This window comes from Aedes aegypti, chromosome 2 (assembly GCF_002204515.2).
Source record: "Aedes aegypti strain LVP_AGWG chromosome 2, AaegL5.0 Primary Assembly, whole genome shotgun sequence".
Taxonomy (NCBI): Eukaryota; Metazoa; Arthropoda; class Insecta; order Diptera; family Culicidae; genus Aedes; species Aedes aegypti.
In genome coordinates, this window is record NC_035108.1 from 186,716,681 (window position 1) to 186,860,859 (window position 144,179).

At 36.9% G+C, this 144,179-nt stretch overlaps 2 protein-coding genes and 1 long non-coding RNA gene across 8 annotated transcripts in view; 2 read left to right on the top strand and 1 right to left on the bottom strand.

The window, feature by feature from the left end:
- Nucleotides 1-14,919: 14,919 nt before the first annotated feature.
- Nucleotides 14,920-95,998, bottom strand: LOC5576069. Of its 6 annotated transcripts, none has more exons than XM_021843423.1 (7): nucleotides 95,975-95,998; nucleotides 95,809-95,876; nucleotides 90,283-90,359; nucleotides 42,848-43,485; nucleotides 30,011-30,085; nucleotides 15,525-15,778; nucleotides 14,920-15,452 (listed from the first exon to the last, which is right to left on the bottom strand). In XM_021843423.1, the coding sequence occupies exons 4-7, from the start codon at nucleotides 42,986-42,988 to the stop codon at nucleotides 15,263-15,265; spliced, it is 660 nt and encodes a 219-aa protein (XP_021699115.1). In that variant the 5' UTR covers nucleotides 42,989-43,485; nucleotides 90,283-90,359; nucleotides 95,809-95,876; nucleotides 95,975-95,998; the 3' UTR covers nucleotides 14,920-15,262. The 6 variants fall into 6 exon arrangements, with proteins under 6 accessions (XP_021699115.1, XP_021699118.1, XP_021699120.1 ...); XM_021843426.1 differs by having other exon boundaries at nucleotides 95,813-95,876; nucleotides 95,975-95,993; XM_021843428.1 differs by lacking the exon at nucleotides 95,975-95,998 and having other exon boundaries at nucleotides 95,809-95,967.
- A 37,366-nt stretch (nucleotides 95,999-133,364) lies between these two features.
- Nucleotides 133,365-134,162, top strand: LOC5574859 (perlucin-like protein). The gene is made up of 2 exons (XM_001661633.3): nucleotides 133,365-133,490; nucleotides 133,558-134,162. Exons 1-2 carry the CDS (start codon nucleotides 133,413-133,415, stop codon nucleotides 133,939-133,941), a joined length of 462 nt encoding a protein of 153 aa, XP_001661683.2. The 5' UTR covers nucleotides 133,365-133,412; the 3' UTR covers nucleotides 133,942-134,162.
- An 8,861-nt stretch (nucleotides 134,163-143,023) lies between these two features.
- The window catches only part of LOC110675462, a 1,317-nt gene continuing 161 nt past the window's right edge, over nucleotides 143,024-144,179 (top strand). The window contains exons 1-3 of the long non-coding RNA XR_002499511.1: nucleotides 143,024-143,472; nucleotides 143,535-143,738; nucleotides 143,814-144,179. The exon at nucleotides 143,814-144,179 is cut by the window's right edge and continues 161 nt beyond it. This is a non-coding gene — a long non-coding RNA (uncharacterized LOC110675462). The remainder of the gene's footprint in view (nucleotides 143,473-143,534; nucleotides 143,739-143,813) is intronic.

Below are 144,179 nucleotides of genomic sequence, written 5' to 3' on the forward strand. Positions count from 1 at the left end.
TCCTGTTTTGGAGCGTCTTGCTGGGTAGTGCTTCGTAAACCCAAGCAGGACAGTTCGGTTTTGCGTCGTCCGATAGATTTGGCTCACGGTTTCGCGCGTGTTTTCGTCTCCAAAGATTCTTTTCCTGTTTTGGAGCGTCTTGCTGGGTAGGTATTTGGAAGGCACAAGCAAGACGGTTTGTTTTCGGGACGCCAAGAAGTTTTGCTGTCAGTGTCAGTTTTGTGTTCAGTCGAGGATGGATTACCAACTGGTGAGTTCGTTTCATGCTTGTGATAACACATATTTTCTTGAAAGCGTAACTTTTAAGTAATTTTAAAACAAACTTTGTATGGTTCGTCACTATAAGTGTCGGCATTATGCTTTTTTCTTATACAATTTCAATATACATATATTTGTCTCTTTTTGACATTATTAAAAATTATCTTTTGAATTGTTCGACATTGTGAATGTTGACGTATTTAAAAAACTTCTACCATATCGAGACAAAATGCACAGTAATACTCATATGTAATTTTCAAACAAACTATGTATAGTTCGTCACTACAAGTGTCGGCATTATTCCTGTTTCATATAATTTAAAATATATACATGTAATTTTCAGTTTTCGTCATTAATAAAACATCTTTTGAATTGTTCGACATTATAGATGTTGACGTATTTTTTTAAGCTTCTACCAAAAACTTCTCGAGACAAAAATTCAACACTAGCTTTAAATATAAGTCGTATATTTACCCCTTGTCCATGGATCGCATCATCGACCAGAGGTGACTCCCAGATCTTTTCCTCCCTCACTAATAAACACCCTTCCCGTGGTGATTGTGGAGATGCAGAGGTATTCTCGGTCTCTAGAAGCAACAATCATTACACCCTAACATTCCTTCCCCATCCCAACTGACTGTAAGGACTTGGCCGGCGCCGTTATTGATCAATAATATTAGATCTGCTAAAATTGCACTTCGAGAGTAAGCGGAAACTCCCATCCCTTATTCATTTGGATCGTAGTGCAATTCTTACCAGTTCCGATCAATCACGGAGTAGCAACCATTGACATGTACAGTCAGTCTATGCTATGCTATGCTATGCTATGCTATGCAATCCAATTTGTAGCCGGCCAGAGAGGCTGAGCAGCCGATCTACTAGGGTGTTCGAAATATTGATTAACAAATGGCTTACGCGCCACCTCCTAAGAGGACCACTTGTCGTTTAATTGCCCGGCAAAACTCAAACCCCAGGGCGAGTTCAATTTTCCTCAACTACCCGAACGTTCTAGTAGATGCTCAAAGTTCTTCAAGTAATCAGAACGCTACTCGTAACCAACGCAAAGGTAATCAAGAACCCGACTTCCTACCGAACGATGACACAAGGGCGACTAGTTCTCATCACAGGCCAAACTATCTCGAAAACATCAATCTACACGTTTCATAAGCAACAACGAGGGACTGAGATTCCCAAGCAGCCCACACTTGGAGTACAACACTACTAGACCTTACAACAAAACGACCGAAACGTGAGAAGACTCTTCAGATCAGTGTAACAACCAACGGGAGACCACATTCAACTACATGAAAACTAACAACAAATTCTTCAATTTTAAACATACATATATTGCCATCACATTTTACTCGGGTACCATACTTCCTTTCCTGTTTCACCAAGCTTTCTTCTCTTCTCTCCTGAACTGAACTGTGCGGATTTCTATTCTACCTACTTTTCCTTCATGCTATCAAACTTTCCACTCTCTAAAGCTCTGCATGCATGCAAACAATTATCAGGCTTCTACTCACTTTATCTTCTGCTTTACCGACGTCCCCCTGTCTGCTGCGTCGCGTCGCCGGTGCTGATTCACCCAAGTGAACACGATGAATATCTCACTCGCTTTGCTGCTGAATTGGCAAATCCGCCGTCGGCGCGTAATGAGCTTTGGCGGGAAATTAGCTCTTTCCGGAGTGCTTGGTTGACGGAGCAACTCCCTTCCAACTCCGGCCGGTAGTTGGGACCTTTAATGCTGGCGCGTGGGGTCAGCAGTGTGGTAGAATGACGTGGAAGGCTGGTCGATAGGCGCGGGGTGTGGAGCGTGAGGTAGAGCGGACGAACAAAAGCTGACAATAAAAGCCGTCGAACGGCTTTTATCGAATTCTCCAGATCACGCACAGTACCGCACTGGCTAATTACTAATTAGCTAAATTAGCACTATACCTTAGAACACACACCGCGAAACTAAAAGAAAGACTTCACGCTGCTGCCTCTTCCACGGGTCAGATTAAAGTGGACGAGATAGACTTTGGTAGATCCTCAGATAGGTCGCAAGATGGGTTTTGGTCTTTGTTCCGGAAATCATGGACCGATCTTATCAAAGACGAGTCCCGATTACCTTATGAGCCGATCAGTTGTTTTGTCCTTTTCCCTTCCAAACTTTTCGCATCTAGCTAGCCCGTTCAAATCATTTTTCGATTATGTAATTTCTTATTCTTACAACGACAAGTGCTCCAGTTGGGAGATAAATCTCAAACCAACGGATCCGAACGCATGTTTCGTGAGATGAGTAATTTGCGCACCAAGTGAGTGAACCGACCTTAAAATGAGTGAACTTTTATGCAGGATTTACTTACAAGCTATATGGATTCATTTTTGTATGCAAGATTATCAACTTATTGGATTGTTCTTTTTCAACAGTGACTGAATCATATTACTATTCGTTATTATATTATGCAATAATACTAATTAATTTAATTAATTTCGGAATACCGCTACAAATTGCCTGCGTAGTAGTGCAATGTTGACAAAATTTTCTTTGTTTGCTGTGAGAACTGTCACAACATTGCTTTTGTTTGCTGTGAGAATCCAAATATAAACAGAATTGCTGCAAAGCAACCACTTCCTTGTTGGCCTGCCGTTGACCGAAAGCTCAGTGACATCATACAAACATCGATAAGTTTTCATTCTGAGGAAATCGACTTGTGTAGTATTGATTGTGCATTGGTGTTCGTGGCAGTTTGCTTGAGGACCTCTATTCACTTAACATGGTTGCAGCTAATATAAGTACCCAACAAACATTTTTACTGGATAAGAGCTGAACAAATCACTCTTAGGCTTATTTTAGTTTAATAACCTACTGTTCAGCTACTGATGTTACTTGGGTAGTAAACCATAGAAGAGGAATGTCGCTGGCGTCGTGTAACCGGACGTCCGAACGTGCTTTCCGATAAGATTAGCGGATGGCTTGAGCGCCACTCCGATTGGAGACCATCCACCTGTTTTCAGGGTTGCCCGGCCTAAGACCTTTCAAGGGAAAGGGTTTTGGGGTCCAATAGAGGAAGGAAAGCACGAAGCACTGTTGGTTACGTTGTTGCAACAAAAAGACTCCCCTTTAAATTACCGTAGACTGTTAGTCCAAGAAAAGGAAACCTAGCCGATAGTCCAGACTACTTTCGCACCTATTCTCATCACTGGCTGGCTGTACACGTAAACCTCACACTGAACCCGAAAGACTAGAGAGTGTTCCTTGGTTGGATTCGGAGCCAACCTCCCCAGTACCTACAATTAAATATAATAGCAAGAAACGAACGAACCCGAGTGACATGAAACCTCCCCTACATTACCTCTTCTCGTTCACTAATAACTCCAACACAGGTCGGTTTGTCTGTGGTACTCTAATGCATTTATTGTTGGTGTGATTGGGGGCGCTGTTGATCGGTGGGTGGCTTGATCCGTGTCGACGGTTACGGCATCGGTTGACGCTGATCGCTCGTTGAACGGGTGGTTTGGTGGGTTGATGCTTACTCACGGCACATCTCTGCGATGCCCGTCTGCCGACGTCTACGCCTAACTACTTCATGCGCCGACGGCGCCTCCCGATGATTTGTGGGCTTCAACGGGGTAGGCCGTTGTACTTACGGTCGTCACCGAAACGGGAAACGCTTGTTGCTGGCTCCACTAATCTTGTTGAAAACGATTGCTGCTCTGGCCCTGTCCAGGGCGCGAAATGGACGGACGCGGCCCCCTCCCAGTGAACCACGTATCGTATAAGAATGTGCTTCCAAAATCACATATTCATGCGTCCAAAATCAGAATTGCACAAGATGCCATATTAAGCGTTATCAATGTTGTATATAAATCCCCAATACGATTCATAAACAACAATCTGTGTTGACAACAAAACATGTCGTAAATAGTGCAACATAGAATCACGTTATGTTATATAAACTGACAGATCATATATTAATCCAGTAAGCATCGTATGAAATCGCAATAACTTAGCAAAAATTGCCACCCAAACTTTGTCTATCTGCTGACGATGGGCCTCAAAGAACAACAAAGTATGTGTCGCTGTACACGAAAAATGTATTAAAATTGGCAAATAATCACTCATCGGACAAGTAACCCTTGGTGGTACAGTGGTAAGGTGCACCATTCCCGATCCAGAGGTTCCGTGTTCGAGACTCGCTGGAAACTTTTTTTTTATTTTCATCCAAATTTTGTGGCATCGTATATCTGATCGCAGGAAGTCCGAAAAAGTCGTGCCAATTACGCATATAGCCTCCACTTCGGTAGGTATATAGCCTTTTCGTGCATTCTATACGATAGAATTGATTCGTATAGAATGATGTATAGCAAAAGTTATACCAACCTAAATGTTGACCAGGCTTCCGGCCACGTGTTCCACCGGGCTTCTTGGAAGCCGCAGAGTGGGGTCAGGAATAGCTTCTAAACTATTGTGAGGTGGCAAGCGTGCCAGCCACAAATCTAATAAAATAACGCCACCGCATTAACAAAATGATTATTTCACCACACAGCACGTGAATACCTTTTCGTCAAATAATCCACACTCGCACTCCTATCGCTAGTATCGAGATCGCAAATTACTTTCGCTAACTACATAGAGAAGTTGAACTTGAATAAATAAATTCGAAGAGATTCTATGTCACTGTACACACCTGTTAAACACATCACGACGCGGAACTGAAAGTGAACTACTCCTGCCTCTTCCACAATACAGAACGATGTGAACGAGTAGCAGTCAGAAACCCTCAGATAAGGCGCAATAATTCTGAAAATCTTCGTTACCGGATTTGATTTCCCGAGTCTCTAAATTGCCTTTGCCCCGACTAATAGTCTATTGTGGCAAGGAGAAGGATCATTCGGGTTGCAACGAATGTCACCAACCGAGCCTTTCCGAAATTCTCTCAATTACGAACCAAAAGGTCAATACATCCTGAAAGGGTTTCCTAGAGGTCGATGGCGACCAATCGACGCTACATTGTTAGGGACACATGCACTTGAATACGCTTCCATCTTTTGCTGGCGGAGATAGGCGGGGCTATAAATGTCAACGCGAAAATGTATGAAATTTGACACTTATGTACCCAACATGTTTCTGAGCGAGAACAAAGGGAACACCAGCGACATTATTCTTCTATGGTTTATTTTTTCTATTTTGCAGCTACAAACAAAATGGAAGGATGAATCTCTGAATTCACAACTTCCTTCCAAAAAAGTGGGGTTTAACTGTCACTAAACGTGGCAAAAATGAAAGAAAGGGCGTTTCTCCGGAATGTACGCTTTCTTGCAAGGGTGAAATGTAATGTAATGTTGATAATTGCATCGAAATGAGCAATCAGTTCGGTGCTCAAGACAAATTTTCCGAACACCAAGTCGCAGCAGTCTCTAGCCCTGGTTCTTTTATTCAAGTGAGGAAGCAAATAGTGCCGTCTATCGTGGTCAGTTGTTCCTAATTTGGGGGAGTTAGGCAGGAGATCTTGCACTCCATTATGGGAATCAAGATTTCCTTCCAAATCGCAAAGAAAGGGGACTGACGCGTTTTACCGGAAATTTTTAAAGATCGCGAACTTCTTCTCAAACATCTTGAAGAGAAGAAGCACACATATTTTACTTATGATGACAAAACTGATCGTTTGTTCAAAGTCGTCTTGAAAGGTCTCTCAAGTAACTAGTCACCCGAAGAGATCAAAAATGGAATAAGTGATTACAGTCAACTTTCGTTCGTTGCACTAAACCTGTAGCCCACTTAGTGAAAGACTTTCACTAATCGGGCTGAGTTTCGAGCTGTCAAATAACATAGAACAAAAGAAAATCAGAGCTACCAACATTGATAAACTGAATATTATGTCAGAAAATGACATTTGTCTTCGTTTTAGGTGGGCTATAGCCCAACTAACGGGAGCCCAATGAAAACGTAGCCCATCTAAAGATAGTGCAACGAACGAAATTCGACTGTACTTGGATTTTCCCCAGTCCAAGTAATCATTATGCAAAAGAGAACCCAATCTGGCATTGTTCGGAAAGGACTTTCTTAAGAATATTATTGAGTTCACTTTAACAAAAAAGATCTAAATAATATTAAAGCTTTAGAAAAAGCAAAATTTATGTTCGATGTCCATGTGACATGCGAACATTTCCAGAAACCTGGAGGAAATTACCAGAACCCCACTCAGTGCCGTCGGTGCCAAAAGTCGGGTTATGGAACAAAAAATTGTCGCATGGATGCTAAATGCATGATTTCGGGAGGTTCTTCTCACGCTAAGGACGTCTGTCCAGTGAAGGAAGATACCACCAAGTTTATATACTCGAATTGCGGGGGCAATCATAAGTCCAATTTTTGGGATTGCCCTTCGCGAAGGAGAGTTGTCGAGGCTCGTGCCAGGTAGATGAAAGATAACATCCGTTATGATAACGTTTCGTTTCCGGAATTTGCCTGGTAGAGTATCCAACAATGATCATTTTTCAATTAACGATCGCTTGATTAGGAATGATATCCATCAGGAAGATTATAATCATGCTTATTCACAAACTAATTTAAATCCGTCAGGTAGGTGTTCGAATCTTTTAATTTAGAATGTATCTACCCAAGGAAAATCCTTTGTCAGTATCGTAGCAGGTAATTTGAACTCCTCCTCTATTCATACTATGAGTACCCATTCTAATTGTTTCAAATTGAATGAAATAAAAACCCTGCCGCCACAGGAAACTTCTACTCCGTCTCTTCGTCTACCGAAAATTCTAACGGAAAATCATGAAATGTACCCACTTCAAGTAATATGTCTGCCTCTGATTTTAATTTTCTAACTGAACAATTGAATCTAATGATTGATGCAATGTTCAAATGACTGATGCAGTCCAAGTAGGTGTAAAATTTACTAATCAAATTGTTATTGGATTACGTTTTTCCAATGGATCCAAATAATAATTTAAATATTTCCAATTCTTACAGCTAATAACGTGCATATAGCAGTTATTACTGAAACGAATTTGAAACCTGGATCCAAACTCAAAAGAGATCCTAATATTTTTGTTTATCGCAATGATCGACTTGATGGACCACGTGGGGGAGTTGCAATCATCATTCATAGGTGTATATAACATCAACTATTTTTGTAATTTGAAACTTTAGGTGTTTCTGTTGAAACACAGTTTGGTAAATATACTTCCAAAGCTGCCTATTTGCCTGTTCAATGCTCTGGACAGCAAGTTAATTTGCTTCAAACTGATTTGCGAAAATTGACACGCAATAGGTCAAAAAAATTTGTCATTGGTGACTTTAATGCCAAACATCAGTCATGGAATAATTCTCGAAGTAATTCCAACGGCAGAATTTTATTTGATGAGTGCTCTTCAGGATATTTCTCAATTCAATACCCTGATAGCCCTACTTGTTTTTCCTCTTCTAGAAATCCATCTACGATTGATTTGGTCTTAACCGACTCTAGTCATCTTTGTAGCCAACTGATTACTCATGCTGATTTTGATTCTGATCATGTCCCTGTTACATTTCAAATATCCCATGAAGCGATTCTTAATCCCAACAGCTCCACTTTCAATTATTTTCGAGCCGACTGGAATATATATGAAACGAATATTGACTCTAATCTTGATGTTAACATTTCTTTACCAACTAAACTTGATGTTGACAATGCCCTACGTGCTTTTCCTCCACTAGAAGTCCATCTACGATTGATTTGGTCTTAACCAACTCTAGTCATCTTTGTAGCCCATTAGTTACTCATGCTGATTTAGACATTTATTGACTCTAATCTTGATGTTAACATTTCTTTACAAACAAAACATGGATTGTGCGATATTTGCCAGAAAACCATTCGCCAGAAAACTATTCGCCAGAATGACATCCGCCAGAAAGTACCATATGCCAGAAAACCATTTGCCAGAAAGTACCATTCGCCAGAAAACCGTTCGCCAGAATGTACCATTCCCCAGAATGGACCAACCCCTAGATTTTTTTTTTTTTCTTCAGATGGATCAAGTTTGCAATTTTGGGAGAAATAATCGAGCCAGAGCGTTTAAACGTTTTGTGGGATTATTTTTGTTAGTATACTCAAAAAAAAATACAGGGTCTCTTGGACACTAGTTGACTTAGTGAGCCAGTTTCGAATATACGTTTTGGGGATTGTGGTTCTAGTATTCTAAATGTTGGACTAGGTACACATGGCTTCCTCATGGTTAAAAAATATCGATTTTTCGAGCATTCAATGATCAACATCATCATTTGAAGCTTTATATATATGAATTGAAAAGACTGCACTTAATCCTGAGGGACCATGAAACAGAAAGCAGAAAACATACAATAGAATAACAGTTGCATTCATTAAAAGCTGCTCCACAATGTATGCTTACTGTGTAACGATTTTATATTCAGCATAACGGATAATAAAGTAGGGGAAGGGGCGGTAAAATGAACACATTAAGGATATCATCTTGTTTCTGATAGAAATACGTGGAATTTGTGAAATTCTATCGAACATCATTAAAATTAGGGATGTCATCTATAGCAGCAACATGAATTCAGACTAAAATAGCAAAATTTTCACATATTTTTATCGCTAGCAAAAAACGGTGCAAATGTTCATTTTACCTGCACTATGTGGGTAAATGAACAGCGGTTGGTGGTAAAATGAACATCGTGCAAAAAACGTGAGCAAAACATATATTTCTGAAAATTGTCATCTCGTTACCGAAAATATATCCATTAATGATTGTAACCCATTCAAAAAGAATTCTAAAGGTATCAGATTTGACATCATATCACAACGATATTCACCTCACTGAAAAACCTCAAGACACCCAAGCTAAAAGTTACGTCGGTCCTAATTTTCAAACGTGGTTGTCTAAAATCTTAGTTTGCGTTGATATTTTCACTTCAATTAACCTCCGTATCAACCCGAACACTCCGATTTATGCTTCAAATCGTCCGTGCGTGACAAAAATTCATATAAATTTGTTTTTTTTTTTCTCGATAAAAGGCACCGTGTTCATTTTACCACCCCTTCCCCTAAGTTTTTTTTTTAATATATTGTCCCTGTAAAATCAGATTATAGTTTGGAAGACTTCACAAGAGATTCGCCCTTCTTTTCAGCATAGGCTGTTCTTAAAAGTTTTGATTCTTTTTATCGACTAATTCATTGAATAATTACGAGATTTCAATATACGCTGCAACTTTTGTTATACAAATGTTATAGCATGAAATAATGTTATTTTATAATTAGTAAATTCCATACGATTTTCTTTCTGAATTTTTCAGTTTCAATTAAATGTTTTTTTTTTATACTATTAAGTTTTATAGGAAATTATGGTTTGGAATATTTGACAAGTAGTTTTCTCTTCTTTTCATCATAAGCTGTTCTTCAAAGTTGTGTTGCCTCTTAAGGGCTAGTTCATTGGAAATTTAAAAGATTTCGATATACGTTGAAACTACTTGTGCCGTCTGTTCGATGAAGTAAATAATGCCTCCACTCTCAAACCAAAGTTACATTCCCTATAACAATTTTCAGGAGCTTTCAGACAATTGAAAACAATTTTAAAATTAATAAGAACATCCTATATATGAAGAATGAAAAATTCTTATTTTCACCAAACCATACCAAATAGCGATAGGCAATGATTCTTTTTTGAATACTTTTTCGTGTACCGAAATTTAGGTGATCATTATCACTAAAAACCTTTTGGTCTATTATTACCCGAATGTTGTTCCCTCGAATATCATTTCCTCGAACGCCAGTTACACGAATGACACTTTTCCCCGCAATCCATTCTCCCGAATGGCCCGAAATTTGTATGGAACGTGGTATTAGGATAGAACCACCCCCTTCTACCCCCTTGAACGACCACGTGGTTTATGGGCGGCCCCAAAATAGATCCAGTTCAATATGAAGAAACAATCTTCAGAGACAGAGTGGTGAACTAGAAAGAATGCTGAATTTGGAGAGACTTTAAAGAACCACTGATCAAAAAAGAAGGATGCATATCATATGAACCATTTAGCACCCTGAAATATACAATAAGTTATGATAATTATGAGTGCCAGAACATTTTCGAGAAAATAGGCCACTTGAGCAAACGGGATATTCAAGACATTTGCGGAACTGGTGTTTGGCGAAACGACATTCGGGATATCGATATTTGGTAGAAAGTAGCACAATCCCAATAAACTGTCAATTGAAAAGCAAAAATTATCGAGAAATTATGTACAATACAATATTCTGATGAAGAACAGATCGCGGTGAAAGGAAATGCATTTTCTCGAAGTTAAAACTAGGTAAAACAGCTTAGAGTTTTGTATTAAAACCTTATAGGCAAAAATCTCGCAAGAGATGTAGAATAACATTGTTATATTGTCTCTGCTCTGTGCACTAGTAGAAAGCTTAAAATGAGAAGAACGAGATTATTACAATACTGTTAGTTCAATTTAGTGCTCTTGAAGATGTGAAAAAGGCACAATTCGAATATTGTGACGGCCATCTTTGGATTCCGAGATATTTCACCATGCATTAATTGATCAAAATCGACAATAAAAATAATTCTGGGGAATGGTACTTTCTGGCGAATGGTACATTCTGGCAAATGGTTTTCTGGTAAATGGTACATTCTGGCGAATGGTTTTCTGGCAGATGTCATTCTGGCGAATAGTTTTCTGGCGAATGGTTTTCTGGCAAATATCGCACAATCAAAACATGATATTGACAATGCTCTTGAAACTTTAACAAATTCCATTGTCGGAGCCAGGAGCATTGCAATTTGAATTCGTGAATATAGACGATGATCTTAAATTCTTGATCCGTCTTAAAAACGTGATGAGAAGGCAATTTCAACGCACTCGCGATACTGCTTTGGAAATTGTATGGCAGGATTTGCAGAAAGAAATCAAGAAACGTTTTGCTTAATTAAGAAACAAAAATGTTTAAAATCAAGTTTCTCAATTGGTCCCTGGCTCTAAGCCCTTTTGGAAATTATCTAAAATTTTGAAAAATCCTCAGAAGCTAATACCGGCATAGAAAGAGGAAAAAAAAATATTACTAATTAATTGCGAAAAAGCTCAAAAACTTGCTATGCAGTTTGAAAGCGTGCACAATTTTAATTTAGGGCTTACTAGTCCAATTGAAAATCAAGTTACTCAGGACTTCGAAAATATTCTCAATCAAGTGAACGTTTTTGAAAATTCCTGGGAGACTGATTTGGAAGAAGTCAGAACTATTATTAAAAAAATCAAAAATATGAAAGCTCCTGGCAATGATGGAATTTACTACATTCTCATTAAGAATCTTCAAAAGCTACTTAGCTTATCATTCTTAGTTGATGTATTCAACGAATGTTTTCAGTTGGCATATTTTTCTGACAACTGGAAAATGCTAAGGTTATTCCAATTTTAATACCAGACAAAAATTCTACAAAAGCTTCTAGCTATCGTTCAATAAGTTTGCTTTCCTCCATCAGTGAACTATTTGAAAAGGTCATTTTGAACAGAATGATGGTCCACATCAACGAAAATTTTTGCAAATGAACAGTTCGGATTCTGCCATGAACATTAGACCTCTCATCAACTTGTCATCAGGAAAATTTTGCCCCTAATCTTGTGTCGCTTGTGTCGCTTGTAGTGCATCGTCTCATTTTGTCGCATTTTTTTTTCGTGAAAATACGTTGTTTTTATTTCCGATTCGATTGTGTAATTGATTGTGTTGAGTGTTTCTCTATCACACGAACTATCACATAACTTCAACGAAGCGAATGTTCCAGCAGAAGTCGTGCATTATTTCTCCGTTGAGCAAAACATTCAACTATCATCGATCAACAAGCAACGCCGTCGTCATCCATTGTTTGACATCGAGACATATCTACTGTTTCAATTCTTTCAATACAATTCTTCAGGTTAATTATCAGAACTCCAGGTCTGAAAGACTTCCTGTAAGAGCTGGTGTTCCTCAAGGCAGCATTTTGGGACCAATATACAATATTTTCACATCTGACTTACCCGAGTTACCTCAGGGATGTCAAAAATCCTTGTTTGCGGATGACACAGGCCTCTCCGTCAAAGGACGAAGTCTGCGTGTCATCTGTAGTCGATTGCAAAAAAGTTTAGATTTTTTTTTTTCATACTTGCAAAAATGGAAGATTTCTCCTAATGCTTCCAAAACTCAACTAATAATATTCCCACATAAACCAAAAGCTCTTTATTTGAAACCTTTAAGTAGACATGTTGGTACGTTGAAAGGAGTTCCAATAAATTGGTCAAATGAAGTTAAGTATCTAGGGCTCATGCTAGATAAGAATTTAACTTTCAAAAATCACATTGAGAGCATTCATGCCAAATGTAACAAACACTGCGGAACACGGTTTTGCCTCAAGTATCAAAATACCGCTATTTACTTAATTAAGGGTTCCTGAATCCATTGGCATTTCCAGAAATAGCACGTCTAGTTTTTGAGCTTTTTTCTGTTGAAAATGCTAAATTTGACTATTTCAGCCAACTTGCATGCAAGTTTTCCGGCTTGTACGGCAATTTATTTGCTTAATTTGCCTCAGAACTCAAACTTCATGTATATAACAATACTTATCTACAAAGTTCATAATACTTCCGATGCCCTATAGTTATTTTTTGTTCGTTTAGAAAAGTATTGTACTTTGCCATATAAGAGAAATAAAGAATTTTGTATGGAGGCTGCAAGCATGTTGAAAAAACCGGATTAATCTAAATTTAATCGTGTAATTTCAACCAAATTATATCTGAAATGAAAGTTAAAGTCCTATTTTGCATGCTTGGTTGATTAGATTCCAATTTTTTTTTTTGATAAATCATTGTTTAAATTTTATGTAAATATCAATGAAACCAGTGTTATATGCAACTTTGGCGACCTGTAGCTTAACATTGTGACGTACTGGAAAATTTCTGAAAACGGCATCAGATTCAGCAACCCCAAATCTATTAGAAACACATAATTTGATCCTTAAGACACGTAAAAATGTCATTTTTGTTGCGCTGTGAAATCTGTAAAATGTCTCTATCCCCTTATTAAAAGAAAATCAAAACTTTGTCTTAAGAACAAGCTTTTGATATTCAAACAAATTTTCAGGTCAGCCATAATGTATGCTGTACCAATATGAACTAGCTGTTGTAAAACCAGGAAGAAAGCTCTGCAGAGAATTCAAAATAAAATTTTGAAAATTATTCTGAGGCTTCCTCCCTGGTATAGTATATACCAATGAGTTACATTGAATATCCAATGTTGAAACATTGGAACATATGTCAAATACAATAATTAATAATATCAGGTAAAGTCGTTACAATCTTCTATTGCCACGATTAATGTTAGTTAGGTTAAGTAAATTGAAAACGTGTTTTTTTTCTCTTATAAGCAGGTGAAATCAACTCACCTGGAAAAAAAATCTGAACTGTTACGGCAAATGAAATGTAATATGTTGTAAACAAAATGTTAATAAAATCTTAAATTTGTTTTATCAAATTAGTATGATAGTGCTGTCTAATAACACAGAACACCTAGATATAAGAAATGAATGTAATGTTTGGAATGATACTAACGAAGAAATTAAAAAAAGAACGAATACTCTAGAGTAAGGTGGGGCAAAAGTTCGACCTTAGTGGTATAATCAAAGTTTCCAGGAAAACAATAGCAGTTAAAACAAAACAAATACCATACAGTGAACCTTAAACATATTGGCTATAATTTTGCTGAACAAACTTGTGTCAAAATATATACCCATTTTTAGTTATAACAGTTTCAAAATTGATTGTCTTATTCGAACTTTTGCCCCACCGGTGGGGCAAGAGTTCGAATCTAGTGTGGGGCAAAATTCGCTGGCTAAAACACAAAATATCGATCCTTTTATGACAAGCATACTTTACACCAGCCGTAAACTTAAGTTTGCCGAAAAATACACACTAAATTTTCATTACAAAAATGCCCAAAACAGGGTTAATTGTAATATACTCAAAAATAGCAGTTTTTCGCAAAACTAAGTGGAAATGTAAAATTTTGGTGATAGTTTCCATACGATCAGACAAATTTAACTAAATTTGAAGATAATATGTGGATTTCAGGCAATTTGCAAATTTTCCCGTGATTTTATACATGGGTCGAACTTTTGCCCCACTGATTCGAACTTTTGCCCCCCTATGGGCCAAAAATTGTTTTCAAGCATTTAGGCAAAAACTAATACACCTCAAAGCAACCTCATGATAGGCCTAGAAACGCCCTTACATAAAATATTGAAAAAGATTTTATCTTCAATTGGTTCCATGCAACGAAAGTTTGACCAAAAATTACAATATTCACGTCGAAAAACAACAAATAGTCATAACTTTTCCAAATCTCAATCGATTTTTATGATATTTGGAGTAAAAGTATCTAACTTGAATAACATTCGAACCACCATGACATTTATAAGATTTGTTTTGAATTGAGCTAGAAATCTTAAAAAGAAACTCTTACCCCACTCGAACTTTTGCCCCACTTTACTCTATATTGCTTCGAAAAATTTTCCGATTTGTAGCACTGTATAATTTGTCTGAGGCGCAGGGAAATATTTCGGACAAACAATAATTACCATTTTATTTATTATTAGGTTTGGTGCAAATGTCACACATCTAATGCATCAAAATAAATTTCTCTCGGTTTGTATTTATTTGTTTTCTTCATTCATATAAAATATAGCTTCTCTCAATAAGTGTGTATTATTCCAACAAAATCATATGCTACATCCTTTTCTTCTCTTAAATCTATCTTTGCTGAAAAATGATTTTACTTGATTTTGGTATTTGTATCCTGTCGACCTTGGTACAGGTCATCTCGATCACCTTAGGGGCATTATGATAACATTTATGCGTTAATAGTATAAAATCGACTAGTCACAACACTGTTCTTTAATCTTTATCTGATTTCACATTCGTTCAACGAAGATTGTGGCAGCAAAAGATTAATATATCAAAGTGAATCAAGTGAAATCACGCTTCCGTTTCCTGCTCGGTGATGTCCTGCTGGATTTCTTCCGGTGTTCGCAGGTCGATGGCAAACTTTTTCCTCAGGGGCTTTCCATTGGAGTCACCCATGTTATGTTCCTCAGCCTCTTTCACCCTTTTGGAATAGTTCTGGAAGGATGCCGCCAGGGCAAACGTCAACCGGCGGGCCATCGCTCTACAACAATTAAACAATTAGACAGTTAAAAGTAAATTATTAAGCATTAGTGAATAAAAAGTTTGATCTTACCGACTGTCACACACGAAGGCGTGAACCTCGAAAGGATTCTCGTCCTTGAGGTTGTAGTTTTCCTTGACGACGATCATCGCGAATACCCTGGTATAGACGAGGTCCTGCACGCCGTAGGATATGGTATCGATGGTGAAGTTTGTCAGCAAACTCTGTTTGGAGGTAATCGTTTCCATTCGGACGCCCTCAAGGGATACCGCTAGGTTGCAGTAGGGAAGAATTTTGTTCGGTGGGAGAGATTTGGCGGCGCTGACCTGTTGGAAAGATACATATTAATTTTATCTGCATGAACTCTTATGTAGTGCATTTCTTCAAACAATGAACTATCGCAATTATTTCTATTATATATAAAAAAATCTCTAGAAACATTTTTTTAAACATACTTAACACTTCTCGAAAACAAAATGCAGTGATGGGGATGGGTGGCAAATTGATCACTATTTTACAATTTTCAGTTATGCAATATGAATTTTTGTATTGTATGTGTGTGTGTCATCCCATAATTATATACCGTATTAATTCGAATTGCACGGGTGCTTCGAATACCTGACAGCGGCCTTAACTCACTAAAAATTATTATTTCGCCAACTTTTTTTTAATGCAGCACGTAGAACACGTTATAATTATGGATCACAATCGAAAGAAATTGAAATTAGTTCAAAAATTCCGTTAAAATGCGAGCGTCTGAAGTTTATAGAAGCTTTGCAGATTTCGTAGATTATAAGATTTTTTAACGCATGCGCTTGTCACGCTCTGTCAGACCTCCACCATCCCTTGCAGCGTGGCATGATTTGCGTGTGATCCCTATGAAGTATCTAGACTGATAATAACAAGATATGTGTGCCCAATACCGTATTAAGTAAATGATCATTACAAGGAAAACTTTATTTCAATACTAGGGGGGTTTCTATATTGATCCCATCCCTCTTTTTGTACCCTCCTTTCTAGCACCAATATATATAATTTCTCATGTTAAGTTTTACAGAGATAAATTTTCTCAACTTTTAATTAAAAAAACATACACCTCCAATTTTTTTCATATTTTGTGTAAAACTAGCTTTGCTTTCAAGTGATACAAAAACATTTAAAATCGGTGGTTGCGAACATCATGAAAATTCAGTTTTTCCGATAAAAGCCAATATGGCGACCAAATATTTTTATTTTTGCAGTTTTCTTTTTCCAAAACCATGTTATTGTGAAGGAGTTTTTGAATAAATTATCGAGTTATGGCTGTTTGAGTGAGGCGAGAATGATCAAACATCGAGGGATCCTCAAAAACTGTTTTGATTATAAGTACCGAGGGGTCCATCAATTTGATCGACCGAATGCAGTTTCTTTACTTACTCGACAGGAGCTTTCGAATGAGTATACATTTGAATATTTTGAAAGACCAAGTGTAAATAGTGGGCCGGTCTCAGCGGGAATTATTCATTAGTTATATTGTAATTTGCAAGGGCATTTTTTTAAAATTATACATTATGTTTCATCTGATTACGTCCCTAGTTACATCTACAGTCAAAGCTTGTTATAACGACATCGCAAGGGACCGTCGTAATAGAGAAAAGTCGTTTCAGAGAATGGTTATAACATTAAAATATTTTTCAAGGAACTGAAAAATGTCGCTATAGAGAGCTTTTGTCGTTATAAAAGTTATCGTTATAACGAGCTTCTACTGTATTTACTAAATATTGAAGGTGGTAAACAGGTCGTTAGTTCGAATTTCGAATCAGTGGTATCTAATTGTATTTTTCTCTCGTACCCATTTTTAACTCTCAATATTTTCTTAATACCAATATCATCTCACATTTTCTCATCGTTTTATTTTTCTATAATGCTTGAATTTTTTACTTCTACTTTCTTCTTCTGATGCTGATGCTTCTAGTTGCTTTACTAATTCTTTATGTATTGTTTTTCCAATTGTTCCTTACTAGCATTGTTCCTTACTAGCAATAATTAGCAAGTCGTTGGCAAAGGCCAAAAGCAATGGTATGATAAGGCTATCCACACCTTTTCATTTCAATTCTTATGTGTTTTTTTCAGTTGCCTTTGTTTGCATAATATATTTGTCATTGTGGCCCATAAAAAATGCGGAAATTGTAAATGAATTTTGCGTACACAAGCGCTGTTTTGGTGAGTGGATGCAATTTTTGATTACTGGAGTATATTCTAAAATAACTACAGAGGTCTATTCGATTTTTTTGAGGAAGAAGTTTGTTCCTTTGATTAGAGACAACTAAGATCAATACTAGCTCTTAGGTTTTAGCAACACCGAGCCGCTTATCACATTTAAATGAAGGTTCCACCAGATTCATTCCAGAATGAACCATTTATTACAAAATATGTTTAAGTCTCCAGCGCACATGGTATACATCCATTCTTACAGACGTTTTGAATGCTTTCATCACAAAGCTATTGAACTGTATGAAAAAAAAAAATGCTATGCTTCCGATTCCCTCTAGTAAGGAGAAAGTAACAAATAAAAATCATATTCTAGTCTAAAATCAAAGTCTCAACAGAATTATCAATACAAATAATAAAAAGCATTACTGTTTCCTTATCATTTGCCATATAAAGACTTCCTTAAAACATGATACGACAATTTTCACATACCGTAAAGTGCCCTAATTCAGCGCATTGCCTAATTCCGCGCATTTCACACAAAATTATTTACATATGAAAATACACATCAATACTGCAGCAACTTTTAACGCCATTTGATGCTACTTTGATTTAGAATAAATCTGAATCACAAATAAAAGCAAATAGAGCAATTTTTCGCGGCGTAAAAAAATAATCAGTGGAGGCCCGTCTGAGTAGACGCCATTTTTTCAATTTCCTTAGCGTCCGTGCTAAGACTGTAGAACACAAACAAACGTGATTTCTATATTGAAAATGTTTTGTTATTTATGCAATATTCTATAGAACTGCTTGCTACAGATGTGTTTCATGATGCTTTTATGAAATCTTATCAAATATTAGCATAATTCTTGAGATTTATCCCAAAAAGTATTGCGCGGCATTAGGGCACGTCATTTTTCATAAGTCCTTAATTCCGCGCACTGCTATTTACAGAACAACAAACAAGTAAAACATGCTATATTGGTCTTCACAGCTGAATATTTATCTGAGGAAGTATATTCATGCATAAATACGTTTCGCAAACAACCGGAATATCGGGAAAGCCCACTTACAGGGAAACTAGCGGCCGTTCAGAAACCACGTGGTCATTCATGGTGGGAGGAAAAGTTTGTCCAAAACCAAGGTCCATAAACATTTGTTATTGTATGAACAGTGCAGAATACGAATATACAGACTTAATTATTTTACAGGAATCCGTGAAATTTAACGTAATCCTAACAGCTGAAAATTTCGGTGAAATAAATTAACGGAGTACGGTAAATTTTTACAGTTTTCGGTAATATTTCACCGCAATCCGTTGAATTTCGACGGAATTACGGTGTTTTATTTTACCGAACTGATCAGCTGTTGAGATTACGGTAAAATTCACGGATTACGGTAAAATAATTTAAGTGTGTATAGGTAGTCGGGGCGATTTCGCCAAACTGCATATTTTTTTGAAATTTCTTCTGGAATAACATGCAACCCCAAAGCTGACAAGGAAAAGGAAAAAATATCAACGTCTCCGCAGTCGCGAAACGTCCAAATGCTGAAAAATTGAAAAGTATTGTATTCAAAATAAACTGTTGTAAAAACCTCAGTGTTCGGAGCAGTTTTTCCAAAGCTGCTGATAAATCTAAACACAAGACTATAGTTATTTCAAATGTCTGCAACTTTTTCTGGCATAAAATTTCACTTCAAAGGCTTTTTATGTTTCGGTGTGATGCAATCGCAATTGCATATTTGCTGGGATGTTCATGTGAGGGTTTGTGTATGATTGATACAAACACAGAGGAATAAGTAAAAAACTCAGCAATGACAGAATAAGAAGACCGTCTTCGCGAGTCTCGTCTCAGGAAAATGCTATAGGGTTCATTCACAAATTTCATAACGCTAAAAACGATAATTTTTGACACCCACCAACCCCCTCATAACGCTTTTTGTATGAATATTTCACGAATTTTGTATGACCTGTAACATTTCGAGGACACCCACCCACCCCCTTCAGCGTTATGAAATTTGTGAACAAGCAATGTGTATCCTTATTTCATGTGATAGTCAAAAAATTATAAAAAAGTCTACGTTACGGCTCATACAAAACTTTACTTTTTTTCATACAAAAAGTGTTGTGGAGGGGGGTAGGGGGTTGAAAATGTTCAATTTCAGCGTTACGTAATGAATGGATGCTGCCTTATACAAAATTAATGTTAATTTGATTGTTTTGCAAGTGCGCGGAATTAGGCATTCTTCTGCGCGAAATATGGAAAAGCGTTAAAAAAATGCGCGGAATCAAGCAATTTCAACGAGTGAACTATTTAAAAAAAAAATCACAATTGTAACGTGTGAATACAGTCTAGTTTATATTTTTGCCATAATCTAAAACAGATTTGCTAGCGATCCACCCATAAAGCTTTTTTGTTGATGCAATACTAATTTTTAATTAGGCATTTGAAATGTTTCATTCGTTAACTGCGCTGAATTAAGGCACTTTACGGTATTTATAAAAAAAAAGAGAAAAATGAGAAATAACAAATTTTGGAAATGGACCTTGGCTTAAAGCCTTTCTGGAAACCATTAACAAATTTGAAATTGTCTCAAAAGTCAATTCCGACGTTGCAAGAGAAAAATGATCTATTATTAATCGATAATTCTCAATCAACAGAACGTTTTCGACCATTTTATAGAACTGACTTGGATGAAGTGAGAACTACAGTCAACTTTTCCTTACTCGATGTTTTGTGTCTCGATATCGAGTTAGAACTATAGTAGAAGGTGGTTTTCATGGCTACCTAGATGGTCCCTTGGTTGTAGTGGTTTTGTAACTGTAACTCGATACCTCTTTAAGGTGAAGATGAATCGAAGCCAAACTTCAAATTTTCAAGAGCACAAATCTAGAGAACCGAACACCCGTTTGAGCTGAAAACTTAATCGATTGGTCACCGCCAGCCAGGGACCAATCGATTAAGTTTTCAGCTTAAACGGATGCTTGGTTCTCCAGATTTGTGCTCTTGAAAATTTAAGGTTTGGCTTTGAATTATCTTCACCTTAAGACGAAGTAGGCCGTAATTGAAATTTGTACGCGTCATCAATGATTGATGTTAACTCATCTTACAATTGCGAATTTAAGAAATCAGTTGGTATCGCACTGACATAACTGAAAAAGTAGCAGTATAATTTCTGCATCTAAGGGAACATAGTGATACTTTTTTGAATCAACGCGAACTAGGACATCTGAGTATTATTACTTTGAAATTACGACCAAGCCAACAACTCAATATTGAGTTATTGTAAATTTTGCACCTTATCGAACGCGACGATTTGTAATCGTCGCTGATGAAACCGTCGCCAAAATCGTCGCCAGCCAACCAGCCGCTGCAAATTTGACATTTCACCAGTCTTACCAAAATAACGGCACATCACCTACTTTGATTTGTTTGCTGGCGACGAGTTGGTTGGCGTGTTTGAAAGTTGGCGGCGCGTTTTGCTGCCCGTGAAACAGACAATATTGAGAGTTAATTGTATTATAAACAAAATAGAAAACGTGATAGCTTTTGAAAAGTATTCTTTTTTAATATTCATTGAGAATTTTCAAACTAGTTTTCCTGAAATTCTCCTCTAGAATAATTAAAAATTTTATGACAAGTAGAGCTTCTAACTTTGAGATGTTCTTTTGTGAAAATACGAAAAGGTCAACGATTATACTGCCGTTATACGCATAATTGTCCCATGTTCCAAAATATGCAATCGAGAAAAACGCGTTTAAAGATTTTAACACATTTAGGCCTCGTATTGACCAGGTGTGTGGTAAATTGAATTGAAATCTTTACAATAGTATGAAAAATAGCGTGTTTATTAGAGTCAAAAGTTTGTATTGTGGAAATAAAGTAAATTTAACTACGAAATTCAAAGTGGGACTGTTATGCCTAGAAATACGGGGTTTTTGGTGAATTTCTACGCATAACAGTCCCACTGAGAGTAGTGACCAATTATGTGCTGAGCATACTGCTGTGGATGACCGTTCTCACTTATAGATTGTACCGAATTTAGAGGACGTATATCATCAAGACTATGTTAAGGCACCTAATGAAGGCTCAAGTGTCATGTGCCAAACGGAGCCACGTGTGGGGAAGTGAAAAAAAAAACGATTTTATAATTTGGGATGGAAAGCAAAGTTTTCTGTATGTGTGATAGTGAGAAAATGTACGAGCTAGTGAAAGAAAGAGTGGATGAGTTTATAAGATGTAATAAATTCCTAAATCGACTCGTCCAGCTGCAGGCTTGACAAGAACTCATCTGCGAATTCAAGGTTATTCTGCCGAGTAAATATTTATCTCAAAATTTACGACACAAATCGATTTGACATTTCTTTGGACTTTGTTTGCAATACATATCATGATAATTGATACATCGCAAATTAATTTTTAGAACCACCAACATATTTGCAACTTGCACCGAAGAGCCAAATATGCGGAATAACCCAGTATGTGGCCAGGTCATCCTATTCTTCTTTTGACTTGACTTTGACTTCTTCTTGACTTCATCAAGTTAGACATGTCACAAGATAGGTCTCAAGACCGCCAATATAATGGCTACTTCCTCTGGGGAACAGGGTATCCAAAACAACCTGGCATGTTATCAAGTCATCCAGGAACCTTTGAATTACCCTTCTTTAGCCTTGATTTGTGAATTTATGAAGTTTGATGTTGCCAGCTAGGTTTCAGAACCGACAGTTTAGAGGCCATTTCCCCCAGGAAACCGGGAATTCAGAACAATCCGACATGTGGTCAAGTCATTCAAATACATTTGAACCACCTGTAGACCTAATTTGCAAATTCATGAAAATTGATATGTCGCAAGCCAGGTTTCAGATTCACAAATATAATGGCCACTTCCACCAGTGAACCGGTATTCGGACCAACCCAGCATATGGCCAAGTCACCCAAAAATGGTCGAACTATTTTTATTTGGACTTGGTTTGCTAAATCATGAAGTTGATTTGTCGCAAGCCATGGAATCGAAATTAAAGTAATTACTGATTCTTCAAGCGGAATTATATCAGTACTCCTCGTGATAAATCCAAAATTACGGTGAATTTCTAATCGATGACGGCGGTTCAAAAAAATTGAAAAAAATTGTGATTGATCCAGAAAATTCAACTGAAATTCATTGAAAAACCGATGGGAAATAATATTATTAAATTGAAAATTTCAATCAAATTTGACGTCAGACTCGCATGAATGACAAATGCATCCCGATAATACAAACACATAAAACGGGTTGTGTTCCACATATGATGTAAAGCCAACGTAAGAAGATGTTCAAAACGATTTTCACAAACACCAGCTAATTCAAAACTCACAACTGAATATTTTGACCAAGATTAGCGTAGCGAATTGTATAGTGTGACAATTATGCGTAGAAATTCAGTAGTGGGACAGTTATGCGTGGAAATTCAACAATGGGACAAATTGACTTGACTTGCTTTTCATTGATTTTCCGAACAAAGTTAATTTTTGCTAAGTGTTTTCTAAAACTATACGTAAAAATGAACTGTTTGATGACAAAAACTCAAAATGCACAAAAAGTAACATGGGACAAATATGCGTATAACGGCAGTAGGGGGAGATCCCCCAGTACCGGACACTTAAGCCACTATATTCATAATTCCAAAAATATTGGTTTTATTTGCTCGTGTTACCCATTTATGATAAGTATTATCATTTTTATAGTGTACAAAAATAAATTTGAAAATATAAATATGAATTTTGACATTGCATTTTGATGATGTATTTTAGTACCAAATTGATCGATCTTGAAAGGTGGCACCCAATACCGGACACGATGTGGAAACGCCTCGAATTCTGTAAATTTGAACATAATTGAATGCTTTTACTTTATGAATAGTATATTAGTGCCAATTCAATGCATTTGCAACATATACAAGAACAATTTGAGTTTTTATTTGTTTGCAAGATGTGCATCAAAAACGTCTTTCATATATGATGAAAAATAGCATATTTTACGATGTTGTTCTGAATGCTTATTCTTCTTAATTTTAATGCATGTTTGATACCATGATCGACGGAATCCATGAAAAATGAATGTATTTTGAGACACTGGTGCAATAATTACAAAGATATCATATAGCAAATCAAGCTGTCCGAAACTGGGGGACAGGAGGTTCTTAACCAAAATTGTAATTTGTCCATATTTAGTTCAATTATGGTTCAAAATACATTCATACTATCAAATTAAGATTATGTTAGATCATGCTTGCGTGATCCAAAGTATTTTTTCCATGTTCAAAATAATTACTAAATAGGCTCAAAATTAAGACGATACGTCAAATTTGTTAAGATTTTCAAACATTTCTACTTTTTTAAAAAGGCATACATATTTCAAGGATGTGTTATTCTACGTAAACATTAGTCTCCATAATAACTTTCTTTTCTTCTAATACACCATCTTGATTGGACCATGATTTCTCAATTTTTCAACTTTGTCCGGTATTGGGTGCTGTCCGGTACTGGGGGATCTCCCCCTATAAACTATTACTCATAAAAGAACGATCAGCAACGTATCCACGGGGTGGATTGGGTGGTATTTAGGGTTAACTTCCCCCTTACTCGCCAAAGCTAAACATTATGAAACAAATTTTGGTACGAATACTTTTGATTTGAAAAAAAAAATCAGCGTCACCGCTTTTGACTATAACGCAATTGCAAATTGCGCTTATTAGACTATTTAGATATATTTTTTACAATTAGGTTTGGGACTCCAAGGTAAGAGCTTAGAAGCACGATATGCAAAAAAAAAAAAATCATTAAGGGTGTGGGATTTTATTGTCGTGTTTCATGCTAGTCCCCTCTTAAGATTAATAATCTGGGATCAACGAGTTCGATTTGACGAAGTCCATGTTAAATCGGTCAGTCACAGAACTTTGATTTGCAATTCATTTTGACTCAAGAATAACTTTTGAATATGGCATATGAGTTACTGCATGCAATTTACTGGAAAAATTCTAGTTCCGAAACTGTTAATTTTAGAGAAAACTGTTCTATGGAGAAGTTGAAGTGAGCCGTTTGGGCAACAAAATAAAACAAAATACTCACTGAAAAATATTTTATTTTTTATCATAGAGTATTTAAAAAAATCATCAAATTTGAATTTTTTAAATTTTCACCCTTGAATTTTGATAGGAAACGGATATTTTGGACAAAGTTTCATGATGGAGAAATTTTCAATAAACACTTTTATCTTAACAGCTTTTGGTGGATTTTCAGTTTTTTTGTCAAAATAAATACGATTTAATTAATCACCAAGTAAGAATCTTGAAATTATTGTGAATTCTAATGATTATCATGATCACCCCTTCAGAAGTAGTTGTTTTCGAGTTTAATGCAAAAATTATTAATTAAATAATAAAATAGACCACTTTTATTAGGTGTTTGAGAGTATAGCCCATATTTCTCTCTACTGACTCATTTTTCTTGGTGGAGAATCGCGAATAATTAATGAAAATAGCCTATTTCATTATTTAATCAATATATTTTTGCTTAAACCTGAATTGACCCAAAAATGACTACTTCTGTTCATGATAAGAATTATGGTTCAGAAAAAATATTCTTGACAATTACCGAAAAACTAAACATTACATATACTTTGTAATTGGATTAAATGGACAAATTGTTGTAAAGTTTGCGACAAAGTTACACATCTTCACGGTGAGAATCGAACTCACGACTCCCTGTTCTCTAGATATGGCGAGAAGACGTGTAATTTTTTCGCAAACTTCACATCAATTTGTTCATTTAATCTTATTGCAAAGTATATGTAATGTTTAGTTTTTCGGTAGTTGTCAAACTTCCACTCGGCTGGTTAGCCGTAAACCACGAATCATAATTAATTAACACAAGGAAACAATATTCTTGTTTTATCATCAAAACATATTTATTTTGGTAAAAAAAAATCAAAATTTTGAAATGTCGCCAAAAGTTGTTCTTAGAATAATATGTTTTTTTAAAAGTCTCTATTCTGAAATTTTGTCCCAAGCATCTGTTTCCTACAAATACTTTATTGTGAAAATTCAAAAATATTAACCCATATCCGCCCAGCGTCCTAAAAATAGGACAGAAGCCCCGAACGCCCAGCGTCCTATAAATAGGACAGTACTTGTAGTGCAAATATCTTGAAAATAAAGAGGTTTAGAAGAAAACTGTCTTCTGCAAAGTTGATCACAGGACTACTGACTTCCACTTGGTAACTAATTTAATTCAGAATTAACTCACCAGGTGGCGCACAGACGCCAACAAATGTCGCATATGTATGCAACATATTAAACAACTTTCCAGCGTACAAATATTTGCTTCGTTTATATCTCAGTCCAGCGATGAGATACAAAATTGGTGTCTTCGATAAAGTTGATTAACTAAATGAGAACTATTCGTCTAAAACCTTATTTGTTCAGAAAACACTCTAAAGATGGCGCTAATGGTCGAACATTTTATATCTCAGTTCAGTGATGATATACAACGTTGGTGTCTACGACAAATGTGTTTAACTGAATGAGATCTAGTCACCCGAAAACTTATAAGTTGGGAAAACACTCACTAGATGGCGCTAGTGAGCAGAGATTTTATTTGCTTGTATCTCAGTCCAGTTATTAGATACAAAATTGATGTCTTCGACAAAGTTGATCAACTAAATGAGACCTATTCGCCTAAAACCTTTTTAGTTCGGAATACACTCAAAAGATGGCACTAGCGATCGAACATTTTGATTGTTTATATCTCAGTTCAGTGATGAGATACAACATTGGTGTCTTCGACAAATGTGTTCAACTGAATGAGATCTATTCGCCCGAAACCATATTAGTTCGGAAAACACTCACAAGTTGGCGCTAGTGGTCGAATATTTTATTTATTTTTTTATATCAGTCCAGCGATGATACTGAAAAAAATCGAACTCTCGAAATTGGTATCTTCGACAAAAGTGTTCAACTAAATGGAATCTATTCGCCCAGAAACAAAGTTGTTTGGAAAATTTTCCCAAGATGGCGTTAGTAGACAAATATATTATTAACTTTATCTCAATCTAGAGATTGGATACAAAGTGTTTTTGACAAAGTTGATGAACTGAATGAGACCTATTCGCCTGGAAACCTATTACTTCGGATATCACCTAAATGGCACTACTGGGCACACATTTTATTCGCTTATTTATCAGTCCACTGATTAAATCCAAAGAAAGCTATTCGCCTAAAACCTTCTTAGTTTGGAAGTAATTCTCATGATGGCGCTAGTCGACAAATGATTTATTCGCCTATATAGAAGTCCAGTGATGAAAAATTTGGTATCTTCGAAAACGATGATCAACTAAAGGAGATATTTTCGCAAAAAAAAAAAAAAACATATTAGCTGGGAATTGCTTTTATGTGCGAAACATCAAGGAAACAACCAATAAGAAATTGGTCTGACTAGATCAAAACAATGGATACTTACTATCGATTCGAGCAACAATCGCTTATTTTGGATGCAATGCTCCTTACATTTTTAGATGAAACTTGACACCATTTAGATCTTTTGATTTTTTGAAGGCAGTGAAGAACGAAAAAACGACAAATTGACTTATCCATCCATGAACTGAACTCCAAGGGTGAAGGGCGGCTGTCAAATGAGAGTAAAATCGAATAGCCACCAACCTAAGTCCAGAGCCAGTGGAAAAGTAAAAATTATTATCCGCAAAATTTCAGGTAATAAATGCGCTTGAAAGATATTGTTTGCAAGCAGTTATTTACTACGCGCTACTGCAGTGAGTTGTTGCCAATTTAATCAGAAAATTCTACTTAATTCCCAAAATGATTTTTTCGAGAAAATTGATTACGCCTTCGCCATTGTTTGGTCGTAGTTTTGTATGGCTGTTTACTTTTTACAACCAGCGACGCGTTGAGGTAGCAGTAAAGAGCCTTCCTTGCTGAACTCACTTGGTCCAAGAATTGTGACATTTGAGCGAGCACGCTTCAGTATACTCCCAAGGTATTCTAGCCAGCTCTAGTGTCAAAAATCTTGGACCGCGTGGATTCGGTTCTATCGGTGAATAAGACTATATGCATCAGTGATGCAGAAACTTCAACGATATAGTCGAATAATGTTGGCTTCAAATATTCACATCTGTAAAGCATGTAATAATTGGAGTCCAATATTTGATTGTCATTGGACTGAAGGACTAACTTTTGATCAGAACTAACGAAATTCTGATATTGCCAAATATGTATTTCGATCACAGTCAGATCCGAGTCACATCTCAGACAACCAGAAATCGCATGAAAGTTCGCGTTATAACTCGTTAATTCATACTAATTACTTCAAACTCGCAAAACACCGTGGATAAACTCGTCAGATTGATGAGTTTCCTCGTTTAAAACACTTTTTTTCTGAGTTCATTTGTACATTTTGCTTCGTCCCGTATACTCGTACAAAGTAATTCGAATCAATCCGTAGCAGCTGTCAAATCAACATTTATTATCATATGTTAAGTCGCATAAGATCACAGGTACAGGTTAGTTCGGTAGAATATGTATACACTCGCAATGTATGTTATTATTCATCACATAATAAATGCACGTATATCGCCTCCACTTTTGTACGTAGAAGGCCTTTTCGCGACATCCTATTAGTGAAATTTTGCACATACAAAGCCTCCAGGTGATTTCGTTATACGTACATTTTGGTTGTCTGGGATTGTGTACTAATAACTTGACCCAGAAAAAAATATTTTGATAGTTATGTTTCCATTATCAGCTGGCAAGTTTGATATAATCTTTTTGAAGACTATTCTGAAGCATCTGTAAGTTTTTTTGTAAATCAAAATATTTGATGTTAGATTTTATTTTGTTTTTGGAATAAATGGTTGAAAATTGAATTGAACTCACTAAATGATTTAGTTCTGGCATGCACCTTTCGCCTCTGAAATTTTTATTCTTTATGTTGCAATTTCTTTATCAGGGTACGTCCATAAATTACCTCACGCAAAGTTTTGCCATATTCATTTTCCTCAATTTTCCTTTGTATCACACTTTTTGTAAGGATTCCAATTTTTATATTGGTAGCCACGTTTCATTGTAATCCCCTCCTTCCTCTTCTGTATATGACGTAATTTATGAATTACCCCTCACCAGCATTTTTTCCAACTTGTTCACATTGTAATGGGTCGAACTGCATGAAAATATATTTGATTAATCTTGAAAATAAACTTATAGAACAGCTAGATATGGACGACACACTTTCAAGAATTTTTTTGGATCCCCACCATAGACTTGAAATTTTTTGGTGAAATAAGGTTTAATTTATGGGAATACGACAATAAATAACGAAAACGGAGCTGAATTCCAATTGTGAGATACCTTGGGCGTTAACGGGTTAAAAATGGGATTTTTATGTTTTATTTTCGAATTTTTCATGATAAAAAATAAAACAAAAAAAACGTTTCCAGTTTATATATTATTTTCTGTAGTATAAACGGTTTACTACAGCTTTGCAATATATATTTTTTTAACTTTATTAATGTAAATTTTAACACAGAATGGGTAATTCTTCACTCAAATTTTGCCATTGAACATTTTTCTCTAAAATCATTAGTTACGAAACTAAAATTTTTCTAATAAATTGCCTGTCAAAACTCATTGACCATTTTCAAAAATTACACTGGAGTCAAAATGATCGAATTATCTATGGAAAAATTTTATTCAACCATACTGGAAACATCCAAATCGAACAATCCAAATCGAAGATTATCGAGAACGGTTTTTATTATTTTTTCGATTCATTCTGGGATTCTGGATTTTTTTGACTTCCTGGACACATGGGTGGCACACGCTTCTAAGCACAATTCTTTTGCTTAACTATTCTTCAAAAAGACAACTGTAGTTTTGTTTCGACAACAGTAATTTTTTCACAAACAATGAAGTTTTTATTTTTAAAGGTTATATTTTATAAGAATCTTTCAACGTGTGTCTTATACTGCATATTGTTGTGGATTATGTTTGAGTTTTATCTATATCTCCCATCAGATCAGTGTGTTTTTATTCAACTTCAATAGAAATTGACCGTGTTGTTAACAAGTGATTACTTTTTATTTAAAAATAATGTGTTTTACTGAGATATGATTCTTAATTTTCTATTTAACGTTCAATGTGCTTTTAGTTATTACATGAAGTTTAACATGCGGCTTGCGCTATCAATGCTAGACGCATTACCCCTTCTCACGGTACTGAGCATCATCGCAAAAAAAAAAGAATAGAAACAGATCCCTCCCAAAGAAATTTACTGGAAAAATATGAGCATCTACTACATTTTCCTACAAATACTTACTAGATGATCGACGGGTCGCCTCGTGTGCTTGATTCCCCACAAACCACGCGCGTACTGGCTGCCCAAATATTTGACCTGCGAAAGATTCGATGAAACACCGATAATGAGAGAAAAACAAAAACAAAATTAATGAAATGAAAGCAAAAGTTTCGACATCGGTCGGTTGTTTGATCAGCCATCATCATCAGTGCATTGAGCAGTAAGATCGGATAAAAGAGAGGAGTCTACAGAGTGAAAAATCTCACATTGAAACGAAAAAGATTGACCTGCTCTATCTTCCAAAGAAAACCCGCTCTTCGATAACAATCTTCGTTGTCATAATCGAGAAGCGGGAAAATGGCCTTGATGAACCAATAGTCAAGAGTTCATGTTTGACTTTCCATTCGTGTTTCCATTTCGTTATATAATAATGAATTCCACGTGAGATCAGTGATCGATTATCGATCGAGTGCACGAGATTGAGATCTTGCCCATCCCACATGGTCGGCGCGGGGACGCGTGTTGAACTGAGTTATTGTGCTGAAATGGCCAAGACTTGACTCATTTCTGTCCAAATTTGAACCTAAGCTAAGTATGCACTTCAACAGAAAAGTAAACGCCTGTCTCAATGCGTGGGAAATTTCTTGCAAGAAATTGTCATGAGAAGCATTTTTCTTTGATCGCAGTACGCAGTTGAAAAGAAATGTCATTTCAAATGGAGGTCAGTGTAGAAAATTTCTTTACCATTTCTTCCGTAGAAATTTTTACTTTTCTTGAGCGAAACAGCATACTTAGCTTTAAAGCGAAGTATGCACTTCAACAGAAAAGTAATCGCCTATCTCGATGCGTGGGAAATTTCTTGCAAGAAATGCATTTTTCTTTGATCGCAGTACGAAGTTGAAGAGAAATGTCAATTCAAATGAGGCTCACTGTAGAAAATTTCTTGACCATTTCTTGCGCAGGAATTTTTACTTTTCTTGAGCTGAACAGCATACCTAGCTTAAGGCCGGTTTGCTACTGACAAGAAAAGGAATCGCCTATCTCGATGCGTGGAAAATTTCTCCCAAGAAATGGTCAAGAAAATCACTTTTTTCTGATCGCAGTACGCAGTTGAGAAGAAACGTCACTTCAAAGGGGGCTCTCTGTAGGAAATTTCGTGACCCTTTCAGTCAAGGAATTTCTTTACTTTTCTTGAGCGAAACAGCATACTTAGCTTTAGGCCTGATTCGCTGCTGACAAGTAATTTCTTGGCCTATGTTGATGCATGGCAGATTCCTCCAAGGAATCGATCAAGGAAGCGCCTTTTTCGGATCGCAGTAGGCAGTTGAAAAAAAATGTCAGTTCAAACGGGAGTCGCTGTAGAAAATTTCTGCAAGGAATCGGCGAGAATTTTCTTTAGCGATTCCTGTTCAGCAGCAAATCAGGCTTTAGAAAATAAATCACGTGAATGAAAAACAATTCTCTAATCGTAAACATATGATTGATCCCGATTTTTGGAGCCGTAGCGTTATAATGAATTTTCAATACAGTAAGGACCCGATTTTGTCAGCCCCTCGATGAATTTTAGGCTGACAAAATGGGGAACCTGACAAAATCGGGTCATTTTATTTTGTTCCTGTTTTGCAAATTTTGACGTGTTACATGGACTTTAAGAGGGCAATGGATATGGGAGTAGTCAGTTTTTTTTATCAGGGGTCCACCCCTCCCTTATATTGGTAATATCGATTTTTTCACTTTTAATAAAAGGCATTGCCATTGCCTCCTCTGGCTACGTCCATGCGTGCATGACATCAAACATCATCATTAACTTTAATATAAACGTGGTAAAACGTGACGATTACAATTTTCTGACAAATTTAAAATAGGCTGACAAAATCGGGTCAAAAAGCTGACAAAATCGGGGGTAGACAAAATCGGGGGTAGACAAAATCGGGGGCTGACAAAATCGGGTCAGTACTGTACCTTCTGGGATGTTTTCAACATATTTTGTTAAAATCGATTCAGAAATTTTTTAATCTATCATTTGTATATCTAAGATATTTTTTTTTTTTAAATAGGTCACCTCAGAATCGTCCTTACTAAATAAGCATTTCCAAAAGTTTTACCTAGATCGTCAGGCATTTTGGCGCCCCATGAAGGCTGGCACCCTTGGCGTTGGTCAACCTGGCCAACCGCAGACCGGTTTAGTTTTGCTTCGCCAAACCACCCTTCGGGAAATTATATACATTTATACGTATTCTCCGAATCAGCATGAAATCGATATCTGGGTTAGAATAACTTTAAGAAACAATAAAAGTAAATATACCATTTTGGAATTTAGGGTTAACCATACCAATTTGGGGCGGCACAGTAAATGGCTGGTCATGGCGTACCATTGGTACCTCGATCGGGTAACCAACCCCGGTGGGAGTTTTGGTCGTATGCTGACAGGGAAGCTTGCTTTTGCTTCTGCACACTTGGAGCGTCTGTACTCCACTTTTTGCTGTGTAGTTTCCGGCTTAGAATAGAACTACGGATGACCTGTTCCGTTGGTAAGAGTCCACCAATCGGGGTAACCCCAATTCAAGGTGTCTAGCGACCCGTGCCAAGGAATGAGTGGTCGAGGGGGTGAAAAAGATGCTCGATCGTTTACGGAGCCTGTGGGGTCCTGGGCACCCTTCACAGTAATTTGTCCCTTACCGCGTTAATGCAGGGCTCTGACGTGGTGGACCTATTTTCCCTGCAACTCGTGGGATTCTAAATGAGTACAAACATAAATCAAAACAACAGTAGTAGCGGTAGCGGTAGTAGAGAAGTGAACCCCTTCGCAAGAAGTGAGTTAGCTAGTTCTCCGTTGAGGAGAGCGGAAGCAGGAGGAGGCAGCTGCGCACGTAGTGCCAGTGTTGGACACCATATTTCACACCATATGAGGGTCATCAATAGAAGTAGAGATGGGCTCTCTGCGATGGAAGTGGCTGCATTCCATCATTGACTTTGCGTCCTTGAAGTCCAACATCAGTAAGGACCTCAAGTAGGCCCTGATGAGACTTCGTAAGTCGATGATGGCGGCCTAGCAGAACCATGCTGAATCCATGGCAACTGTGGCAGCGGCAGAACCCCTGGAATTGAAGGTGCCGAAGTCTACTCAGACGGAGGCCTTCGTTTTTGCGGGTAGCCCTAAAAGTGCAGAAGCGAATGCTTACAACAAGCAATCGCAGAAGCGTGTGAGGCAGCCGTCAGAAGAGGAGCTACCACGCGGCGCTCGCAAGGCTAGGCGGCTACTAACTCCGAAAGTCGGCAGCAGTGCCGGAAAGTCGGACCCCAGTCAGGCGTCCTGGAAAGCTAGGAAGGGTGGGCCTGAAAAGGCTGGCCCCTCTCGGATTGCAGAGAAAAGGGGGTTGCGACCATTGAGAGGTCCTCAAACACCACAGGTTAGGGCGGATCAGGGGGAGGACGCCCCCTGGACAACTGTGGAGTGAAAGAAGAGAAAGAAGAAGCACGAAGTGCTGGAGCGTAGGGATACCAGGCCAAAGAAAGGTAGGAGGGTAGGTGTTAACCCTTTAATACCCAAATATTTATTTCCGATCTAAATATCATTTGTAGTTATCTAAAATCGTTCTAAACACGTTTTGGGCAATGATTTATTTTTATTCGCAAATCTATGAATTTTGGTTTTTGATTTTTATAATTTTTATTTTTGAACATTCCTATCCTTTTTCATTTTTTCTTGAAGCCTCTTCTAGTTTCTGATTTTTGACAATAATAAAAATTCAAGTTTTTACGGTACTTTCGAAACTATCAAATTTTTAATATTTTTCTGGAAATATTTTTATTTTCCTTTTAATTACCGGAAAAACATGTTTGAAATTATTTTAATACCACCAAGCTTTTCTTCTGTGATAGGTTAATAGTAGAAAAATATAAAAGGTACGATTTTTTATATTACACGTTAAATGAACCCTAGGCATTTGTAGGTTATATAAGAATAGAATGTTTCAAATAATTTTCAAAAATACAAAAAAGTTTCAAAAGTCATAAAAACTTTTCTTATATACGTGTTATGAGTGAAGGTTTTAGCCAAAAATAAAATCATTTTGATTTTCGAGCTACGAAAAAATACACAAAATTCCATTAGGTATTAGAGGGTTAAGCACGAAAAGGGTGATGTGATCATCATCAAGACGGAAGAGTCCAAGTACTCGGATGTCTTGAAGGCGATGCGCAGCGACGCGAAGCGCGTAGATCTAGCAGCCGACGTACGCAGTGTTAGACGCACTCGTACAGGTGAAATGATCCTCGAGCTCAAGCGTGACAAGAAGCGCAAGGGCGCCGCCTAAAAAAGTTTGGCGGAAGAGGTCCTTGGCAAGGGTTTCGAGGTGAGGGCTCCAACACCGGCAGTGACTCTGAAGGTGATGAATCAGACGAGATCACTGACGCAGAAGAGCTCGTCACGGCACTGCGGCTACGGAAAGGTCCGGCAGGAACTCAGATGGCCTTAGTACAGCTACCTGTGGCGGATGCTAATAAGTCCGCTAAGGTAGGGAAGATTAAGGTGGTTTGGTCAGTGTGCTCATTGTCCATACACGAGCAACCGGTGATCTGCTTCAGGTGTAGGGAACCGGGACACAAGTCCTGGGGTTGTAAAGGGTGTGGTGAGGAAGGTCATAATGCACGAGGCTGCAAAAATCCTCCCAAGTGTTTGATTTGTTCCGGGAAGTCTGTGAACAACAAGCATCCAACGGGAGGCTCAAGGTGCTCGACCTTCAAAAGAGCCGTAGCTGAAAAGTCACAGTGCAGGTAACGCAGCTGAACCTGAACCACTGTAACGCAGCTAAGCAATTGCTATATCAGGCAGTTGCTGAGTGAGGGACGGATATCGCCATCATATCGGACCCATACCGAGTACCCGCCGGTAACGGCAACTGGGTCGCGGATGGATCCGGAAAAATGGCGGCGATATAGACGACGGGTTTATACCCCGTCCAAGAGTTGGTGTCTACTACTTACGAGGGCTTCGTGATCGCTAAGGTAAACGGGGTCTTCTTCTGTAGCTGCTATGCGCCTCCGCGTTGGTCGATCGAGCAGTTCACGCAGATGCTGGACTGTATGACGACCGTGCTGACAGGGCGAAGGCCAGTGGTAATAGCGGGTGACTTCAATGTCTGGGCCGTGGAATGGGGAATCCGTATCACGAACCAGCGGGGTCAGATTTTGCTACAGGCACTGGTCGTGCTAGATGTCGTTACTTATTGTAGTCCTGGCCAAACAAGTAGTTCGAACTGGAGGGTAGACGATGCCTACACTCACAGCGTCCACCTGGCGGTTCGCTACAGTATCGATTACAACAACAGCAGGCAGCGGGTAGAGGAAGCGGCGGCTAGGTCAAGACCAAGCCCTCGTAGGTGGAAGACATCGTATTTCAATGACGAAGTATCTAGAGAGGCGTCCCGCCGTGAGCGTAACCTACTCGGCTTAAGCGGGGACGAGCTGGTAGCGGTGCTCTCGCGCGCAAGCGATGCGACCATGCCAAGACAAGTCCACCCTAGGAATGGGAGACCACCGGCGTACTGGTGGACTCAAGCGATTGCGAACCTGCGCCGAGCCTGCCTACGGGCCAGGAGGCGGATGCTGCGAGCACGTACTGAGGAGGAGCGAGATGAACGACAGGTGGTATTCACTGCTGCCAAAGTCGCGCTGAAGTCCGAGATAAGCGCAAGCAAGAAGGCCTGCTTTGAGGGATTCTGTCAGAGTGCCAATGCGAATCCGTGGGCCTAAAGGATCGTTATGGCAAAGACAAGAGGTGCAATGGCTCCTACAGAGTAATCTCCAGAGGTGCTGGGGGGGGATCATCGAGGGGCTTTTTCCACGCCGTAACCCTAGTCCTTGGCCTCCTTTCGTAGGACAGCTGGGGACTAGGGCTGGTGATGAAGAGAGGGTGACCGATGAGAAACTTGCAGGGATTGCAAAATCCTTTAGAATAGATAAGGCACTAGGTCCGGACGGAGTTCCAAATCTGGCCTTAAAAGTAGCAATTGCGGAGGCTCCCGGGATGTTCAGATCTGCCATGCAGAAATGCCTGGACGAGGGAGTTTTTCCAGAGGTGTGGAAGCGGCAGAGCCTGGTACTATTACCAAAGGCGGGAAAACCACCCGGTGACCCGTCGGCGTATAGACCAATACGCTTGATTGACACGGTGGGGAAGGTGCTCGAGAAGATCATCCTCAACAGACTGTCGAGGTATACCGAGGGTGTAAATGGTCTCTCAAGCAACCAGTTCAGCTACCGGAAAGGGAGGTCCACCGTAGACGCTATTCTGATGGTTAAGAAAACCGCTGAGATAGCACTCCAGCGTAAGGGGACGGGGATTCGCTACTGCGCAGTAGTGACTCTGGATGTAAGGAACGCATTCAATAGTGCTAGTTGGGCGGCTATTGCTGATGCGCACCTGCGTCTGGGGACACCCGAATACCTGTATAAGATTCTCGGGAGTTACTTCCAGAATCGGGTACTAGTCTACGACACAGAGGTGGGTCGGAAGTGCTTTCACATAACCTCAGGAGTCCCTCAAGGTTCTATCCTGGGTCCGGCGTTATGGAATGTCATGTACGATGATGTGTTGAGATTAAGATTCCCAGCGGGTGTGGTCATTGTTGGCTTTGCCGACGATATTACGCTGGAGGTCTACGGTGAAACGATCGAAGAAGTGGAATTGGCGTGAAATTGTTGATTCAGTGTTATCTGTTTAGATGTTAACTAAATGAATAAAATGACATTCTATGAATAATTGCAAGTTATCTGTCGAATCGTACACTTCAAGGTTATTATCAGAGCTCCAGGTCTTAAAGACTTCCTGTAAAAGCTGGTGTTCCTCAAGGCAGCATTTTGTGACCAATGTTTGCGGACGACACAGGCCTCAATTTTCTGTCACGTTCTTTTCGGTTCCACGGTAATTTTATTTTACAATTCTGATTATGAAAACAGAATCGGCTGATACTGATTGAAAAAAAAAACAGTGCCTAGTTTGTGCTGCCAAATTTTTTAGCAGAATGGAAACAGCTTTTCAGGTGGAAATTAAGTGCTAAGTGAATGTTTAAGTGAAATGGAGCGGGTGAAAAAGTGACACGGGTGAATAAGAATTGTTTTGCTGGCACGCAAAGTGCGGAAAAATGCATGTGATAGTATAATGTGTAAAGAAATTCAACGTTTGTGGGAGAAATGATTGAAATTCATAGAATAAGTTTAAAATGAATAAAATGCCGAGTTGGTCGGAAGATGACTGAATTAAGCTTGTCGATAAATAACGCAACGTGCTGTGCGAGTGTGCGTAAAATTCATCGACGGTTCGGAGCACTGATGCGAATAGTGCTACAATACTGTGGTACGAGGAGATGCTTTCAACAGGGCAGCAATATCAGAATTTAACACTAAGCTAAGTACTTTGTTTTACTTTTAATTTATCCATACATAATTGTGTTTGCATGTTGGACTCATGTTTCTAGGAGTGCAATTAATAGTCAATTTTAAGAAACGACAACACTGATGACATTGCTGTTACTTTTACATGTTACAACACCGCTTCCTATCAAGATTTCATTCACGAAATAAGCGATCACCTGTTCAAAAACGTCCCGTAAAATAGACTATAGGTATTTAAAAAACTAGATGAATTTTTTATAGATGTGTGTAATTTTCCTAGCATAACTACGTAACATTGATAGTTCTAATACACCCGGTGTGAGATTACAATTTTTGTTGCGCATCATCATAAAAAAAACATCATTGTCCGTTTCACAGATTAACACACACATGGAAGAAGTGGATCAATTTTTTTTCTCACTCACACATATCTTCTTGGCATTAACGTCCTCACTGGGACAGAGCCTGCTTCTCAGCTTAGTGTTCTTATGAGCACTTCCACAGTTATTAACTGAGAGCTTTCTTTACAAAAGTTGCCATTTTCGCATTCGTATATCGTGTGGCAGGTACGATGATACTCTATGCCCAGGGAAGTCTAGGAAATTATCATTACGAAAAGATCCTGGACCGACCGGGAATCGAATCCAGACACCTTCAGCATGGCTTTGCTTTGTAGCCGCGGACTCTATCCACTCGGCTAAGGAAGGCCCGCTAGGTGGCGCTGGTAGAAAAAATGTCGCCCACACATATGATTCTGTTGAACTGATTTTCATTGTTGGGCGAAGGAACTGTACAGCGATGGATAAAATTGCTGCGCGTGTTGCAATGAACTGGTGTGGGCATTGAATTATCACAATACTGGGTTTTTGCTTCTAGGTTCTTTTTCTTCATCTTCTTGGCATTAACGTCCTCACTGGGACAATGCACATTGGGGAAATCCGGGGCACAATTGGGAAAAAATTGATAACTTTCACAATAGAAAGATAAAAAATAAGTTTTATAGCTTGTTCGAAAAAATTTTTTCTCAGGAATCGATTGGTTTTGGTTTCATGAATGTGGGGATGCTCTGGGATAAGCTATAATGCCCGTTTTGCCCCTATTCCTCGATTTTTTTTTATTTCCATGTTGTTTTATTTTTGTGTAAAATTGTTTTATTGTGGAGAATATTTCCGATGAGTACCATCATCCCTAATTCATTCAACATTTTTTTATAGATAACCTTACAAAAAATGGAAATTTAAGGGATTATAGGGCCAAATGAACAATAAAATATTTTTTAAGAGGATTTTTTGTTTTCAATATTTTTAACGTGTTTTTTATTGGAATAAATACTAAAATAGTAAAATAACCATAAATGTAGCTTGCAGAAATAAGTTGTAGTGAAATTTATAAGAAATGTATGATAATTAATTATGCTCTATGCACAATATTGTGAATAATTTACTTTCTTATATCACAAATTCCAAACATTTCCAAACGATATGCAATAGTTTAGGTACACGATATTGATCTAAATGATCGATTGCTGTTGGCCTCATTGATAGCAGGTAGTGGGAGCATATAGTTTTTTGGCTATTTTTGCCCCAATTCCCCTAAAAATGATTTGGTTCAAAATTAATTGAACAGATATCTCCGAATTAAATTTATTATGTACTGATTTGTTTATTCTGTATCTAATACAATATTTAATGCATAAAACGTAGGAGATTATGGGGATCTTTTACACACACATAAAAAAATTATCAAATAAAAAAAACAAAAATGAATCCACCAAGAAAACATTTGCCTTTTTTTCTGATTGAATCAAATTACACAACAGGTTAGTTACACAATCACTACTGTAGTAATTTCATGAGAGTTAAATTGAATTTAACGAGAAATTATTCGGGAAATAATTTTGTCTTTTTACGGATATTTGGTATTACAATATACCAGAAAAAGTGACACTTTAAATGCAGTTTCTAACAATGCTCAATTCTAGATTTGTTTTTCCAAAATCGATCATTCATTTAATTAGTGTAATATATACTACTATGTTTGTTATGTTGCCGCCCTCTACAAACAGATTGCTTGTTAGTTGACATTTATGTCCCTCTTGGTGAACCATACTGTGTTAATATTGTAAACAGTTAATATGGTTACATCTGTTTGACTGAATGTAAAGCATGTTCAATAGCTTTCTGAAATGCACAAACATAAAGAAATTATTATCTTGTTTTATAAGTTTTCATAAAAGAGCCCGAACAAACTTGAATAACAAAAAGATAAACGCTGAGTCACCAGATAGCATGCATTTATATATCTTAGTTTGTTTTCATTATGGTTGAATAAGCAGGCAACTTAACAAACATAACATAAATTATACTAATGAAATGGATAAATGAGTTTGAATAATATTGAGAATTGAGCATTGTAACTACTACATCTTATACAATAAAAATGTGCCATACTGAAATATATGAAAGACTTTGTTTGTTCACTTTTATGATCACTATTTCTGTAGTAGGGTGTAGAGCTACATAGGCACTTCCATGATTCACTTAGGCAAGGGGGATTTTTTCAGTTAAATTGTCTGAAACATTGCAATAAGAAACACTTTGATACGAAGCATACTCTGACCAAATATAAGCTTTGTAGTTTTCAAAAACCCCACTGCCGAATATTGTTATAATAAACATTCGTAAAAAGACAAAATTATTTCCCGAATAATTTCGTGTAAAATGCAATTTTACTCTCATCAAATTTCTACAGTTATGCTTGTGTAACTAACTTAATCCTGAGTGGTTTGTTTCAATCAGAAAAAAAACTGCAGAAGGTTTCTTAATGGATTCATTTTTGAGTTTTTTACTTGTTTTGTTTATTTTTTTTTAAATTTATGTGTAAAAAATCCCCATAATCTCCTATGTTTAATGATTGAAATACTGTATCACCCACTGAATAAACAATTTAGTACACAATTAATTTAATTCGGAGATATCTGTTCAATTAATTATGAAACAAATCGTTTTTAGGGGAATCGGAGCAAAAATAGCCAAAAAACTATATGCTCCCACTATCTGCTGTCAATGAGGCTAACGGCAATCGATAATTTAGATCAATATCGTGTACCCAAACTATCGCATATCGTTTGAAAATGTTTGCAATTTGTGATATAAGAAGCTAAATTATTCACAATACTGTGCAAAGAGCATAATTAATTATCATACATTTTCTATAAATTTCCCTACAACTTATTTCTGCAAGCTATATTTATGGTTATTTTACTATTTTAGTATTTATTTCAATAAAAAAAACACGTTGAAAAAATTAAAAACAAAAAATCCTCTTCAAAAATATTTTACTGTACATTTGGTCCCATAATCCCCTAAATTTTCATATTCTTATATCGTTCTCTATTGAACATTGTTGAATGGACTAGAAATGACGGAGTTTATCGGAAATACTCTCCATAATAAAACAATTTTACACAAAACAACATGAAAATCAAACATTTCTAAGGAATCAGGGCAAAACGCCCCGGCAAGGATGTTAGCAAACTCATGGAAGAGGCCACAGACTCCATTGCAGTTTATAAAGGTGGAAGTAAAATACCATATCAACTAATCGAAGAAGGATTTCAATGATATGATCTCGCGGAATAACCCCAAAAACGCTTTCATGATTCATTTTGTATTTCCTCTCGCTGTACTTGCTATGGATCGGAATGAGAAAGCCCTTTATCAGAAATGTTACAAATCCGAAGCATTCAAATCCTCAATGTTTCCACTACTCATGAAAATCTGGACTTCTTCCGCTGCGGAATTGTTCACTTTCAGCAATTGTTCTGCTGTTCAGAATACATTTTAACCAAATTTGATCATCGAATCTAAATTTGTTTTGGTTGAAATCTGTTTCGGCTTTGTTGTCATAAACGTCATGTCACCAAGCCGTTTATAAGCATTCACAGCCCTTATGTACTGCAAATAGGCACAGGGTTTACAAGCCCAGTAACATAGCGTTATTACCCGTATACGATTAATATCAGGGCTTGTGGAACACAATGCCTAAAAGTATTTGAAAATGTTATATCCTGCCTGTTGGCACTTAAATGCCGTTGAACAGCCCATTTACCGTTTATAACAGTGCTTACTGGTTACCTGGGTAATTAAGAACAAAAATTGATCTTCAAATATATTTTATTTTACATTTGACCCCATAATCTCCTAAATATCCATCATTTTATCATTCTTTGTGAAACATTGATGAATGGACTAGAAATGATGGAATTCATGGGAAATATTCTCCACAATGAAACAATTATACATGAAAAAACAAAAAAATCTTAAGTTTTAGAGTAATCGGGGAAAAACGGGCACCATAGCTTATCCCAGAGCGGTCCCACATTCATGACACTATCGTAAATCGATTCCTGAGAAAATTTCCTTTCAAACAAGTTATAAAACATATTTTTATCTTTCTATTGTGAAAGTTATCCCCAATGTGCAAAAGCTTGCCTTTTCCATAGTAATTTCCCAATATACTTCAAATGGCGTTTGGACAATCAAAATTCTTTCAAATCATTTCAAATATTGGGAGATTGATTTTCATGATAATTGTCTTCGTTTAAGCATAGGGGAGCAAAAAACTTCAAAATTTGCATCAGTCTATTTGGCATGTACCGTTATTGAATATCATATTTCTACACAATGAATCCAAATTCAAATGCTGCACAGACCAAGAATGTTCCATATATTTTAAATATCTGGACTTGGAAGGAATAGCTTAAATTGTTTGTTTATATTTTTGCTGCAAAGACAATCACTGAAGGCACATCTTTGCTAAAAGGAGTGTACATTTATCCCTTCATTGATTTTATACTGCCGAAAAAAGAAACTGGCTGAAACCCATGCGTCCGGAAAAGGGTTAAAATAAGTATTCTGTTCCACAGCTAACTCAATTTTAACCACCTAATATTCTTTAGTGGGTGGTTTAGTTGAACAGGTGCGTAACGATGGAGGTCATGTGAGTGAGCTGTGAAACAGAATACAAAAAAAGTGATCAAAAGAAGAAGAGTCATGGTCTGTGCCCTATTGAATTGTATTTGTATGCATTAACCGACGATGGACTGTAGAGATATATCTCGGCCGTTGGACACCGTTTTTGTTATTCCATTATACGGCGGAAGCCAACCATGAACTTCCGTCCAGTTCAGTTGGGTGTGCGTTCTGTGAAGGCATTGAGTAACTGATGGCACTGACTCGAACTGAGTTGATATATGGATAGATAGGTGTATCAAAGCTTCATTATAATTGCCGATCACATAATGAAGTACAATACCGAAAAGGTGAAATACTTGCAATAGCATTAAGGGAAAACGAATCTCTTCGTTCTACTGACTGGTTTCGGGTCTGAAGGCTTTATTTCAACGAACTTTTTTACCGCTTGATCTAAAGTTCGCCCATCATGTTTGGTGTTCTATCTTACCTTAAATGTAATAGGAAGATCCTTAACGGTAACTTGCACCTCCGGTGTCAGTATTTCATTGTTGTTTGTCACTATGCTGTTATTGTTGTTGTTGTTGTTATTTGTGGTGTTTGCACTCATATTGATGATTGATGCCGACATAATTTGAACTGAAAATATATCCCAATGCTTTCTTCTTAAAATTGCTCAACACTCATCACTTGAACAATCACTTATCACAGTCGACTGACGTCGTCTTCTTCACCTGTCGCGTGCTCTCACGGTTTTGAACTTTAGCGTATCTACTTTTTTGATCTAACTTGCTTCGGAAACACTAAAACTCTTCAACATCGAATAGACTATGGCGCCATCTAACTATGTTTTCGCACTCTATTTCACTTGGTACACCGCCTGGCCTTTATCTCTCGATCGATCCGGATACGAACTTTCGCCTGCAGCAGTTCCCTTGACGGTCGTTGATGAACAACTGCGAACTCTGTGGTCTGTTGCCTAGTTTGTACGCGTAGGACGTCGTTCACTGATTCACTTCCAACGGTGATGGCCGGTAACGATCATTATCATTGACATCGCCCGGTCAGCAATGTATCATATAGCACAATCGCACAAACTTTGGTATTCAGGCGGCGAGGGAGTTTTGACTGTAACGAAAATGGAGAGAAACGAAGAAAACCAAACATGAAATAAATTATCATTTGTTCGTGCTTTGATGATGATGGAAATTGCAAAAAAATGTCTATAGCACACCAGAGCAAATTTCATAACTTTCAATCAGCGAAGAATGGATCAAGATAGGTGATAATGGGTCGATGAGAGTCGTGTGACTCCATTCCATGGAACAAAATTGTTAATTACTCGGCTTATATAACCGATTGACTTTGGGAAATTATCGTTTTTTATCAAACTATCGATGTCGAAATTATATCAATCAATCGGCGCGACTGAGTCAACATCAAATCAAAAGAGTAACGACCTGCCCCCTTTGGAGGTTTAAACGCGTACGAGATAATGGTAATGTTGGGATTTTCCTGAGCTTTGCCCGTGATCGTTGCGGTCCAGAAAAAAATGTCTGTCATTATAAAATGCTGACCACTCGATCAAATAAGGTACTCCGGGCAAGAAGGAGTCGAAAAACGATAGTTCAATCGAATTTTCAAATGTCAATATTTTTGAAATCCAATAACACGGTCATATTTTGGTAACATATTTGCTGATGTGAGCATGATCAAATAATTTCGAAATTGTAAAAATCTCAACCTCAAAACCCTTTCAGGCGTTAATCCACATTAGTAAGCCAACCATAGCAATGAAATGATTAACAAATCCCAGAGTTTTAATTATGAGTGCATATTTGATGTATACATAAGGGAGCAACCATAAAACATATAAGGAGCCGTCCATGAATGGCGTAGCATTTTTCACAGATTTTTTACACCCCCGTCCCCCTTGTAGCATTTAGTCACAAATGTTGTTATCCCCCCCTCCCTTGAAAAATAAGTAGCATATCAAACACCCCTCCCCCTATTTTTTGTATTTGTTTTCCTCAGTGATTGGGCTAAAACGAAACATTAAAATTCGGAGATTGAATAAAAAGTTAGATATCAGTTGATAATAATAACTGATTGAAACGTCAGGATTTGAACTAATGATAGTTTGATATACCCTAACGCTCAAAAATCATATGGAAAACAGTTTAAAAAAAAACTTATTTTCTGTTTAAGTTACATAATTTTGATTCCCAGTTTATATAGGTTAAATTTATTTTGAAGTACTTTTGCTGTTATTAAAACCTAAAACAAGTTTACTGCAGAATATGTAGAATAAACCCAGTGAACCACGTATCGTATAAGAATGTGTTTCCAAAATCACATATTCATGCGTCCAAAATCAGAATTGCACAAGATGCCATATTGAGCGTTATCAATGTTGTATATAAATCCCCAATACGATTCATAAACAACAATCTGTGTTGACAACAAAACATGTCGTAAATAGTGCAACATAGAATCACGTTATGTTATATAAACTGACAGATCATATATTAATCCAGTAAGCATCGTATGAAATCGCAATAACTTAGCAAAAATTGCCACCCAAACTTTGTCTATCTGCTGACGATGGGCCTCAAAGAACAACAAAGTATGTGTCGCTGTACACGAAAAATGTATTAACATTGGCAAATAATCACTCATCGGACAAGTAACCCTTGCTGGTACAGTGGTAAAGTGCACCATTCTCGATCCAGAGGTTCCGTGTTCGAGACTCGCTGGAAACTTTTTTTTTTATTTTCATCCAAATTTTGTGGCATCGTATATCTGATCGCAGGAAGTCCGAAAAAGTCGTGCCAATTACGCATATAGCCTCCACTTCGGTAGGTATATAGCCTTTTCGTGCATTCTATACGATAGAATTGATTCGTATAGAATGATGTATAGCAAAAGTTATACCAACCTAAATGTTGACTGGGAAGGTAAAAATCTTTTTCGGATTGATAAAGTTAACAGTAATAAGAAAAGGTTGAAAAGAATGTTATTATATATTAAACAGAAAGTTTGTTATATAATAGGATTTTTTTTAATTATTCGTGGTTAACAGGTTTTAGTGAATATGGTCAACAAAATACCTGAATTCTCTAAATTCAAATTCATTCAGCGAACTATAACCAGTTAGAGAAAAAATAACAATTGTAATATTTGGAATATTTAAAAAATCAGCGATTTTTATACAATCATCTTTATTAATATTTCAGCTAAACATCATCATCGTTCTCCATACTGAAATATTCTTACATAACTCATAATGAAACAATGAAAAAATAAATATGCTCTTTCGCTGAATTATCGAGTGATTTAGAAAACTGAATGTAGCACAATTGTGTTCCATCCAGGGTGTTCCATCAAGAGCATAATTATATCAAAACAAATCTCTGATTTGACTGAGTGGAGATCTCCTGCAATATTTAAGGCACTGAATACATATATTGGTTCACATGTTTTACTATAATAACGTTAATATTTGCCTAAATGAGCATATTGTATTCTTTTGAAGAATTAAAGTACCAAAAGAAAATATGAATCAAACTAAAACGGTTGATTCCATGTCTTGTTAACAAATGAAAAAAAAAAAACAATATTTCTCGATTGCTTTTCCAAATCGACGTAAGTAACTTTCATATGGTTTTGAGAAAGTTAGCTAATAAGAATCACAACACGGAGAACAAAATAAAGTGTTCGTAATTATTTTTCCGGTCAAGTTAACTATATTTTAAGGTTAATTTAGAGATAATTATAAATATAGCTGATTTGACAGTATATTGTATAAAATAACTATGTCATATAGTTGTTGACAACTATATTTTTATTGTATTTACAAACGTCAAACGTCAAAATTCAACTATATTTTAGTTGACTCAAAGTAAATTTGTTTGAGTTTACAATATTTTGCAATGTTTACTCAACATTTTGTGCTGCTTTATCATCATATCTGAAAAGATTCGTTGCTGCTTTATCTATCTAAAAAAAAACATTGCAAAAATCAAAGTGCGCGTCGGTAAACTTGATAGGTGGTCTCCTGCGTGCAAGGTGGTCATCTTAGCACCTAAACTATTCCTTGCAAGTTTAAAGTAAGAAGATTTGTGAGCATGACTTGATGTCTAGGAATATGAGTATTTTCGGATAGTGGTAATTATCCAAACTATAATTGATTTAAGTGCAAGTGGATAGCTGAATCAATGAAGTGTATGTATTTGATTAGATGTTTATTTAGGGGATTTTTTTTTATTTCCGTACGGGTTTGGGCCGCAAGGTCTCCGATTTTCATGAAACTTTTTCCACAGGCAGGGCTCATCAATACATGAATAAAAAAAACTTGAAAAAAATTCAGGGTCGCCTATTTTCCCGGAAAACCCAGTTGGAAATTTTTTGTCCCCCACTACTTACTTTGAAAAATCATAACACAAGAACGAAGCATCATAGAAACAAAGTTTTTTTTTTATGAAAATAAAAGCAAATTTTCTCAGGAATAAAAAAAATATTAACTGGAAAAAAATTTCCACCGTTGAGAAAATTCGTAAAGAAAAGCCGGAAAAATTATGCTCCAACTCGTGGAAAATTTTCAAAAAAATATTTATGAGAAAATAAGCTTTAATCGCTGAAATTTTTGAAATTTACTTATTTTTCGTTTTTGAGTTATGGTCAATTTTGTAAAAAATGTGCAAATGTGCCATTTTGAGCCTTTTCTTTGAAAAATCATAACTCAAGAAAGAAGCATCGTAGAAACAAAGTTTTTTTTTTATGAAAATGAAAGCAAGTTTTCTCAGGAATAAAAAAAAATATTAACTAGAAACAGTTTTCCACAAAATTTTCCACCGTTGAGAAAATTCGTAAAGAAAAGCCGGAAAAACTATGTTCCAATTAGTGGAAAACTTTCAAAAATATATTTTTGAGAAGGTAATTTCATAAGCTGAAATTTTTGAAATGTACTTTTTTCGTTTTTGAGTTATAGCCAATTTTGTGGAAAATGACCATATAAGCCTTTTCTTTGAAAACCCATATTTCAATCGAAGCATCGGAAAAACAAAGATTTTTTATCAAAGAAATTTCAAATTTTCTAAAAAATCGTTGGGTTCCGGGTCATTTGCCATTGTGAATGCCATTTGGCTGAATGCCGTTTGGCCAAATGCAGTTTGGCCGAAATTGAAAACAATAGTGAACTACAGTTAGCAAGTATTTGTAATGAATTTCAAAACCGAATTCCGAAGAACAGTTTGATCAGTTAACGTAGGTGTCGACCGAGTCGTTCGGTCTAATTTTGAATAAGAATCTATGAACGTATAATAAGCCTTAGTTTCATTAACTATGAAAAATATTAAAATATGAAAGAACAGCCTATGATCAAAAGAAATAAAAATCTCTTATAGAAATGTAAGATTGTATAATGCAAATAATTGTTATATCAGTTCACAACTTTGTCTTGAATGAACGGATAGTTTATGTATTCTTTTGGAGCATTTTTATAGCGACAAACATGACGTCCCACCACATCATAAAGATCAACAAGTTACTTAACTAACATGTCAGTTATTGGATGGATCCTACTTAGCCGATCAATTTCGTGACCCTCATCGTGATGACGTGACTTTTGGAAGCATTACGAGAAATCTTTCATTGTTTACAAATGTGAAGAATAAATATCTGAACATCTTTTGTAATCTACTACAAATGACATACAAGTTTCGTTGTTTGACGATGATGCCTGTGTCATCCGCAAACAAAGCTTTTTTAGATTCCTTAGGTAACTCAGGTCAGTTTTATGGAAGTTATGTTGTCCACCATATGCACTTCTGTCGATACAATGAAAATTAGTATTTTTGTGTTTTTGTGTTAACAAAAACGTTGAATAACGTTAGAAATTGACACTTTTTTATGTTTTAGGGGTTTGGAAGGTCGTACATATTCAAAATGTTAAGAAATTACGGTTATTTATTAACCAAAGTAATTCAAAACCTGAAGAGGAGCACTTATTTGTTTCGTGTTTAGGTTATTCTATGTAGCAAGGCTGATTCGACCGATTAAGCTTACTAATATAGTTAGTTTAACCTATTGAAATTCATTTCCGTCATTAAACAGCACAACTGATAAGGTTTTAACCAATATTACCTAAAGCTTTCTTAAACTGCTTCAGAACTTCACCCAAAAGGCTTAAATTAAAAATTCCTGTATCAATAGGGGCTTTCATATTTTTTTTTTAAATAATAGTTCTCACTTGTTTTGGATGTGTCCTTCAAAAATTGTCGAAAATTTGTTTTTTTTTTAATTTTTTATTAGTATCATTTCAAACATTACATTCATTTCTTATATCTAGGTGTTCTGTGTTATTAGACAACACTATCATCCTAATTTGATAAAACAAATTTAAGATTTTATTAACATTTTATTAACAACATATTACATTTCATTTGCCGTAGCAGTTCAGCTTTTTTACAGGTGAGTTGATTTCACCTGCTTATAAGAGAAAAAAATAACGTTTTCAATTTACTCAACCTAACTTAACCTAAACATATAACGCATTAATCGTGGCAATAGAAAATTGCAACGATTTTTGCCTGAAATTATTAATGATTTTATTTGACATTTGTTCCAATGTTTCAACATTGGATATTTTATGTAACTCATTGGTACTATACCAGGGAGGAAGCCTCAGAATCATTTTCAAAATTTTATTTTGAATTCGCTGCAGAGCTTTTTTCCTGGTATTACAACATGGCTGGCCTGAAAATTTGTTTGAATACCTAAAGATTGTTCTTAAGACAATGTTTTGATTTTCTATTAATAAGGGCATAGATACATTTTACATATCTATTACATTTGGCTTGGATGCCCTCAATGTGATTTTTGTAAGTTAATTTTTTTATCTAGCATGATATACTACCCTAGATACTTAACTTCATCTGACCAATTTATTGGAACCCCTCTCATCGTGACAACATGTCTACTTGAAGGTTTCAAATAAAGAGCTTTGGGTTTTTGTGGGAATATTATTAGTTGAGTTTTGGAAGCATTAGGAGAAATCTTCCATTTTTGCAAGTATGAAGAAAAAATATCCAAACTTTTTTGCAATCGACTACAGATGACACGCAGGCTTCGTCCTTTGGCGGAGAGGCCTGTGTCATCCGTAAACAAAGATTTTTGACATCCCTGAGGTAACTCAAGTAAGTCGTATGTGAAAATATTGTATAATATTGGTCCCAAACTGCTGCCTTGAGGAACACCAGCTCTTACAGGAAATCTTTCAGATCTGGAGTTCTGATAATTAACCTGAAGTGTACGATTTGACAGATAATTCAAAGTTATCTGTCAAATCGTACACTTCAGGTTAATTATCAGAACTCACAATGTATGTTGGAAAATTAAAGTTCTTTTAAAGGTCTATGGACCGATGCACGAGTTCACTAGTTTGACGTTTGAGCGGTGCCGAATTCACCCGTTCCCATGGCCACGTAAATAACTCGTCACTACTCAAACGTAGGCTGACCATAAGCTAACCGAATAAAAACGGGACAAATGAATAACAAAAACGGGACGATCTTAAAAGAAGAAGATAATGTTATCTCAGATAAATCTACAATATTTATTTAAAAAAATGCTTTGAAAACTGCCAAGAAATTTGTTCAATGATTTCTGAGATATGTCTATTTAAAAAAGTTTAACTTTAAAATTAAAATTTATTCAATGCGAAAAATATTATTCTGGATTAGTAGAGTTTTGCATTGAGTAAAGAAAGACAGAAATTGTTTTGTTATGCTGATCAAATCATGAAGGTAAAATGTTCTAATACTACAAAATTTCCCCTACAAAAAATGATTCTGGGTTAGCAAAATAAGCCCCCAGGAGAGGTAATATGAAATTGTTGTCGTTATGATGATCAAATCATAAAACGTAAATTGTTGTTACCGTAAAACGGGGTAACTTTGATAATGCGGGTAACTTTGATAGTACGAGATCCACGACATACTTAACGAAATAACAAAGTTTCTGTTAATCAGTTAAGCAAAACGAATGCAAAAGTAAAGAGAATTAGCATGTCAAAGCTGTTTTCGCTGGAATCAAGTACATTTGAGGATGTTTATGCCAATATTGAAAATGCATAAGATTTTAGCATTTTTGATACGCTAACAAACAATCTGTTCTACGATCACTATTTGATGAAGTCATAATGAGTTCGTCGCTTATCCATGATAGCCTAGTTGTAGTAGAACATGAATTCGGTCTCAAATCTCTTAGCGAAAACCATTTTTACCAACTGGGACCATTTTTGTAATCTAAGTCAGAAATTTCCCTATGGCGTTAAACGCCTAGAGGTATGCAACGCCCTATAAATGTTCCGTAGTTGATTCAATTTTGTTCCATTTATATTACATTATCAAAGTTACCCCAAAACAGAAAACCGACTTTCGATTATATGAAAAATTATTCATCCATTCAGAATAAATCTTTTGGAAATCTATCAACTGCAATCGATTGTTAGGATACCAGTACTTGTTTTAAAAATATAAATTATAATTCTTTGAAACAGCTTGCCTAAATATTCAAGTTTTGTTCGAAAAAACTATCAAAGTTACCCCGTTTTACGGTATATTTTTTACCCTCTTTTCCAAAGATAATCTAATCAATTGCGTTACAATAGCAAGAGTAGAATTGTTAGATAGTGTATATGGGGCCTAGAAGATTGACTTGAAACATGTATTAAATACAAATAACTTTGTCATTTTCTCTCTCAATATTAAATCTTTAAGGTTTGTTTGAAAGTTAAGCTGGCATAGTGGGAGGAATATGATTTCAAGGTTTAAAGGACTTAATTGAAAACACGTTTTGTCCGGTTGGTTGTCACTAAACTTCTAATTTTCCTGTATTTTTCCCTTTCGGTACAAGTTTGAATATCTCTCTACTTCTCTTTTCTTTCATTTTACTTTCTCGCTTTTCAGAGCGAGTTCTCAAGCACTTTTTTGAGCATTATCACAGAAATATTTAAGTAGACCTGAAATTTTGGTTGATAATACAAATAATTTTATTTTGTTGTTCAAAAATAAGTTTTATAAAAGATAAGATTTAAAATAGGTTTGATTGCTGGAGTCATCTTTTACATTATATTTCCCAATTTCAGCTTTAGACTAAACTTTCATTTCATATGAAATTTTCACAAATTGTAAGAAAAAATCGTTGAAACTGGATTCTTCAAATTTATTACATTCTTATATAAAAATATTTAAATGAGATCCAACCATGTTTTGAAAATCGGGCAAAAATTGGGATATTTATAAACACAATAGACAAAAAGTTAATTAGAAGCATATACTGTCTACAAATTAAGTTTAACTTCGAATGAAAAACAGTATATATTCACAGTTTTCAAAAAGAGGGACAATTTGAACATTTTGTTTAAACGACGGGACAGCTCGTCAAGGTGATGAAAACGGTACTGTCCCGTTAAATACGGGACGTATGGTCAGCCTACTCAAACGTCAACGCGTGAACTCGTGCATTGGCCCATGGACCATCCCCTTGGTATCATAGCAAATCCATTCCTTTTATCCTTTGCCCGTCAGCACCTTTCTGCATAATGACAACAGCGCAGAGAAAAATATAGGATGACGTCATGCCGGAAAGGATTCTGCTTGGTCATGAATCCAAATAAAATAGGATGCTTGAGTAGACGAAGTGTTCTACGGTTTCAAATCGAATCAATTTAATCCTCAGGAACAAAAATTAATAGTTCGTGCCGTGAGTGCTGGGTGAAGTGACCCGTTACCATCCAGTGCGTTCCCGGTCTCTTTAACTCGGACGAGGGGAAAGACAACCCTGCGTAAGAGACGCCCCTCTAGTGGAGCCCAGACTACACGGAGTGGAAGCAACCTCTACGTCGACTGGCACAAGGACGAAACCTGAAAATCGAGGCTCCCAGTTTTGCCGCCGCATTCAGTTAAAAATCAGGTGCAAAATATCCCTTTCCTAATCCTTTGAAATCCCCATATTAATATTAAATAAAACTAATCAGTGAATCAAAGTTGGATTTTTGTGTTAGAGTATAATTATTTAACGGGCAATCCCCTTTCCACCACCTCTAAGGGGTGGTCCATTAATTACGTAAGGGTTTATGGGGGGAGGGGGGGTTGAAGATTTCTTACGCGCCATACAAATTATTTTTGGTTTTCATACAAAAAATCTTACCATGGGGGGAGGGGGGGTTGAAAAACCGCTAAAATTGCCTTTCGTAATTAATGGACAGCCCCTAATATTGTGCAAATTGACAAACTTGATTGGCTACCTCGATGATCCCTTCGATTCCATTTGCACTAATTTTGTGTCCTGTAACTCGATACCTCCTTAACTCAATGGTCCCTGCAATGTCGAGTTAGGGAGAGTTGACTCGATAAATCATTGCCCAAAACGAACTTACAACAATAGCGAAATAGCTGTATAGATCAATAATTGATTATTAGAGGGTTAATACAGTAAGTAAAGAAATTGAAACCTGTGAATATTCTGCAAACCGCATTCGAGGTTTCAAACCCTGTGTTTGTTTAAGCCTTATTTCCAAATTTTCGGATGCACAATCAATCACTTCTCTAAATTGTAAGCTAGAAGGATTTCCATCCAATCACTATTTTTGTTATACTGTTGCTGTTCCGGTTAGACGTATTGTTTAAATTTACTTGCTCCCTAAATATTTCCGAACCGAGAATCGATACAGAATGTTCGCAGTATACTCACGCTAGCTGATTCACCGGACGATCAGATGCCAAACAATTCTGAACGAAAATCCAAACAATCGAGATGCTGGGAAATTTTTGCACCACGCCTTGCTCCGTATTGTACGTCGGGCTTTACCCGACCAGACGAAAAAAACAAGATTATAACAGAATATGTTTCTCTGATAGGATTTTTTTATATCACCAGTATTTATAAAACACTAGTGGTCCCGGCAAACTTCGTCTTGCCATCAAGTAGGCTGTTGAAAAATGTCATGGAACCTCCCATACAAAATAGCATATGAGTACTCCCCCGTTTTACCAAATTTTCCGAAAACTTCCCTAAACTTTTTCGTCACACGAACACGTCGGAACCCTTCAAGAAGACAACAGTGAAAGAATTGTGCAAATCGGTTGTCCCGTTCTCAAGCCATTTCGTGACATACAAACACCACTCCATTTTTATTTATATAGATGTACCGTAAGTAGTTAAAATAACAAAAAAAAAAAAAAAATACGCCAAATAACCAAATGAGTATATAAAATCTATTGTAGAATGATTTTATATACTCATTTGGTTATTTGGTGCAAATTTTTTTTTATTTTTTGTTATTACAAAATTATTACAACAAACAAAACTATTATAATGTGTTGCAAGGATGATACAAAATACCAAAATTATTGTAAATGTTGTTACTGTTTGTAACTTCGGATGTTATTTACGGCTATTGTTTGAAATATGCTATAATCTGGCTGTGTGCTTCTGGTCGGGTACGCTCGTTCACATGCACGGCCAAAATCAAGGTCAAAACTATTAAATAATACCTAGTCAATGTACTGGAAAATGGCCATGCGTGATGCAAATTTCCACGCCAACATACATAGCTCCAATTGAGCAACCGTCCGAAGATGATTGGGTTTGGATAAATTTGACTCGAAATGGAAAGTGATTACAGCGATGTGGTGGCAATTAAAACTAAGATGCGAAGAAAGCTCTTTTTATCTAACGGCTCATCGTGCTCAATGAAGGCATAGAGAAATTCGAAGCGCCGTTCATTGTATCACGGGTACACGGTCGATTTTGGTGGGAGATTGTACGTTTTTCACGCTAATCAGACGACTTTGGCGTGAATAGTACCTAATTGTTTGTTGATTTGGATTTCTGTGTTATAAACACTACCTTCATGTGCGCATCGTACCTCCGGTATTTTTCAGTGCTATTTTACTACTATTGATCCGATTACGATCCTTGTTAGGACCCGTGTCTTTGATTTTTGTTGGACCCGTTAGTGAAAGCTAGCGGTGGTAGTCCTTCTTGGACACCGTCTTGGAGAAAAAACCTCTTAGGAGGTCTCTTCTTCTTGACTAATTCCAACGGCAGAATTGTATTTTATGAGTACCCTGATAGCCCTACGTGTTTTTCCTCTTCTAGAAATTCATCGACGATTGACTTGGTCTTAACCAACTCTAGTCATCTTTGTAGTCAATTAGTTACTCATGCTGATTTTGATTCTGATCAAGTCCCTGTTACATTTCAAATATCCCATGAAGCGATTCTCAATCCTATCAGCTCCACTTTCAATTATTTTCGAGCCGACTGGAATATATATGAAACATATATTGACTCTATTCTTGCTGTTAACATTTCTTTACAAACAAAACTTTATATCGACAATGCTCTTGACACTTTAACAAATTCCATTGAGCATTGCAATTCTAAAATGTGTAGTAAAATTTGAATCCGTGATTATAGACGATGATCTTAAACTCTTGATCCGTCTTAAAAACGTGAGGAGAAGACAATTTCAACGCACTCGCGATCCAGCTATGAAAATAATATGGCAGGATTTGTAGAAGAAACGTTTTGCACAGTTAAGAAACAAAAATTTTGAAAATAAGATTTCTGAATCGGACCCTGGCTCTAAGCTCTTTTGGAAATTATCTAAAATTTTGAAAAAAACTTCAGAAGCCAATACCGGCATTGCAAGAGGAAAACAAATTATTACTAACTAATTGCGAAAAAGCTCAAAAAGTTGCTATGCAGTTTGAAAGTGCGCACAATTTTAATTTAGGACTTACTAGTCCAATTGAAAATCAAGTTACTCAGGATTTCGAAAATATTCTCAATCAAGAGAACGTTTTCGAGAATTCCTGGGAGACTGATTTGAAAGAAGTGAGAACTATTATTAAAAAAATAAATAATATGGGAGCTCCTGGCGATGATGGAATTTTCTACATCCTCATCAAGATACTTCAAGATATTAGCTTATCATCAGTCATCATTTTTGATATATTTAGCAAATGTTTTCAGTTGGCATATTTTCCTGAAAAATGGAAAAATGCTAAGGTTGTACCAATTTTAACACCAGACAACAATCCAACAGAAGCTTCTAGCTATCGTCCAATCAATTTGATTTCCTCCATCAGTAAACTTTTTGGTCATTTTGAACAGAATGATGGTCACCATCAATGAACATTCAATATTTGCCTATGAATAGTTTGGATTCCGCCAAGAATATTCGACCACTCATCAACTTTTACGTGTAACAAATTTGATTCGTTCCAACTAATCTGAAGGCTTTTCTACTGGTCTTGCTCTTCCAGACATAGAAAAAGCATTCGACAGCGTTTGGCATGAAGGTTTGATCGTAAAATTAAAAAACTTGAATTTTCCAACATACATTGTTAGAAATAATCCAAAGTTATCTGTCAAATCGTACACTTCAGGTTAATTATCAGAACTCCAGGTCTGAAAGACTTTCTGTAAAAGCTGGGGTTCCTCAAGACATCGAAAACTAATCATTTTTGAAGACGACGAGAGATGTGCGCTTTGTCTGGTGATGTTGTACTTCTAGTAAATAATAACAATGAAAAGAAGATGAACGTTGCAGAAAAGTCTGATGAAAAATCAATGTCAACAAACTCTTTCCTTTTTTTCAATACCATTCTATCAAATGGCAAAAACAGCGTTTCATGTGCCCTTAACCAGATAAGATTGCACGTTTTATCTGTCACCTAATGTTGACCTTGTTTAAAAGTGTACAATATAAAACATGATATCATCATCGCGTTCCCTTTGCTGCGCACTGCTGAGCATTTGCTTCGTGGCGCACCAATTTTTATCATGCCAACCGACAAATGCCACGAAGGCAAAACGAATGCGACCACCTAGGTGATAAGAGCAGACCACGACCGCACTATGGGGCAGAAACCTACTTTAGTTGGCTGAAACCTGATTAACAAATCCTGAAACTCGTAAATTTGTTGGGTCTTGATATTATGACGATCAATCATGATTTCTGGAGTCACAATTGTGATTTTTCATAAGCGCTACATCCATGTTGACAATACTAAGCGTTGCAGTTTATGTCGAGTTTCTCGTATCGAACACCCACAATTCAACACGACAAAGTGGTTGTGTGGTAGAGTACATGGCTCTCATCGGGACGTTCTTGGTTCAAAAGCAACTCTGATTTTTTTTCGCCTTTTTTGATCATAAACGGATGCGCGAGTCATGATTCCATGCATTTGATTTCTAATTATGAGCAATCAGGAACAAAAAGCATAATGCATTCGTTGCGTTACTGGAGTCTAAATCATGATATCAAGGGTCCAACTCATGGTGTATTTTCAGAAGATGAAATTATACTGGAATCATGATATCATGAGTCATAATCATGATTTTGGGATTCTGATTTGTGTAGTGTAGTGCTCTGGAATGCATCCTAGAAGTTTGATGTCTTTAGAAAATTAACTTTGGTGAACTAGAGCTTTATTTTAACAGTATTGAATCCGATATAACTTACAGCTTATCTAGATCAATTCTATCTTTTGAAATAAGTGCCTTAGCGAAAATTTCTTTTCTGCAAAGTTATTTATCGAAATGTTTCTGACAAATATTCCCAAGACACCTGTATTCTAAATTCCTTTTGAATGTCTATTTAAAATTAAAATAAACATCGGGCCGTATGAATAAAATGAAGTATAGTTGAGTTTACTACATTCTCGGTAGTAAACGCTATATGTGGAACACGAGTGGAACATGTTTGTGTCATTTTCCTTTCTACACCTTTCACTACAAACAACGCATTGCTATGAATAAAGGTAGCATTTACTACAAAGCTACTGGTAGTTAGCTTCAGAGGTTGCTACACATGCTTTGAGATTGCGGAATTGAATGGAATAATTTACTTTTGAGTAAAAATCATGGGAAAATGATATGAGTCTTGATATTTCGGAAGGTATTTTGAGTTTTGCTTAGGAATTCTGAGGTTACGAAAACATTCGCCCCGCCAATTCTGAGATTCCGGTAAGATTACCGGCAGTAGCAATTTGTGATATCCGTGTGAATTCTGGCATTACGATAATTATGTTATTTTCTATGGATTTTTGGATGTCGGTAGGAATTCAGATATTTATAATGTAATTCTGAATTTTACGTGTGAATTCTGACATCTCAGATTCCCAGATTTCCTTTGGAATTCCGGATTTTCTATAGGAACTTTGGGATTCCGATAGGGTTGTCAGATTTTTATGATAATTCTGGAAATTTAAATACCATTCTAGGAATATTGCGGAAATATTAAAAATCTGCTTAAACTATAGAATTGGGGTGGGAATGGAATCCCGGATATTAATCTCTTAAAATTCTGTGTGTATCTTTGAGACGGTTTTTCTGTAAGAATCTATGAGATTGCGGTGGAATTTCTGCGAATTATTATGTGAATATTTGTAATTTTGAAAATCAATCTTTGTAATTATTGTAAACACCTTTAAGATTCCGTTGATCTCCAGTTCCGTTGGTATTTTAAAGCAAAGCTTTAATATAAACCTTTTGAATGTTGGTAAATATTTTATAGATTTCAATGGGATTTTTTGTGAAATCGATAAGAATTTTAATAATTTCAAAAGGAACCATGAATTCAATTCCTCATTGAATTCTAACGACTACCAATGGAATCACTACAATTCCCATTAAAATCTTTACATTTAAGTTCTGGAAATTCCAAGGATACTATCAGAAACCCCACCAAAATAACGAGAATATCACAGAAACACTTAGAACTTCCGGAATTCAACATGCTGTTAAGAAAACAGACGGGAGCATCAAAATTCTACCGCAATTTTACCAGAATCTCAGTACTGGTGCTCGAAAATATGTGGTTCCTAATTTGATAGCTGTAGTCTCAAGATCTCTTCATAGATGTAAAGCTAATATTAAAAAAGTCATCAATCACTGGCGTTGTCCAAGACCGAAAACCACTCAGAAAATTCTTTGATGTACCATCATCATAAAATCATGGAAATAAAGAGAATACCAAACTAATCGCAAAATTACACAACAAATCTTGTCAAACTACAGCACCTTCGTGATTTTGTGCAAATTGTCGCGTAATCGATTAGATTCCATGCATTTCCTTCATAAGCGTGATTGTATTAATTTTAAGTGTCTCTCTGAATAGATTACTCTTTACGTGCAGAATCACTCTGCACTCTAAATGGAAATTTCTTAACGTGCAGCTTCAGTCATTGCTCATGGTCGAAAGTAGTAAGTACTACACTGCCGTGAATCGCAAGTCAGTACCATCTGCATTTTCGTCCAAAATGAGTTGAGTCTAGTTTTCAACATATCTTCCAATGCTCTTTCAGCTGCAATAATGAGATATTATGATTTGTTCGGAAAAATTAAGGAAAAACAGCAAGTCAAATTGTCTCATAATGAAAAGTAATCGCATATCAGTCCCACTACAGATTTCCGCTCCGTTCAACACAAAAATGAACAGTGTATCGATCATCCTTATAATTTTCTCGGAAAGATGTCTCAGTAAAAAGCAAACTGTGAAAGTTTCATAAAAATTTGAACATGTTCAAATCCTCTGGAATTCAATATTTGTATGGAAAACGAGTTTGGAAACTTCACAGGCCATTTTCTCAATGCCTACTTTTTACAGATGGGACTGACTTGCGATTCACGGCAGTACATGTTCGAAAAGTTTTATATTCATACCAATAGTGTAGTGAATTTTGTGGATTTTGTTTTTGAGTAGATGCTACATGTAGTAAAGTTCAACGCTTTTTATTAATACCGCCCATTGTCTAAAAATGTTTCTGGTCGTTTTTTTACCTCAAAATTGTTGACAAATCCCCGAAACGCTAGAGATTTTGGCCAACCAAAGTAACATTTTGTCCCATAGTGGCCCGCCCACCTACAAACAACGAATTGATGAAAATGTGATTCACTTGTGCTGAGTGGGTTCGACTATAAAAGTGCGGAATGATTACATGCGTCTGCCTACCGCCTGCTGCTGACGAGCTGGTCGAAGGTTTCGAGTAGGTGAAAATACGCAACTCGAAAGCACTATCATCATTGTGCAACTTCTTCAACGGCGATGGACGACGTCCGACTGCTGTCTGAGCACAATATGATTAAGATAAATAATACATCACTGAACGGAGAGTAAGTCTGGAACAGTGTGCCAAAAGTGGTGATACATTATTTAACTATCTTCGATTCGCATCACTCGTAATGTACAGATCATTAGCGAACCAGATGAAATTACTCTCGTGTAATAAAAGCTTTACACGTTAGCTTTTGAATCATGCTGGGAGATAAAGCTATCAAATGGTTACCTAACATGTAAAGTTGAGGGTCATCGCTGTTCGTGACCCAGTAAACTATGTATCGCACGCTCTTCACTTAATGGCGGTTGATCTATTCAGATATCTCAGAACTGAACACATCATACTCAAAAAGCGGGGTAAAAAGCACGCCAACACTTGATTGTAAACACTCGAGAACAGCGTATGATCATTTAGATGTAAAGCATCAGTACAATAGCAACTAGCTTGCACTAGTGTTGGGAAGTTTAGTATTTAGAAGAATACAGTGTTTGACAATTTCTTCCAAAATATATACATACAAATAAACATACACAATGAATTATGTGTATGTGTAATCATTTGTATCTAGCATCCATGCGGCAACCATGACCCACTGTTGCCACCAGCAGCACTGAGTGAGGTTCTGGACATTACATTCAGATTTCCCGAAATTTATATAACATAACTTTTTCTTCTTGTAAAGCTTTCACATTGTTTAAATAACTTTTGGGCTAAAAAGAAATTCTTTCCGTCGATTGCCAGATTGGGTATCGATTTCATTTCAGTTACTTGAACTGGGGAAAACATGAGAACGGCGCTGACCCGATTTTGTCAGCCCGTTTGTGTCTGCCTGTTTAGAATAGAACATTTTTCGTCATGTTTTACTGTATTAACATTGAAACCATACGATGGAATCTGACGTCATGGAGCGATATATAAGAGATGTATAAGAGATATATATAAGAGACTTCCATTATTTGGTATGGTTCGTCAATGACGATTTATCACGTTTCACTGAAGTTCCCCTCTTCTAAAGAGCGTGATGTATGTTACGGACGACCTCTCATATGGGATTACGTCACGCTCCAAGGGGGGGGGGGGGGGGGGGGATGTGGTCAAGCCAAGCGTGACAAGCCTTACAAAATTCTTGGAAGACTCATACAAAAAACGTGACAAAGAGTGGGGAGGGGGTCAAAAAAATTGTAATTTAGCGTGACATAATTTGTGTATCATCCCTATTGGATAAAACATTAAGCCTTAGTATATCTATAATTCAAAATGGGCCAAAATATATAGGGAAGCTGGGGGTAAAATGAACACCCTAAGCAATTCTCACGTTTTCTAGCCTATGAAGCAATGTATTTTTTTAAAATTGCTCATAATTGTTTTCAATTATGAGCAATTTTGTAGAAATGTATGTTTATGCAATATAACAAGTTGAAATATTGTGATGGAAACAGACCCAATCAACACAAACTCGTATAAGACAATGCATAGGAGTACAAAAGTGGAGGTGATATACGTACTTGCGCCATTAGGCTGCATGCTTATGTACGTATATCGCCTCCACATTTGTACCCTTATACCTTATCATAGACGATCGTGTGTTTACTGGGGAATTTTATCAACATTATTACAATTTTGAAAATTTCTTTCCACAAAGTCAGTGTTTTAAACGTGTGGGTGAAATGGACATGTAACGGGGGTCATACGAACGTGTAGTGGGAATAAAATGAACACCATTCAAATTGAATGGGTTGCGGTATGATTCTCGGCAACTGATATATGATCAATGCATATCTCACAGAAATTCCGGAATCGATGGAACGTTTAGCCATATCCATTTGGATGGATGTCCATATCTTTCTTTGTATTTTTTTCCGGTAAATTTTCGGCACCTGAAACAAAATCCGGTAGTCTCCTGCCCCGCCTCAGTATTCATATTACCCCCATCTCAAGTGGTTCATTTTACCCCCAAAAAATCAACATCTTCAAATCAGTTGTTTTAAGAATTTAGAAGATAAAAATACTTTCAATTTCTGTGTACTAATCATTTTTTTTTATGACATTGGTACGATGCAAATAAAATAGATAGAGGGCTGTAGGTTGTTTACATACATAGTTTTAATTATTTCTCATAAAACCCGAATTGATCTTAAAAAAATTGTAGGCTTGGGTCATCCATTTATTACGTAAGGGGCTATGGGGGGAATTTTTTAGATTTCTTACGTGATTACGTGAAAATTGGTATATTTTTTTGTTTTCATACTTCGAGTTGCATTAATTTTTGCATAAGTATTTTTTTATCGTTTTTATTTAGTTTTACTGAAAAGAGATATTTTTGGATTGATTAACTCATTACGCGTGGTAAGGATGGATAAATTATGGGCGAAATTATGAAAAAATCCATGTGCTCGGCTGGGATTCGAACGCCAGACGAGCGCATTACCAACTAAAATACCAAGCCACTTGCTGATCCAATATCTCAGAAGGTTACAAGTTTCGAATTCAAATTCCCACATATCACACAGACCCTTTTCATAACCCAAATCCATCAATCTTATGTAGGGTAACCCAGTATAATATGCCCCATTTAGGAAAAATGGATATACGGTCGCCTCTCCACATCTCGATATCGAAGGGACCATCGAGATAGGGAGAGATCGAGACAAAGAACATTGATTTAATGTATACTAGATTGAAAATCACTCCGTTACTAGGAAGATAATAAACAAACAAACTTAATTTCGAGTTTCCAAATTGTTCTGAATCATTTAAATCTGGTCTAGTAACCTTTGATGATGTTCATATCGACATATGGAGAGAGAATTGGGAAAAAAATCGAGATATGGAGATATCGAGATAAGGAGGATATCGAGATATGGAAAGCGAAATCGTATGCAGAATGAAGGGACCGAAGCAATCATCGACATAGGGAGAGATATCGAGATGTGGAGAGTCGACTGTATCTCTGTCAAATGCACTATCTCCAATGGAAAAACCATATCAATAGGACCATTATCTTACTAGTTGTTAAAAATAATGCAAGGCTTTCCGCAATACATTATCAGCAATATTATTTTGCCTCTAGTATTTTATGAACTATTCTCGAAAACTTTTTTCAAAATGCTTGTAAAATCAACGTTACGTTACAGACATTTTTTTTTATTCTCGTTATTTTCACCTTCTAACAAGAATAAGACCAAGTTTCCGAAAATAAGAATAATTTTTAAATAGATATCGAGTTATGGAGAGAATTTTACCTCTCACGTAACATCGACGAGTTATAAAAATATCGACTTACTCTAGTAGCACACATGTTATAAATGAGGTAGAACAACTCTTATATGACCAGATCTAATCATATAAGAGTTATTCTGCCTGAATTATAACATGTGTGCTACTCGGGCCCAGATAGCCGTAGCGGTAAACGCGCAGCTATTCAGCAAGACCAAGCTGAGGGTCGTGGGTTCGAATCCCACCAGTCGAGGATCTTTTCGGGTTGGAAATTTTCTCGACTCCCCAGGGCATAGAGTATCTTCGTACCTGCCACACGATATACGCATGCAAAAATGGTCATTGGCATAGTAAGCTCTCAGTTAATAACTGTGGAAGTGCTCATAAGAACACTAAGCTGAGAAGCAGGCTTTGTCCCAGTGGGGACGTAACGCCAGAAAGAAGAAGAAGTGCTACTCGGGTTTGGAGAGCATGATATATGGAGATTTGAAGGAATCGAAAAATCTATCGAGTTATAGAGTATATCGAATTGTGGAGAGTCAGCTGTATTCGTTCATTAGTTCCAGCGTCGACGTTCCACCATTGGTTGCGTAGTATTGTTGTTATTTAACTTAAAAAATCTGTGATGATAATAAATCTTCGAACTGTTTAGTAGAATACCTATAAGTAGATGAAAAAACCGAATTTAGTACTATACCATTTAATTCCACTAGACTAGTGGAATTAAATGGTATAGTACTAAATTCGGTTTTTTCATCTACTTAAAAAATCTTTAAACAAACTGCGTGATAAATTACATCAAAATTCGAATTTTGATACTTTTTGGATTATCTCTGTTTTGCTGTGCGTTACGAATGTCAAATTTTTCATAGTGAGATAGTTTCATAAATAGTAAAGATTCCCAAATATTTTCAATTTTACATTCAATCTGGTTCGTTAAATCATCCACGAAAGAATTCACGTGCTCGGCACATAAGAAATATGATCTTTAAAAGAAAGTTTCTAGCCTAATAGAACTCCCAGATTTTTTATGATAGATTCTCTGTTCAAAACGTTACCATTTAAGATATAGTCTGAGCGTTTTGAAGGATTTAAAATCATCCTATTTGAAGTGCACCTATCCGAAAAAATGTTGAGTTGATCTTGAAGAAAGTCTGCATCAGCTTCAGTCTTCAGTCTTTTTAGTAAAATAGAGTTCGACATTTTACAGTCCTAGTTACCGAGAAATCGGCCATCACGCCTAGACTGTCACGCGCTACTTAATGGTCATCATTGTTGACTCCAGACCAAGGACGGGATCTGTCGCACGCTATGTCTGAACCAGGAGATTATAAAAATCGTACATTCGATATTTATAATCTGCTGGTTCAGACATAGCGTGTGTCGTAGTTGATGGCGCGGAGTTGACTGTCAACTTGGTTGACAGAAGAGATGACTGTGCAGGATCGGATGAATGCACTAAATCTAACGGGCTTAATCAATAGTGCTGCCAAACTGTATGAAACTACCACACAGAAATCATCTGCGAATGACGCTTTTGTAACAGCTCAGAAGAAGATTCACGTCGTTGAGGCATAACAAGAATATCAGCGGCCCAAGATGACTTCCAAAAATGGCAAAAATGTCAGTTATACCCCTACTTCAGGTGGCACACTTGCCCCAATGAGTATACATTTTAACCAAACTGGATTTCGTATGTAAAACTAAATACTTTTTTCGTTCAAATGCCACAAAAACTTACGCATTTGTATAGTTTCACGATGTACAGTACGGTAGAAAAATTTGTTAATAATTTACCTTTCACCATGCTATTTAGAAACAACGGAATCTTATAAAAATCTACTCAAATTTGGTTGTTTTTGCACAAGTCAATGTAAATACGTGAAAAATAGAGCAAATTTCATCATATCATAATCATTGTATTGTGAACTATAAAGGAACATATTGTCAAGCTCGAAGAGAAAATATATTGTAGTTTTTATAAAAAGCAGGGGTGGCACACTTGCCCCTACGGCACACTTGCCCCAAAGTCCACTAAACAGGCGATTCCACGATAATTCGATAGAAATCTTTTATCTCCTTTTCACTCATATGCCATAAGGCAGCGTCCATTTATTACGTAACGCTAATATTGGAAATTTTTGACCCCTCTCCCCCCCCATCCGTAACGCTTTTTGTATGAAAATTTTTTGCTTGTATGAGCCGTAACGCTTGAGCCTACACCCCCCTTCCCCTAGAGCGTTACATAATTTGTGGATGCCGCACGCTATGTCTGAACCAGGAGATTATAAAAATCGAATGTACATCGGATTTTTTCTCGCTAGAGATTAGTATTTGGTGTGCGTTTTCATAATTAAAAGGTTTTAAAATATTCCATCGGTGAAATTTTGATTTTTTCCCCTTTTTTAAACTATTTTCATACCAAAATCTATAGAAATCCCGTTTGGTGACCCAAATCTGCCCATACAAAATGTATGGAAAAAAAAATCACCGATAGAATATTTTAAAACCTTCCGATTATGCAAATATGGACCGAATACTGATCTTTAGCGAGAAAAAATCTGATGTACATTCGATATTTATAATCTGCTGGTTCAGACATAGCGTGTGCCGCCTAACAACATTAGAAGGCTTCAAGAAATGGAAAATATCGAGGAGGGCCAACCTACATACCAGTCCCCTACCTATTTCCCAAAGAGTTTATCGGCACCTAACAGTTTCGTTCGTGCCTATAAGAATTAAAGACACATTGCAGGACTCATTGGCTGTTATGTATGTTAACCCTAGATTAACCTGGCAAATAAATTGTAGCAGATGTCCAAATCTATTCTGACATGCTTCAACAACATTCTTCTCAGTATTGTTATTATGGGTAACGTCTGTTATGACAATCGTGCTTCATGGTTATCGTCCAATATTGCAAACTTCTTAACTTAACATAATGATTACAATCGTCTGTATGGCTACCACCCGTATGGCGGATTTATTCCTTTTGATCGTTACCCCTCTATTGTACACCATTTATGGTTTAATGGTAAATTTCAACTATTATTTATTCGGGATTAATTTATTATCATTTAATCGGGACACTTCATGTTGAGATTAGCGAAAACTTGTTGAAAGAATATGGTGTTGGTAAACTTGTTGCAAGTATTCATAAAATGCCATCGTCAAAACAATATTTTAAACCTTCGGGTATTCAAAGAGCACTGATTGCTTTAAGCCAGACCCTTACGGGTTTATAGTTATCATGAGCATCGTAAATCTCATAAAATATGATCGCGATCATATTTTGAGAAACGCTGTTTCAGCTGCCAGACACCCTACGCATGGCGGTTGCTGTTATCTTCCAGAGAGCATCTCAAGGTGTGTGAAAATCCGACCATTAGTAGAAGCTTGGTAAACTGAACAAAACATGGGTAGTTTTAATGAATGGAAGGTAGCACCCACTTGTGTAGGAGAACGTTCACTTGTAACTATGTACATCTCGTCTGTCTGAATGAAAAAATCCAACCTGGAGAAGTGAGGGCGTTTTGCTCTGTCGTTTTGTCATAATGGTGTACGATTAGCAGTTTCTCACATAATTACTGCGTATTGGAATCCAAGACGTGCTTTAACGACCTCTATAAATTCTAACAAACTATCATTTAATTTTATGATTCGAAGTAATTAAGAACATATTTTTTATAAATAAGCTACCGTCAAACGGGGTATCTTGCAACAGGGGTGAAACTTGCAACACTTCGACATGTAACCAAATTGACGTTTGTTTTAGCATTGAGTTAAATTATTAACTTAGTTAAATTAGTTAAATTAACCGCCGTTTATGGACCTTAGATGTACAACAGAAGATATTGGCGAGCGTTTGGGTATTGTTGCTTTTTTGGTTGGTTTGCTAAAGGTGAAAATCATATTGCACATTGGATTGTAAGAAATTAATGCTGAAAAACTTTCTTCGTACCACACAAACGGTAAAAATATGTCTTTAGAGGCGTTTGCTATTAGTTACAATCAGAGCGTTAATGATTAATCATAAATTTAATCATGATTAATGATTAATGATTATGATTAATCAAAAATGTTAATCATTAATCACAAAAAATCAAGAATTAATCATGAATCACTAATCATAATCATTGCAATATTATGTTTTAATCATTAATCACTAATCATAATCATAAAGATCGCTAGTTTTATTCAGTAATCATAATCTTAATCATAAGCCAAACATTTAATCAATCATTAATCAATCATTGAACAAAATTAAACAAATTTTACAACATTGCTTTCTAATGTATAAATAAAATTTGCATTCCTTATATCGTGTGACAAGAACAATGATAGTTTATGCCCAAGGAAGTTCCAAATCCAACCAAGCACAGAATGTCTTTGTTTAGTATCCATGGACGTTAGCATAAGTGTAAAAAAGACCCTTAAATGTTTCCTCCATGTACGACGGTACATTTGCTTAGTTGTATATGATCCGAATTCAAAGACCCGGTTGGAAGCATGTGAGTGGTACCATTCTACATGAAGAATTTCTGTTTATAGGGGCAGATCACCAAAATTCGTCCTAGTGCTAGGTAGCCGATCATAAGATTTCTGTTCACTTTGTATGAAAGTCGGAAATCAGTATTTTTTCCCTAGTAGGTGATATTTCTGTTAATAGTTCCTCGCTGTTTTTGTTCAAGTTTGATGTTTGCAATCTACCATCGTCTGCAAAGCGTTAAGTTGATCTTGATTCAACATTTGATGATTATATACGATAAACCATGCTTAAAACTATTCAATTAGAATTATTCCCTTCAATAATGAATAAAGCCATTTATTTTCATGTTTATGGCTCATTCGTTGTGTACGTCAAAGCGCTAGAAACTTAAATTTTTGAACCCCGGGGAAAGCCCTCCCCTATCTGTAATGCTTTGTGTATGAAAATTTTCTAAATTTTGTTTGAGTCGTACCGCATGAGCCTACCCCCTCCTCCTTCGAGCATTACGTGATTTTTGAACGGTGCCTTAGAGAGATGCCATTTAATCATTATTTTGAATAATAATCATTGATTAATGGTTAATTATTCAAAGGCCAATGATTGAAATACAGCTTATTCGGAAGATCACATTTTTCTAAGTACATCACAATGTTATTGCGCTTCAATATCTTAATATTGATATTATAATTGATTTAAAAAGTTTAGTTCCAGGCACGGAAGATTTTGAAACCTTGGGTTCTGGTTCAAACTTTAAGATAGTGCTTCACTTTCACTTTGGAGGAAACATTGGAGCATGAATAAACAACTGATTGAATTTAATCATTTCATTTCACAAAAATACAGAAAATCACTAGGAAGACAAGCAAATGCCATTAAACTTTTATATGTACAATAAACATATTATCACAAGATAAGCAACATATTAGAGTTTACCGGGGTTTGCTCACCTTACTAATTCTACACAGTTCTTTCTTTTATAAGGTGAAGTATTGAAATTCAACTACAGTTAACTCTCCCTTACTCGATATTGAAGGGACCATCGAGTTAGGGAGGTATCGAGTTACAGAACACAAAACCAGTGCAATTGCGATCCAAGGGACCATCAAGGTAGCCATGAAAACCAACTTTTACTATGGTTCTCTAACTCGATATCGAGATACGGAATATCGAGATAACTGTAGTTTTTTACCAAAATTTTGAATACTTTCCCCGGGAAATCGACAAACCTTACATACCGGCATATGTTCAAGTTTTTCTATAACGCTTGAAACATCCGTTTAAGGCAAAGTAGGCCGTCATTGAAATTTGTATTGAGCGTTGATGATTGTGGCTAATTCGTTTAACGATTGCGAATTGAAGAAAAACACTTGGTTTTGCACTGACATAACTGAAAAAGTATGATGACTGAGTTTTTTCACTTTGAAATTGCAAGCTGTAAAATGAACATGGCTGTCAAAACGAATGACGGGCTACTTAGCCTTAAAACGATGTGTCGCAAGCTACGCTTCACAAAGTCAATATATTAACCACATAATTAATGAATGATTAACGATTAATCAAAGAGTAATAAAAAACCATTATTAAATTATATGAGATGCCCTAAACACCTTTAACTATGCAACGAATGTATCACACTCTTAAAAATTTATTGGTACACATATGATTAAAAAAGATGGGAAAATTGATGTGAAATTTGCGATAAAGTTACATGTCTTCTCGGTGAGAATCGAACTCACGACTCCCTGTTCACTAGATAGGGCGCGTTACCCCTACACCACGAGAAGACTCATGGACTGAGAAGTTAACCTGCATTCGATTTCAACTCAATTATCACGTGATCCTCTTTCGCGAAGTGAACCTCTTTCGGAAAAATGAGATGCTCATCCAAACACGACGCTTTCTATTGTTGAATGCCTAGTAGCCGAGGGTAATTATTAGGTATAGAAAGACCACACACGTGCTGGATGATATTTGTATAGTGCGGGCTCACAATGGGTCGCGACGTTCTAAATATAAATGAGATAGATGATAATTAAAAAAAGTAATATTTTAAAATTGAAAATTTTGATCAAATTTGACATCAGGCACGTAAGGGTTAATCATAATCATTAATCATAATTACTTTTCATACTGCGTTTAATCATTAATCATAATCATTAATCATCTGAAATTTTAATTTAATCATTAATCATATTCATTAATCGTACTTTGGCTTAATCATCAATCACAACCATTAATCAAGGCATCAAAAATTTTAATCATCAATCATAATCATTAATCAAAATAAAATTGAACTTAATCATTAATCATTTAATTAATCATTGCGACTCGTTAATCATTAACGCTCTGGTTACAATACTTAGTGGTGTATAAATTGACAATATAAAAGTTTTGATAATTTGATGCTTAAACACTGAGAAAATTCAAAAACGTTCTTGACTACCCTAGTGTGGTAACTTGCAACAGCAATTTAGATTTCAATTGTTTGCTATTCCTTGTCGCTTGCCTTTGAAAACGTGAATAGGCAAAATTGAACATATATTTGTTCAGTAAAATTCAAATTGTTGTATCTCAATCAATTAAATACACTTTTGGTAATAAATATTAGAAAATTTACATGAGTCACATTAAGTTTTATTATCTGCATGAAAATAATGATTTTTTTTGAAACTCTGTACAAGAATTAACTTGCAGATCTGCCATTGACAACTTTTTGCATGAAATGTGATGGAAGTTATGTCAAAACACCAACAGCGACCATTTCAAGACATACATTTCAATATGTGATACGTCGCTCTAATTTAAATATGTAAGTTATGTGAAGTAAAACCTAAAATACCATTGTATTTGTAGAAAAGTTGCATTAAAACGGTTTAATGGCTTTCCAATAACTGTCAAGATTTATGATATGCTAGATTTCCTCATGTGGTCACCCTATGCAATGCCAATGGAGTTTTCAATTAAATTGGTTTTACATATACGCATTATTCAATCAATTATAATTATTTTTCTAAGAGTAAAGTAGTCTGTTTCTGATTATGACAATACCTTTCACCGCAGAAAATTATTAAATGACCATAATAATACGATATATGATATATTTTCAATAGTGTACTTTAGTAGCACTGGGTGTTGCATGTAACCCCACATCAGGGGTAGTATCAAAAATGCATATTTTTTGTCTCTTCTGATCCCAGAAAACAAAATATTGCTAAAATTGATACCGCGTGGTATAATTTACAAGGCTATTAGGATACCAGATAGGGTAATTTGCCCATTATTGCGGTATTCCCTATTATTGCGGTATAAGAATTAAACCCTCATTATTAATCGAAAACTCTATTTTCTATGGATATTATTGATGATGATGAAAGCTTATAGTATTCCCAAGGTATACCAGATGAATGCTTTAAAAATTAAACGATTTTGATCGTTGGAAGAACAGTTTTAAATGATGCATCAAGAAAAGCCAATATTTTTAACCAGTCTCTCTATCTACGGGCGGGTTTTCATAAGCTTAAATTTTTAAGTTTAGAGTCAAAACAATTATATGTAGCGGGTATATCAGTTCAGTATGGATGTAGTTACATGATAGATATTGAGTTTTGAATAAAAGTTTTATATTTTTGAGAAAAAGCATATACCGCAATAATAGGACAATGAAAATAGCTTTATGCCTATTATTGCGGTATCGGTAAATCTCATTCAAAAATTCGATATTTCAATAGTCATTTTTAATTGTAATTGCTGGAAACATTAATTATATTATTGGGATACTAACTAGGGACATAATTTTGAGTTATTCATACATTTATTTAGTCAAACAAAAGGTTTATACCCTGTATTTCCTCTTAATTACAAATATTCTGCAAATAAACACAATGTTTTACCAAAAAATCACGTAAACTGACTGAAAATCGGAACACATGCCAAAAATACGTTGAACAACTAAGCTATAAGATGATCAAAAGGAAGCAATCCTTTAAAATTGTGTTGCTAGTGGGAAATATTTTTAAAAGCATCAAAATTGTAGGTTATACTTAAGTCAACAAATTCATTTCTTATATAGCGACTAGTGGTCTCAGATGGAAGAACCTTGTCTATTCACTTTAACATAGTCCACCTATGACGAAAGAGGAGACGAAACCAGCAGAAAATCATTCGATTCTGTTGATTTGTTTCCGAATCGTGACATAAGGTAATTAATTAGTTTTCCTCATAGATAGGTCCACAGTCACACAAACTGACAGTACCGTGCAGTGTCATTAACATGGAGGAAGCATATTTTCAATGCTACAACATTGTGTGGTATTAAATGTATATTGAATGTAATAAAATCTATGATTTTTGGTATACCGCAATAATAGGACGGCACTACCGCAATAATAGGACAAAATACCGCAATAATAGGACAGAGGAAGAGCTTCAGATTTATTTTAAAAAAATGTATGTATGATTCCAAAAATTACTTGTTTACTTCACTATACTCCAGATAAAGGATAGTTTTAACACTTAACATTGCAAAATACCATAATATTTAGATTTTGGACACTGCAATACGATTTTAATTTTAACACCGTGCTTAAGTCCTCCATAATAGGACGGATACCCTAGTTTTTGTCTCACCTGAATCTTCAAATTTTTCATCCATACAGCTTTGAAGTTGAAAAGTGTTGCAAGTTACCCCGTTTGAGACGGTATTCTCATTTTTAGCATCAATCGTGCAGTGAGCAGAATTGTTTCACCGTTCCGCTAGAGTGATTCCAGTAGAAAGTTGTCACATAACAATAGTTCGTGCTGCCGAGAATGGTCCACACTAGTCCGGTACACCTACCCATTCCAATGACAATGCCCGTTCAACATTGAAGAGAACGATTGCAGCACCAGAAGTATGGAAACGAAATTTGTTTTAATTTCCTCCACGGTCTGTGATTTGCAAGCTATTATAATAGTCGCTGATGAACGTTTCGGAATGGGTGGATAGATGGGTGGCGGGAATGCATGGGTAGGAGAATTTATCGTTTCCATTGTGAGCATTTAAGGTGTTACTTAAACGCTGAAAATAAAGTTGTGCTATGGTTATATAGAACAATAAAATTATTTATATAGTAGTAATCAGTGTTGTGAGCAATCACGATAGTCGATACTTTTTTTCTCGACATACGGTGGCCCTTGCCTTCAACATTCAGAACACAAGTAATCAAACGAACGTTTGAAAGAAAAATGTCAATTGAATGCAGCTGATCCCGAAGGCGTTGCCAGAAAACGGTACGGTTTTATTGAGCGTCACATTTGACATAGCAAGTAAGATTAAACTATTATTGTTATTGTTTATCGGGTAAGTCTGACATCTATGCAAAATATAAGATTTAGGATAATGTCGTCGTGTCAGACGATATTCGTTCCACAGTTTTTGTGTTGTTCGAAGTTCATTCAACCGCTCGTGCTAGGTATGTATCTGTAATGAACGTCACAAGAAATGTCGAATGCTTACAACACTGATAGTAATATCCCAAACTAGTCATACCGTTTAACAAAACCTGCTTAGGTTTGTCTATTTTTATCAAAATAATATTGAACAATGTTATAAAAAAAAACATGTGAAGAAAAAACTTTTTCAAGTAGATGCGATGTTAAAAAAAATAATTGGTTTCTTATTGTAATAGTTTGAACAAAATGTAGCATAATTAGTTACGATTTGTTATCAGTAATATCAAATTATGTTAACGTTCTGATAATTATCACATATGCTCATGCCGTCAGTCTAGGATCTGAAGAGCAAGGTGTATTTTGTCGTGGAATATTTTCAAACTGTTTAATTAATTAGTTTAATTTGTGTTGTGACATTTTTAAAAAATTATGCAAAAATATGGAAAATTTTCTCAGCAAAGGATCGCCCAAAAATTTAAATCTATACGGAATTGGAATCGCAATCATATATTCTTTGAAAAGAACTTATAAAATGTTGGCATCAAAATCTGAAAACTATTCAGAATCAGTCATTATACAAAAATATGAGTAATTTCTGAAAACTGTTACGAATTCAAGTAAAAGAAATAATTGACCGAATTTAAAAACATATTGGTCAAAATACCAGCGAAGTAAGATTAATTCATTGCCTTTCGAAGGAGCTAAAGAGAGCTTCATTTAAGGAAAAAAAACTTCATGTTTTCAAGAGGGTGCCCCAAACTTTTGCATACAGGGTGTCCGCAAATTATCCGTACAAATTTTGAAGACATGGTTCGATACAATCAAGCATGATAAATTCAATATTCTTGCATAGTTTTAAATATTGGCTTATTATATTCTTAAGAAGTAAGTTTGACACAATTCTGATTTCAAATATTTGCTAAAATAAGCCAATTGTATTGAGGTGTCTTAAAAGGAGCTGTTTTTCGAGCTCTATGATGGAAGAGAAATGTCCATAGAACTCACTAGATTTGAACCGTATAATTTTCTTTTTCCAGTCTAACTTGAAGCCACTAAACTGCAGATGACTTCAAAGAATAATAGGACATTTGAATTCATCGACTTTAGATTTTAGGGATAACACATCTCTACTATGACTAGCGGCCCTCAGGAAAAACGTCTCCGAAAAATTTAAATTTGCTTATCTCAGTAACAAGCAATCTTTTCGAAATTATTTTAAGTTGTATTTCATATCAACATATAAATGTATTATAAAAGGTACATGGACATTGATTTTTTTTATTGTTTTCAATGCGTGATCATCTTTCCAATATTTTGCTGTTCGGATAATTTGCGGACACCCTGTATAATTGTTTTTTTTTAAGAGATTTTTTAGGGACTTCATTTTATGTCAAGGTATTTTTGTGGTAACAATCAGTTTTTAACACTTACAGTACGATAAGATTTTTTTGCAAGTTATTTGAGTTCAAATTCTAAGAATGTTTAATTACCAAAGTAATCATTAGCACGAATAATATGCCCCAAAAATGAGGAAATGTCTATCAGCATACATAAAAAATTTCGTAAACGTCGTTAATGAAGACGAAAATTTCAAAAGTATCATATATGATAAAGAAAATTACTATTTGATTTCATTTTTGCTTGTTATTGCTTTCATTTTCAATCATTCATTTATTTACATTTTGTACCTTGTACCGATGATTAAGATAGCTGTAGAGCAGATGTTCTCAAACTTTTTAAAATCGTTGCGCCCTTAGTAATTTTCTGTAATTGACGCAGTGGACCAGTAGAAGAAAATTTTTGTTTAGTTTTATAGAGAGATTTTTAGCCGAAGGCTGATTTATCTCTAAGATTCAATTACAAGTTTTTTTTATCACAACAACATTCCAATATCTTGGAGCAAAAGCTGATCAACGAGAACGAAAAAAAAATGTCATGAATAGCCTGTTTATCTCATTTCAACTTCATAGGTTCGAAGTTATCTATGAAATCACAACTCTTATCAATTTTTCAACCTCGAGACTCAAAATGCCCAACTCTTTTATATTGTAAGTAGAGTTAGATTAAATCACCCTATTTTTGTTTGAAAAACAATTATGTTGATAAACTTTTAGATTTATTTTTGGAATCAAATGAGCGAAGGTTGAAAATGGGATTAATAAAATTTAATTTTAAACATTCATAAGTTAAAAATAAAACCGGTATTTAGTAGGTGTGTTAAATGTGTACAATAATATAATATAATATAATATAATATACTTTAATATAATATAAAATAATATAATATAATATAATATAATATAATATAATATAATATAATATAATATAAAATAATATAATATAATAAAATATAATCTAATATAATGTTATATAATACAATTTAATAATAATCATAGACAGAGGGGACGGACCTGGTGTAGTGGTTAGAACACACGCCTCTCACTCCGAGGACCTGGGATCGAATCCCATCCCCGAGATAGTCACTAAAAATTTTCAGTGACGACTTCCTTCGGAAGGGAAGTAAAGCCGTTGGTTCCAAGATGAACTAGCCCAGGGCTAAAAATCTCGATAAAAAAGATAGAAAAAAAACATAGACTCTATTTTCCTCAAAATTAGTAAAATCTTGATGAAATGCGTTTGTAATATTTATTTTGGTTCTCGCCATTCGAAAAATATCCGTTCAGAGACTGTTTTTCGACCTACTGCTTATACAGCAATTTTGATGTAATTCATTACTCCACAAAACTACGAAGTTGCACTATCTCGTTCAGGTGAAGCATTATGCATTTCGCACGTTCATTACAAGAGAGAGTGTGCGATATGAATTTTAACGCTCCGAATCGTCGCGACGCTGCTGATAAATCGTAATGAACAATGAATCCATCTTTATCCATGACAAAAACGTGTCCATCCGTTGAAAACTGAGGCCCAGACTGAGCGACTTTGCCAGTCTCACTTTATCTTTAATGCATACTGTTTTAATTTGGCTTGGTCATTTTGGGGATGTTTTATGAATGAAAATGATGCTCACCACCAGCAACGGATACGGTCCACCGAAGAAAGTACAAGCTGTCCAGTGGTCTTCAGTAGCACTCGTGAAGAGCAACGGCTCCCACGTCCGTCAAGATGTAGATTCGTTAAACGTTAATCTCACTTTTTTAGTTTTCGTCGTAGGATCACACTGACCGCTGACGAGCACTTGGTTACCGATGGATAGTAAGAGGCTTCACTTTCTTTCGGACGACCGCACCGAACAACAATGAAAGTTCATAATTGGACCACAAATTTACTACACTCAAAAGCTCCGGTTTCAGACATCTGGCGCTAGGAAGGCGTTGAGATGGTCCTACTATCAAACAACGATCAACACTGTGATGTGAGGAGTAATTACGAACGTGTGTCCCACCTGTTTCTACTCAACGTTGTTCCGCCGATACAGAGATAAGTAGTTAGGAGAGTAGTGTTGCGTTGGCAAAAATTTCAAGTACCTACTGCTGTTCGATAGATTGATAAACTTATCAATGTACTGGAACGGCTGGAATTCAAGTTGTAACGTGGGTCGATAGGGTAGTTCAAAACCACCGAATTATTGGTGAGATGTTTATGTGGTTCGATCACGAAGTGAATCGAATTGAGGATCGTGGGTTCAAATCCCATTGATCGAGGATTTTTTCATAAAAGGGAGGTTTCTCGACTTCCCATTGCATAACATATCTTTGTTATACGACATTCATGATTAAATAACAAAAAAAGCTCTCAGTTAATAACTGTGGACGATGGAAGGGGCAGACCGGGATGCCTTCAATGTTTTCGAGTGTAACGTGCTGTGGACAATTCTCGGATGGAATTAAGCGTATAAAATATAGCAGGCTTAAGTGTCACTTGGTGCGAATGTCGGAAGAAAGATTTGCGAAAGTAATATTCAGCAAGGAACCAGGTACAGAGCGGCTTTTTTATGATAGGTTTCGAATACGTTGGCTGTATACTGTACGTGCGTTTAAAACGCAATATAATACAATTTAAGTTTCTGAAGTTTCTTATTTTTTCTTAAAAAAAAATTAAGGGGAAAATATGACTTCAATGGACATTTCATTACATATCATAGCTATTCATTTTTGTACTTCACCAAACAAGCTATTCTACATTAGTCTCCTACTACCATAGTACCGTTATGACTCGAAATCCGGACACTTAAGCACCGGACTAACTTCAACATCATTTATATAATTAATGATATCTGTTTTCTTAAGGTGCTGTGATGTTTCACGACGGTAAATGTTTATTATTTAAGATGGTGTAATAAAAATAACGATTATTTAGGCAAAAAACGTTTAAATATGCAAAACCAAGAGATGTGGCTTGCTTCGAAATCCGGACACTCTTATTAAGTCGATTCGAAATCCGGGCACTTTTGCTTCGAATTCCGGACACTTCTTTTTGACGAAATATTTGCATATTTTGTGTAAAATTCAACTAGCCATCCCTACATTTAGGGATTTTGAACAGTTTACTATACGTAATTGTTGTATACCTGTATATTCAAATCACTTTGATACCTATGTCATATAGATGTTTCTGTATTGTGTGTTATTTGCATGAACAATAGAGTCCATGGGCTCGAGATATATATGAGAATATACGAACGTCAGTTCACTTTAAACCCTACTCTAAATCAGACGTGTTTTATATAGTAGAAGACTTAACCGCTGAATATCCACCAATTAGTACTACGCTGAACTTAAAAGTTTAAATCTAACAGTAATCAGAAAAGTATCGGGCTGTGACAAACTCTGAAGCTACCAGAAATGTGAAGGAAGTTTGGGCACAATCCTTTCTCTCACTTCATGGCAACCGTGAGATGCAGTCCAATACGCAATGAAATGTGTAGAGTATCGGTACGCATTTCGTTTTTTTATTTTTATTAATAGTATCTTAATGCCTACAGCGATACCTTAACATCTATAACATACAATTAAAGTTGAAGAATAGTTTTGTGCATGAATATTGTAGTCAACATCAAATTAACTGTATGAAAAATGCAAAAAATAATCATAGTGTCCGGCTTTCGAAGCGTCCGGCAATTCGAAGCAAAACGGTATAATGAAAAACTAAAACCTAAAATTATCCTACTTTCAGTAAAAATGTACTAACAGAAAGGAAAAGTGTATGAGAATATATTTATCACGGTGTAGGTATTCTGGATAAAGAGATGTGGTGGACATCTTGCTACTCTGGAAATAGAGTCCTCAATAGAATACTGTGAAAGGCATGAGCGTAAATAGAGCTTCTAGTGATAAGTAAGTACCGTAATCCGGGGTAACATTGATCATTTTTTTTAGTTTTTCTTAAATTTTTCATTTCACAATACAAATGTTACAAGTTTCATATTTTTAAAACAAGTACTGGCACCCACCTCTCCTAGCTATGTACTTTATTTTGTTTTTCGGAAGATTTAAACATGTTTAAATAAATGTTTTAAGTAATTTTTTGATTCAGCTAATATGGGGTAACATTGATCACCCAAGTAAACAACGTTCGATAGTATTGGAAATGTCGTTACTTACTAAAATCAGGGCCCCTGAAGCCGAATATGAAGACCAAACTCTTACAAGTCATTTACTTTTTGAGTTATTTCAAAATTAAAAACACCTTGAACCGCGTAATACGCCTAAAAGTAGGCAATTTCCTCTGGAAATTCTACATTCGTAATAGTAATTAGTTAATGTTGCCTAAATGAATAAACTTATGAAAGATTTGACAACGGAATCGTTTTCGACGATGCCATTTTTAGTAACACCCGCATTTTCCTTGATCACATCGTCTGCAGAACTCACGTGAGACATGAATTTTCGGTAGTGTCAGTGAAAATGATAGAAATCATTGTTTCAAAAAGTTGACAAATTTGCGCATGAACTAAACACAATTTTGGCAAAAACCTTAATTATCATTAGCTTATGAATATACGAAAGAGAGGCATTATTCATGGTTCGAAAATGCTTCATCAATAAATCTTTATTTGAACGTTTAACAAGATGAGTCATCCCGATCAATGTTACCCCGCTGATCAATGTTACCCCGGATTACGGTAGTATAAACAACCTGTTTTAAACGGAGCAATAAAATCATCGATCGAAATAGAAAATTGGTAAGTTCCTGTTGGAATGATTCTTGTATTACTTCAATCATTTAATTTTATCGTTCCGAAACACAGCAAAATGCTTTATCAATTTGTGCCATAAAGCAATCGCCATACTGGCAATTGATAGCATTTAGTTGATAAGATAGTGAAGAAAAGGCAGGTACCACATTGTCTGAAAAAAGCAACAACATTTAGACGATAATAACTAGCCCTGGACTTATTCAGACCATCCAATAACGACTACAGACATTTTTTTCGGGTTCCTCTAGATATCTTTTCACTAATCCTTTATCTCCAGTTGTTACTCTATGAGATCTCACCAAAGAAATGAAGATGTTCTCAACGGGAATCTTGTAGGGTAAACTTAGAAAATCGATAGACGAATCACCGTATAAAATCCTGGAGGATTGGGTTTGGAAAATGACTAAAAGAATCTTTAAGAAATTCCTGATGAAATCCCTAAGGTATTTTAATGGTTATCCTTGGAAAAATTCAGGTTATATTCTTGAGATACCTGAAAATTTTTTTGGAAGAATTCTACTTGCAATAATAATTCAATGAACTCCTGGAGAAGTATTCGGAATTATCTCTGAATCTTTGCAGTTATCGCTCAGCTTCTGAGACGCATAGACGTTTTTACGACTGCGCTCCTCATTAGTCAGGCATTTTTTTCAGATCGTTCTATCGATATTCCGTTGTGCCGCGTCGCGTGTGTGGTGATTACGCGATGAGGCGAGAAAACACCTTTCGGATCGATTATTCGAACTTCCCCGTGAAGCCGTCGTTCGAAAAGGTGCACGGCTTTTGCCGCACAGTGCTCGGCCTGAAGAAGGAAGATGTGCTGAGACTACAGTGTAGTAGAGGTGAACAATGTGCGTTCGTCAAGGTCGGCGACCTGACGCTCGCACAGAAAATTGTTGAAGAACACGATGGACGTCACGAAGTGGAAATAGACGGGAAGAAGCACAAGCTTCGAATAACCATCGAGGATGGAAGTGTCGAAGTGAAGGTCCATGACCTTCCCGAAAACGTGACGAAGGAAAAGATCGTGGAGTTCTTGCGTGTGTTCGGTGAAGTGATCTCGGTTCACGAGCTAACGTGGGGAGAGAGCTACGAGTTCGCCGGCATACCACTCGGCATATGGTCTGCCCGTATGCTACTGAACCGAAACATCGACTCTTGGGTCACCATCGATGGGCAGCAGGCGTACGTGGTATACAAGGGGCAGGTGCTCTCATGCAAACACTGCAAAGAGCAGGCACACTCTGGCATATCATGTGTCCAGAATAAAAAACTGCTGGTGCAGAAGAGCTACGCCAACGTAGCGAAGCAAAGTGGCATCCGTCAGCCACCGAAAAAATCGTCCGGTGTGAAACCACCGAGCACGAAATCGGTAGCTTCTACCGCGCCATCGCTCGCCTCACCGGCTGCTTTTCCCGAGCTGCCGAAGCTTCCGAGTCGGACCGAACAGTCTGCCCCGGCGACGAAAAGCAACAGTCAATCCGACAAGATTGATTTAACAGCGTCCCCCAGCCCGCATCAGCATCGTGCGCAAGGTCTGTCGTCATCTCACCGAACGACTCAACAAGCCACCGAAGTTACCCAACCCAATGTTGCTGTGGTGGACTTGTTTAAAAAGCCAATCCATGCGCTGCGATCGCACAGCAAGAATGGCAACGGCAACGAGACCGATGAATCGTCGGCATCCACGAGCAGCAGGCGAAGCAGAGGCCGACCACCCGGCAAAAAGCCACGCCGAGAAGACGATGACGACGAGCAGGATGAGGATTCTCAACAGTAATGGCTCTCACATCCTACAATATCGCGTCCCTCAACATCGGCACCATCACCAATCCCACGAAACTAGCGGCGCTGCGCGCCTTCATCCACAGCCAAAGCCTCGATATTGTGTGTCTGCAAGAAGTGGAAAACGACCAGCTCTCCTTGCCTGGCTTCGTCGTATACACGAATGTAGACCACACGAGAAGAGGAACAGCTGTTGCTCTGAAGGAGTACATTCAGGTATCTCACGTCGAGAAAAGCCTGGATAGCCGCCTTATCGCTCTGCGAGTGCATGATACCACGATTTGCAACCTCTACGCTCCCTCCGGCTCTGCACAGCGCTCAGCACGGGAGCACGGCACTCTCGCCTACTATCTCCGCCATCCCACTCAACACATTATCCTCGCTGGCGATTTCAATTGCGTGCTTCGAGCATGCGACTCGTCTAGCGCAAACACCAGCCCGGCCCTCAAAACAGCTGTGCAACAGCTTCAGCTCCACGATGTGTGGGAAAAGTTGCGCCCCCGAGATGCCGGTTTCACTTACGTTTGCCGGAACGCACAATCGCGCCTCGATCGCATATATGTGAGCAGCGGTTTGCGGGAGCATTTGCGTACCGCGCATACGCATGTCTGTTCGTTCACAGACCACAAAGCGCTGACACTTCGTGTCTGCCTCCCCCAGCTAGGACATGAGCCCGGCCGTGGTTTCTGGTGCCTTCGACCGTATCTTCTCACCGACGAGAACGTTGCCGAGTTCCAAACACAGTGGCAATATTGGACCCGGCAGCGCAGAAATTACGGCTCATGGATCGAGTGGTGGCTTTCGTACGTTAAGCCAAAAATCAAAACCTTTTTCAAACGCAAATCACGAATCGTATATGACGAATTCCATGACGCACATCAGCGTCTATATGCGGAATTACGGCTAGCGTACGATGGGTACTACCAACACCCAGAAATGTTGGCCACAATCAATCGCTTGAAAGGCGAAATGTTGGCGCTTCAGCGAAATTTCTCGCACATGTTTATGCGTATGAACGAGACATACGTGGCGGGAGAACCCGTATCGATTTTTCAGTTGGGGGAGAGACGAAGGAGGAGGACCGTCATCACCCAGTTGACAACAGAGGAGAATGAGACCGTTGCCGAGCCAGCAGCGATCGAAGCAAATCTGCTCAACTTCTTCTCGGGTCTGTACACAGAGGAAGCAGCAGACGACAACAACGATGACGGGTTTGCATGCGAGCGTGTGATCCCTCCCGATGATCCCATCAATCAAGCCTGCACGGACGAGATCACCACAGCAGAAATACTTTCTGCCATCAGAGCGAGTGCCCCGCGGCGTTCTCCCGGCAATGACGGCATCCCACGAGAATTTTATCTCCGCATGTTCGATGTAATCCATCGGGAGCTCAATCTCTTGCTCAACGAAGCACTAGCAGGCAACCTTCCCCCTGCTTTTGTGGAGGGAATCATCGTACTGGTGAAAAAGAAGGGAGGCGAAAACACGGCCCGTTATTATCGACCCATCTCGCTGCTCAACAGCGATTACAAACTTCTCTCGCGCATTCTCAAGACCAGGCTAGAGTGCGTCATGCGAGCCCACCACGTGCTGAGCGACGGGCAGAAATGCTCCAATTCGGAGCGTAATATTTTTCAGGCCACTCTTGCTCTGAAAGATCGGATTGCGAGTCTCCGTCACCACCGGCGCGCCGGCAAGCTTATCAGCTTTGATTTGGAGAACGCATTCGATCGGGTCCGGCACTCTTTCCTCTTCGACACCATGTGCTCGCTCGGCTTTAATCGGGATCTCATCGCTCTTCTCTCGCGCATTGCCAGTCGATCCACCTCTCGGCTGCTCATCAACGGGCGTCTCTCACGTCCGTTTGAGATTCAACGTTCGGTCCGGCAGGGTGACCCGTTGTCCATGCACCTGTTCGTGCTCTACCTCCACCCCCTGATTTGTAGGCTCGAGCAAGCATGCGGGAACGATTTATTGGTCGCATACGCCGACGATATCAGCGTCATCGTGACGTCAGCCGGTCAGATCGAACTGATGAACGAAATATTCACTCGGTTCGAGGCTGTTGCCGGCGCCCGCTTGAACTTGCGAAAGACGGTGTCAATCAACGTTGGATTTTATGAGGGCAATGCGATAAATACCCAGTGGCTACAGACAGCCGATGTAGTTAAAATACTGGGTATCAGTTTCGCAAACTCCATACGACTGATGACAACGATAAACTGGAATGCGATGGTGGGGAAGTTTGCGCAACAAATGTGGCTACACTCGCTGCGTTTGCTCACCTTACACCAGAAAGTGATTATGTTAAATACATACGGCACGTCGAAGCTTTGGTACGTTTCGTCGGTGCTACCACCACTAGGTGTACACACGGCGAAAGTCACCTCCACGATGGGTGCGTTCTTGTGGAGAGGAATGCCTGCCCGCGTTCCGATGATGCAGCTTGCGCGCAGCAAGGAGCATGGGGGATTAAACCTTCATCTGCCAGCGTTGAAGGCAAAATCACTCGCCATCAACCGTCATCTTAAAGAGATCGATTCCCTTCCCTATTATAAATCCCTTCTTTTCCACGATAATCCTCGTCCAGCAATTTCAATCGATAATCCCGACCTAAAAATAATCCTTTCAAATTACTCCCACATTCCACCCCCTATCCAAGAAAACCCCTCCGCCGATCTCATCCATCGGCATTTCGTCGAGCAGACGGAATTGCCCAAGGTGGAACAAAATCATCCAACGATTGACTGGCCACGTGCGTGGCGTAGCATCCACGTTAAGCAGCTCTCTTCGGCGGAACGAACCAAGTTATACCTGTTGGTAAACGAGAAGTGGGAGCACCGCAAACTGCTGTTCGTGATGCGGAGAGCAGAGAATGAATTTTGAGTACACTGCGGTGGACAACAAATCGAAACGCTCCGGCATAAATTCAGCGAATGTGCTCGTGTCGGCCCGGCATGGACGGTCGTACAACAGAGGCTAACCGCGCTGATGAATGGATGGAGACGGTTATCGTTCGAAGACCTGATGCGACCGGCGTTGCCCGGAATAAGGAAAACAACAAGAGTTGAGATGCTAAATTTTTTTGTAAAATACATCTGCTTCGTTAATGACGTTAACGGTTTAATTGATGTTAACCAACTTAATTTTCATCTCGATGTGTAAATACCTGTTTGTCTTTGACTTGTAAATAACTGTATTGTACCCTGAAATGACCTGTGAATAAAACTGAATTTTACCACCACAAAAAAAAAAAATCTTTGAAATAATACTTGAATTTTCATGCAATTCCTAGAGGAAATCATGAAAAAATACATACAATAATACGAGCAGCAATACTGTCGTATAAATATAACGAATAATGATGATGCCATGGTCCCCTCGGCCCCTATGACACTAATTCCATGTCAAAACGCTACTTGGGTTACACTAAAGAGTGTACTGAATCAAATTGCAACATTTTTTACTGGCTGTAACTGTTTACTAGTTGGGCATTGAAGTTTTGGGTGTAATTTGTTCAATGTGTATTTGTCTACGCTGTGTAAGTTTCACTAGAACAAAAGAAAAGAAGTTGGTCCTGGACCGTATGAGTAGTGTGAAGAGAAAAGCTCGTGAATTTGGATATGGAATTGAAAATGAATGGGAAAATATTCAAAACATGTTTTATTTTACTCCCTGAAAGTTCGAATATGATTGGTTGAACGTGCGAATTTTGCCAAATATTTGTGGGTGTCGCAATTTAATTCCGTACACCCTTTATTGAATCGTATTGAACATAGGCAGAATTATGCTTTATCGATATACAGTCGCCTCTCCACATCTCGATATCGAAGGGACCATCGAGATAGGGAGAGATCGAGACATAGAACAATTTTTTAATGAATACTAGATTGAAAATCACTCCGTAACTAGGAAAACTGAAAACAAACAGACGTCATATCGTCTTCGCAAATTGTTTTGAATCCATAAAATCTAGTCTAGTAACCTTTGATAATGGGCATATCGACATACGGAAAGAAAATCGAGAACGAAAATCACATCGAGATAGGGAGATATCGAAATAAGGAGGATATCGAGATATGGAGAGTGAAAATGTATGCAGAATGAAGGGACCGAACAAATCATCGACGTAGGGAGAGATATGAGCAATTCTCGCTGAAACCAGGCCGCCATCGGCACGCATCGTTAGAATTCCAATTTTATGTCACTGATCGCTAGCTTTCGATAAAACTTAAGGGTGGTCCTTTTTGTTTTCTCAAATTGGTGGACCCCTCGTATGTTGAGTGTTATCAAGGTAAAAACTCATTCTACTACTTAAAACCAAGATGGCGTCAAAATCCAAGATGGCCGCCAGATTTTTTCACTCAAAATAATACTCCTATTCTTCATCTGACTCGAAAAATACACCAACTATTGAAAATTTGTATCTTTGATGTACCAAAAATGATGTTTGCATTGATTGCACTCGCCATATACGTCAAAATCGTGGAACATGTTTTAGAAAATCGTTCATTTCATAGGGTAAATACCATTGCACACCTAGTTTCTGTAGCCTATCTTACGCAATTTTTCCTCAGCTTTCTGATGGTGATCTCAGAATTCAAAACGAGCGGTGCGCTAATGGTGAAAAAACGATTTTTCTAACAAAATTCAAGATGGCGGCTAAATTCAAAATGGCCGCCGGATTTTTTTTAACTTCAAATGAAAGCTATATCCTTTCTCTATACGATTCCATTAAGTTTAGTATGTGTTCCAAGGGAAATATGAGACATATCACGTGAAGAAATACCCAAGATTTATCAAAAAATGGGCTTTTTTGCAAACTGTTTAGCTAGCTGGCGTACGAGGGGTCCACCAATTTGAGAAAACAAAAAGGACCACCCTTAAGTTTTATCGAAAGCTAGCGATCAGAGACATAAAATTGGAATTCTAACGATGGGTGCCGATGGCGGCCTGGTTTCAGCGAGAATTGCTCATATCGAGATGTAGAACATCGAGATGTGGAGAGTCGACTGTACAATGGTGTTCAAAATAATAGTAGTGAAAGCCGATTCTCATACCAAATGCCCAACTTTAACATGCTGTTACTTTGTGCTCGTATGAGTTATTGAAATGTTTTTTTGCAGTAAACTGCAGATATACTCAATGTCTCAAAATATGTATATTTTTTTAATCTAATAAAAAGTTAAGCACCAGGTGGAGTCATTGAAAATGATAGTAGATTTCATTTTGTCAAAAATGGGAACAATTTTTATATAAGCCTGGATGGAATTTGTTCGAACCATAAGCAAAAAAAATAAACTCAAAATATATTAGTAATGAAAATTAATACAATTTGGAGTGATTTAAACATTCCATAAGGTTCGAAAAAATAGCATTTTGTGATAACAAAATTGAGCACTGTTCATACAAGCTCAAATTTACAGTATGTCAATGTTGAGCATTCTGTATGAAAATCGGCTTTTACTACTATTATTTCTTTTACTAGTATTAAACCGATTAGATGCACATCTTAATAATAGAATTGTAATCAGCTGAAATTGAGCTAAAGCGTGAGCTTGATTGGCCGCCCGTGGTTGCTACCCCAGTATCGCCAGATCAGCTGCACTTACGCAAGGGACCAACAAGATGACTACCTGGGATTAACAGACACCCTCAGTGTACAAGTGCTGGTGATCTTCTATTTTTAGGCAACAATGGCGCCTGCGAGAGGTTTGCTCTTTGGTAAGCAGACTGTCTATGTATCAGGCGTAACGAAAGACGGGCTTGATAGAGTGAACGCGTTTCTTGTCCGTCTCGGATTCTATCGTCTGCTATGAACGGATAGGGTGTGAGTGTGGTAGATTGAGGAGAATGGAAGATAGAAGCAAGTGAAAGATACAACAACAAAGTACGAGGAAAGTACGGGCCTGGGATTGAACCCATGACCATCTGCGTATGAATCAGAAGTGGTAACCATTAGCAGTGTTGTGAAAAATTCAATGTCTCATAACTCACGCTTGAGATTTTTCATGCGTGAGTTGTCAATCACGCAACTCAGCAGTCAAAAAATCATGGATGAGTTGACTCATTGGGCGGTATGAATAAAAAGCATTGAACTTTACCACATGTAGCATCTACTCAAAAACATAATCCACAAAGTTTACTACACTTTTTGTATGAATAAAAAACCTTTCGAACATGTAGTACATACTACTTTCGAACATGAGCAGTGACTGATCTTCTTCTTCTTCTTGGCATTAACGTCCCATTGGGACAGAGCCGGCTTCTCAGCTTAGTGTTCAATGAGCATTTCCACAGTTATTAACTGAGAGCTTTGTTTGCCTAAATTGCCATTTTCGCATTCGTATATCGTGTGGCAGGTACGATGATACTCTATGCCCAGGGAAGTCAAGGAAATTTACATTACGAAAAGATCCTGGACCGACCGGGAATCGAACCCAGACACCTTCAGCATGGCTTTGCTTTGTAGCCGCGGACTCTAACCACTCGGCTGAGGAAGGCCCCTGTGACTGATACTGCAAGTTAATTCTATTCAGAGTGCAGAGTGATGCTGCACGTTAAGAAAATTCCATTCAGAGTGACACTTAAAATCAATAAAACCATGCATATATGCCAAATTTGTCGCTTATTCATACTACAAATCATGTGAAAATACGAATATTACTACATTCCCGCTTTACATCGCGTAATCGAGCATGGACACTAATTCATGTATATTATGCAATTTTACACGATTTGAAGTATAAATTTGCGATAAATCTAGCATTCCCTTTATGTGCATGTTAATTTTATGATGATAATTACAAAGATTTTTCTGAGAATTTTTGAATTTTAGCTAAACATCTGTGTCCTATAAAGAGATTTTGAGATTACAACAATTGTGGAATTATAAAGTTCCTAACATTTTCAAGATTTCAGTACTGAGAATTTGATGAAATAGCGATAGAATTTTGAGCTTCCTCTGTGAATTAAAAAAACAGCATGTTGAACTCCGATGATGGATATGGAATTCTTAGTATTTCTGTGGTATTCTCGTTATTTCGGTAGGTTTCCTGGTAGTATCCCTGGAATTCTTAGAAATAAAAATGAATTCTCACGATAGTGGTAGAACTAAGGATTTTCTTTTACATTTTTACATTCAGACATTCAAGGTTTATACTATAATTGAAGATTTCCTCTGAAACTGGAAATCATAGGGATCTAAAGTTTACAAGAATTCCAATGATTCGGACCAGAGTTTGCAGGAATCTCACTGAAATCTCAGAGATTCTTACAGTAATACCGTCTTGAAGATACCCGAATAATTTCAAAAGATTAAAAGCCAGATCAGGCCTTCCTCATTTGTAAAGCTTGTAATTAGTTCAAAAACAGTTCAAGCACACCTAAATTTTCTCCAAATTGACCAAAATTTTGAACACGAAAAATCAAAATATTGGTTGACTGGGGAAATTGCAGACATACCGTTTTGTCTCAAATTCCGAACAGACTCATATTCCGAACACTCGATTTTTGTATGGCGATTTGGTTGAAATGTTTCGTTGAAATATGTCACCAAATAACAAGGAAATGGCAGTCAAATGCAATTCAATTTAACCGTCTCCAAAATAATTTATACCGTCGTGATAGTGATGATTCTATAGTTTGAGACCAGTAGAACTAGCTCAGATAAATTTATTTGCGAAATTATTCATTTGAATACGATTTATTCGTGCTGTTCGGAATTTGAATCAAGGTGTTCGGAATATGAGACAGAATTAACACAGTGTTCGGCATTTGAATCAAAATGTTGTTTCACTCTTTTGCGTAAAATCAATACTAAAACTAATTAAATTAACATTATTTTCAGTACATCCAACAGCTAACAGTTAGACTTTGCGAAGAAATTAAAATTTACACAAATATCAGCTAATAATTGCCAATTAGATGCATTTGAAGCCACTGTTGGCCTTAAGTGTTCGGAATATGAGTCAAAACGATATTTGAAAACATGAATAGGTGAACAGAATTTTGTCTACGTATCATTCAATTTTATATTCATAAATAACTCAAAAATGTCTTGCTCATTTACACTAAAGTTCTTGCCACACCAGAGCAACAAATAACAAATAAGACAAAGAGATCTCTCAGTTTGAGTAACGTCAAGCTCAGTGTATGCAGAGAATTTGTTTATTATAGAGAAGCGCGAATTCTGAAACCAAAGGTTCCAATCGAACCGTCAAACGTGGTTCCAATCGAGCAAATTCAATGAGACTCAAAGAGATGTTACGCAAAAGAGACGATGAATGTGTGTTAGTGAAAAGCGATACAAAAGTGACGTCATTGATAAGCTTGGTTTCTTATGGCGACTGACAGGATGACACGCACACTAAAGTTTTGTTTGAATGACCTCAATTGTTGATAGTCATTTCAAATATTGTTTATAAACAAAGTCAAAATCCTCTCCGCGTTTCTCTAGTATAAACAAATTCTCTGAGTGTATGTACCTTGAAAACAGTTACACAGAATTGAGTAAGACTCACCCAATATCGGGTTCTTCAAGACCAACACATAATTTGTGTATTTTTTTTTCACATCCTGAAAAATCTCTCCTGGAGTAATTTTTGCTGAAACCAGGCTGCCATCGGTACCCATCGTTGAAATTCCAATTTTAAGTCACTGATCGCTAGTATATGTAAAAAACTCATTCTACTACTCAAAATCAAGATAGCTTAAAAATCCAAGATGGTCACTAGATTATTTCACTTAACTTTATGCACTTATTCTTCACTCGACTCGAAGAAAACATCAAAAATTGAAAACTTGTTTCTTTGTTGTACAAAATATGATATTTTCATTGATTGTTCTCGCCATATACGTCAAAATCATAGAACATGATAATATATAACATGATTTAGGATATCGTTCATTTCATAGGGTAAATACCATTGCTCACCCAGTTTTTGAAGCCAATCTTACTTAGTTTTTTTTTCCGCTTTCTGATGGTGACCTCAGAATTCTAAGCGGGTTAATGGTGAAAAAACGGTTTTTCTAACAAAATTCAAAGCGACAGTCAAATCAAAAACGGCCGTCAACAATTTTTGAGTCTCGGTTGAAAGCTATTTCCTTCCTCTATACGATACCACTAAGTTTGCTATGTGTTCCAAAAGAAATATAAGACGTGATCACGTGAAGAAATAACTAAGATTTATAAAAAAATGGGCTTTTTGCAATCTGTTTAGCTAGCTGGCATACGAGGGGTCTACCAATTTGAGAAAACTGAAAGGAACACCCCTTAGCTTTAGCATACACTAGCGATCAGTGACGTAAAATTGGAATTCTAACGATGGGTACCGATGGCGGCCTGGTTTCAGCGAGAATTGCTCTCCTGTGCTTTTTTAGCACTGTATGGCATGAAATGTTAGAAAAAGAATTACCGTAAAGTAAAAATTACACGAATAAGGCGTTGATCCATGAAGAGACCTATTTTGTGTTAGTTGTATTAAATTAAATTATGTATAACTTTCTATTAGCGTGTATATAACACTTAGATGGAAAATAAGAACAGAAAGTTAAAAGATATTTTAATATTTATTTTAGTATGGAAATATCAGTGAAAACGGCATACTTATATTATGTTACCATCTTACCATTTTTAAACAACCCATAGCACAATAGGTAAACTTTCAGTTGATATTAGTAATACACTACACCTAAGCATCATAACTTACCTAGCGCAACTCATTTGATTATTCAAATCAGCAAGCTCTTATCTCATCCGAATATGACCTGGCACTTTGCATTCAACCTAAAACGAAGCGGTACAGAAAACCATTTACCAACGGAAAAGGCATAATCTAAAGGTACACTCGCGGGTGAATCATCGCCGACACAGCTGCTGCTGCTGTCGGGCGTATGTTTTTACTTTATTTCTTTTCTTTTTTTTTTTTTGAAGCCAACTGACAAACTTTGCACTGCACTAACGCCACTCAATGGAGCACGAACTGAACTGAGTTATTAATTCGATTTGTTTACGTTTAACTCCGAGGCAGTCTCATAGCCGACGCACAAACGCACTCTACTAGAGTATGAACAACAATCGTAGTTGGCCACTTTGCTTGTTAGATGAAGCGATGAGTCGATTCGTAGTAGGCCTGCGATCACTGCACACTGGTCCAGAAAGTGTATTTGGGCGGACATGAGGTTTTTGTATCGATTTTGTGGTTTTGCAACTTTAGTGTCTTCAGAGAATATGTTAAGAACTTTCAGTAGAGGGAAGTGGGGCAGTTTCTTATTGAGATTTATAGCTTAATTCAAAACTTGTTTGAAGAATGTCACGGTGATTTGAATGATATTCAAGTAAGGGGCTTTCACTCCCAGCCTTTCCAAATAACAGGAATCAATCGAGATTTGGAAAAGTTATAGCTACTTGTTGGCTTTCAACGCAAAAATTTTTGATACACTTTTATCACATGGAACAAAATAAAAATAAAATCATATTCGATTTGTTTGATGCGAGGGCGTGGTTAGGTCTATGATGAAGATTAGGGCGGTTCAAAATCTAACAATGTTCGAAAATTCAACCTCTCATATCTTCCTTGCCATCCTTACCATAAAATTAGTGTTTTGTGAAGTTTTCAGCTTCCTAGGTGGTGATTTAAAGGTGACCCAAAGACGATGTAGGTTTATGTAGAAATTACAATGGAGAAGTTTCGAAAAATGTTCTAAGCACGTTGGTACTGGAATGTAAGTTCAAACTTATCATTCCATAGTGAAAACTCATTCGTCAAACCATAATAATGAAATTTGCTGACGAGAGCAATTAAATCCGACGGATAGGAGAAAAGGTATTTATGAATCAAAATGACCCTGTGCGGTGGTGCTAAAACAGTATGGCATATAGAAATGTATTGAAAAATTATGAACATTTGTATGAGAAGATAAACTTCAAACTTTACCCAAGTAACAATTTCACAGCAATTTGACATTTTTGTGGACTTATTAATGTATGACGTGAATGCTATAATAGCTAGAGGTGCCATTTAACGTTGCTAGAAGATGGTATTTTGTATGTCAGCTCTTAGTTGTATTCAAAAAAAAAAAAAAAAAAAATAGAGACAAAATATACAATTAAAATGTTGTGGCTACAAAACCAGCTTTATTACAGCATGAAATACCTCATTTAAAGTGCTTGTAGTGACTGAATGGCACTTATTAATTACAGCAATGATAAAAGATTAATATAATACACTTTGTTGCTTTCATGACAACAAAGTGTATTATATCAATATTTTATCATTGCTTAATGCTTTTAAACTGATTAACTTGCACTTAATTCTTGATAACTTACCTTTTTATACCTCTTATATCAGTATTTGGGCTCTTAAGGTGCGATAACACCATTAGAATTGCGAATTTATCACTCCCCACACCAACAAAACAACATTAACATTGTGTTGTTAATCAAAAACATGTATTCCTGATATAAAAACGCCAAACTAATGTCCTTTTTCATTGTTTTTAAGTATATTCTTCAAAATAGCACCCTCAACTGTCTCAACTGCTTAGTTACCATAAAATAGGAAATAAAGCTGAATCATCTTCGATCAGCATTTATTAAGGCAATTTTACTTTCACAAATGCCGAATCATAACAGTGTGCCCTTATTTATGATGATATTATAGCATTTGTCGATGACAATCTATCAATTATTGTTGCGCCATATTATCTTCACTCCGGTTGCCACAATTTCACTTTTTCAAATCATATTCTCTCCATGAATCCGCCCATAAGATACTATGGTATGATAGTTAAACTGACTAAATATAATTTAAAGCACAATTACCGCCCAAACAAACCAAGAAATGTTGAATATGTTTAATTCTTCACATGGTGCTTTATTTTAACAAATGCTAAATAACTGAAAGTATGCCACTTTCAGAGGGGACGCACGCAATTTTATTTCCGTTTCATCACATTTCACAGTAAATCTCACTCGAAACCAAAGATTTGAGCACTGTATTAACATAAATCGCTTCAAATATTTAACAAGCACTACGAAAAAAAAAATCACATGCGTGTTTTCAATCTTATTTTGTTTTGTTTACGTTGGAATAAATCCGGTAAGATCGACGTTATGATATAATCTTTTCCAAGATGAAGCGACATTGATCTAGAACAGGTAGCTGATACCAATATGCATGCAGTGCCGGATTTGAGCATCGGGGGGCCCGGGTCAGATCTCTTGACGGGGGTCATTGGCACAAAATTAGCAGGAAACGCTTAGCACAGGAATGTTTAGTATGTTTTATGAAAATAAAATATCCGGAAAACTCCAAAAATATGAAATAATATTCGAAATTGACTATATCCACATCAATTCGGCAATGTTGTGTAAAATTAATCATATGTATAAAATACTTAACGTTCGTCGTAAACATCGAAACAACAGCAGTTTTTTTTGTTCAAAAGTGAAATTTATTAGACGAAAATGTATTTACTGTGCTTCGGTTGCAAAATTGAATACAGTTAATACATTTTCATGTAAACTTTCACGATTTTTAACGAAAAAACTGCTTTTGAAAATTCTCAAATTAATGACGGATCATGCTCCCTTTAAAAGTCGTACACAATACATTATGAGATTGAGTTTTAACTGAATCGTTCAAGACTTGGAAAAAATGTTGCAGTTAGAATCGAGACTTGGATCACAATAGCAAAGATCATATTTATACATTTTTTTCAGTTTTGCTGCAGATATTTCCATGTAACGAACAACAGTCATTATCGAAGCAAAAAGTAAATCGATTTACTAAATTTTATTGTGTAAAAATTCAGATTTCTCGCTTTTTTTGGAAAAATGATCATATCGTAGCATGATTAAACGATGTGCTTTTTTAATATATACATATTTTTTAAATCTTAAATTTGATATCTGTTACAATAAAGGAACAAACCACTGTCGAGAGTGGCTTCTATGAGATATTTAACTAGTCTTTGTGGACAAAGAGAAATTACTTTCAAAAAAGCACATGAGTTTCGAAATATCGAATTTTCAGAAGAATTTCAGTTACATTTGATAGAAAAGTAGTTTCAGTCAGGCTTGACAGAAACTCCTCTGCGATGCGAAAAACGATTTCGAGGGTTTTATGAGCAGTAAAATTTGAACTTAGAATTCATAACACAAATCCTCAAACGATTCGAGTGAGGGTTTTTCGAAATGCGAGAATTTTTCTGGTACCTACTCTTTCTCTCTTGCTGCTATGCTCACCTCTACTCACATTTTTCTAGATCTCTTGAGTGACCCGCCAGAACAAAACAGGCCTCGCGGAGTTGGGGTGGCACTCTTTTATGATGCATGCATCATTCTCGCTTTACTACTAAATACAAATTAACATAACTTCATGTCATAATATCTCTGTTAGAAATCGTATCAGGTTTGTGTTTTAAATTTAAAATCATGATGAAAAATAATTAGGGTGCCGGTGTCATTAGTGGACTACCTAAGCTATAAAAAATCATAACAAAATAACGAAAAGCCTTAACACAGATCTTTTGGCGTCAACAGAAAGATTTCAACCTCTACTATACGGGAAAAATATAAAAAGAGTGATAAAACTATTTTTTTAACATAAAATCGCTTGAGCCACTTTTGGTACACGTGTTCCAGAAGTTGTGCTAGTACTCCAGTAGTAGACGTTTGGGAATAATACAAGGAATTTTAAACAAAATGGTAAATTTTTACATAGGTTTAACATTTTTCCTTCGGAACAGCAACTAATATCTTTCGAATGAAGCATAAAGATCATCCCTGGGACTTTTCTTCATTTTTATACATCCATTTTAAAAACTGCTTCTATCCGTTGATCCACTACTGGAACACGACGGCAACTATTGGTGCAAGGGAGCAATTTTTTTACGTAAACTTAATTATTTAAATGACTTTTTTATAGAATAAAAAGCTGAAATTTGGCAAATCGGTTATACTAGAGGCGATCTATCCACCAACAATAACACATGTCGTTTTTATCGAAAAATGTACGTTTTATTTCATAGTCCAATCTACTGGTACATTACAACCATTAGTACCGGCACCCTATTCATTAAATTTTGTTTCACTTATTTTCACTTCTCGGGGGGGCCGAGGCATTTGCCCCCTTGGCATTACCACCCCCTCCCCCCAAATCTATTTTATAACTAAGCCATGGGAATTTGGTTTTTGGAGAAACAAAACCTAATTGCTTAGAAAAATAGAAATAATCAAACAAATAAATGGGTGTGAAAAATAATATAAATAAAATATGGAGAATCAAAATAAAATATATCAAATTTGATTTATTTTACCATTTACGGAGTTCCCGGGATATGACAAATTTATTTCCCGTTAGAACAAATCCTGCGAAAATTGGAAACTCTTCCAACTATGTAACGTCGTACCATTTTGAACCAAATGTGCCGTAGACACGAAAATGATACGACGCTTTTTTTGTGTCCTACATCGCTTTTTGTCTTGCTGCATTTTTTTTGTCAAGATTCAGCCTATCTGTACTTTTGAATCAATAGTTTTCACACAAAAAATCATCAAAAATTGAGGTAATTTGTAGTTCATCACAGAAAAAAATGAAAAGAATCGGTTGAGAAACGGCGAAGATATAACTCTTTGAAGTTGACCTGTATGGGGAAAAGGCATTGATGCATTTTATATGAGGGGGTTAGAAGCATAAAAGTGTAAGTGCAAAAAATTGCTTTCGTGAAAAACAAGTTTGAAGTTTTTTCACTAATTTTTCATTCCATACAATAAGCCCATCTTCTACGAATTATGATACTTTTTCTATTGAACGATAAATCACCTAAAAATGCCGCTGCAAAGCTTGTGCACAGTAGAATTGTTTAGTGTATTTAACTCAAAACAGATCAAAATGTCACTACACCCCTTTGCGTTTGGGCCCCTTATATGTCCGATACTATATGTGTGCTATCCATAACTGTGGGGGCGGCTACTAAAAGTTCTTAACGTGTTCTCTGTATACACTATGATTGTTGTTCACTTAACCGGCACGAAAACCTCTTGTCCGCCTAATTATGCTTTCTGAACCAGTGTGCACTGTCTGCTACGTATTAAATGAGCAACACGCATCTAACAAATAGGCAACCAACAAATGCCTACTGCGAATCAATTACAAACTCAATTCCCCGAAAAAAAAACGTAAACGATGTCTATTTGCTATCTTGACTACACGTATCGCGGCGATATTTACCTACACTCTTCAATCGGCGACAGCGGTAAACGGACTAACTAAAAATGCTCTAGTTCGCGATTGGACGTCTGAAACGGGGCACAAACGAAGAATCCTTATCAATTTGTTGTTTGAACGGTGCAAATTTGCGGAGCAAAGCAACGAAAGACACGCGTTTGATACACACCGCACGTTTTGCCAAATGGAAAAAGGCAATTTGCGAAGCAACAACAAAAAAAACGCAGACACTGACTTCAGCAGATCCGTCACTTTTTGAAACTCTACTGCACGGCACGGGGGCTGACTACACTATTTGGGTACCGAATTCAAACTGCAAACTGCAACACTAACAAACGGTCGTCGAGGTCCGTCGCGGCGGCGGCAAACGGAAGGGTGGATGGCTGTTGGGTTTGGTCGACGACGCGAAGACCGCAGTCGGAGAATGAGAGGAGAGCGAACGAGGCAAACCACGCGCGCCGTCAAGTTACTTTACACAAAACGTGTGCTCCGTCGAGAAAGGGGTCTTTATTGCTAACTAACACTATTATTTGAGGCTTGAAGTGAGTGAGTACATGATAGGGTGGGTTACTGTAATGTGTAACTTATTTGAAACCTGGATACAAACTCAACAGAGATTTAACCTTTTTTGTTTATCGTAATGTTGGACTGGATGGAGCATGTGGTGGAGTTGTATGCATGTTCAAAGTTGTACTTCCAACTTATTTTGGACCCTTGGTAGTTGGCGTAAGTTTTCACCCCCTTGGTAGAAGAAGAGTTAATCAATCGGATTACAAAGTCATCCGCAAACAATGCTGTTTGTTTCGAACATTTCAAGCTGTTACACATACCATTTCCTTTCAAGGATGCTTAATACTTCGTTGCCATCACAGATATTCCATATTTTCAAATTTATAGATGTCTAATGATGATTTTGAACTATTTCATTTTTATTAAAGTCAGTTTTGCATAGAAATATTCACAGTTTTTGAAGGTGTTAGCAATACTGTTGGAAATGTCGATACTAAACAATACGCTGGTGCTAAGCCTGCATGTAAACTTTGAGTGTTAAAAATGTTTTGTTAGCTTCAGTGTTAACTGCTGAACTCATATTTGAAATCGTACAGCATTACAAGAATAGTTGTTTGCTCATAAAACCGTTTATTGTTGAATAAAGTGCTTATTTCAAGGGAAATTGCATACATTTAGGCGTATTAGGCAGATTTACAAAGTTTAATTTTGCGATAAAACTATAATATACACGAGTTGTAAGAATTTTGACATCATTTTCAGATTCAGGAGACCCAAATTAAGTAGATAGGGAAATTTTACATACTAAAATATGCTTTATTATATAGTGATCAATTTCGCCCCAATGAGTCATTTTCAATTTTTGATATTGAAAATTTTACGAAATGTTAAATTTTATTTCATAAAAAATCGATTGCATAAACTGATAAAGATCAATGAAGTACTGATTTCACCGAAATTTTTTTGACAATTTTTGAAGTCCAAAAGAAATTATGGCAAAAAGTTTTTAAAAAGTGATCAATTTGCCCCCGGATTACGGTATTTGGTTACAAAATCTTCACAATGAAATAAAAACCCGTTTTTGATTCTCATATTCTATTTTCTGGATTCTCAATTCTGTTGCATGGGACAACAATGCTTCAATCAGCAGTTAAGTTTTACAATGCTCATTTAATTCCGACCTATTGCAACAATTGGTCAATGTTCAGACAAACTGAACCAAGTGTTTTTCATGATTTCAGGAAAACGTACCCCAGACATTCGAAATATCTCTATATTTGCATTATTTGCTGTAATAACGGAATTTATTTCTTCTATGATACATCTGTATCAAAAACAGCTTCGAAAAATTCAGAATTGATGGAGTTCTTAACAGGGACGAAAATACTCAATCTACCATCGCCTATATTGACACTTGCTGGGTGGAATCTTCGTTGATTTTTATTTGTTTTTATCCTCACCTTGACAACACAACAAAGATTGGCAAAACGCTTGCCGCAATATTTTCAGTTTCCTTTCAGCCTACTGATACTCCACCGCTTTGTGATTATCGGAAACAAAAAATGATATTCATTTTAACCAGCTCGACTTTTTTACACTCCGCTTCGGGAAGTTGTAATTTTTGCACGAAGTACACTAAAGACGCCTCAACATAATCGATTCCGTGCATCGGATCGTTCATTACCCGTATAGCAGAATATTGCTTAAATAATTTGAACCTCATTGATAATCATTTTTCTTAAATTGACACTTTTCTGCTTCTGATAATCAAAAACACCAACGACATACGGGCATCGTTGTTTGTTTTCTTCATCTACTTTGCCATCTTCATTGGTACACTCATATTGGTGGTGGTGCGGTTACTTTGATGGAGGTATATACAGTCGGGTCTCCTATTAAACGCATTCCTATAACGTGCACTCCTATTACGCTCACTCCTATAAGACACACCAGAACGTTATAGGAGACCCAGGGCTTATGGGATTTCATCACTTTGGGGGTGTCGTTGAATATCTCGTATGCCAAAAGAGATAGTACAGTACTGTCTTCGGCGAAGTTTCAGTACTAAGTACGATCTACCTTTAGGAGTTGAGGATCATCCTTTTAGTTGAGAACTTGGCCGGTACGGGCGCTTTTTCAGATTTGCACTATATGAACCATGAGGGATAAGAATGCAAAATTTTGTAACATATGATATCTCTGAATCCTGATGTTTTGGAAGGTTGGTGTCTTCGGAAGAGTTGTTCAGTAGCTCAAGGGCTGACATGTGGTGGTCATTCTTATACGAAATTACGCCACCAGGCGGCGCTAGTGAGCCAAGAGTTTTTGTTTTGCGCATAGCTCAGTAGCCTGACCACTTTGAACGATGGCGTCTTCGGCAAAGTTGCTCAGTATCACAAGGTCTAACACTATTTGAGCCGAAAGTTTCGAAATTTTGCCACTAGGCGGCGCTAGTGAGCAAAGAATTTTTGTTTTGCGCATAGCTCAGTAGCCTGACCACTTAGAAAGATGGCGTCTTCGGCAAAGTTGCTCAGCATCACAAGGGCCAACATTATTTGAGCCGAAAGTTTCGAAATTTTGCCACTAGGCGCCACTAGTGAGCAAAGAATTTTTGTTTCGTGGATATCTCAGTAGCCTGATCACTTAGAAAGATGGCGTCTTCGACAAAGTTGATCAGTATCACAAGGGTTAACATTATTTGAGCCGAAAGTTTCGAAATTTTGCCACTAGGCGGCGCTAGTGAGCAAAGAATTTTTGTTTCGTGAATATCTCAGTAGCCTGACCACTTAGAAAGATGGCGTCTTCGACAAAGTTGATCAGTATCACAACCCGGGTAGAGGAAAATAGCAAAAGAATAACAAAATTTACCGTTAAAATAGAATGTTTGAATAGCAAAATTTGTTCTTTGTTTGTTTGAGATAAGAGATAAAATAACAAAAATAATAACTGAGTTTGTATGGCATAAAAACTAAATCATAACATATTTTGCTATTGTAATAACAAAATAATAGCAAAAATATAGGCAACCGTAAATAACAAAATATGTTATTATTTTGATATTGATCACAAAATAATAACTAAAAAAGCTATTCCCGAGTAGATCAAAATAACGGTAATTTGAGTTCTTTGACTTTAATATCTAAATTTAGCATGATTAAAAAATGAACTTTTAGCTTTCCTGCTAAACAACTTTTGCTTTTTGAATCTTTAATGAATATCATACAAATAGTAAAATGAGCTATAATGGCAAAACTTGATATTGGTTTGTTCTCATGAATTATTTGAATAAAGTTTTCAAATATCAAAATAATAACATATTTTACTATGATGGCGATATTTGTTATTCTTTAGATATTTAATGTTTTTAGTATTTTTGCACAAATAGCAAATTTTACCATGATAGTATATTTTGTTATTGATTATTTATTACATGACTTTCAAGAATAACATATCAATGACAAATTTTGCTATGATAGTATGTTTTGCTATTGATGAGATATTTAATGTCATATATTAATAACATAATAATGGTTAAACTAGATATGATTGCAAAATTTGTTCTTATTTTACCATTATTTTGTTATTCACCTCTACCCGGGAAGGGCTAACATTATTTGAGCCGAAAGTTTCGAAATTTTGCCACTAGGCGGCGCTAGTGAGCAAAGAATTTTTGTTTCGTGAATATCTCAGTAGCCTGACCACTTAGAAAGATGGCGTCTTCGACAAAGTTGATCAGTATCACAAGGGCTAACATTATTTGAGCCGAAAGTTTCGAAATTTTGCCACTAGGCGGCGCTAGTGAGCCAAGAATTTTTGTTTCGTGGATAGCTCAGTAGCCTGACCACTTAGAAAGATGGCGTCTTCGACAAAGTTGATCAGTATCACAAGGGCTAACATTATTTGAGCCGAAAGTTTCAAAATTTTGCTTCTAGGTGGCGCTAGTGAGCAAAGAATTTTTGTTTCATGGATAGCTCAGTAGCCTGACCACTTAGAAAGATGGCGTCTTCGGCAAAGTTGCTCAGTATCACAAGGACTAACATTATTTGAGCCTAAAGTTTCGAAATTTTGCCACTAGGCACCGCTAGTGAGCAAAGAATTTTTGTTTCGTGGATAGCTCAGTAGCCTGACCACTTAGAAAGATGGCGTCTTCGACAAAGTTGATCAGTATCACAAGGGCTAACATTATTTCAGCCGAAAGTTTCGAAATTTTGCCACTTAGCGACGCTAGTGAGCAAGTAATTTTTGTTTTGCGCATAGTTCAGTAGCCTGACCACTTAGAACGATGGCGTCTTCGGCAAAGTTGCTCAGTATCACAAGGGCTAAAACTATTTGAGCCAAAAATTTCGACATTTTGCCACTTGGCGGCGCTAGTGAGCAAATAATTTTTGTTTTGCGCATAGCTCAGTAGCCTGACCACTTACAAAGATGGTGTCTTCGGCAAAGTTGCTCAGTATCACAAGGGCTAACATTATTTGAGCCGAAAGTTTCGAGATTTTATATATACGTAGAAATCGGGAGAATTTTTTTTTATAAGATTGAATTATCGTTATGAAAAAGAAGGTTTATATTTTAAAAATATTCAAACAAGAGTGTCGTGTAACTAAAGAGATAAGGCCAGTCATAGTTATCTCATTAGGATTGTTAGCGAATGGATTTCCCAATTTATTAGTAATGACTGACATTCCAATCTATCTTCATTTCTATCCAATCCATACCTTGGAAAATGTTCAAGAAATGAAGTCTAGAAAGATTCGCGAACTAGGCGAAACTAACAAAATATACACAATTTAAGAAAATATAGCGTTGAAATTGTAGCTTGATTGTTTATTCACTGCACTTGAACTTTTCCCCTATCGATAATTTAACTATTCAAAAAACGCAAATTTGTAGAAGACGAAATTTAACCTCATGCAAAACCACACACTTTATTGATTACCCCTGTGTTTTTGTTTATCAAAGTGATGGGCGCATCTGAAATCGAAATCAAAACACGGCGAGAGTAAACGGCGACATTGCAAACAAAAAATAAACAAGGCGTACATGGCGGGCTTATTTGAAACCAGAATGTAAACACGGCGCAAAAGTAAAAGGCGATACTAAAAATAATATCGATTACAGGCTCATAACATTGGGCGATACTGGTATTCTTGAGTACGTTTTAGGCGAAACCTTTAAAGATTATTTGAGTACGAAATAGCTAGGGAAATTGTAGGAGATGTGTGTGGTATTGTTGAGGATTTTAAAACTAGGTTTATGAAATGTGTATTAAAGTGAAAAGATTAAAGTTTGAGTATATTTTCTCCAATTGGGATTTAAAATTGCACATGAGAATTTCATTGATTATTTTCTCATTGTTATTGCTTTGTCAGATAGGCCCTTATCGCGAATCCCTCTCGAAGTTGCATGAATGACGAAACAAAAATAAACATACATATTTTTTCCCTGGTTCATATGAAAAGCTAACGATCACATATTTGAGTAGTAAACGGATCCTCACTCATTCTCATATCAAATTATTGATCAAAAATTCTCCCAATCCGTCGAAAATACTAGGATACTAGCCATTCTTTTATCCGATTGTAAAAATAATGTATATATTTTTCTCCAGGCACTTTTACTTAAACGTGACAATGCGAAGAAAATCGATAGCCTAGTGTCATATTGAACAACTTTGGTCAGGCTACTGAGCTATCCGCAAAACAAAAATTCTTCGCTCACTAGCGCCGCCTAGTGGCAAAATTTCGAAACTTTCGGCTCAAATAATGTTAGCCCTTGTGATACTAAGCAACTTTGCCAAAGACGCCAACTTTCTAAGTGGTCAGACTACTGAGCTATCCACGAAATAAAAATTCCTTGCTCACTAGCGCCGCCTAGTGGCAAAATTTCGAAACTTTCGGCTCAAATAATGTTAGCCCTTGTGATACTGAGCAACTTTGCCGTAGACGCCATCCTTCTAAGTGGTCAGGCAACTGAGCAATGCACAAAACAAAAATTCTTTGCTCACTAGCGCCGCCTCGTGGCAAAATTTCGAAACTTTCGGCTCACATAATGTTAGCCCTTGTGATACTGAGCAACTTTGCCGAAGACGCCAACTTTCTAAGTGGTCAGACTACTGAGATATCCACGAAATAAAAATTCCTTGCTCACTAGCGCCGCCTAGTGGCAAAATTTCGAAACTTTCGGCTCAAATAATGTTAGCCCTTGTGATGCTGAGCAACTTTGCAGAAGACGCCATCTTTCTAAGTGGTCGGGCTACTAAGCTATGCGCAAAACAAAAATTCTTTGCTCACTAGCGCCGCCTCGTGGCAAAATTTCGAAACTTTCGGCTCACATAATGTTAGCCCTTGTGATACTGAGCAACTTTGCCGAAGACGACAACTTTCTAAGTGGTCAGACTACTGAGCTATCCACGAAATAAAAATTCCTTACTCACTCAACTTTGCCGAAGACGCCATCTTTCTAAGTGGTCAGGCAACTGAGCTATGCGCAAAACAAAAATTCCATGCCCACTAGCGCCGCCTGGTGGCGTATCAGAATGACCACCACATGTCAGCCCTTGAGCTACTGAACAACTCTTTCGAAGACACCAACCTTCCAAAACATCAGGATTCAGAGATATCATATGTTACAAAATTTTGCATTCTTATCCCTCATGGTTCATATAGTGCAAATCAGAAAAAGCGCCCCTACCGGCCAAGTTCTCAACTTAAAGGATGATCCTCAACTCCTAAAGGTAGATCGTACTTAGTACTGAAACTTCGCCGAAGACAGTACTGTACTATCTCTTTTGGCATACGAGATATTCAACGACACCCCCAAAGTGATGAAATCCCATAAGCCCTGGGTCTCCTATAACGTAGATTCCTATTACGCCCCCCAACCATGTGTCTAATAGGAGACCTGACTGTATGTCAGCGAATTGAGTATAGTGAGCATGATTTTTTTCGTCCCTGGTTCTTTATGTATCTTTAGAGCATCAAAAATCATCTAGTCTGGTCTGTCTGAACACCGACCAATTGTGGTAATAATTTCTACTGTAAATTGTTGTGCTTAAAGGTTATTCTCATTGCGGAGAAAATTGAAAACATTTTCTTCTTCTTGGCATTACGTCCCCGCTGGGACAGAGCATGCTTCTCAGCTTAATTGTTTTTGGAGCACTTTACACACTTAAAACAAATCGCAGTATCCTGTGAAATAAATCACCGAAATTGAACTGTAAACAACAAAATTACAGATTTTCCTGTAAACTCTACTATTTTACCGACAAAATCCGTGAAATTAAACATTTTACCGGAGAAAATCCGTGAAATCTATTATTTTACCGGAAAAAATCCGTGAAACAAACAATTTTACTGTAACCCTGTGAAATACTAACGAACAGTTCGGTAACAGCATTATTTTCACCGAACTTCTGTGAAATCGTGTGACAGTCGCTCTGGCAGGCATGAGCTTCCTTTTGTTGCAGTTTTTGCACACCACCAACAAGCAGTGTAAGCTGGCTTAGTGGTAGCAAGACTACTTCCTGATCGGTAGGTCGGGAGTTCGATTCCCGGTCTGAGCCATATTCTTATTTTTCTTTATGATCTCGTTCAAAGATTTTACAGATTGTTCGGTGATTTTTCACCGATGCTTCAGCTGTTGAGATTACGGTGAAATTTCACCGTAATCCGTAATTTTTTTTAAGTGTGTATAAACCGAAATGAGTCATAAACGGGGTTTCTAAAGATTTCAGTGCAGAAAATAGCTAACAAGTGGAAAAAAAATCAAAATCTCATCTATAGTATATGTATTTTGAAATCTTTCGATTATAAAAATACACACTAAGCTCATACGGTGAATTTCACCGTAATCTCAACAGCTGAACAGTTCGGTGAAATAAAACACCGTAATTCCGTCGAAATTTTACGGATTCCGGTGATTTTTTACGGAATACTGTAAAAATTTACCGTACTCCGTTAATTTATTTCACCGAACTTTTCAGCTGTTGAGATTACGGTGAAATTTACGGATTACGGTAAAATATTTTAAGTGTGTACGGACCAAATCCTGATCTGTAGCGAGAAGACATCCTAGGTACATTTGACTTTTGTAAACCCCTGATTCAGACATAGCGTGATTCTGTCAACAGAAATAATTTGTGAATTTACGCACAGCACAATAGTACGAACTATTTATGCCTCCACTATTGGTACATTTACCGTACGAAGCCAACCCGCACATATCCAAATGCGTCGCGATGAATCGCTCCAAACATAAAAAGGCAACGAACGGCGTGAAATGGAAGAGGCCTCACTTGCTATTCCATATATATAAATTCACCTGCTTTCGATTGGAACAACTTGCTCATTTGAAGCACTTGCACTATTCTATTTCCGTTGTTGGTCGGGGGTAGAATGGTTCACTTATGTAGGGAATCACGTGAGTAGGTGTAGACACATGCATGAGTGCACATGGAACATGCGGTTTTTCGCTTTTGTTATTGTTCATTTTCGTACCTGGTGCAATTAGGGTTCTGGTTGAGAAGGAAAGCGTAGTGTATCGACAAACAACTACAACTTTATACGTTGCTAACTAGGCTGATGCAAATGTTACAGCGTTTGCTTGCTTATGCTTAACCGATCTACCGGCAGCATCATTTTTTACCACAAAAAATATTTAATTCGAAATAAACTTTTCTATTTCCAGATATTTTTGCATCATTATTAAACAATTACTCGAAAAACTCTTCTATTTCTGGAATCTATGTCGATTAAGGTGGTCCATATTTTATAAAAAGAATCAACTTTTAAATATCTTAAGTTATACGATATACACATGCAAAAATGGTCAATTGGCAATGAACGAAAGAACACTACGCTTAGAAGCAGACTCTGTCCCACGCTAGAAAGAAGAAGGAAAAGAAAAAGTTGAACAAACCCTGCCGAAGTGAATCTGAAGTGCCCAGAATAGGATCCGGCTCCCAATTCCTTCTCCCGCTACAAACGAACATATTTTTCCAATTATGTCTACTCTCTTGCATAAACTAAACACAACTTCATCTGATGGCAAACATCGGAATACCTATAAAGCGTCGATTCGAGATCGGCGAGAGTGCCAACACAAACGTGCCACTTGCTAGCGGCTTCCCCAGACGCGATGACGGGCTTGGTTCTTATTACTCATCCAAATGATCCAGCAAGTGGATGGACGATCATGGTGGCGGTTAGTGGCGCGAAGATCGGCTGCCTAACCATGCGTGTACCTATTTATGTTTGAGCTGAGTACGAAAGCAAATTAGCATCACAGTTGGATAGGTTCAAGCGGATGCAATACAACTTCAAAAACAGATGGACTCGATAGAATCTTTTGCCGCGGATAGGAAGCTATGGTGCGCCAGTAAGCATTGAAACAACAAGTCCAATGCGGGAATTGAGCGTTCCAGTAACGAGGTACTGTCAATAAAATTGAAGTTGTTGCGAAATTGGTTTGCATTTTTGAAGTTGTTAAGAAATACTATTTTCTAACAATTTACATAATATTTAAATTGAAATTTTTTTAGTACGAATACTTAGAAGAAAACATGTTTCTACTAACTTGTTCACTTAGTCGAAATTAAAAACTTTGAGTAATAATAATAATATAACTGTTTGTTTTCAAAATATCTGAGAATTGAAATAGTTAACCAAACAGCGCTGTCTCAAATTTTTAAAACAATTCTGAACAACCTTGATGAACTTTCTTGGTGGTCAGAATTGTGAGCTAGAGCCTATTAAAATAAGACCAATTTTTCATGCACAATAATGCACAATTTTTCATGCCAACTGAACAGAGCTGCCTCAAATTGCTTTCAAGCTGCTTTCTTCCTGAAGATACGAACTTTTTAACTAGTCAACATCATAAATTAGAGCGTGCTTGAATATGTTCAAATAACATGCAGAGTAGTGCCACATAGCGGCAAAGTTGCGCATTGAAGTGCACTTTATTTATGCCATAAAGCTTCTTAACAACTTTTCAAAGTACCGCAACCACATAGATAAAAGAATTCTGAGTAATTACATTATAAATATTATAGTTTTAAGGTAATGCTGGACATTTAAGAGGGTGCAGTAATATTCAAGTGGGGTGTTACAATACTTGATGATGCTATTCCATACTTATGTTGGGTATCCGCGCAAAGTTGAGTCACAAAACGATAGCAAGTTAAGTTGTCCGATAACAAGCATTTGATTGTTTTCATTTTGGTTGAAAAAGTAGGCCACATAACAAACTTGATAACAAAAGTGGATACTAAATGTATAAATATATCATTATATTATCATTCGGAATTGGTTGATAACAAGTTTTGTTGTGTAACAAAACTTGTTATCAACCGGTTCCGAATGATAATATAATGATATATTGATATGATATCTTTAGTATACACTTTTGTTATCAAGTTTGTTATGTTGGCTGTGGCCAATTTTCCTCATTGATAACTCATTATGTTAGCAATTAGTAATAAAGATCGAATTACGATAACTAACATTTGACGTCATTCACCCGTCGGTGACATCCTCGACCTGACAGCTCGAAATTCGTTGATAGCAAGAGTCTTCCTATTGATAACAAAAAAATATAACGAAATGAATTCTTGATGTATGTCTTGTTACCACTATGTTATGGTATTGCTATTCGAATTTGCTTAGGTAGTGGACACTACAAAACTGTTTTCTTGATAAAAAGCGTCGATAAAAAGATGTCGGTACCTGTGACGAGTTCAATGAAATTCTTTTAAAGCTGGTTTAATGTTATAATTAGCTCTAGTATAATCGGTGGCTACACCAGCTTTAAGTTTGCATGAGGGGATTTTTTTATTATCGGACGATTTGGACCGGAGGTTCTCCGATTTGCATGAAATTTTCACCAGAGGTAGAGCTCGTGGATACATGACCAAAAGTGAAATTCAAAAAAATTATAGTGGCCTATTTTCCCGGAAAACTCTAGATGAATTTTCACAATTTCCTTATATACCTCCAACCTCTTTTTATGAAATCGAAAGGAAATTTCCTCAGCAATCTATTAAAAATATAAAAAGAAAAACATTTCCCAGAAAACTTTTTACCATGGAGAAAATTGTCGGAAAAATAGCGGAAAAACTATCGTCTGTATCATGAAAAAATTTCAAAAAAATATTTTTTGTTTCATCAATCCATACTCTAACTTTTGTCCATAGACGCCAAAGTGGTATCTTTTACCGTTTAGGCGACAGAACTGAAAAACCAATGACCACCCGCACGCTTCCTATAGGAAAATGTGTTCTATTGTGGGCCTAATAACCGTGCGCTAACGGCGGCAGTAATTTACACGCATTGTAAGTGTAACGCAGTAAACCATCCTTCCCTTTCCAGTCAGAAGAAGCTTTTCGTCAATCGGAGCACTCTCCATTGGTCTGCTGGGTGTTTTGTGCGCCCTTCATCAGCAACGTTATTTAGTGTTAAAGCTAACAGCCTCTATGAAAGCCGCACGGGAAGTTCTTGTTACAATCAATCGTTATGCTAACGTTTAAAGGATCAAATCTCAAGATCCACTCTCTTTGAAAACTTATCAATATATTGTATATATATTGTATATTATATAATATATTGTAAATATATTGTTTCGGCCAGGATGTCTTTCCTACATTGTAACTTTTACGATACAACGGACGACAAATCAAACGAACGACTTTCACTTTAATAGATTTATTGCCACTGAGAGGCAGCATGCCTACTCGGTGGGAAAACGAGAGAAAATACATTCTTACAAGTTAATTGGTGCACAATGCGGACTGACAAAACATACAATATTTATTCATTACGCGCGTTCGCTTCTCAATACAGTTAGGCGCACTGTTGGGTTGGCGCCAACTGTAGAGGCTGCACGCTGACTGGCAGTGGAATATTCCACAACAGCCATCAATGGAACAATAGATGGCGTCCCTGAATGTTATACGGTTGATTGATATTATATACATGCACATATATTCTTCCAAGCAACAATCAGAATTTATATCAAACATATCATTTTGTATAGAAAACAAAACTGAAAATTTATTCGCGCGCTTTTAGTTCATTATCTAATCATTCGATAAATTGTACAAAATTTGAAAAAGTAAGTAAATTACAAATAGCACTTTATGTTTGCATAATTATCCCTCTTTCTTGGCAACTATATGATACTGAGGGTCAGTACCTATTACCTATATCATTACCAATATTATCAAATGTTAGGATCGTTTTCAATTAAAGACTGTTAGTATCAATAGTAAAGGTAACGTATAAAGGACATACAACACACCGAACAGACCAATGGAGAGTGCTCCGATTGAAGAAAAGCTTCTTCTGACTGGAAAGGAAAGGATGGTTTACCGCGTTACACTTACAATGCGTGTAAATTACTGCCGCCGTTAGCGCACGGTTATGAGGCCCACAATAGAACACATTTTCCTATGGGAAGCGTGCGGGTGGTCATCGGTTTTTCAGTTCTGTCGCCTAAACGGTAAAAGATACCACTTTGGCGTCTATGGACGAAAGTTAGAGTATGGTTTGATGAAACAAAAAATATTTTTTTGAAATTTTTTCATGATACAGACGATAGTTTTTCCGCTATTTTCCCGACAATTTTCTCCATGGTGAAAAATTTTCTGGGAAATGTTTTTCTTTTTATATTTTTAATAGATTGCTGAGAAAATTTATTTTCGATTTCATGAAAAGACTTTTGTTCTACGATGCATAGTTCAGGAGTTATGAATTTTTAAAGTTGGAGGTATATAGGGAAATCGTGAAAATTCATCTAAAGTTTTCCGAGAAAATAGGCCACTATAATTTTTTTGAATTTCACTTTTGGTCATGTATCCACGAGATCTACCTCTGGTGAAAATTTCATGCAAATCGGAGAACCTCCGGCCCAAACCTGTCCGATAATTTAAAAAAATGCCCATGAAGAAAATCCACCAAATATATGAAAAAGTATGTATTGAGTTTAAAATACTTTATCCACATTGAAGGTAATTTGGCAATCACAAAATATTTCCATTTACATTCATCTTTGGATTAATGGAAAAATATTGAATTTATGTCTAGAATTCACCCAATTCCATATTCGTACATCTACCAAAATTCAAACGTACAACATTCAAAACTAAATTTAAAAGCTCTATTTGATTGCTGAATTGCTTTATAATGATGTTCAGATGTAGTGAACTACATTTGGACAATTTATTAGCGGACATATATGAAATTTAGGTAAAATTATGAGAAATGCCAGTTTTTCAATGATTTTTGCTATAAAATCCAATAATTCGAACAATAACTTTCATTTTTGTCATTGGATCCAATCTCCTAATTATATTCGTGAGTTCTGATGGAAATTTAGTTGAAATGTATACAGTTAACAGAAATCATAAACTTTTGAGTTAAGAAAATTGTTGTACCATAACTTAAAAACTCTTCGTAAGTTATATTTTTAACCAATGTAAACCAAAATTTTATTCTAAAAACAGGTAAAGGTTAATTTTGAACTTGTCTGTAAAAAAATTGAACTACGAGCTTCGTTTTACAATTAAATACCTTAAACTACTCTGTACATACTTCCACTTAATTGATGTTATCGCAATATTCAATCATGTTCGAATTAATATTCAAATTGGCACCGTATTTTGCAATTTTTTTGATTTTATGAGAAAAATACAAAATAACTTGAATGAGCAGAGAGCATTGATATACTTTTTACTAGAAAATATTCTGTTGTTTTCGTCATTTTAAAAAACGTTTGTGTTGTGGTTACGGCAATAATATTTTATAAATCTCTATAATATTCTTCAAATCTCTATAATGATGTTTGGAAGTAAAATATAAATTTGAAAATAATAACTACGCAATGTTTTGATAGCTTAGCTTAGCTTAGCTTAGCTTAGACTGACTACACATATCAATGGTTGCTATTCCGTGATTGACCGAAGTTAGTGAAAATGCACAAAAAATCAACTAGAAGATCGGCTGGGATCAGCCATAACCTTCTTCAGTGTGCATAATTCAGTGCCTCTATTTATACATGGTCAATAACGGCGCTGGCCACGTCCTTGCAGTCAGGTGGGATTGGGGGAAGGAATGTTAGCGTGTAACCTTTGCTATTTGGAGACCGTGTTTGCCTCTGCATCTCCACAAAGGTTACTGGGAGGGATGTTTGTTAATGGGGAGGTTCGTTGGGTCACAGGATTCACTTTGATAAGCGATTAGACCATGATAAATAATTATTTGTGAGATATAAACATGCTTATATGTAAATATAATATTTGAATTTGATACGAACAATATCTATGTAGAGAAAAATTATGCCGACACTTGAGGTGACGAACCTTTAAATGATTGTTGAATAAAGTGAACCTTTCGCAAGTCTTCACTTGTAGTGTCGAACCATTCAAAGTTTTTTTCTTTAATTGCAAAAATAAAGGTAAAAAAAGGAGTTTTGAAAAAAATTTAGACATAAATAATTTATGAATCAGAGTTTATGTCGACACTCACAGTGACGAACCATTCAAAGTTTGTTGAAAAATCATATTTACGTCTCATCGTTGTAACGATTAAATGTGCAGTCATACATATTTTATAGATTATAAATAGTAGCATGAAACGAGCTCACCAATTGATCCGTCATCCTTGAGCAGCAACATTCCACTTTCAGCTTCACTCGTTTGCTCGGCTATATAAAAGTACTCAGAGAAAATAGGCGCGCGACACGAGTGGGAAAACAACTGACGACTGCTCGGGCTTTCTTGACGCACTGCCCAGGAGCAAGCGTCAACGTCGAAAGATCAAAAAGAACTAATCGAACGCGGCACTTTTTCACTTACTCGACCGACGCGCGACATGTTTGATCCTGCCCTCATCGCCGGCTCCCGCAGGAGCAAGCGTCAAGGTCGAAGGATCAAACACAACTAAGCGATCACGCCACTTTTTCACTTTCACTCGACCGACGCGCGACATGTTTGATCCTGCCCTCAACACCGGCCCCCGCAGGAGCAAGCGTTAAGGTCGAAGGATCAAACACAACTCTAACTACGCAAATTTTTGATAGGAACATTAATTTGTTATAAATGTTGTATTACCTAAGATCCGAAAGTTTAAGTTGTCGATATCCACTCCTAGCTACTCTAAAACTAGCTACTCTAAAACCAATTGGTATATTTTTTTGAAACTTGTGCAATATTCGCAGTAATCATTCTTAAGGAAGTGATGTTGAAAAAAATGTAAGTTATTATTCAAACTACCGAATATTTAAGCAAAAAACATGGGAAATGTGGTATTTTTCTTAAATTTACCTATGCTACAAATATGTCCGCTTATAAATTTTCCAAATGTACTCTACTACATCTGAACAACACAACGAAGAACTTAAGCCCAGATAGCCGTAGCGGTATAAGCGCAGCTATTCAGCAAGACCAAGCTGAGGGTCGTGGGTTCGAATCCCACCGGTCGAGGATCTTTTCGGGTTGGAAATTTTCTCGACTTCCAAGGGCATAGAGTATCTTCGTACCTGCCACACGATATACACATGCAAAAATGGTCATTGGCATAGTAAGCTCTCAGTTAGTGCTCATAAGAACACTAAGCTGAGAAGCAGGCTCTGTCCCAGTGTGGACGTAACGCTAGAATGAAGAAGAAGAAGAAGAACTTAAGCAATCATCTGGACCATTAAAAATCAGTTGTGAATGTGGTTTATGGACAAAAGGTCGAAAGACAAAACGTCGAAAGGACAAAAGGTCGAAAGACAAAAGGTCGAAAGGACAAAAGGTCGAAAGTGATTTGCATGGTGGGAAATTTTTCCTTCTTTGAAAAAAGATTTTCGACCTTTTGTCCCTTCTTTTTTTGTTCTTCGACCTTTTGTCCTTTCGACCTTTTGTCTTTCGACCTTCTGTCCTTTCGACCTTTTGTCTTTCGACCTTTTGTCATAGATTCTTTCCAATATTTCAAACAATTAAGCAAATGAAGACAGTTTGTCATTGCCAAACAATAGATGACACCTATGATCTTTTTTATTGATAAAGTATATCAAAGTCCATGCACCATTCAATAGTTTTATACCAACTTGATATGAAGTTCCCCGTACGAAAATGAAATTGAGTCACTGTAGTTCTAATGAACCTAGAAGCCATGGCATGTTGCAACAATAACCGCTGTGAAATATAACTAGAAATAACAGCCTTTGATTGTAAGCATAGCATAAGCATAAGCATAGATGACCGTACAATTCGTAGTTGCTACTCCGTGATTGACCAGACCAATCGAAATTGCACAGAGAACCAATGAATGGCAAGTAAAATGCTGTTTTTATTTAAAACGGTATCCCCGAAAACGATTACGTTATCAAAATGTTTATCAGTCTTCCCAAACGAACATCGAACATGAACATTGTTTATAAGTACGTTCAATTTAGCGAATTATATAATAGATTAACTACTGTCACCCCACAGATATGGATCAAAGTTCCATAAAAGGAAGAATTTCTTATCAAATAGAGTTGAAAGCATTTTACCTACGGTAACCATAAAACCATAAGCAATAAAATGTCTACCATATTTCATGCGTAATCATACGATTATATTATGTTATTAAAAGTTTTTATAGAAGAACGTTACCTAGGGTTACCATATTCGCTCTAACATAAAAGAGTACAATTTTTCAACTCTAAAAAAAAGTACACTTAGCCTGTTCTGAAAATTTTATCCCGCTTTTCCCATGGTATCTCCAGAGTTCCATTGGTTTTCTAAGAACTTTTGACGAACCGAATCAGAAAAATACAATCAAATACATACTGGAATTTTAATTAATTAATTTAATTAATCCAAAGTCGGCTAATTGTTGTAATAGTAAAACTTATACTAAACAATAATTTTACTTTTGAGAGACAACAGTTTTTTGTCAAACTGGTTTCGAAAAATTTTGCCCATTTACATATTTTTTTGTTTGAGCATTTATGATAAAAATGCTTTTTTGTGCTTGTAAAAAATAGAAGAACTGAGAAGGATGAAAAATGGTTCTGAGCTTATAAATTCTTTCAAATTAACATTGAAGCTATTTGAGGAAAATTGAATGGATTACCTGTGTTATAATGAGAAAAAAGTTAATCTGGATCATTAGTGTTTTTGCCTCAATTCAGCTGTTCAAAATTTCAATATATCTGCATGTATGTTCGAACAAAAAATCTCCTTCAAACCCGGCAGTATATTCATGAGTAAAAATGAGAAAATTATGTTCTTATTAAACTCTTCGAGGGTCCATTATAATATAGAGTCAAAACTTAGAAGGCAAATAAAATCTAATGCTACGGTGTTTGTTGATTACATGTACTGAATTTCAAAAATATGTATATGGTCAATCATATACATTTTTTGCTCCCTTGTTTTGACCTCTAAACCCCTTCTTGATTGCGCCACTGATCTGGTTTCTTAAACAGGTTATTTGATTTGTTCGAATATCATGAGTAATATCTGAAAAAGAGTACACTTGAGCCCGTTTAGCAAAACAGAATAGTACGCAAATTTTTAAGGCAAAAAAGAGTACATGTACTCTAAAAAGAGTACGTCTGATAACCCTACGTCGGTAACGTCGTTACCTTCTCTAAATACTGATTTGAATCGTTGGAATTGTATTTCCGTTGCTACAAAAATACAAGTTTTATCGAAAATCTGAGAAATCACTAGATTTCCCGGGATCAATTTTTATCCCGAATACCGAGACAAGCAAAATGGCCAGGAATAGTTACGATAGTATCAAACATATACATAATATGAAGTTAACAAAAGTCAAACCTTAGATTCATGAAACATAGCTCGAAGCATACATAAATATGAAAGATTTGTTCTGTGTGCAACCCTAAGAAAATTAAAATGTTTTAAATTGTTCTATGAGCATTATACGATATCCCTAAACTTTAAAACTCGCAATTATTTTTTTTAATTGGTTATATTCAATTATGCACTAGCAATGACATAAGAATTAATAACTCCTGCATTTCAGTTTGATTCATTTTTGATTGGCTACAAATTATATAATACCATAAGAAGTGTACTGTCTACATCAAACTTTACACTAAAATACACTCTACTTACTTTCGTACAAAATACGATTTAAAAAGCAAAACAGAAAGAAATTGATGTAGGATAGAAGCACCAGTTTTGGCCATACGCCAGTTGCAGCCATAAGGGGATTATAAATCGTTTTGCATAGCCAATCAGCATGAAACCTTTTGTGTTTAGTAGATCACATTCACACGGTAGAACTACATTCATTGACTCATACAAATTGATTCAAAGGGCAGGTACACAAATTATGTCACGCTAAATTTCAACTTTTTCGACCCCCTCCCCCCCTTTGTCACGTTTTTTGTATGAGTCCTTCGAAAATTTTGTAAGGCTTGTCACGCTTGGTCTGACCTCCTCCCCCCTCTTGGAGCGTGACGTAATTTGTGCATGACCCCAAACCATAAGAATTCATTTTCCTTATTATTTTAAATCCCATACACCTAATTTGGCCAGGGCACTCCTAATTTGGTTACTCTTATGAGAAATCAATGCGATTGGCCAATTTAAGAACCGAAGTTAAATCTCTGACCGAAACTGGTTCCGTTGACCTATATTGACCAACGGGATTTTCAAAGCGAAACAATGGTTTAAGCTCAGTTTTGATATTTACACACACAATATGGATTGAAGGCTTGCATTTGAAATATTTGTAGTAAAAATACGGCTTTCCATTTAATTTTTATTGACATTTTCTCTTAGGCTGGCCAAAACCGGTGCTTTTACCCTATATGTACCATGCCCACACAGTTACGGATCACCCACAGTGACGGATCACTTTGGCGTTCAACATCGGATAACTCGCTCAAAACATAAACGCTGATGTAAAACATATTTTTCTCATGTTAAACATTTTGTTCTCTACCATTTGTAATGTTAAGCACAACATTCAACCGCTAAATAACGGTGTATTTGACAAATGTTTAGTTGGTACCACACAGCTATCATTATATGGTCGTTTTCTGTAAGAAGTGCCGTCAGCATTCATAAGCTCCCACAGGTGGTAAAATTCAAATGTTATAGCATAAAACATGTTCGTTCGCTTCGATTTAGTATGAATTCATCTTTGGAAAACATTTTTCATGATTATTGATTCTAAATACCGTAAAATCGGGTGTAATTGATCAGAAGGGTGAAATTGATCATCGTATCACACGATTTTATTTATGCGTAATGGAGCACAAATATCAATGTATGCTGCAGTAAATGAACGTTGTTATTCGTAACCATTGTCGCATTATGTGTTGTGAAGTTTTTTGCGTTAAAGAATGTTTATTACTATGAAAATAGAGTAAATTTTCAAAATCATGCACATTGCAGTATTGACAAACACGCATGAACTTCTATTTCTATTTCTAAGCAGGGGTTCGAACATGGTATAAACCTGAAAGTTTGTGAGAATGCTTGAGATATATCCCCAAACCAGATTTCATCTCTAAAACTCGTACCAATTAGCTCATATGGTTGAAATAATTAAATTTCTGTTAGATATCATTGAATTCCTTAGTAAATTGCATACATTTAGGCGTTTTCCGCGTAATTCTTGAAATTTGACTATTCGTTATTTATATAAATATTGCATTGTTAAGAATTTGACAAGCATATTCGGATTCAGGGAGCTCAAATTTATCATGTAGAGTTGTTTTGAAAACTAACAATAATGGTATTGACAAGTGATCAATTTCACCCCGAAATGAGATCCCCTGATTTTTTATTTTAGAGATATTTGTTAACACTAAAATGACATTTGTTAGAAAATTTCGATACATGAGACGATGAGGTGCACCTTCGTACTTGTTTTCCTGCATTTAGTTGTTTGGCATTGTTAACTTTATAGAGAACAGACTAGAAAAACCGTGAAAAATGATCAATTTCACCCGAAATTACGGTACCGAATATTAGCACTTCTAACTAGAGATCCATAATATGGACCAAGAAATGATTGTTTACCACGGTTATGGATCATTTCCAAAGAATATAATTTTCTGCCATTTTAAGCATTGGATTCGACATTTTCAGACAATAGCACTAAGGATAAAACATCAAGGTTTGTCAATTTCGTTTCTAAGCTGTCAAAAATGGGTGGAAAACTTGATGTGGAGCGAAAACAGTTCAAGTCTCAGTTGCTACAATGCAGTATCCCAAAAAAAGTGCATTTTACCCTTGTTTCCAGCTCTAACACTGCAATTTTTTGCAGTAATATGTGACACATTATTAAATTTCGCCAAATGATGCAAAACAGATGCATTGGGTTAAAAATCTTTTGATTTTGCGCACTGATCCGTAATATGAGACAATTTGATCCATAATATGAAAATTGATTCATAATATGGTTTTCAGAAACCGATACAATTTTTAATTTTTATGCAATCGTTTGTAAATATTACACTCAAAACAGTTTACTAACCGAAGTTCCAATTTGAAATAATTCAATTCGTGCTTTTAAATTACAATTTTACGTTTTCCATGTCGTTTTATTGAATTTTATAGGTTATTTATTTATTTATTTATTTATTTTAACAAAAATTTTGGAAGAGGGAAAAACCCCTTTGAGTGATTTCCATTCGAAATCTTTCTCAAAGAGGCACAAAACCTCTTCATCTTTTCATATAACGTTACAAAACAAAAAGAAATCTTATAACTAAAGGCTCATACGGCAAAGATATACCATAACAAAGCCACAAACTGCAACATGAATCCAAGCTATCTGAAGTATGAAGTGATTTCCAAACCAGGATGAGGGAGGGGGTCTTTCAAAACAGAATCCATCTTCACATCTGCAAATAAAAATAGAAAAAAAAACACACACAAGGCACGAGTATCAAACAATATATGAGATTTCATTCAAAAAACTAAATAAGAGTTTAAGTATATGATAACATCTTGTACCCAGTATATCCCGAATAGATACAGGAATTGGATGGCCATATTTGATTAAACTATTAAATAATTTATTCCTTGGTAAAATGAACCTGGAACATTGAAGAACTATATGATCAATATCTTCATAAGATTCACCACATTCACATAGATTTGAATCGACAATATTAATACGATATAAATGATTGTTACAATTATAATGATTTGAAATCAATCGCGAAAATGAACAAATAAAGTTTCTGGTTCCTGGTATATTTCTAAACCAAGGAAAATGACTTACTTTTGGACAAATTGAATGACACCATCTTCCTTTATCACTGGAGTTCCAACAAGTTTGCCAACTATCAAGGGAATGTATTTTCAGTTTAGGATAATGCTCAGAAGGAAAAATATCACGATCATAAGTTATACCCCGAACAACACCAAGTTTAGCCAATGAATCAGCCTGCTCATTACCGTATATTCTACAATGAGCAGGGATCCACACAAATTTAATAATAAATCCTTGACTATGCAAATTAAATAATATTTTTTTCATCATAAATAAAACATGATGAGTTTTGAAATTGAAAGAGATGGTACTCAAAGCACAAAGACAACTCAAGCTGTCAGAACATACAATGTAAATATTTGGTGGACAATCCTTTATCAAGTTACAAGTAAAGTATAAGGCAATCAATTCTGCAATGAATATGGAGCAAGGAGATTTTAATTCGAAAAAATGAGCCAAAAATTCATTGTATACTCCAAAACCCGCGATACCTTGAGCTAAGGATCCATCAGTGAAATAAAATTGTGAGGAAGTAATTCCATCAAATTTACGCATAAATAAAATATTGGCAAAAGAAGAATACAAATGATTTGGAATTTGTTTCAGTTCATGGAATAGAGAAAAGTCAATCAAAGGTTGAAAAGTGTGAATATTAATTTCAAAATTATAAAAACTATTATATGAAATTGATACTATATTTTCAGATGAGCAATGAATGTAAGATTCCAATATTTTGCTCGTTGGGTTAATTTCGAATAAAGACTTCAAAATATTGATAATTGGATGATTATTTGATAAACAATTCATCAAAAATTTACAATTGAGTTCTTGAAAACGAATTTTAAGTGGTACGACACCAGCCAGTACTTCTGTTGATTGAGTATGAGTTGAATTCATAAGTTTCAAACAAATTCTCAAACAACGAAATTGTATTTTTTCAAGTTTGATAAAGTGTGTTTGTGCAGCACTTCCAAAAGTGAAACAACCATATTCCATGACTGAACGAATAGTAGTTTTGTAAAGTGTAATTAAATCAGATGGATTAGCACCCCACCAAGTACCTGTAATAGTACGGAGAAAATTGATTCGTTTTGAACATGTTTTTTGAATTTGTTTAATATGAATGTTCCAATTTAATTTAGGGTCAAACCATATGCCAAGGTATTTAAATTCATCAACTTGTTCAATTTCGATTCCATTAAGATATAAATTAATGGAAATGTTCGAATGTTTTCTCGAAAAGATCATATATTTTGTTTTTTGAACAGAAAATGAAAATCCATTCTCATGTGCCCATGAATCAATGTTATTTAAGGCACATTGCATAAAATGACTAATGACTTCTCTATTTTTGCCACTGATAGAAATAACATTATCATCTGCAAATTGAAGCAAATAACAACCATTAGGAATTATTGATGTCATGTCGCTGGTAAATAAATTGTATAAAAATGGACTTAAACATGATCCTTGTGGAAGTCCGAAATAACTATGTCTTAATAATTTTGATTCTCCATTATGAAAAAAGTTCATAATTTTGAAAGAAAATAAATTAATTATGAAATTAGAAAACATACTGGGAATTTTGAAATTATTCATCTTTTCAAATAATAAATCAATTAGAACAGAATCATAGGCTCCAGAAACATCAAGAAAAGTAGAAACTAAGTCTTGTTTTCTATTGAATGAAAGCTGAATTTGTGAAGCTAAAAGTGAAACACAATCGCGAGTACCTCGACCTCTCCTAAATCCAAATTGAGAAGATGAAAAAATGTTATTGCTTTCAGCCCACAATTCAAGACGATTTAGAATCATTCTTTCCAAAAGTTTACGCAAACAAGATAATAAACTAATTGGTCTTCTACTATCAGCTGATGACGGATCTCTACCAGGTTTAAGGATACTTATAACTTTAATAAATCGCCATTCAGTAGGAATTATATTTTGATATAAGAAAGCATTATATATTGAAAGTAAATAGGTTTTTCCATCATCAGGTAAATTTTTCAATACAATAAATTTTATGTTATCAATACCTGGAGCAGTATTTTTTGTAATTGATAATGCTAAATTGAATTCGGCTAATGAAAACGGACAACAAAGATCAGGAAAATAATTTAATGGACTATTTTTAAATTTAATGGAACGTGGGACAAAATCAGGACAAATTTTTGAAGCAAACTCATGTATCCATTTTTCCGAATATTCTAAAACAGTAGAAATGCTGGGATCATAATTTCTTAAATTTCTGGCAACATCCCACAATGTAGATAAAGAAGTTTCTCTATCTAAATTTTGAATAAAATTTTTCCAATAATTTCTCTTTTTGGATTTAGTTAGTCTTATGAATTGTGCTTCAGTTTTACGATATGCAAAATAATGATTTCTGGAACCTGATTTACGAAATAATTTAAAAGCATCAGATTTAGTTTTTAAAGCAATGGAACATTCATTATCCCACCAGAAAGAAGGGCGATTTTTTTTAATAAATAGTGAAAATTTTTTTTTATTTTGAGATTTGAATAAACAATCAATTAATAATTTTGAAAAATTATTGTAATTGTCAATTGGAGATACTGAATCAATTAAATTAATCAATGAAAGGGATACAAGATCGGAAAATTTTGTCCAATTTACATTTTCACATAGCTTAGGAACATTAGAATCATGGACTGATTTATCACGAATAGGATTTTGAATTTCTATTAAAATTGGCAAATGATCACTTCCATTAGGATCGTCAATAGTTTTCCATGAAGATTTCATAGACAAGCTATTAGAGCATAGCGATAAGTCAATACACGAATGATGATTTGGTGGTACAACAATCCTAGTAAAAGATCCATCATTTAGGATATGTAAGTTTAAATCATCAATCAAATCCATAATCAACGAACCTCTACCATCAGTTTTCTCACTACCCCATGCAAAATTGTGTGCATTGAAATCGCCTAATATATAAAATGGAGGAGGTACTTCATTTAATATACTCTTAATTTGGGATAGAGAAAAAGATACATTTGGGGGAATATAAAAGCAAATAATTGAAAACTCACTCTTTTCTTTTTTAATAGAAATAGCAACATATTCAACTTGTGAATGTATTGATAAATCCAAATATTTAAACTCTATATCATCACGAATTCCAATAAGAACTCCTCCATGCGAAGAATCTCTATCTTTTCGAATTATATTAAATTTTGAAATACGAAAGAATTTGGATGGCTCTAACCAAGTTTCGTTTAAACAAAACAAATCTATATTATAACCGCTTATCAAAGCTTTCAATCTATCAATTTTTGGAATAATGCTTCGACAATTCCATTGTAGAACGTTCAAATTATTAATATTTATTGAAGCCATTAGAAAGAGAAAAATGAAGATAAAAGAGGGCCAAAAGAATTCAATTTATTTAAAAAAGTAGCCAATATAGGTAAAAATAATTTAATTATTTTTTTCCAAAAATCACTTAATCCCAAAAATTCTACTATTTCTTCTAAAATGTTCAAAACTGAACTACCAGTATCTTCTTTTACTTTTTCCTCTGGAAAATTATTTGAATTTTGATTTTTACTGTTAGAAGTAGGATCAGTATCTACTTTACGAAATCCAGGAATATTTTTAGAAGAAACAGTATCATTTAAGAGTGGAAAGCTCATATCAAAAGAAGTAGATGGTTGAGGTTCGAAGCATTGATTATGATTGTTAGAAGTTTTAATGTTAATTCTTTTTCTTTTACTAGGAGGTTTGTACACATAATTACCAAAATTTTCTTGGTCTACTTTACCATCATCATCTGACAAAATTTCAAAAGTATTTGTAGAAGCAATGTTATCAGTGGATCTCATTACTTCAGCATAAGACAAAGAATTTTTATTTTTTATTTTTTGATTAAATTTTGATTGATTTTCAATGTAAACAGCACATTCTTTCAAAGAATTGTGTTTCTGTTTACAATAAATACAAACATTCGATACATTTTTACAAGTGGATGAAGAATGAAATTCACCACACTTGAAACATTTTTGTTTATTTGAACAAAAATTTGAAGTGTGACCAAAGAGAAGGCATCGGTCACAATGCATGAGCTTTGGGTAATAAAGTCTCACGCGAAAAATTACATTATCAACATTTACGTAGTCTGGAAGTACAGATCCAGAAAACGTAATCTTGATACAGTTCGAGTGAACATATTTGGAATCATTTCCATCAATAAATAATTTTGATAAACGAACACAATCCAAAATCTCGACAGGAGAAATGGATTTGTTCCTAAAAAACCCTGAACCATGATTCCTAATGTCATCACAGTCTAATGATTCATCATATATAATTCCATTTATTTCGCATGACTCACAAGGAGCATACACACGATAGGAATTAAAAAATAATTTGGATTCCAAGAGAGCGTTAGCTTCATCTCGTGATCCAAAAACTATTCTCAATTTGTCCAAAGAAATTTTTTTGATTTCCTTTACAGATTTATATTTTTTATAAATCTCAGAGGAAATCAGTAAAACATTAATGGGTTTCTCCTTTTTTCGAAAAAATACGACAAAAGGCCCAGGAAAACTAGAAGGGTATACTTTTACACGGAAAGGTTTGGTCGAAGAAGAGGATTCAGAACAATTATTATTTTCTTTGGGTTCTCACTCATCCCCGTCAGTTTCCATAATGGAAACTTATAACCAAAAAAAAAAAAAAAAATACTAGGACTACCAAGTAAACAAGAACAATTAAAGAAATAAATAATTAAGATAAAACTATACTCAAGGTTTAGCGGAACGTCCAAAAACAACAAAAGCGACGAAAACTTGAATTCAAATGCTTGAATTGAAACTCTTGAACGGCAACCAAGGATAGAGCTTCAATCAACTTCGGCGACACCAACAACAGCAACGTTAACGGCTGGAATCACCAACACCTACGAGGAGCCTTGCTATTTGAAGCTTTCCAACGATACAACCGATATTGGCACCTTCTATCCAAGTGGTCTGCACACAAAATCCAAACGCCTCAAATTGCAAAGCTTCGGAGTTGAAAATCAGCTGAAAGTAGAAAAAAATGACAAGCGCAGAAAAAAAAAAAGAATTTTATAGGTTGGACTCTACACTATTTGATCCATAACTGTGGGGTCATGGTATACTGACAATCAAATTCTAATCCAACGAATGCATATTTCTTCATATAGTGAAGACCATTGCATGAGAGTTACGATTTCGCTACCAGCAACATGTTGTGTTTGGTGCAGCATTTTGGGCGTTGACCTGTCGGAGTTGCGTAAAGCGGGAAAGTAACTACACACGCTTAGAACAAGTTACATACGATTGAAGAAAAGTAACTTATAATTCATTCTCTGCAGGATAAGCTCCCAGTTTCAATATTTCCTTTTGTAGACAAATAAATCCAAATTTTTAATCAAAATCATTGTTAAATAAAATAATCACTTATGAAGAATTAATTAATTAATTAACTAATTGGAATTTATTTCAACTTCACACTATTTGATTCATAACTGTGGCATGGTTTACAACGCTTCTAGTTATATGATTGACATGAGCCTCTGTACGTGCCATAAATCCTTTTGTTCTTTTGACTTTTACTGTGCACCGTGTGTTGGTGCTGTCTCGCTCTCTCTCACGGGCAACTTGAAAACAGGGCGCACAGTAAAATTCATACGTTTTATGGCATGCATAGGCTCATTTTACTTCCTACGGATGGCAAAAACATGGGAACACTTTATACCCTTCAAAAAATTTCCAGACGGGGAAAGAACAATACCGCAATACACCGATTGATTTCATTTCTTCTTAGTACAATAAATCAACTGTAGTTTCTTTTAACTATTGTAGAATAGCTATTGTGTACTTCTTTCACCACTGAACTGCGAAGTGCGGCCTTATAAATGCGAAAGTGTGAATAAAAGTGCGGGATTGTATCGAATCACTTTGTTGTCTTCAGAGCACTTATTCTCTGATTTGCGAAGAATAAGTCCCCCGAAAACACCTACCCGATTTGATGCCATTTCGCAGTTTTGTTAGCGTTTCCGCACTTGTAAAAACTTCTGCGAAAGTCCAGTGGTGAAAGAAATGCGCAATATAAATCGATATTAATTGAAAAGAGACGAACTACGCACAAGCTACTTTGATACAGGAACCATAATCCAGGGTAACATAGATCATTTTTAAAATATTTCTTTCCAAAATGCAAATATTGCATGTTTTATAAGGTACCGCGGGGCAAGTGGGTAAATGGGGTAAGTGAAAACAATTGATATATTTTACTGAAAATGTGAATTAACGTTTTAAACTCATGCGTAAACCTTTGAGGTCATTGAGAACATTACGATAGGTAAGAGATTTCTGAGATTTTTCAGCCATTATTGCATAATATAGTGAATAATTGTTAACCTGTCAACTGTTACTCCGTAACAAGTTGGCGGTGTACAATCTTATTTTAATATTTTCAGTGGAAAAAAGTTGCGGAAAATAATTTCCTGTACCACTTCTTAGTTGTCCTTTGTGACAGTTTCAAACTGCAATAAAAAAAGTTTTAGAATTAATTCGACGTAGACCTAAAAATAACTAAATTTAGACACCGTCAATTTTCTTATCAGATAGGGCCAGTGAAAAGTTTATCATTAGAGATTGAATTTGTGTTTTCTCTTTAAGTAGCCAGTAGTAGTAGGTTCGCAATTATCATAGAAAAACATAACGGGCTGATAATTCAAGAAACACTATACTCAAGCGTTAAAAGCTATTAGAAATCATGGAAGTTCTCTAAAAGATGTTGCCAAACATTACAATATCAATATGTCTACTTCAGGCAGTCAATTAAAAGGAAGACGTTGACTGAAAAGTTGCAATATTAGAGAACACACGGAAATCTCGTGGAATGTCTATGTAAAGCTAGTTCAAAACATAAAAATGGGGTATAGGTCTATCCAGTGTTGCATTTGAACGCGTTCAGTTTGCGTTCCAGTTCAAACCTTTGAACGAGGGATCAAGTAGGCTTGAACAATGAGCAGTTCAAAAATTTGAACCCGTGCGAGCTAAAAACTGAACGTGAAATGGAAACTGTCTCCATGGCAGATACACGACATATTTGACTGCGGAAGTTCAACAAACATGTTAGGAAACTTAAATGGTTCAATATATTTGTAATGTCATGAACGCAATATGTTCTGATGTAGTTTTTTATGGTTTTCAGCGTCGTTGTGCATTTTGAAGTGAACGGGCCGTTCTTGAGCAGGTGCAGAATTTTGCACGAGAGTTCAATGCTTGCTAGGTTCTCGAGCAAAATTAGAACGCGTTCAGTTCACTTTTGGCTCGCGTTCAGTTCACTTTTGACTCGCGTTCAGTTCAATATGCATCACTGGGTCTATCCACATAAAAAAGATCCTAAATACGTTATTGAAGGATTCCGTTGGATTTCTCCCGAAGAGTTATCCGACGTCATATCCGACTTTCTCAAAAACAAATAACGAGCGGTGGAAATTCTACCGAGCAGAAATGCAATTGCTGTCCTATAATGTAAGACCTAACATTGGAAATGTTGCAGTTATAATGTTGTCGAATCATTTCAACTAACATAACTAAACAGAAGAAAATTGAAGTGAAAAGAATAACATTTTCTTTGTTTACATGTTACTTATATTATTGTTCATTGGGAAGCCTTAACAAGTGTTAAAGCTTATAGAAATCGTGAATTTAACTGTTCGTTTTTGAATTTATTGTTGGCAAGTGAAAAGTAAAGAGACATTTTTCAAAAACTTTTTCTGTATTTTTTTTTATTTTTCATAAAAATCAATTTCAGCATGCTGCTTATATATGGTGGGAGTCAAGCTAAAAAATATACACAACCTCATTTGTTTCAATTTAAAGTCCCTAGAATTTGAAGAATCTCAACTATGCGAATTCCATTACCCACTTGCCCCACGGTACCTTATATAAAAAAGAACTGGTACCCACTGCTCGTGACTGTATACAGTATTTTATTTATTTATTTTTTTGAGGATTCAAGCATGTTTAAAAAAATGTTTTAAGTTATTTGTTCATTTAGATGATATGGGATGACCAATGTTTCATCCATGTGAACAACGTTCGTTAGTGTTGAAAATGTCGTTACTTACCTGAATCATGGTCCCTGAAGCCGAATTCGAAGTCAAACTCTTACAAGTCAGTTAGTTTATAATTTTTTCAAAATTAAAAACGTCTTAAACCGCGGAATACATCTAAAGATAGGCAATTTCTCAACGAATTTCTAAATTCTTAATAATAATTCGTTAATGTTGCTTAGTTGAACATACTTATGAAAATTTTGACAACAGAATGATATTCAGCGATGCAATTTTTTTTAGTAACAACTGCATTTTTCTTGCTTACATCGTTTGCAAAACTCATTTGAGACATGAATCTTCGGTAGGAACGCAATTCATGCTTTGAAAATGTTTCATCAATAAATGTTGATTCGACCTTTTTACGAGTTGAGTCATTCCGCTCAATGTTCTTCAACTTCAGCATCATAAACGTGCATAGCCCTCACTCCGGAAGTACTGATGATGACAAGGACGCATTTTACGCGCAGCTTGAATGCGAGTATGACCGCTGCCCTAGTCACGACGTCAAGATCATCATAGGTGATTTGAATGCTCAGATTGGCCAGAAGGAGGAGGAGTTCAGACCGACGATTAGAAAGTTCAGCGTCCACCGGCTGACGAACGAGAACGGCCTACGACTGGTAGATTTTGCTGCCTCCAAGAACATGACCAGGCCATTCGTAGCACCTACTCTCAGCACAGCCTCTCATATCCGTACTCCTGAAGATCACCACAGCAGACGGAATCACAAATCGACCACGTTTTGATCGATGGACGGCCTTTCTTGGATATTACCGACGTCAGAACCTATCGTTACTCTGATCACTATCTAGTGATGGTGAAACTGCAACCAAAACTATCCGTCATCAACGCCCGCCTCGGTATAACCTAGCGCGACTGGCCTAACCGAACGTCGCCGCCGCATACGCACAGCATCCCAATGTAGCATTTTCGGAACAGAATCAGTCACAAGTTGACGAATTGGCATGTATCAGATGATGAATCATTATCTGATCATCGCTACATACACTGGGAATTGGTTGTGACCAAATTCCATGGATTCTCTCCGTCCATTGGAAATCCTAGTATTACGGATGTTTCCACTTCCGGTGAGTTGGGACACAATTATCCTTGCTTCGAGTGATCTCACAATTGCTTGTCACTTAGCTTATAGGAAATTTTCTACACAACTCCCTTCACAGGAGAAGTGGACGTCTGGCTGTTTGTAAAGTATGTCAGATAGTCAGGCTGCTATAAAAGCTCTTGCTTCGGCCAACTCAAGGTCGAAGCTTGTTATCGCATGACGAACTCAAATTGAGGAACTGAATTCAGTCAACTCTGTAAACCTTGTATGGGTACCTGGTCATTCTTCCATCGCTGGAAATGAATTGGCTGATGAGCTAGCTCGCGATGGAGCATCGCATGACTTCATTGGCCCTAGGCCGGCTATTCCAATTTCGAAGTGCTGGGTGAAGCTTCAGATTAATTCTTGGGCGGCAACTTAGCACAAGCAATATTGGAATAGTTTGGAGTCGTGTCGTCAAACAAAATTGTACATTACTGAGCCATCTCCAAGGGTGGCGAAGTATTTAACAAATCTGTCAAAGCAGAATTGCAATCTCTTGGTCAGAGCGTTGACAGGCCACTGCCGACTCAACTACCACAAGGCAAATATTCAGCGTGTTGATTCATTTGTGTGTGATAGTTGTGACTCCGATTATGGAACTTCGTATCACCTGATATGCAACTGTCCAGTTTTTGCGCAAATGCGATTCCAATTATTTGGTAAACATTTATTAATTGAAAGTGAATTCAGAAGCCTGAATCTTCAGGACATTCTGTTATTCTTAACCCGCTGTGGTAATGAGCTATAGGCTCTCTTTACGCTCATGCGATTTGCAGTGCCCTTTTTAGGGCGCTGTTCGAACCCATAGTGGTATGGAGCTACATGCTCTCATTTCGCTTATGCGATCTTCCCTCTTCAAGGGACCCCACTCCTATTTCCTCCCATCTTTCCCTTCCCTTTCCTTTCCCTTTCCTCTCCCATCGGGTAGATGATGACATAGGCTCAAATATGGCGATGGCACAAATCTCCCAAATGGCGGGGAACGTGCCTCTGGAGCCGGCCTTCTGATACCTGATATACCATCCGTCATCAACGCCCGCCTCGGTTTAACCTAGCGCGACTGGCCTAACCGAACGTCGCCGCCGCATACGCTCAGCATCCCAATGTAGCATTTTCGGAACAGGGTGAGCTTGACAAAGCCCCTCTTGAGGACTGCTGGAACAACATAAAAGCAGCCATCAACAACGCAACCGAGAGCATCGTCGGGTACGTGGAAAGCAGGACATGTAACGATTGGTTCGACGAAGAATGTAGACAGCTTTCGGAGAAGAAGGATGCAGCGTGGGCTGCAATGCTGCAGCAAGGAACGCGACAGAACGAGGAGCGATATAAAAGGAAACGAAAGCAGCAAACCCGCCTATTCCGGGACAAAAAGCGTCGCCTGGAAGAAGCGGAATGTGAAGAAATGGGGTAGCTGCATCGTTCACAAAACACGCGAAAGTTCTACGAGAAGCTTAAGGTGAAGATAAATCGAAGCCAAAGCTCAAATTTTCAAGAGCACGGATCTGGAGAACCAAACACCCGTGTGAGGTGAAAACCTAATCGATTGGTCACCACCAGCTAGTGACCAATCGATTAGGTTTTCAGCTCAAACGGATGTTTGGTTCTCCAGATCCGTGCTTTTGAAAATTTGAGCTTTGGCTTTGATTCATCTTCACCTTAACGGATCCCGAAAAGGCTTCGTGCCGCGAGCTGAAATGTGCAGGGATAAGGATGGAAGCATCTTGACGAATGGATGTGGGATGATTGAATGGCGGACGCAGCGACTACGATCATCACCTGAATGGTACGGAGAACACAGGCACAGTAATCACGACAGCGGAGGAAGTGACTACGTCAGCACGGCGGATAAAGGAAACCAACGTGTTCCCACACTGAGGGAAGTTAAGGATGCCATCAACCAGCTCAAGAACAACAAGGTAGTTGGTAAGAAGGTATTGGAGCTGGACGCATCAAAATGAGCCTGGAGAGGTTGGCCCGGCTGATAGTCAGAATCCGCGAAACGGAACAGCTGCCGGAGGAGTAAAATCAAGGAGTCATATGCCCCATCTACAAGAATGGAAACGAACGGGAATGTGAAAAATATCGTGCGATCACTATCCTGAATGCCGCCTACAAAGTGGTACAAGAAGAGCTATGGAAAATCATGGACAAGCACAGCTTTCCCGGGTAGCTCACAAGACTAATAAGATGGACTGTGTGCCGAATAGCGTGAAGACTTCGGGTGAACATTCCAGTGTGTTCGGATCCCGGTGTCAGGCGAAGAGCCGGGTTCAACAACCGAGGTATGAATTTCACAGGATCCAGCCAATTTGTTTGCTTCGCGGATTATATGGACATTGTCGGCAGAACATTTGAAACGGTGGCAGACCTGTACTATTGCGTACACCTAACGTGCATGACGCCTGTCAGAGTGCCAACGCGAATCCGTGGGGTGATGCCTACAGGATCGTTAAGGCGAAGACAAGAAGTGCAATGGCTCCTACAGAGCAACCTCCAGAGATGCTGGAGGGGATCATCGAGGGGCTCTTTCCGCGCCACAACCCTAGCCCATGGCCTCCTTTCGTAGGACAGCCGGGGATTGGAGCTGGCGATGAGGATAGGGTAACCGATGAAGAACTTGTAAGGATTGCAAAATCCCTAAGCATGGGGAAGGCACGAGGTCCGGACGGAGTTCCAAACCTGGCCCTCAAAGTCGTAATCTTGGAGGCTCCCGGTATGTTCAGATCTGCTATGCAGATATGCCCGGACGAGGGAGTATTTCCAGATGTGTGGAAGAGGCAGAGCCTGGTACTATTGCCAAAGGCGGGGAAACCACCCGGTGACCCGTCGGCGTATAGTCCAATATGCTTGATTGACACGGTGGGAAAGGTGCTCGAGAAGATCATCCTCAACAGACTGTTGAGGTATACTGAGGGTGTAAATGGTCTCTCAAGCAACCAGTTCGGCTTCCGGAAAGGGAAGTCCACCGTAGACGCTATTCTGAAGGTTAAGAAAACCGCTGAGATAGCACTCCAGCGTAAGAGGAGGGGTATTCGCTACTGCGCAGTAGTGACTCTGGATGTAAGGAACGCATTTGAGGTGAAACAGTTTGGAATCAACTTCTAAGATTGCACTAAAACTTCAAAGGCACAAATCTCGCGATGAAAGCATCGCACAACAGTGTACGTTTTATTTTGACTTTGTGCACTAGCAGAAAGCTTAAAATAAAAAGATCAGGAACGTTTGCTAACTATTTCTCCAGTTTTGTGCCTTTGAAAACGTGAGTAGGGGGAGAAGTCGGCCATTGTGCCAGCCATCTTTGGATTCCAAGATGTTTCACCTTAATAGTGCCATTTGGGCGGCTATTGCTGATGCGCTCCTGCGTCTGGGGATACCCGAGTACCTGTACAAGAATCTCGGAACTTACTTCCAGAATCGGGTATTAGTCTATGACACAGAGGTGGGTCGGAAGTGCTTTCACATAACCTCAGGAGTCCCGCAAGGTTCCATCCTGTGTCCGGTGTTATGGAATGTCATGTACGACGAGGTGTTGAGATTAAAATTCCCGGTGGGTGTGGTCATCGTTGGCTTTGCCGACGATATTACGCTGGAGGTCTACGGTGAATCGATCGAAGACGTGGAATTGACTCGATCGCAATTGTGGAGGAGTGGATGAGCTCCAGGAAACTGGAATTGGCTCACCACAAAACTGAGGCTGTTGTTGTCAACAACCGAAAGTCGGTGCAGCAAGCGGTGATCAGTGTAAGCGACTGCATGATCGAAGCGCTCCGTCAAACACTTGGGGGTGATGATCGACGATAAGCTTACCTTCGGTAGCCACGTTGATTATGCCTGCAAGAGAGCCTCCACAGCTATTGTGGCACTATCCCGGATGATGTCCAATAGCTCTGTGGTGTACGCCAGTAAGCGTAAGCTTCTGGCCAGTGTCTCCTTGTCCATTCTTAGGTATGGTGGCCCGGCTTGGGGCACGGCTTTGAGTACAGATAGCTACCGTAGCAAGCTAGAGAGTACTTATAGGCTAATGTGCCTGAGGGTTGCGAGCGCGTATCGTACCGTGTCACACGATGCACTCTGCGTCATCACCGTTATGGTGCCTATTGGTATCCTTATCATGGAAGACATAGAGTGCTTCGAAAGGCGCGGCACAAGAGGCATACGCAGGACTGCCAGACTGGCCTCTATGGTCAAATGGCAGCGTGCGTGGGACAGTTCCACCAAGGGAGTGTAGACTCACAGGTTGATTGGTTAGATATCTGGGTCAATAGGCGCCATGGGGAACTAACATTCCACCTGACACAGGTCCTTTCGGGCCATGGTTGCTTTAGAGCCTTCAGTAGGTTAAATTGCGAAGCCCGTTGTTCTTGATACCTGCGGTGCAGCTGGGCGCGGGCGTAGTGGTCGACCCTGCCTGCCTTCAGCGGACAATGGGAGGTGAGGACCACCTGGGAAGCTGGCAAAGCGCCAGCATGCTACCTTGGTGGACCAGCTAACCTGGAGGATGCGATGTGCAATAGCCCCTCTCCGAAGCAATGCCTTCTTGGTGGTCCCGGAGAGACGAAGGGTTTGGCGGCAATGGAAATGGTTTAGTGGGTCGGGGGTGTAGTCCTGTTTACTGCTTGCATGTAGTAAATGGTCCCCAACCCCACATTTCCGGACCTCGGTCCGAAGTCTGTTGAGCAGATTATCCCCCCATTGCTTGGAAGGAAAAAAAAACGTGCATGACGCCACACCTTGCATACACCACATTGGCCGCAAACCCGTTGCTCCGAAACCCCTGTGACTTAGAGCAAGCGAGCAGTTGACATAGATGTCAGCAGACAGGAAACGACAGCGAAACGTCAAAAGTGGAATATCCAAAATCATCTCGGTGCAGAACCGCATGTCGGCAGTGAAACTGTTAGTAATTATTGTATTATAATAATTGTAAAATCATCCTCAGTTCGCGAATACGTTTGCAGGTAGGATCCAATCGGTTGTGTGAAATTAAATGAATTCAACTAAAAGTAATACGAAAATCTGTCTAGGTTGCTACAATCACACTTAGTTTTGCAAATTTCAGTCGGCAGTTAGAAGCGAGTGTAATTTGCACGGTAACTATCTCTATTGCTATCATAAATCTACAATCAATCCAAGTATGCTCTATTTTATGACATTCCCAGAAAGGCTAACAATCGTGAGTTCAGAAAGCTATTAGAAAATTGCACAAACGTAAGAAAAAGTTTATATGAATTATAACCTCAAACAAAAATGAATTTGTACCCACAAGAACTTTTTAACCGTTTGGTTCTAAGTTGGCCTAAATACAGCGAGTTAAAGATTCAAACTGCGTTTCAATAGTTGCATCTGCAACATGTACACTATCACCTGTCTGAAACGTGAAGTGACAAAAGTCGCTTGGTGGTAAATACGTCAAAAACAAAGTACATGATGATAGGCGGAACTGAGCGCGACAGAGCCCGCCTAGGAAGCAGTATTACGATAGACGGGGATACTTTTGAGGTGGTTGATGAGTTCGTCCTTGTTAACGGCTGATAACAACGTTAGTCGTGAAATACGGAGACGCATCATCATTAGAAGTCGCGCCTACTATGGGCTTAAATAGAATCTGCGATCGAGAAAGATTCACCTCCGCACCAAATGTACCATGTACACAACGCTAATAAGACCGACGGTCCTCTATGGACATGAAGCATGGCCCATGATGGAAGAGTACCTGTAAGCTCTTGAAGTGTTCGAAAGAAGCGTGCTGAGGACCATCTTTGGCGGTGTGCAGGAGAACGGTGTGTGACAGAAGAGAATGAACCACGAGCTCGCTAGGTACTTTGGGCAAGGCATGTTGCAAGACTACCGGACAACAACTTCGGAATCGTACGTATACCCTTAATTCGCACTGATCTGTTAACGTTTTATACCGGCAATTACTTGCGTTTTTAATCGGGTAAAATCGATCTTTTTTAGTCACTTTTTGTGTTTCTCTTGTGATTATCGTTTTGTGTACCGCTGTGTTATCGAGGTTTTCGAGTGGTCAGCGTGAATATTGCGAAAAATCTACCGTATAGTGTTTCATTATTTCAACAATAGCTACAACCCGCTGTACTCTTATTCCACTTTCGTGACAACCGTACATTTGAGCAGCGTTTCCACACATACGCGCCATCTACATCTGGAAAAAGTAAACCGGCTTATTGGCGATCTAAATCGATTGACGATCTAAAAACAACGAGTTGTCAAGATGGTTAAAAATTGTGGAAAATGCGCGAAGGCCATAAATGGCATTGAATTTGTAGTAACATCGTTAACGGGGTTTTATCAAACTAATTCATGTAACACCAAGTAAATAAAAATAAATAATAACATGATTTGATCCTTGAGACACGCAAATATGTTATTTTTGCTACTTGTGTTTTCAATTTCACCCTCCTGATCAATTTTACCCGATTTAACTGTAATCGCATAATATTGTCAGACACCTGAAGTTGCTATTTTAATACACTAATATGAATCATCTTGAAAGTTGTATAGGTATTTCCCCAAGAACATTTTTTTACTAAAATATTGAATGGGAATCCCAATAGATTAGTCTCATTGCATCACTTCAGCAAGCCGATCTCCTCAGTCACAGCCAAGACGCACAATCGTAAGGATGCATAAAGCACTGCTGATTCTGCTCTTCGTGAGTGTAGTCTCCGCGATAAGCGAATACTTTATTCCTACATTGAAAGTGGGTTTCAGCATTTGTGTAAACAATCAGTCAACTGCATTGTTAATAAATTCTTCAATATCCACAGGCCAACTGGTTCAAGGCACGAGAATTTTGCAACTCAGTGGATATGAGTTTGGTATCTATTCCAAATAAAGAAGAACATGACAAACTAGTGGAGATCGTGAGGAACTCGGACAAATACTCCGACAAGAGGAGATTCTGGATCGGAGGAAGTGATCTACCGGAAAATGGCACTTTTTCGTGGGTTTCCACTGGGAGAATGTTCACGTTTAATCGCTGGGCCACCGGAAGGCCAAACCATACCGATGAAAATCACAATTGTGTCGAAATGATTTATTGGCCCTCATTGAACTGGGACTGGAATTGGCAAAACAGTGACTGCAATAGTGAAAAATTTTATTTCATTTGCAAGAGAAACAATATGGACTGCATTAGTGAATTTCGGTAACAGTTTGAATATTAAAAATAAGGATTAATTCTGCATAGTAAAAATAAGTAAAACATTATGATGGATTCATTGCACATAACTTACGTCGTAAATATCTCGTGAAAATACATTCAAATAATTGTGATACGTCACTACGTTTGTTTACTCATTCCAATGCATTTAAGATTTATTAGTGTGTTTTAAAACTGGCAATTTGTTGTTGTTATTAACTATATGAAATTGGAAATCAGCAATTTTACGCTGCAATACTCGATTGGTGACCGCATCTCTCCAAACCAACATAATAAATAAACTGAGTTCACATAAACTGAGTTCACATACAACATACATTGCGAGAGTATATATATATTCTACCGAACTAACCTGTGATCTTATGCGACTTAACATATGATAATAAATGTTGATTTGACAGCTGCTACGGATTGATTCGACTTACTTTGTACAAGTGTACGGGACGAAGCAAAATGTACAAATGAACTCAGAAAAAGTGTTTTAGGCGAGGAAACTCATCAATCGACGAGTTTATCCACGGTGTTTTGCGAGTTTGATGTAATTAGTATGAATAAACGAGTTATAACGTGAACTTTTATGCGATTTCTGGTTGTCTGGGTTTGTGTGGTACTGAATGAACATTGTCATAGATCTTGTCTTCCAACCCTGTTATGATGGTTGACAATCAAAAGCCTGTTGAAAGAACTCCGAGAATGTAACATCGGATCGGACATCAAACGATCTAGTAGGCATGGCACAACTTCGACGCCTCACTCCTATAGTAATGTCAGAATGGAATGCAAGGTTCTTCGTGGTGCTCCCGCTTGCCAACAACGATTCTGAGTTTCACATTTGGCGATCCTGCCAGGAGTTTTAAATAAATTTTCGTTTTTCCTGGAGAGCCTGGATTCGATAGCAAGCGGGAGTATCCACTAGGAAATGTGTTTGTGTCGAGTGCTTCTTAAGCCGCGTGTGAAAATATGTATTCAGAGTGATTGTGGAGTGAAGTTTGAATCTGATAAAAAGGCATCTGTAAGTAAACAGCAATGTGGTATTTTCTATGAATAATAGAAAACTGATTGAAGAGGAAATATGACATTAATATGCATTAGCCGCTTCACTACTCGCTCAAGCAGCAATGTTTCTCTCTGTTCTTGTTGTTGCTCTTATTGAACACCAGCATCACCTCAACTATTTGAGTTGCGCGATGCAGGCTTTGAAGTGAATATTTTGTTTTGCATTTGAATTCAAACAGATTGCTTCGATGGAAATATTTGAATGTAATAGAAAGTGTTTCATCTATTTTATCCGATTCAAAGATTATGATCATTTCGAGCTGATTCATCTAAGTTATGAAGCAGAATGCGTAGCTTTTATCAGGGACCTATTTTCTGCATAGGTTGAACGGAAAAAAGAATAACGTTAGGAACTGAACTATTTTTTTTACAGAAGTCAATTGAACATATCCGTACAAAACGTGTATAAAAAAATATCGTATAATTAAGTATAATTTGTAAAATAATGTGATTTTGCAAAAGAGAAGTGAAGTGTTAAAGTTATTAGTGGTTTTCATGAATATTAATCAATTTGTATAACTTATCAATTAGTAATTTCAATCGAAAAAAAAACTCCCGTAACATTTATCAACTGTGCAAATTTCTATATAAATAATAATAAAACTTCGCTTTGTTTGTATGTGATCATTTCATCGTTTCTTCTGTGATGATACACACATTTCTATATCTTATCTCTCCTGCTTTCAAATAAAAACAAAATAATTTCAATAAAATAAAATAGAGTGAAAAATGAATGTAAGTGTGTGCAAATATTCCTAACCATGGGCGATTTTGAATTAGTGTTCCAAAAGTAGATTTTTCGTTCCAATTAATCGATTTTTTTATGTTGAAACAACATGAAATCCTAATACAAGGGATTTGATCTTATTTTGAGTCGTTGTTCTTGTAAATTTGCTTACGAGTGAAGTAATCGAATCGATTTGAATAAAATCGATACAAAGGACGAATCGAATTTTTATCGATTCAGTATTATCGATGTTTTGGTCAAATTTGACCTATAATGCACATGATTGTTTTCTTTCCTATTTGCTTCAGTACATTGTGTATCCCGTAATGTTTAACGAACAAGTTAAGTGTGAAGCATACTGAATCGGCGAAATTTGTGAATTTTGTGTCGATAACCGGGGAGATCCAAACTATTCAAATCTACTTAATTCATTATTATTTCTAAATAAATGCCATGTTAAAAAAAAATAATAACATGTTTGAAAAAAACTTAACGCGACTGGTGGTTGCTATGAAAAAATGCCCTTAACACAATTGGTGTATGCAATGCAAAAAAAAAAGTCCTTAACGTGACTGGTGGTTGCAATTAAAAAAATATTATTGCCGCGATTGGTGGTTGCATTTGGTTTGGTATTTGGTTGTCTTTAACGCGAAAGATGGTTGCAATGAATATGTTATTAACTCGACTGGTGGTCGCATACTTGTTCCTAGCAATCAATGTTATTGATATTGCTAGCGCGACTGGAGGTCGCATATTTGTTCTAAGAAATGGTGGTGTATACTCGCTACCGCGACTGGTGGTCGCATACTTGTTCATAGTAACTGCTATTGATGTTGTTCACTCGATTGGTGGTCGTATACTTGTTCCTAGCAAGTATTATTGATGTTGTAAGCTCGACTGGTGGTCGTATACTTGTTCTATGCAATGGTGGTGTACACTTGCTACCGCGACTGGTGGTCGCATACTTGTTCATAGTAACTGCTATTGATTTTGTTCACTCGACTGGTGGTCGTATACTTGTTCCTAGCAAGTATTATTGATGTTGTAAGCTCGACTGGTTGTCGTATATTTGTTCTATGCAATGGTGGTGTACACTTGCTACCGCGACTGGTGGTCGCATACTTGTTCATAGTAACTGCTATTGATGTTGGTAACTCGACTGGTGGTCGTATACTTGTTCCTAGCAAGTATTATTGATGTTGTAAGCTCGACTGGCGGTCGTATATTTGTTCTATGCAATGGTGGTGTACACTTGCTACCGCGACTGGTGGTCGCATACTTGTTCATAGTAACTTTTTTTTTTTTTTTTTAAATCTTTATTAGAGTGTATTTTAACGCACGAGGGCTAGTTCTACACTTATATAGTAACTGCTATTGATGTTGTTCACTCGACTGGTGGTCGTATACTTGTTCCTAGCAAGTATTATTGATGTTGTAAGCTCGACTGGTTGTCGTATATTTGTTCTATGCAATGGTGGTGTACACTTGCTACCGCGACTGGTGGTCGCATACTTGTTCATAGTAACTGCTATTGATGTTGTTCACTCGACTGGTGGTCGTATACTTGTTCCTAGCAAGTATTATTGATGTTGTAAGCTCGACTGGTGGTCGTATACTTGTTCTATGCAATGGTGGTGTACACTTGCTACCGCGACTGGTGGTCGCATACTTGTTCATAGTAACTGCTATTGATGTTGTTAACTCGACTGGTGGTCGTATATTTGCTATCGCGACTAGTGGTCACAAATTGGTTCCTAATAAAAGTGATGTTCACATGCATGCGCGACTGTATCTTTAGAATAAGATATGTAAGCCCAATGATGGCTAGTAACTTAGTAGATATGTTATATCAAAACAAGTAACAACAGTCAAACAAGTCTTTGAGTGAGTATTTCCGTGAAAGTACGGTGGATTGAATGTACAACAAGATGAAAGTCAAACACTGATGCTACTCTGTTGAACGCATATATGTCAGTTTATTAATAGCAATATTTTGTCCAAAATTCATCTTAGATATGTCATTTCATATAATTAGCTTGCCGTTTCTAATGTATGGAACGCCGATCAACGCCGTTCTGATTGCGTGGGTATCCTACAGCGGAAAAATGTTTCAAAGTCGCATGTACAAGTGAACAGTTGAAATATGAAACAGTATACATCGGTGAAGTTCTTAGCGATGTGAAATATTCATCCTGAATTCCTGAAAGCTTTCGTGATGACGGAAACGATGTGAAAACTCATCACTTTAAACTTTTTTTTTCCTGAGAAGAGGGAGGATGTGTGGTACTGAATGAACTTTGTCATAGATCTTGTCTTCCAACCCTGTTATGATGGTTGACAATCAAAAGCCTGTTGAAAGAACTCCGAGAATGTAACATCGGATCGGACATCAAACGATCTAGTAGGCATGGCACAACTTCGACGCCTCACTCCTATAGTAATGTCAGAATGGAATGCAAGGTTCTTCGTGGTGCTCCCGCTTGCCAACAACGATTCTGAGTTTCACAGGGTTATGGAAGAATTATTGAAGTGTTGAGGACACAAGTGCATGATTACTAGTTTTAAGAGATACATGAAAATTGGTCTACAACACCGTCTCTAGTATGGACCTCTTTAATTTCATGAGAGGTGTATGATTACGCTCGCGTAGGTTTTAAGCATTATTGGTATATTCCAGGAATCATAGAATTGGTATAAGAGAATACTTCAAGAATAAGATAAAATTAACTTTGCTACCTTTGCATCCTTGATTCTATTCCACGATCGTCATATCGTTGTTCACTTGATCCACTGACCTAGTACGCTGCGCTTTATGCTTTCTTATATCCTTCCATCTAGTTCCATCAGAAATCATTTATCTGTGATTAAGTCCGGCTCTCCTAAAAAAAAAACTTTCTAATGCAATATTGAACAATAGACACATCTACCAAGTCTACGACAGACTTCGCCGGTATTGAAACGAACTAGATTATTCGCCTGAAATTTTCAAACAATTTTGCTCAACATTCATCGTTGCTCTTATCAGTGAGTTTCCTGGAAAAGCAGTTTCCATTCATTATTGTCCATAGCGATTTTCAGAATGCTTTTGGTTTATTAGGGAAAATTAATTGGGTTTTGGAAACATTAGGTGAAATCTTCCAGTTTTTCAAGTATGAAGAAAAATCATAAAAACTTTTTGACAATCTACTACAGATGACACGCAGGATTCGTCCTTTGGCGGAGAGACCTGTGTCATCAGCAAACAAAGATTTTTGACATCCTTGAGGTAATTCTAGTAAGTCAGATGTGAAAATATTGTATAATATTGGTCCCAGAAAGGTTAAACGAGCGGAAGAATGCGAAGCCGACAGGAAGAACAGGCCACATCGGAAAAAACTAGCCTCCATGCGATCCAAGACGATGGAAGTTATCTGCGTTCCTGCTCCGATTATAGAACCCATTGAAGATTTCGTAGTTAACCGTTCGACGCAGCAGTTCACAGTAGAGCAATTGACACACCTCAACAAGGGGTTAGGATATGCGGTGACTACGAAGCCTGACGTGGAGAAAATCATCGTAGACATGGAAACAGCAAGCATCCAAAACGTACCAATAAAGGACCAGAACACAACGAGGAACATCGTAGCAAAGGCCATTACAACAGGACAACGAAGCAGGGCAGACAAGGACGAGACGAGTATCGTGAAAGAACTCAAGGATAAACCATTGTTCCACATCAAGGCGGATAAAGGCAACGCAGTCGTCATCATGGACAAGATGGATTACGACGAACAAATGGCTAAAAAGATCAACGAGGACCCCTACCGACATTTGAGAGTGGATCCACTACCCGGACTCATCAAGCTCACGGACAAAACCCTGAAGGACTGCAAGGCGATTATTGGCGAGGCTCGTTTGAATGATTCAAACCCCATTCTTCCACGGATTAAAGGACTACCGAAGATTCACAAACCAGGAAAGGAAATGCGAGAAATCATCTCGGCCGACGGATCCCCCACTCATAAACTGGCGAAATGGTTAGTCAAGGAATTCCAGAGTATGCCGAATCCATTACCCACTAGGTCAGTTAAAAAACACCCAGAAGTTCTTCCAGAAACTATTACAGTCAGGACACATCGGGGATGACGAGATGATGGTTTCTTTCGATGTAGCGGTTTTTTTCCCCAGCGTTCCAGTAAAGGATTCCCTAAATCTTCTCGAGGACTGGTTATTACCCCAAAGGACGGAGGCAGCATGGAAAGGAAATGTCAGGACATACATGGAAATGGCAAGATTGTGCATGGACGAAAACTACTTTCAATTTCGAGAAAATTTCTACAAACAGACGAGGACCCCCCCATGGGAAACCCTCTCTCCCCGTTTTTGTGCGAAATATTCATGGCGAGTTTTGAGGAAAATTTAAAGAAACAAGGAGTATTACCGGATAAATGGTGGAGATATGTCGACGACATTTTCAGCGTTATCAAGCGGAACGATCTGGCTAAAATTTTGGATACAATCAACAGCATACACAAGGATATCAAGTTCACCCACGAGGAGGAGAAGGATGGAAAACTTCCATTTTTGGATCTACTTGTCAACAGGGAAGAAGCCTACAAACACCCAGCGAGTTATCCCTTACACATCGAATCATTCGTTCCAGCATAAGACGCCAGCGTTTCACCACATGATCCACAGGATGCAGACTTTACCCCTCAGCGAAGACGGAAAGACCAAGGAACTGCAATATATCTACGAGACGACAAGGATCAACGGATACAAGGAAAGGACGATAAAAGCCATCATCGACAAAAAGGAAAGACAGCAAATTCGGAATGCTTTGACGACACTAACCCCTATCACCGAACCCATGAAGAGAGTCTCCATTCCATACCAAAGCTAAGGAATTTCGGAATCGATTTGGTATTTTCCAGCAGAGACAACCAACTTAGAACTTCGTTAGGCTCTACCAAGGATCCGGTAAATACACTAAACAAGGCTGGTGTTTACAAAATCAGCTGTTCCCACTGCAGCAAGGTCTACACGTTGGTCAAACAAAGCGGTCTCTCGAGGTTAGATTCAAGGAACACTTAGCGGAAATAGGAAAAGCTCAGAAGACGATAGACAAGGGGATGACATACGATTTCAAATCTAAGGTGGCAGAACATATCTTTTCAGAAAGACATACAATTACGACGGCCGATATCAACATTTTGAGAAATATTTCTTCTCCTTGGAAACTGGATGTGGCGGAGAGTCTGGAAATTTGCAAACCTACGACGCTACTCAACAGAGACAACGGCAACGGCAATACATGGCTATTCAACTTGGTACCTACTAATCGTTCCCTAGATGTACCTTTCAGCATTTAAAGTTTCAACAAAAGAGGGATGGAATGTATCTAAAAGCTCGTAAATTTTAAGTTAAAAACAAAATAATGAAGGGAAACACGTTTATACCTAGTGTTAATATATAATGTGTGCATGCGATGGTTTTCTTCAAGTCGAGTCTAGTACACGACACTGAAGACGGCCTTACAGTTGAGGTCGAAATACGCGTATCTGTCAAAGGATACAAACTCTACTGGAATTAAATGGTATAGTACTAAATTCGGTTTTTTCATCTACTTATAGGTTCCATAATCCGGGGTAACATTGATCAGCGGGGTAACATTGATTGGAATGGCTCATCTCGTAAAAAGTTCGCATCATCATTTATTGGTAGAACATTTCCAAATCAAGAATGGTGCTTCGCTTTCTCATATTCATGAGCTAATGAAAGTGAAGATTTTTGCAAAAAATACGTTTACCTTATGCGTAAATTTGTCAACTTTTCGAAACAATGATTTCAATGGTTAAGGATGACACTACCGAAAATTCATGTCTCATATAAGTTCTGAAAACGATATGAACAAGGAAAAAAATGGCATCGCCAAAAACGATTCCGTTGTCAAAACTTTTATAGGTATGCTCAATTAGGCAACATGAACGATTTATTGTTAACAATGTAGAATTTCCTTAGAAAATTGCCTACCTTTAGGCGTATTCCGTGATTCGAAGTATTATTAATTTTAAAATAACTCAAAAAATAAATGACTTGTAAGTATTTGGCCTGCATATTCGGCTTCAGGGGCCATGATTTAAGTAAGTAATGACATTTTCAATATTACCGAACGATGTGTACATAGGTGATCAATGTTACCCCATATCAGCTATATCCAAAAATCGCTTAAAACATTTTTTTAACATGCTTAAATCTTCCAAAAAACAAAGTGTAGTATACAGTCACGAGCTATGGATGGCAGTACTTGTTTTAAAAATATGAAATTGTCAACATTTGCATTTTCAAACGAAGTATTTAAGACGCATTCAAAAAATGATCAATGTTACCCCGGATTACGGTATTCTACTAAACAGCTCGAAGATTTATCAACCCAAAATGCTGCCTTGTGAAACACCAGCTCTTACTGGAATTCTTTCAGACTTGGAGTTCTGATAATCAACATGAATTGAACGATTTGATAGATAACTATGGATTATTCTAACAATGTATGTTGGAAATTTAAAGCTTTTTTATTTAACAATCAATAGAGGAAAAAGATTAGTAGAATAGCCTTCAAATTTGTTGGAACGAATCAAATTTGAATCATGAAACTGTGGATGAGTGATCGAATGTCCATGTGGGAATCCGAACTGTTCATTGGCAAAAAACGGATTTTCATTGATATGGACCACCATTCTGTTCAAAATGAGCTTTTCAAAAAGTTTACTGATGGAGAAAAGCAAACTGATTGGACGAAAGCTGTAAGTTTCCGCAGGATTTTCGTCCGGTGCTAAAATTGCTAAAATTAGGTACCGTAATCCGGGGTAACATTGATCATTTTTTTTAGTTTTTCTTAAATTTTTCATTTCACAATACAAATGTTACAAGTTTCATATTTTTAAAACAAGTACTGCCACCCACCGCTCCTAGCTACGTACTTTATTTTGTTTTTCGAAAGATTTAAACATGTTTAAATAAATGTTTTAAGTGATTTTTTGATTCAGTTGATATGGGGTAACATTGATCACCCAAGTAAACAACGTTCGCTAATATTGGAAATGTCGTTACTTACTAAAATCAGGGCCCCTGAAGCCGAATATGAAGACCAAACTCTTACAAGTCAGTTACTGTTTGAGTTATTTCAAAATTAAAAACACCTTGAACCGCGTAATACGCCTAAAAGTAGGCAATTTCCTCAGGAAATTCTACATTCGTAATAGTATTTAGTTAATGTTGCCTAAATGAATAAACTTATGAAAGATTTGACAACGAAATCGTTTTTGGCTATGCCATTTTTAGTCAATGTGATCTATAACAGGTGAGGAGGTGGCTTTGTGTAGCATGCGTTGATTTAGTTGTGTGAGTGTGTCGTTAGTGATGTGCACATAGCAACCATTGCCCCTCTGATTGGTGACGTCATACAGTTTGTTATTCGTGTCAGACTACAAGTGAAAAAAGAAAATCCTTCGAACTAGTCAACAACGATGCCTGTCTGTGCTTTAAAAACTTGTAAAATACCATCGTATCGTCTAAGAAAACTAAGCCTTTCGATAAGTTTTCACTTGTTTCCGAAAAACATTTCTATTCGGCACCGATGGCTTTCGTTCTGTGGCATCAAAGATGGTCCGAACTTTTATTTGTGCTCTCAGCACTTTTTGAGAAGCGATTACGAAAACCGATACATGGACCATGCTCGTCAGAAGTTACTGAAAAATGGTAAGATCTTGGAATCTTCTTCTTTTAACTTTCTGACCAATTTTCATATTTTTTCATATTAGCTGTTCCAACAATTCGTTCCCCACCTCCTGAAATTCCATCGGCCAGATCGCAGCGCGCAGAACGTAAAAATCGTTCAGATCTTGTGGCGAAGCTTATTGAGGTATATGACCACGAAAATCAATATCCTAGTGAAAGCCGTTCATCTTATATTTCTGCATGTGACTCCACAGAACAATCTAATCAAATACCATCTACTAAGGAAGGTTGTTTATTTTTTTTACTATTACTACATATATGAAGTGTTATTTTTAACAAAGCCTATGCTACTCTTTCTAAAGCCAATTTAGGTGCTGACGTTGTACCAACGCAGTCATCTGCACCTCCTGGATTACTCACTCTATCCGACGATGTCTTGAATGATGAAGCTCTTGAAACGGAGATCTCAGCACAATTTTCAAATCAATTTAATATACTAACCGAATGTCATTCAACCGATTTGGCTCACGCTGGTCCAGAAAGCGAAAATGTTGAAGAACGAAGTGGTAAGGCAATTGTTTTGATGATTTTTCTATTGCATCTAGAGTATTATTAGAAACTTAACTTACACTATTCATTCTGTAGCGGTTTTCTCCACTGATGCAGCACCAACGCAATCAAATTCACTTCCAGTATTAACCATTTCAACCGACGAAGTAATAGAAGTA

Coding starts and splice junctions, on each gene's coding strand:
- LOC5574859 (XM_001661633.3), top strand. CDS start 133,413: ATGCATAAAGCACTGCTGATTCTGCTCTTCGTGAGTGTAGTCTCCGCG. Junction 133,491..133,557: donor ACTTTATTCCTACATTGAAA/GTGGGTTTCAGC, acceptor CAATATCCACAG/GCCAACTGGTTCAAGGCACG.
- LOC5576069 (XM_021843423.1), bottom strand. CDS start 42,988: ATGTCGGCATCAATCATCAATATGAGTGCAAACACCACAAATAACAAC. Junction 30,086..42,847: donor ATCTTCCTATTACATTTAAG/GTAAGATAGAAC, acceptor AATCTTTCGCAG/GTCAAATATTTGGGCAGCCA. Junction 15,453..15,524: donor GCCTTCGTGTGTGACAGTCG/GTAAGATCAAAC, acceptor TAATTGTTGTAG/AGCGATGGCCCGCCGGTTGA.